Raw genomic sequence first — 121,896 nt, 5'->3', positions numbered from 1 at the left:
TGGTTATCATTTACCTCAAGCACTCGATTAAATGGTATACCAGTCTTAGAAGTCACCATTCCAGTAACACATTTTGGGGGGAAATATGAACAGTAACATTATGTACAAAATATATAAACCAAACAACATTGTTACAAATGATGCAGATGGGCAGATTGCAAGGCGAGCCCAACAAGCACACAAGGTCCAAACTGGCTTAGGTAGGCATGCAGTACGGTGCACAACACAAGTGAACAGGTAAAATGCGTCCGTTTATGACAGCTTGAAACAAATGTGCTGTTCTGGCAAATTAAATGATCAAAATACAACTAAAAACACAATACTGGGGAAAAGAAAATGTTAGGCCAGCTGTCTCTTATTATGTCTGCTTTTACATGGGCCGGATACTTTCAACACTGTGAGGGATTGATTTTTCAAAGTCCAGTTCCAGCTCATCCCAAACAGGCACAGTTGGATTGAGATCTGGGGACTGTGTGGGCCATGGCAGTTGTGGAAGTTCTGGTTCCTGAAATATGTTGACCATTCTCAAACAGATTTTGGCACGGTAAATTTTACATTTTCATCTTGAATTACTCCTTCTCCATCATGAAGCAAGGTGTACTTGATCGGCCAACATGCCTGGTTACACATGGACGCTAGCTCTGCCCTCCAAAGGAATAGCTATCTGCCCCAGCCCCCATGCACAGCCACCAGCAGCTGTACTTGTTTATAACGATAACAGAACAACAGGTGGTCTCTAGTTGGCTGCTCCACTCTCAGAATTTCCAACTCATGCTTCCAAAACCTGCTTCCTTGTCTTCAATTTTAGCTATTTATTTTAACTTGAGTTTTTCAACTATTTAATATGGCAAATCTGTGCTTCTAAATTACTATTAAGGGTATGTCTTCTGCATACTTTTTTTGGCCATTTGTTGTGGATGAGCTACATCATTTGTGCAGTGCTTTTGTATTATTCATTTACACTTAGTTTCAAAAGGTTACTGCTGTACTTTTTCCAGTGTTTTTTACTGTGATTTGTATTGGGGAGTTGAATACAGAACACTTAAGGAAGACAGGCAGCATATAGATAGCATTAGGGCAGCCTCTAGTGGGCACTTTGAGAAATTGTTGCAGTGTTATTCAGAATATGTTTGCTGTGGTTGGCCTTGACAACAGAAACATCTACTGTTTGATTGAAGACATATGCAAAGCTGCATTGTTTGTCAAATTAAAAGCCAATAACTTGGTTGCACAATAAATATAAAACATCTATAAAGCCACACTACCAAATAAACTGTATTCTGCTCAGATTTTAAATTCAATTGAAGTAAAAATGTTCAGCCAGGGCTGTCCAACAGATTTCTTGAAGTATACAATTAAAGGTTTTGAATTGGTTTCAAAAGACGGTATTCACTTATAGTTTTAGTGTAGGTAGATGCAAGTACAGTCAAAATTAAACATTGCAATATAGTTGCTTAATGAGGAAAAAAAATAACTACTGAAGCTGTGTCTTAGTGTAGTTGCTGCAATTTAGTCAGCTTTTTAAACTGAACGTTTGTATTATGTTAGCGAACAAAGAATTTTAGGAAAAAAAATTGTAGCACAAGTTTTACTTTTGTGGATGAGAGGAAAAAAGTTACAAGAAATAGTCTACAATTATTTATTTCAGCAATTTCTTTTGCAAAACTCCAAAAATGCTAATTCAAAGGTATTCATACCCTTTGATATGATAGTATTGTCTACAAGGTGCTAGAAATTTCAATGTGATAATGCAGAACCTAATTCCAGATAGGACTCATGGTGTTGAATTTAAAAATAAATGTTAGTGTTGTTTTTATTCTTCATACATCCAGCAGTAAAAATTACTGTAGTCCAAGTCTTAGTTGCAGATTTCAACAAAGATGTTTTATTCAATTCAGTACAGCAGTTGGGTATTCCATTTTCATAAGCATAGGTCATAACAGAATCAACAAAAGACAACACAATGTTGGGATTTAATACAGATTCTCTTAGACATCACCCCTTATTCCTTAACCAATCAGAATATCATTGACCACGTGGGTCCACTTTCGTTTTAGTACCTTAAGGGATTGTAACATCAAAGCCTGTTTGATGTTCCACTCAGGAAACCCTGATGTTATAAAGATAAGGAAGGAAGGAGATTGTTTGAGCTTTTGAAGGTTTTAGCCCCCAAAGTGTTACCTCTGACAAAAGCACAGGGTCCCTGTGGTAAAGATGGCTGTAGGGGTGACGTCAGACCACAGAAGCAGTACACAGACAACAGAAGGCACAGACTGAAACATTCACAGCCGTATATTTATTAATATAAAAGTAACAAAATAGCCTTTTAAATATGCAAAACAAACGGCTCAAGAGCCAAAACAAATAAACACAGCACGTAAAATGAAAAAGTATATTCATATCTAACATAGCAATTGTTTCTCTCTTTCTGCCTCTAACACTCTCCGTCAACGAGCCCGGAGTGGGTCCTTTTATTCTCTGTGGCTGGAGCTTTGTCTGTTAATCAAATAATTACCTTATTAAGGCTCCAGCCACATTCCCACGAGATTTAGGGATGGAGATTTAACCCCATCCACACTGATTACACATTATAAGACTGGCTTTTAGCCGGTCTCAAATAATACATAAAAATGATGGATGGCTTTCATCTGCCCGCACACAAATACAATATAATATAATAATAATAATAACGACAACACAAATTAACATAATACATAAATACACAAGGGGTGGGCACACCATCACAGGCCCCTTTTAAATTGCCATTTGGTGCACTTTAAAGATTTCCCCTTACAATCTGTCTTCCTGCTCCAGTAATTAATATTAAACCCAAATTGTCTTTTAACTAACTAACTAAATGGACCCCCCCCCCCCCCCTCCAGCGCATATTGGGATCTCTTTTTCCTTCAAGCCTGCTGCAATCATGAACACAGCGGCCTTGAAGGTTAATGGTGAAATTTCTATTTCAGAGAACCAAGGTTATGTTAATAACTTAACATTCCCTATCAAGTACGAAATGTAACCTTACCTAAATATAACCATTACCAAAGCTGTAGCAAGGCAATTGTGCAGAATGATTTGAATGCTACAAGGCTAAGCCAAAGGCTACCTTTGAGCATTAACATTAGGAACCACAGTAACAAGTAGGGCTAAAAAAACTGAGGGAGAACTCACTTCTATGTTTATGATATAAGGGTCGACCCTGAAGCCGCCCTTAACACTCTAATTCCAAAGCCAGGATTTTGTGATATTCAGTCTATAGAACCTGGTAAAAGTATGGGGAGTATTGCAAATGTCTGTGACAGATGCACCCTGGAACAAAGCCCACAAAGTTGCCCTGCCCCTGGCGGAATGGGTAGTGAGCTTTTCTGGAGTGGGCATGTTAACTTGCTCATAGGCTTGACTGTGAGCATAGTAAAGCTTAGACAGGGCTTTACTTTACTAGGGCTTTACTATGGGACTTCGCTCCATAACAAACAAAAAACTGTTCAGACTGCCTCCTGTGTTCTGTCCATATAATACGCTCATGGCCACACAGAGCAGAGCATATGGAGCTGTCGCTCCCTGTCAGACTGGAAAGGAAGTGGATGGAAAGCCTCCAGTTCCACAGACTGGTTGATGTGGAATGCCGACATAGTTTTTCGCAATCAAAAATGCTTGCATCTCACTCACCTGCTTAGCAGACGCGATTACAAGCAAGAAAGCTACTTTGAGCGATAAAAATTTCACCTCAGCTGAATGCAAGGGCTCAAATGGAGGCTTCATGAGTGCCTCAAGCGCCACGTTAAGACTCCAGCGAGGAACAATATCCTTCCTTTCAATAACTGCCCCACCAGGAAGTGAGTCAATTTTGACATGGCAGGCTGAGATAGCTGCCAAGCAGACCTTTAATGTGGAGGGGGATTTCCTCTCGTCAAACAGGTCCTGCAAAAATTGCAGTAGAACCGCCATGGGACAGGTCATGTGGTCAAAACCCACAGGCAGGCACCACGTCTGAAAGACGCCCCACTTGTACCTGTACTGGGAATGCGTGGACGCTGCTCTGGTATTTTGCAGGGTGTAAATGACCCTCTTCGATAGACCAAGATGGCTTAACCTGTCTGAGGTCGAGGATTGTTCTGAGGCCACCATCCCGCTTGGGCACCTGGAATAGAACACTTCCTTCAAGTGGAAAGGGTATACCATGCAAATAGCCCGCTTTTGTAGCAGGGCTCCCACCTCCTGTGACTATACCACAGCATCTTGTGGGTTCATGATTAATCTTGTAGTCACGCCCCAGAAGAGAGGCTGTAGTAACAGCTGGTTGTGCCAGTCTGTTAGGCTGCTGGAGCCTTGGCCAGCAGTTTGCCGCTGGTTTGCATACTGGGGGTGACCGCTTGGGAAGCAGACCAGCTCCTTTGTGGACTCCAGTGCGTAGTGAGCACGCTGCAGCATCTCATCCACAGCAGGACCAAAAGTATGCCCCGGTGTAATGGTGGCATCTAACAGCAGTGCTTTATCCCCATCAGCCACTCGTTCCTGTGAAAGCCAAAGCTCTTGTCTTGCGGCTACCAGAGCAGCAAGGTTCCTGCCCACAGCCTGCCCATTTAGTTTGGAGATATGGAGCAGGTTTTTGTTCACCAACTGCAGCTCCTCCAGCTGCTGGGATGTGGGTCTGCAAATCTGAGAGAGAGACTTCAATAAACAGGCCTGGTAGGCTACCAGAATACTGTTGTAATTTCCCAGCTGTGCGATGAACGCACTGGCTGAGTAAGAAGCGCTAGTTGAGGTGACTGCACCAGAGAAGCAATAGCAGCATCTACAGGAGGAAATTCAGCCAAGCCGAGTTTCTCTGTGGCCCTTTTAATCAACGGCAGAAGCTCTGCCGACAGGGAGAGATTAATCACAGGTACTGCACTGTCTGAATCTACCTCCAGGGGACTCCGGATCACCCATCTCTTAAGTCTGTGCTTACTGGCCTTGCATAAGTCACATGGGTAAAACCCTGGCATAATGCAAGCAGCAACTCGGTGCCTTAGTCTGCTCAAGCTGCAGTGCCTGTACACAGTGCTGTAACAGGGCTGGTGCAGTATACATTACTGTAACAAAAAACTGCTGTTTCAGTCTGTGCAAGCTGCAACACCGCTGCACAGTAATGTAACAGGACAGACACAGTATACAGTACTGTAAAATATTATACCAGGGCGAGTACCACTATCTGAACCGAGTAGTCGGAATGGTAATTAACCATGCTGAGGTTTAGTACTGGTTTGGTGCCTTAGCGTCGGTTTGTTATGGTACAGTACCTTTGGTACAGTAGTTTGAACCGAGATGAACTGGTCGGTTTAGTACACGTACAGTGCCCGACAATTATCTGTCTGTGGCTCTCCCGGGTGAAAGGAAAAATGGTGATGAGATCTGTGTGTGCAGTCCCTATATGCCCTCGGGAGCAGGCATGACTGCGTCACAGGCTCTGATGAGCAGCTTTAATATATTGTTCAGATAAATATATCTTTCGGAGATAAATACCCATTAGGTAATGGTTACATTTTGTACTTGATAGGGAACTGCTTTTGAAAAAACTCTCTCTCTGACTCTTATATCACAACCCTACGCTCTATATACCCATTCCCATTTCCTGCTTATAGCACGAGCAAGACAGTTTTGATTGACTATCCACTCAAGTCCAAATGACACTGTCTACATGTAGATCTACTTCTTTTCATAAAACACATATAGCCGTGTACGTGCCCGAGAAGCAGCAGAAAGCAACAGGTGTTTGCTTATCTCCCGCTGGTTCACGTGACTAACTGGGTCGATAACAAACACTATGTTTCTTTCAAGGCCTGAGAACCTGCGTATGCTGTCAAAAACAATGCTGTTTTTATCAACATCAGTTGCTGAGACAAAATTCAGCTTCTCTCTTCTTTTCATCAGCCTTCTAAGTACACATGAATGGTAATTCTTCTGATCTGCTTCTGTACGACAGAGGATAGCAATGTCTTTAGGACAGATACCTTGCATTAAAAGTTTTAAGATGGTCGTAATCACATAATCAACGATTTCAGTTTGGCTTTTATTGGTCTGACTTTCAATTATACCTTCAAATGAGTGGGCACTCTTAGCCTTATCACACATTTTATTTAAATGGTTCTGCATGTCGACTCCCTTTAATTTGGCAAAGCAACCATCTTTTATTATTTTCATCAGATTGAAGATCAATTTGTATATGCTATTGCCATTGCGGACACCCACAGTGAGATACACTTTAGGATCTTGGCAAGTAATAGGGGGCAGTCCATTTTTAAAAGTGTGATTTGTCTGGAATTCGTCTTGGAAGATCCACAACACTCCGTCACAGTTCTTTGTGATGCTTTCCGCTTTCTGGTACCAGTCCCCATCCTCTATTCGGAAATTCTGGGCTTCATCCACGACAATGTGTTTCACTTCAGGGAAGTCGTTTCTCATAAAATTCAACCTCGTTACACAATTACTGATGTCCTGTTTTCTGTATAAAAGAATAATAAAAATGTAATGAGCATTTTTTTGGTGTTACAGCTATAGGGATATTAAGGTAACTCTTACCATGCACACACTTCAATTCTCTAGTATTATGTTTGCATTTTTTTTTTTAAGAAGCACATGTTATAGCAGACAAATACTTTCATTAATGTATATATGTGTTATATACACACACAGTCACAGACAAAAGTATTGGCATCTGTGACAGGAAGAACCCTGGTTCATCTGTGCTACAACTTAGTGTATCATGTATAAAGCTAATGTTGTAATCAAAAACAGAATTCAAAATTAAACCAGCTTTGCTAGTTTATTTCATGGCATTGCACTTGGCTGAGTATTTTATAGGCAGTCTGTGTGCCCTGATAGGGAGTATTTTACCATGCGTATATATCTTAAATAAAAAAATTAATTATTACGTACACACATATAAATATATGTTAGAGACAAATTAATATTTATGTATAAATGTCGGCCTATTTGTAACATTGTAAAAATGATTATTAGCTCATAATATCGTAAAATATATTACTGTTACAAATATTTCAAATGTTCAGTCAGCCTACAAACAGATGGTATCACTGTACTTTGTAGAATGTTTTGGTTAGTGCTGTATTCAAAGGTTTGTTCGCTAGCCAGGTTTGTCAGGCAGCATTCACTCACTGCATGACAATGCGTGAATACTACAAATCACACATGCAGAATTCGATCTTTTTGTAGAATGCATATTCTTAAAACAAATGTTGTAGCAACTATACATGGCACCACTATTGTGCATTGGAGCAGGGTATATTATACCAAAGCACTGGGGGGTACCTATAGCGGTTGTATTGCTTCAGTAAAATATGTACTGAATAGTACAGTGTACAAGACATTGTAAGAGAAGTGCTATGTTAGAATAAGTATGAAAAACTAACAAGTTTAATTTTGAAAACTGAGCTCCCCCCGGCTCATGTTATCCAGAGGCAGAACTTTAATTTCTTCATTCGCCATCTCAACTGCAATGCATTGTATAGCGTAAGCTACATTGAAAGAAATGTCTCAAAACACTCTGCTGTTTGGGATTTTTTTGTTTAATGTCCATTCGACCAAAACAAAGTTGAATGCAAACTGTGCAAGCGACAGTTAATGCATCATCGAGACACAACCAATCTCTGGGGTCACTTGACAAGTGTAAGTTCATATTATTATTATTATTATTATTATTATTATTATTATTATTATTATTATTATGATTATTATTATTATTTTTATTATTTATTTTTTTTTTATTAGTAGTAGTACTAAAAGTAGTAAAATGTGACTGATTGTTAACCTGCTTGGAACAGTGACTGTTAAATAAAACTTTGTTTGGCCTCAGTCCGCTGCAGTTATTTTAATTGGCCGCAATAAGGTGCTGCTGCAATGCAAGCTTACTGTATATATCACAAGCAGCATCAATTACGTGTGCAACAACATTTTACATTTTTTAAAATGATAAAAACAAAATTTAAAATGATAAAAACATGATTATTGTTCTATATAATGTATTTTTAAACTATGTGTGAATGTTTTATTCCATTTAGATGGATTACCTGTAAGCCATGGTGTAGTCGAGGGTATACGCAGGTAAACAGCATTTACCCACTTTTAATTATTATTTGTTTATTTATTTAGCAGACGTCTTTATCCAAGGCTACTTACAGATACTAGGGTGTGTGAACTATGCATCAGCTGTAGAGTCACTTACAATTACGTCTCACCCGAAAGACGGAGCACAAGGAGGTTAAATGACTTGCTCAGGGTCACGCAATGAGTCAGTGGCTGAGGTGAGATTTGAACCGGGTTACCCAATTATCATATAAGCGATACAGAGTTTACTCATTTCTTCTACTGCAAATCCTGGTTTAAAGACAAGATATTTTAATGGTGTTGTGTTGCTGCAGCGCGAGCAGGGGGGAGTGGCCACTGGACTGCGTATTCTGTTTGTGTGTGTGTGTTCTGTGATTGGTTGTTTATGTTCTGTTAGTTATGTTTAACAGTTAACTTCTGTGATTAACGCATGTCACTTTTGTTGTTATTATTTATTTATTTATTTATTTATTTATTTTTAATTTAGTAGTCGGCAATTGTTTATCATTTTCTCCCAATTTAGAATAGCCAATTATTTTTAAGCTCAGCTCACCACTACCACCCCCACACTGACTCAGGAGGGCAAAGACGAACACATGCTGTCCTCCGAAGCGTGTGCTGTCAGCCGACCACTTCTTTTCACACTGCTGCTTTGGACAATTTACAGGCAAGCCCGCAGGCACCCGGCCAGACTACAGGGGTTACTGGTGTGCGGTGAACCGAGGACACCCTGGTCAACCTAAGCCCTCCCCCGCCACGGTGGCACTCGGCCATTTGTGCACCGACCCCTGGGAGCTCCCGTCCACGGTCTGCAAAGGAATAGCCTGGACTCAAACTGGCGACCTCCAGGCTATAGGGCGCACCCTGCACTCCACGCAAAGTGCCTTTACCAAATGCGCCACGAGATTAATTTCTTTAACGTGCGTTAATCGCCCTCTGTCTTGACCCTCTCAGCACACCGCAATTAATTCCCTGTGGCACTATTTTAATATACTCGAGTGCATGCAATGCAATAAGTGCAGTTGTCGTTTGAATAGAAAGAGTCTAAATTTTAAATTTTAAAAAAGAGTTTCTGCATAATTCTGTGTAAATAAATATAAAACCATAAAGAGGGGCCAACAATATGAATCCAGAAATAAGAAGTTTTTATGATGCACTGTTTTTTGGACGATGATAATAATAACAATAATATTAGTAATAAAACAAACAATGAGGGATGCAGTAATTTTATCAATTGAATATATGATTAACTGAGGGCTTCCACTATTTTTATTTATTTATTTATTTATTTTTAAAACAAGTTTATCCAGAGTTCTGACATTTATAATTAGGGCTTCTGATTTTCGGTTTTAACCGATAAAACACCCCCGATACAAAAAAAATTAAATTGGTGGAAATGTTTCATCTATTCATGTTGACTTTACCCTTTTCACATTTAAAAAAATAAAACCTACTACACAAATAATAATAAATACATTTCCCTGTGCTGCTGGGCAATGTCCCGCCTTCCTGACTTGTATCTATCATTGATTAGTTCTGAATACTTTAAACCTGCCCCAACTGTCAACCTATCAATCATCAACAATGTTAAAATGCCACCACGTCGCAGTCTGTGTGCACAAGACAAATATTTTTGTTATAATGGAGCTACGTTCATTTCTGGCATATGATGAAGCTCTTAACAACGAAATATCACATTTTAATAACAAACTGTTAAATATCAATGATCACTGTGCTGGGTGATCCTCGAACCTGTTTACAATGTCTGAGTGATGCATCATTGGATATATAGATACACAGACACAGCTTGACATTGTAATGCTTTGAAGAAATTTGTCTCCAGAGATTTAACTAAGAATGTGTGTTTGTGTGAACAAAAACAAAGCATCCCCAGGAGAATGGATTCAAAATGAGTAAGAAGTTCTGACCACAACACTGACTGGACTTTACAATTATGTCAAATCTGAATCAAATTAGGGTTTCACAGAGTTGCTGTATCTTGCAGGAGTTTCTTTGAAACAAATAAAAAAAGGCTACTCAATCTTTTCTCAATACTTTCTTTAGCATATCATTAATAACGATAGAACGAAGTGATGTACTTACTCCATGAAATGTCTTAGAGGCTTATTCTCACATATATAAAGTATCTCTTCAGTTTTGCAGTGCAGTGTGATCTTGATTTTCCTCATGAGCTGTGCTGCTATAACTGTCTTCCCAGTTCCAGGTAAACCATGAACAAACACTTTTCTGAAATCTTCAAAGTAGTACTTTGAATGAAGAATATCAAACTGCTCTGCTGTGAGCAGATTCAGGAACTCACAACCAAGCTGGTCACTCAGACAGGATCTGAAACTCAACAAAACAATCACCAAGGAACGGAGCAAGGCTTCAATATCTGGAGAACCATAACTATCTGGGTAACAAACATCTAAATTGAAATCAGAGTACCGAATTTCCCTCGGAATTAAAGCTCCCGAGTGACACTCAAGGACTTTTGGTATGATACAGATCATTCCTGTATATCCTCCAAGATTCACAAGGTTCTGCTTCAACTGAAAAGCTGTTAATCTGGCATGCTTCCACAAATCTGGTTTGCCTTCCTGTACGACTGTGTACAGGGTTGGGGGACTATTTTCAGAGATCAGTAAGGCATCAAACACAACTTCATCATTCTTCTCCTGGTCAAGGTCGACTGCCCAGCTACGGGACATGATCAGGACGCCTCTGTCTCCTTCTGGCTTCATGATGTTTTCGAGGTTTGGATACTTTGCAAACATTTCTGTGCAAAGAGTCTCTGGTCGACCATTTATACCAGCAGTTTGTACTGCAAAAAGAAAAAGAAAAAAAAGTACATATAAACTTATGTGGATATAGATACCAGTTTTGGGAAGACGAAAGTAGCCTAGATTATTGTGGGATAATAATACAACTGACCTGTAGGTTATTTTGTTTAATTTAACATTTCAAAATTAGTAAGGCATGAGTTATAGCACCAGTAGTTTTTCTGTTGTACTGTGCATTTTTTACACTAATGAAGCCAGTACAGGGTACCATAATTAGGGATGCGATTTTGTCATGGTAAAAATATGTAAAAATCACAGCACAGTCACGGATAAAAATAGACAATTTCATGGAATGGTCACGGCTACAAAGATTTGAACTTATGTATATTTGTTCATATAATATACTGTAATATTTAATGTATTTAACATAAACATGAACACCCACTTCTAGTCAAAACATTGATTTTTTTTTTTTTTTTTTTAACAGTACCTGTGCGAGGCTGATTCACTGATTACATGGGAGTCAGAAATGTCTCTGAGACACCACACAGGCGCACAGGATGTAATATTTACCACAGGGTACCAGAAATGGTAAACTGGGATACACTCGGGGTTGCTACCAGCAATGGTATCGCCCCGAGGTACTGTATGTGTAAAAATAATAGTTTAGAATCAAAAGGAGAAATAAAGGAAAACAAACACTGTAAATAAAACTAGTGAATTCAAATGTCAAAATTCACAGGTTCCGTTACCGCCGTGACAAAGTCACATCCCTAACCATGATGTACTGCAGAGAAAATATTTGTTTGCATGTATCTACTGTATACAATACGGATAAGTACTAGTATAAGTATAAGTAATCATTTAAGCGATGCACATCGAAGGCTCTACCGTGCAATAGTTGACCACGACTAGTTACGTTCATTGAACTTGTAATGACTAGTCAGGTACCCTTCCGCTGAGAAAGGTTTTAAGAAAATACTAGTACCAAAAAAGATCACATACATAATTGGAAGGAAAAAAACAAACAAAAAGAAAACAGCTCTATTAAACAAATGACTTTTTTCATTTGTCAGAGCTGCTTGTAATAACTGAATTCAGCAATATTACTGAACTGTCCGTGTCTTGGTTTGCTGTTGTTGAAAAGTGCTGTCTGAGCTCCAGTCGATCTGATAAGCTTACACTGCAGATGCAGGTACAGGTTTGGTTGCTTTCGTCAGTGCAAAGTATTGATTGGCTACTTTTGGTGGCTAATAAAATAAATGTGTATCCTTGTTTAGTATTTGCTGTCCAATAAATGTGAGCTTAGCTTTCAATACAGCAAGTGTTGGTTCTTCTGCCATTGTCTTCATTTAAATGTATTTTTAACAGACTTTTGGAAAGGAAGAAATTTTATCAAAAAGTATATTTACAGTATACATACCGGTAAACATATTCAGTTATATCTAACAACCAACCATTATTTTATTTCTGAAATACCTCCTAGGGGTGGAATCTAGATTCAGAGAGAAGCATCAGAGAAGGGTGACAGTACCTGGGAACAGTGTATTCTGCAGGGCATCCAATCTGGCACTTCCTTTCAATCCATACACTGGTTTACATTGGGGTGGTGCAGCAGGCATGCTCAGCTCCTTTTCAAAACCCTGACAAAGCTGATCAATCACTAATGAAAGAATTAGAGTATGTTATTTAAATTAGGCACATGAGCATTTAGACTAATAGTGAGGTATGGAAAAATATTTGTGTTTTTTTTTAATTTGGTGTTAAAATAAACACATCAAGCCCCCCATGGTTACAACATTGTTTTATAGTCAATTTCAAAAGGTAGGAGTCCATTGAACTAAACAGTGATTTACATCACAACAATGATACTGTGTGTACTGTAGTCTATCATTGGTATGGCCAAGCAATGTCAAAAGGTTACTTTTCACTGCAAAACACAGTTTATGATACTTCACTGAGAAAACCATAAAATACAGTGGTGTACAAAATGTGAAGAAAGTGGGCATTTTCAATCATTACTTTTTTTCAAAACTGTATTTAGGAATAAAACACAGCATGATATTCCCAAAACATTTCTTAACAATGGATGACTTTTTTTTACAACAGTTTCTGGAATATCAAACAAGGTGAAAAAAAAGTAAGTGAATTTAAACTTTGTGAATATGGCTTCACATTAGGTACATATCTGTATTCTATGATTTTCTCAGTTAAGATCAATGTTGTTAATATACTAGGCATGCATTGTTTATATAACCGTGCAAATATTGTATCATTAACTCAAACAGTCTCTGAATGATGTCTGTGACAGTACAGCAGTAACAGCTTTGTAAAATGACCAGCTATGAGGATTATTATTTCTAGTATGAAACCCATAATCAATTATGCTTAACTATATATATATTTTTTTACCTGGATCAGTACCGGTCATCATTTGTAACCATTCTCTAGCTTCCAAGCTCTTTATCTTTTTTCCATCCATCTTCCAGGAATCCGGATTTTCAGAGAAAACCACACAACAGAATTTCTCTATCTCTAGAGCTAGTACATAGCCACAATGAGCATCAGATTCACCTGAAACGTTTATGACTTTAAGGGTATATTTACAATTCTCCTGTTTTTCACAGTGAGCAGAGTGAACATGGATCACTTTTTGGAATGCCTTGTCCACTTCATTTTGAATGTCATTTGGGTTTTCATCTTTGCCACATCCCACTACCTTCTTTGTTTGATCGTTTACGCCAATAAGTAAAAAGCCTCCATCTGTATTTGCAAATGCTGATATATATTTGGGCAGGTTCTCTGAAAGCCTGTTCCTAAATGACTTTCCTTCATAACTTTTCAATTCTACATGCATATCTTCACCAAAACCTAAAGTTTCCCCAAGCCTAACATATTCCTTACTGCAAAACAATTTTACTGGATTTGGTATTTCAGTATTCTGATTGGAGCTGGAAAGGTGTGGCCTTTTTGCAGGAGGTTCCTCCTGCCTGTCTCTATTTTTCTTTGTCTCCTTTTTTTTCTTCTGCAGTTCTGCAGCCTCAGTGGGTGCTATCTGTATTGCTGAAGTTCCACTCCTTTTGTAAAGGTGAGATTCTGCACTGCAGATCCTTGCTTTGGTGCTTTCATTATTAGCAAGTCCAGCGCACCAGGTTTTCACAAAGATTAAGAGACAAATTCCCTGCTGCAAATAGGAAAAGTGGTCCTGTATTAAGGAGGGCTTAACAAGGTCTCCAAATCCTTGTTCTAGATCTTGACCTATTCCATCCTTTGTATAATTGTAATCTTTATTTTTACTCATTGCAACTATAATTCCTCCACCTGAGTTTAGCAAAGCACATGCAACTTGCACAAGTGTGTTTTTTTCAGCTTTTCTTTTGCTTGCATCTGACATTTTCTTCCTGCAGTGCTCCCCAAGTGTTACTTCTCCAACGCCTATCACCTGGTCAGGGTAGTCAGTCTCCACCCACACAGGGGCAAAATTGCTTTTTGAAACCATCCTGTGGAGAGAAAAAAAAAAAATGTTTTCCTTGTTTCAACACAATTCACATTTGTATAGTGCCTTTCATCACAAGGATGCCAAAATGCTTCACACACACACAAAAATAACTATTAAACCATTCAATTAAAAACAGTCCATAACACAGTAGCACGCAGCAGCGGACACACAACCATGCACAGTAGCACACGGTAGCTGACAAACGGCCATGTGCATTAGCATTTAGAGGCTGAATTCAATGATTAGACTTCTGACCAGTAGCAAAGGGTTATGGAAGACAATCTCACCTACCCAGTTCACACTTGCGATTTAAGGTGGCCCTGGGCCGCCTTTTCTCATATGTGAACGCTCCAAAAAAGAAAAGCAATCTGGGACCACGGCTGGCCTTTACATATGTATGAATGCAAAAAAGACTCGGGCCGGACTTTTCGTATCACACTACCAATTTGATTTTTCATGATAACACGGAAAAACGTAGATTTTCTATGTTGTCAGAGCTTTTTTTGTTTGACATTTGGGGAGGGGCAAAAAACATGCATACAAGTACCATATATAAACAACAACACAGTCAAATTTGCTTTAAATTTATGTAAACATACCTGTCTGATAAAACTGCTTCCGGTATTCAAGTTCAGTGTTGAATGAGGCTTCAGTTTACTTCAGTCAGTATCCAGAGCTGTTCAAAAATGCCAAAAACAATAACAATCATCCCTAATCGGATCAACGAGTCGACGGTAACATGCTGTTCTGTATTTCATGCAACAATGCTGTAGATTACACTCGCAGAGCTAAACATAATTGAATGAAACTAAACATAAAACAGCAGCAAACTTGGGATTCTTTTCTCAGACAATCTGGCTGGAGAATGCTGCAGCTCTATTTTATAATAGCCATCCGGACGACGAAGACTTGCAGCTCAACTAACATGAATATATATATATATATATATATATATATATATATATATACATATATATATATATATATATATATATATATATATATATATATATATTCACCGCTCACATCCAGTTCATCTCTTGTACTTGCCTACCGATGCCTTGACCACACTGCATCCAGCTACCTCCAGACCCTCATCTCTCCCTCTGCCTGCACTAGAAGACTGGCTGTACCTCCTCTATGCTCCCCTGCCTCCAGAGCCCACTCCTTCTCCACCCTCACCCCGCAGTGGTGGAACGACCTTCCTATGGATGTCAGGACTGCCCAGTCCCTGACCACCTTCCGGCGCCTCCTCAAGACACACCTCTTCAGACAACACCTGTAAAACTCAACTCTTCCCTTCTGGTCTATATAGCACTCTGCCTTTAATGCACTTTAACTTGCACTTATCTGCTCCCTATTTTAATGTATTTAATCCTGCACTTAACCCAATCTGTAGTATTTTGTATTTCACTTGTATCTAACCCTGATGTAACATCAACACATATCTGCTCTTGAACTGCCCCGATTTCAAATCGTACTGTGTTTTTTTTGCTCTTATTAGGACTTAAGTCATTGTACTTTGTATCTTGCGCTTAATTGTACTGTAATTCTTGATATGTATTTTTTGTACACAACTGTAAGTTGCCCTGGGTAAGAACGACTGCTAATAAATAAATAAATAAATAAATAAATAAATAAATAAATAAATAAAATACTGCGTATAAAACTCCTGTTTCATAAAGAATTGCGATTGCGATTTTCTATGGAGCTATTTGCGAGCTCGCAGAGACGTGCAATGCGTGCGTTTCATAAAGCACATCGCAAGTACCATCGCTTGCAATCCCTTTCAGTGATTTGCGCTCTGAAAAATCAGTCACTCGGCAATCGACTTTAAAGCACAGCTGCAATAACTTACAATGGCCAGTGTGAAGCAAAGACAATTTTTCTAAAGAAGAAATAAATACAATTATAGAACGTATTGGTCAAGACAGATCGGTTCTATTTGGCAACCCTAACTAGCGAAGAAAAGAAAAAAAAAGCGTCAAATGATCACGGATCAGATCAATGTTTTGAGGTTGGAGAGAACGGCAACAGAAGTACGAAAGAAATGGATAGATTTAGCGTGCAGAACTAAATCAAAAAATAGGTAAAAAGGAGGAAAGCATACTGGCAGTGGGAAAACCAAAATATGGTCCTAAATATTATTGGTGAAGTAGCTGTTGCATGTATTGAGGGCGGATTGGACACAAGCAGAAGAAACGAAAGCATAGCACCTCCTGTTACCTTTAACACAGTTTCTGTGTAAGTAACCACGTCTTTTGCTATCCATCTAACTTAAGTAGAGCAATATTTATAAGGTAAACAAATTATATTATTATTATTATTATTATTATTATTATTATTATTAGCTTACCCGCGGTGTCCCAAAGCCATCTATAACGTTAGGTTACTTACTGTAACCCTGGTTCCCTGAAAGAGAAGACGACCACCAACATTATGTATGGGATATTCCTGCCCTTGAGGTAGGTAATGCTGAGCTCTCTATACCAGAGCTGCCAAAAGGCCCCTTCCTGGGATGACGCCCTCGGTCCCGCCCACCGAGGGTATAAAACCATCACTCAGAGGAAGATCTCCCTCTTTTTCCATCGAACCCATGAGGGCGACTGAAGCGACCTCGTGGTTGGTGGTAATCTTCTCTTTCAGGGAACCAGGGTTGTATACCAGAGCCGTCGCAAGGGAGAAGGAACGGCAGCCTATCAGGGACGCAAAAGCACTGCCTAACCCAGAGGTTAGTGGTGGGAACTTACACAATCAAGGACCCTTGTGCCTACAGAAGGCAAGGCAGGGTCTACCACATTAATACGTTGAAGCAAACGGAGGTGGATGAAAAGACTCCAGTTCACAGACTGGTTAATGTGGAAAGCTGTAATCACCTTGGGGAGGAAAGCGGAGTTGGTGCGCAGCGACACTCCGCTTCCATCCTCCCACACGCGCATGCAGAAGCTGTGCACAGACAGCGCCTGCAGCTCACTGATCCGCTTAGCAGAGGTGATAGCTAACAGGAAGGCTATCTTCATAGACAGGTACTTCCGTTCTATGGAGTGTAAGCGCTCAAACGGGCCTTCGTGAGAGCCTCTAGTACAATATTAAGGCTCCATTCGGGGAGAACATCCTTCTAGGAGGGCGTAATCACCGTGCGCCTTTGAGGAAACGGGTAACCAAAAACGTGCACCCGGAGACATAGAATCTACGGGGGCATGGCAAGCAGAGATAGCCGCTGAATCCACCTTCAAGGTGGAAGGTGACCTTCCAGCATCAAGCAGTTCTTGCAGGTGATGGGGTCATGGTTTCTAGCCAGGCACCAAGCTTGAAAATACTCCCACTTATAGGTATACAAAAACCTAGTGGAGTCCGCCCTAGCGCTCTGCATCGTACCCACAACCGCGTCCGATAGCCCTAGGGCTAGCCTGCGGTCCCTTACAGGAGCCAGGCCATAGCTGGAACCTGCCTGGTTCCGGGTGCCAAAGAGAGCCTTCTGCCTGGCTGGCTATGCAACAGCTGGCACATGGTCGAAAACCACATTCTCCTGGCCACTCGGAGAACTGACCCTTTCTCTAACCTGACTTTTCCTAGAAAAGCCAGGAGCAGCGGTATAGGCGGGAAAGTGTACAAAAACGCTTTGGACCACTCGTGGGCTGCTCTCATTTCCCACGCATTATGTGCAGAGATGTCCAGCGATCCGACCAGGGTCCGTAAACTCCTCTACCTGCCCAGACTGCCCCCCCAACCAGAGTTGTGTGCATCTGTCATGACCAATTGACAGTTGTGTATCACTCCTATGCTTGAGCCTTCGCTCAGATGAGAGGCTTCCCTCCACCAGCGTAGGGCTTCCCAGCATAGGCGAGACACCTTCAGCTGACGGTGTCTGTCGCGCTTGGGGTGCAGCCGAAGGCACTGAGCCACACCTGGATCGGGCGCTTGTGGAGTAACCCTAGTTGGGTGGGTGATGAAGCCGAGGCCATCAGACCCAATAGTTTTTAACACAACACCAATTATACTGTGAACCCTTGTTGAACAGGGCCAGACAGTTGCAAATGGCAGCTACTCTGTCATCCGACAGGTAAGCTTGCACTGTGTGGGCCACTGCTTCTTCCTGCTACTGGGCAGATCAACCAGTCGTTCAGCTAATTCATCACCCTGATCACATGCAGCCGCAAGGGAGCTAGGATGGCATCCATGCACTTTTAAATGTGCGGGGGGCTAAGTAAACAACAGCACAGAAAATTCAGGACACTCCCCTGTAAGGCGAAGCGGAGATACTTCCTGTGCGCTGGACCAGTGTGATAAACCATTCACCGGGCCGGACAGCCTGGCGAGTACGGGAGACGCCAGCGCGTAACATCCTTGGCAACCACCGGTGCAAGCAGGGTTAGCTCCAGGGCCAGAGTTATTGGCTGAGCTAGGGCCACAGCAAGGGCTTGAGCCTGCTGCCTGGCCAGGCACAGCGCCGTGTACAGCTCAGCCGTGTATTGAAGCACTCAGGCACCACGGCTGCAGACGCACCGAGGACACTGAGTGAGGTAGAATACAGTACTGGTGCATCAAAGCATCGGGGTACTGAGTGCAGGTGTAATTCACATGCTGTGGTGCTAAGCACTGAGGGATGGAGCATCTAAACACTGAGGGCGCCGACTGAGAGGTGCCTAGCATTAACAGCGTGAAGTCAACACAACTCGAAGTAGCGCATAGCATACACCGGGGTGGATTCACAGACTCGAGTGGCAGCGGTAAGCAATGAGGAGAGCAGTACAGGGGAGCGCACGGTGCTGCACCATGGTGCAGAGTTTCGATAACCTGGTTCTGGACCGCATGCAGTCACAAAACGTGGCAGCACATAGCGTATGCCAGGGTGGAGCAAAGGCTCAAGGAGTTGCAACCTGTTATTTATTTTTAACTGCAAAGGCAGTAATTGGAAAACATACAGGCTTATACCCAGCCATTCAGCTATGGGAGAAACACATTCACCATGCCAGGCGGGTAACCAAGCGCGCCGAGTAGGCGGGCTGAAACAAGCCGGCGGATTCAACTCAACAGCGGGGCCAGCAGAGCTGGGTTCCCGTGGAAGAATCATGCTTATTATTTATTTCTAACTGCAGGGCATTAAAGAAACGAATGCGCACGCACACCACAGCAAGCTGTGTGGGTAAAAATATCAGTCACCACGGCGACGCGGGTAACTGATTTTGTTTTGTTTTTCCACCCCACCAAGTATGCGGGCTAAAGCAAGTCTGCGTATGCTACTCAACAGCGGGGCGCAGCAGAGCTGGGTCCCGGTGGATATCATACTACATTTTATTTTTAAAACTGCAAAGCAGTAAAGAAAAAACACATATAAACACACACACACACAACAGCAACGTTGTGAGGGCAAGATAGCAGTCACCACGGCAGTGCGTGTAACTGCTTTTAAACAGCGCACTGAGTAGGCAGGCTGAAACAAGCCAGTGTAAGCATCTCAACAGCGGGGCGCAGCAATCGCGCTTCTATCATTTTTTATTTCTAAAACTGCAAGGCAGTGAAATAAAACCACACATACACGCACAATCGAGGGTAATGAAGCAGATACCACAGCAACGTGGGTGAACTGAATTTTTTAAGCCCAACAAGGGGGTTGGCTGAGGCAGTGCAGCAGAGTCAACTCCACAGCGGGGCACAGCAGAGCCGGGGTCCGGTGGAGGATCACGCGTCTCTTTTTCTTTTAAACTGCAATAGCAGAGGAAAACACAAAACAGCGATAGCCGTACGGCTTTCAGCAGACTGCAATCGCAAAGCGATGTAGGCTGTTACACAGATAAAGAATAAACACAGCGTAGCAACTGGACAGGGGTGTCTAGCCTGGACTACGTGCAGTCACACGACCGGGGCAGTGCGTAGCCTACAGCGGAGTGGAGCACCGTCTACAGACAGAGGGCAACGAGGCACCTCATGCACCGAGCACCCGAGGGCACTGTGCGCCCTGATGTACTAAGCACCTGCCTATTGAGCACCATGCGTCCTGTGGGATGATGGCATTTGCAGTTTGTACAGGGATGGGACCCCGATATGGGCCTGACTTTGCGCATTAGCACTGAGGCACTGCTCGCACTACGTTGCACACTGGTAAGTGTTAACGTAGTGTGTCCACTCACTAGGGTTACAGCAAGGTATTAACACTGCGCACTATGCACCGAGTACCATGGGCACGTAGTGCACTGCGTACTGTGCAGCATATGAGCACTAGTGTAGAACCAGTTTACGTACGCATCGTGCACTACGTACACCGTGTGTAACGTGTATGCTGAGCCCCATGCGCAGCGAATATCCTGTTTTCACAGGTACAGTGCAGCAAGGTGAGCTATGTGCTAGGTTGAGCAGTGCTTACGCAATAACCCGTGCGTCCCAAGCGCACTGTGTACTGCATTCGAGATGCTAGGCAGGGAGTCCTGAGACAGGACGTCTGGCTTGTGCGTAGCACTAAGCATTGCTTTCACTGCGTTTGACCCACAGGTACTAACACAGTGTAAAATTCGCTAGTGCTAGAGCTAAGGTTATGAAAACCGCTTACCCTGCGCCGGGTACCGTGGGCACAAAGTGCCCATGTACTACGCAGCGTATGGGCACTAGTGCACAACCAACTAAGCCTGCACCGTATACTATATACACCGCGTGCAGCGCTTGAGCTGAGCTCCGTGCGCACAGGTATTACAGCGCAGCACCACAAGCTATGAGATAGTAGAGCAGTACTTGCACAACGTGCACCGCACTGCTTGCCTCGAGCGTTCCAAACGCCTTCCACAGAGGGTACCGTACACTGTGTGAACTGCGTACTGTGCGCACTGTCCGTAACTGCACTAGAAAGGTAGAGGTACTAGCATCTGCGCACTACGTGCACTGTGAGTACCGAGCACTGCATACACTGCGTATTAGGGCACTACGTACACAACATACCGTTATGCTATCGTGCCCTACGCTGGGGCATTAGAAAATACGCAGCCTGCGTTGCAGACTTGCGCACCGAGATAGAATCAGGGGCTATGCGTGCGCGCGGTACCGCAGCACCGGAGAGGCCGCTATGCAAAGTGCGTTCCCTAACCGCGTGGTCAACACACACACCTGGTCAGCGCGGAGCGTGTACCAGGGGGGGACAGAGGCCGAAGCCGCGGTAGGTGATGTTTTATTCAGACAAAAATATCACAATTTCTAAAGAGAAAGAAGTGAAGGAGAGAGAGAGTACACCGAATGCACACAAACCGACTCACCGCAGCGGTCAGGTTCGGCCGGCGGCTCCACTCGACAACAGGGATACGGCAGTACCTAGCCCCGAGGAGGAGAGCGTGGCGGGGTCGCTCGACAGCGGGGATACGGACAGCCCTGGCCCCGAGGAGGATATTGTGTTACTCACAAGAAGAAAAGACAACTCACTCGCGGATGACTGCACAGACAGTCGCTCACATACGACAGACAGGTAAAAAAGAGCGGCCTACCACCAGTCGGGGAGGCCACTGAAAGACAGAAAGATAAAATAACTCAGTCTTTTTTCAAGAGTGGTTGATTCCAAGAAAGCAGCAAGCCAGCTTTCAGCTCAAATGCTAGGGAAATACAACTGACCCGATTCGACTCGAGGGCTGTTTCTTATCACTCAGCTAAACACAGAGGTCTTACCTTACCGTCTTGAGAAGGAAAAAGAGGGAGATCTTCCTATGAGTAACAGTTTTATACCCTCGGTGGGCGGGACTGAGTGTGTCATCCCAGGAAGGGGCCTTACCTACCTCAAGGGCAGGAATATCCCATACATAATGCTGGTGGTAATTTCTTGATATAATAAGTCACACAAATTAATTAATGAATTATCTCTGCTCTTGGCAATCGATACTTTGATACTAATTTTGAGTCAGTATACGCATCAAAAGGTTCCCTTTCAAGTGGAAGACGACCACCAACATTATGTATGGGATAATCCTGCCCTTGAGGTAGGTAATGCTGAGCTCTCTATACCAGAGCTGCCAAAGGCTCCTTCCTGGGATGATGAGGGAATAAAACCGTCACTCACAGGAAGACCTACCTCTTTTTCCTTCTCAAGACGGTAAGGTAAGACCTCTGTGTTTAGCTGAGTGATAAGAAACAGCCCTCGAGTCGACTCGGGTCAGTTGTATTTCCCTAACATTCGAGCTGAAAGCTGGCTTGCTGCTTTCCTGGAATCAACGACTCTTGAAAAAAGACTGAGTTCTTTTATCTTTGTGTCTTTCAGCAGCCACCCTGACTGGTGGTGGCCCGCTCTTTTTTACCTGTCTGTCGTATGTGAGCGACTGTCTGTGCAGTCATCGGCGAGTGAGTTGTCTTTTCTTCTTGAGAGTAACACAGTATCCTCCTCGGGGCCAGGGCTGTCCATATCCCCGCTGTCGAGTGACCAAGCTACGAACTCCTCCTCGGGGCTAGGTACAGCCATATCCCCGTGGTCGAGTGGAGCCGTCGGCCGAACCTGACCGCTGCAGTGAGTCGGTTCGTGTGCATTCGGTGTACTCTCTCTCTCTCCTTCACTTCTTTCTCATTAGAAATTGTGATATTTTTGTCTGAATAAAATATCACCCACCGCGGCTTCGGCCTCTGTCCCCCCCGGTACACACTCCGCGCTGACCAGGTGTGTGTGTGTTGACCACGCGGTTAGGGTACGCGGTTTGGTAGCGGCCTCTCCGGGGCTGCGGTAACACAGCGCATGCATAGCCCGTGATTCTACCTCGGTCCACAAGTGTGCAACGCAGGCTGCGTATTTTCTAACGCCCCGGCGTAGGGCACGATAGCATAACACGGTACGTGGTGTATGTAGTGCCCCAGTATGCAGTGTACGCAGTGCTCAGTATTCACAGCGCACGTAGTGCACAGATGCTAGTACCCCTACCTTTCTAGTGCAGTTACGCACAGTGCGCACGGTACGCAGTTCACGCAGTGTACGGTACCCACTGCGCAAAGCGTTTGGAACGCTCGAGGCAAGAAGTGCAGTGCATGTTGCGCAAGTACTGCTCTACTAGCGCCTAGCTCGTGGTGCTGCATGGTAATACCAGTGCGCACGGAGCTCAGCTCAAGCACTGCACGCGGTATACATAGTACACGATACAGGCATAGTTGGTTGTGGACTAGTGCCCATACGCTCCGTAGTACACGGTGCACGTTATGCCCACGGTACCCGGTGCAGGGTAAGCGGTGTTAATAACCTTAGCTGTAGCGCTAGCGAATTTTACACTGTGTTAGTACCTGTGGGTCAAACGCAGTGAAAGCAGTGCTTAGTGCTATGCACAAGCCAGACGTCCTGTCTCAAGACTCCCTGCCTAGCATCTCGAATGCAGTACACAGTGCGCTTGGGACGCACAAGTTATTGCGTAAGCACTGCTCGACCTAGCGCATAGCTCACGGTGCTGCACAGTACCTGTGAAAACAGGATACTCTGTGCGCACGGGGCTCAGCATACACGTTGCACACGGTGTACATAGTGCACGTTGTATATGTAAACTGATTCTACACTAGTGCTCATATGCTGCACAGTACCCGAGGGCACTGTGCACCCTGATGTACTAAGCACCTGCCTAACGAGCACCGTGCGTCCTGTGGGATGATGGCATTGCAGGCCGTACAGGGATGGGACCCTGATGTGGGCCTGACTTTGTGAATTAGCACTGTGTCCACTCGCTAGAGTTACAGCAAGGTATTAACACTGCGCATTGTGCGCCATGTACCGTGGACACGTAGTGCAGTGCGTACTGTATAGCGTATGGGCACAAGTGTAGAACCAGTTTACGTATGCACCATGCACTATGTACACCGTGTGCAACGTGTATGTTGAGCCCCGTGTGCACCGAGTATCCTGTCTTCACAGGTACTGTGCAGCACCGTGAGCTATGCGCTAGGTCGAGCAGTGCTTACGCAATAACCTGTGCGTCCCAAGCACACTGTTTACTGCATTCGAAATGCCAGGCAGGGAGTCCTGAGACATAGCACTAAGCACTGCTTTCACTGTGTTTGACCCACAGGTACTAACACAGTGTAAAATTCGCTAGCGCTACAGCTAAGGTCATTAACACCGCTTACCCTGCGCCGGATACCGTGGGCACAAAGTGCACTAGTGCACAACCAACTAAGCCTGCACCGTGTACCATGTACACCGCGTGCAGCGCTTGAGCTGAGCTCTGTGCACACTGGTATTACCGCGCAGCACCACGAGCTATGCGCGCGTAGAGCAGTACTTGCGCAACGTGCACCGCACAGCTTGCCTCGGGCGTTCCAAATGCTTTGCGCAGTGGGTACCGTACACTGCGTGAACTGCGTACCGTGCGCACTATGCGTAACTGCACTAGAAAGGTAGGGGTACTAGCATCTGCGCACTACGTGCGCTGTGAATACAAAGAACTGCATGCACTGCGTGTTGGGGCACTACGTACACCACGTACCGTACGCTGGGGTGTTAGAAAATACGCAGCCTGCGTTGCACACTTGCGCACTGAGATAGAATCACGGGCTATGCGTGCGCGCGGTACCGCAGCACCGGAGAGGCCAATACGCAAAGTGCGTACCCTAACCGCGTGGTCAACACACACACCTGGTCAGCGCGGAGCGTGTACCAGGGGGGGACAGAGGCCGAAGCCGCGGTGGGTGATGTTTTATTCAGACAAAAATATCACAATTTCTAATGAGAAAGAAGTGAAGGAAAGAGAGAGTACACCGAATGCACACAAACCGACTCACCGCAGCGGTCAGGTTCGGCCGGCGGCTCCACGCGACAATGGGGATATGGCAGTACCTAGCCCCGAGGAGGAGAGCGTGGCGGGGTCGCTCGATAGCGGGGATAAGGACAGCCCTGGCCCCGAGGAGGATATTGTGTTACTCTCAAGAAGAAAAGACTCAGTCCTTTTTCAAGAGTCGTTGATTCCAGGAAAGTGGCAAGCCAGCTTTCAGCACGAATGCTAGGGAAATACAACTGACCCGAATCGACTCGAGGGCTATTTCTTATCACTCAGCTAAACACAGAGGTCTTACCTTACCGTCTTGAGAAGGAGAAAGAGGTAGATCTTCCTGTGAGTGACGGTTTTATACCCTCGGTGGGCGGGACCGAGTGTGTCATCCCAGGAAGGGGCCTTACCTACCTCAAGGGCAGTATGTGAGCGACTGTGCAGTCATCCGCGAGTGAGTTGTCTTTTCTTCTTGAGAGTAACATAGTATCCTCCTCGGGGCCAGGCCTGTCCGTATCCCCGCTGTCGAGTGACCCAGCCGCGCTCTCCTCCTCGGGGCTAGGTTCTGCCGTATCCCCATTGTCGAGTGGAGCCGCCGGCCGAACCTGACCGCTGCGGTGAGTCGGTTTGTGTGCATTCGGTGTACTCTCTCTCTCTTTCCTTCACTTCTTTCTCATTAGAAATTGTGATATTTTTGTCCGAATAAAACATTACCCACCGCGGCTTCGGCCTCTGTCCCCCCCGGTATACGCTCCGCGCTGACAAGGTGTGTGTGTGTTGACCACGCGGTTAGGGTACGCGGTTTGGTAGCGGCCTCTCCGGGGCTGCGGTAACACAGCGCATGCATAGCCCGTGATTCTACCTCGGTCCACAAGTGTGCAACGCAGGCTGCATATTTTCTAACGCCCCAGCGTAGGGCACGATAACATAACACGGTACGTGGTATACGTAGTGCCCCAGTACGCAATATATGCAGTGCTCAGTATTCACAGCGCACGTAGTGCGCAGATGCTAGTACCTCTACCTTTCTAGTGCAGTTATGTATAGTGCGCAGGGTATGCAGTTCACGCAGTGTACGGTACCCACTGTGCAAGGCGTTTGGAACGCTCGAGGCAAGCAGTGCAGTGCACGTTGCGCAACTACTGCTCTACTAGCGCATATTTCGTGGTGCTTCACAGTAATACCAGTGCGCACGGAGCTCAGCTCAAGCGCTGCACGCGGTGTACATGTTACACGATGCAGGCATAGTTGGTTGTGTACTAGTGCCCATACACTCCGTAGTACACGGTGCACTTTGTGGCCACGGTACCCGGTGCAGGGTAAGCGGTGTTAATAACCTTAGCTGTAGCGCTAGCGAATTTTACACTGTGTTAGTACCTGTGTGTCAAACGCAGTGAAAGCAGTGCTTAGTGCTACGCACAAGCCAGACGTCCTGTCTCAGGACTCCCTGCCTAGCATCTCGAATGCAGTACACAGTGCGCTTGGGACGCACAAGTTATTGCGTAAGCACTGCTCGACCTAGCGCATAGCTCACGGTGCTGCACAGTACCTGTGAAAACAGGATACTCTGTGCGCACGGGGCTCAGCATACACGTTGCACACGGTGTACGTAGTGCACGATGCATACGTAAACTGGTTACACACTAGTGCTCATATGCTGCAGAGTACGCGGTGCACTACGTGCCCACGGTACTCGGCGCACAGTGCGCAGTGTTAATACCTTGCTGTAACGCTAGTGAGTTGACACACTACGTTAACGCTTACCAGTGTTCAACGCAGTGCGAGCAATGCCTCAGTGCTAATGCACAAAGTCAGGCCCATATCGAGGTCCCATCCCTGTACGGCCTGCAACGCCATCATCCCACAGGACGCATGGTGCCCGCTAGGCAGGTGCTTAGTACATCAGGGCGCACAGTGCCCTCGAGTGCTCGGTGCACGAGGTGCCTCGTTGCCCTCTGCCTGTAGACGGTGCTCCACTCCGAGGTAGGCTACGCACTGCCCCGGTCGTGTGACTGCACGTAGTCCAGGCTAGACACCCCTGTCCAGTTACTACGCTGTGTTCACTCTTTTTCTGTGTAACAGCCTACATCGCATTGCGATTGCAGTCTGCTGAAAGCCGTACGGCTATCAAGTTTTCCTCTACTATTGCAGTTTAAAAGAAAAGGAAACGCGTGATCCTCTACCGGACGCTGTGAGGGCTACTGAAGCGACCTCGTGGTTGGTGGTCGTCTTCTCTTTCAGGGAACCAGGGTTGTATACCAGGGCCGTTGCGGGAGAGAAGGAACGGCAGTCTATGAGGGAAGCACAAGCACTGCCTAACCCAGAGGTTAGTGGTGGGAACTTACACACTCAAGGACCCTTGTGCCTACAGAAGGCAAGGCAGGGTCTACCACATTAATACGGTAGAACCTGGAGAAAGGATGCGGCGTAGCCCAGCTAGCAGCAGTACAAATGTCAGACATCGAGGCACCTTTGAAAAGGGCCCAAGATGTAGCCAACCCTCTAGTTAAGTGTGAGGCTACCCTACCAGGTGAGGCAAGCCAGCACCATTATACGCAGTCGAGACTGTGTCCACAGTCCAGTGTGACAGACGCTGCTTAGAGAGGGGCTGTCCTAGGGTCCGTGTTCCGTGACAGACAAAGAGCTGGTCAGATTGATGCAGCGCTCTTGTCCTAAGCACGTAACATCTCAATGTCCGCACTGGGCAGAGAAAATTCAATCTCTCATCCTCCGTTGAAGCAAACAGAGGTGGATGAAAAGACTCCAGTTCACAGACTGGTTAATGTGGAAAGCTGTAATCACCTTGGGGAGGAAAGCGGAGTTGGTGCGCAGCGACACTCCGCTTCCATCCTCCCACATGCGCATGCAGAAGCTGTGCACAGACAGCGCCTGCAGCTCACTGATCCGCTTAGCAGAGGTGATAGCTAACAGGAAGGCTGTCTTCATAGACAGGTACTTCCGTTCTATGGAGTGTAAGCGCTCAAACGGGCCTTCGTGAGAGCCTCTAGTACAATATTAAGGCTCCATTCGGGGAGAACAGTCCTTCTAGGAGGGCGTAATCACCGTGCGCCTTTGAGGAAACGGGTAACCAAAAATGTGCACCCAGAGACATAGAATCTACGGGGGCATGGCAAGCAGAGATAGCCGCTGAATCCACCTTCAAGGTGGAAGGTGACCTTCCAGCATCAAGCAGTTCTTGCAGGAACTGCAGTATGACTGGCCTAGGGCAGGTGATGGGGTCATGGTTTCTAGCCAGGCACCAAGCTTGAAAATACTCCCACTTATAGGTATACAAAAACCTAGTGGAGTCCGCCCTAGCGCTCTGCATCGTACCCACAACCGCGTCCGATAGCCCTAGGGCTAGCCTGCGGTCCCTTACAGGAGCCAGGCCATAGCTGGAACCTGCCTGGTTCCGGGTGCCAAAGAGAGCCTTCTGCCTGACTGAGGAGATCCAACAAAATGGAATCTCCCAGGGCTGGTTATGCAACAGCTGGCACAGGGTCGAAAACCACATTCTCCTGGCCACTCGGAGAACTGACGCTTTCTCTAACCCGACTTTTCCTAGAAAAGCCTGGAGCAGCAGTAAAGGTGGGAAAGCGTACAAAAATGCTTTGGACCACTCGTGGGCTGCTCTCAGTTCTCATGCATTATGTGCAGGGATGTCCAGCGATCCGACCAGGGTCCGCGAACTCCTCTACCTGTCCAGACCGCCCCCCCATCCAGAGTTGGGTGCGTCTGTCATCACCAATTGATCATCGGTGGTGTATCACTCCTATGCTTGCGCCATCACTCAGATGAGAGGCTTGCCTCCACCAGCGTAGGGCTTCCCAGCATAGACGAGACACGGTCAGCTGACGGTGTCTGTCGCGCTTGGGGTGCAGCCGAAGGCACTGAGCCACACTTGGATGGGGCGCTTGTGGAGTAACCCTAGTTGGGTGGGTGATGAAGCCGAAGCCATCAGACCCAATAGTTTTTAACACCACACCAATTATACTGTGAACCCTTGATGAACAGGGCCAGACAGTTGCAAATGGCAGCTACTCTGTCGTCCGACAGGTAGGCTTGCACTGTGTGGGCCACTGCTTCTTCCTGCGACTGGGCAGATCAACCAGTCGTTCAGCTAATTCATCACCCTGATCACTTGCAGCCGCAAGGGAGCTAGGATGGCATCCATGCACTTTGAAACGTGCGGGGGGCTAAGTGAACCACAGCACAGGTAACTCAGGACGCTCCCCTGTAAGGCGAAGCGGAGATACTTCCTGTGCGCTGGACGAATAGCAACATGGAATCCGCGTTCTTTCAGTCCAGTATGATAAACCATTCGCCGAGCCGGACAGCCTGGCGATTACGGGAGACGCCAGCGCGTAACATCCGGGGTAACCAGCGGTGCAGGCGGGGTCAGCTCCAGGGCCGGCGTTATTGGCTGAGCTAGGGCCACAGCAAGGGCTTGAGCCTGCTACCTCGCCAGGCCCAGCGCCGTGTACAGCTCAGCCGTGTATTGAAGCACTCAGGCACCAAGGGTGCAGACGCACCGAGGACACTGAGTGAGGTAGAATACAGTACTTGTGCACCAAAGCATCGGGGCACCAAGGCATGGAGCATCTAAACACCGAGGGACTGAGAAGTGCCCAGCATTAACAGCGTGAACTCAAGACAACTTGGGGTAGCGCATAGCATACACCGGGGTGGATTCACAGACTCGATTGGCAGCGGTAGGCAATCAGGAGAGGCATACAGGGGAGTGCATGGTGCAGAGTGGCGATAACCTGGTTCTGGACCGCGTGCAGTCACACAACGTGGCAGCGCACAGGCTCAAGGAGTTGCAACCCGTTATTTAATTTTAACTGCAAAGGCAGTAATAGAAAAACATACAGGCTTATACCCAGCCATTCAGCTATGGGAGAAACACATTCACCATGCCAGGCGGGTAACCAAGCGTGCCGAGTAGGCAGGCTGAAACAAGCCAGCGGATTCAACTCAACAGCGGGACACAGCAGAGCTTCGTTCCCGTGGAAGAATCATGCTTATTATTTATTTCTAACTGCAGGGCAGTAAAGAAACGAATGTGCACGCACACCACAGCAAGCTGTGTGGGTAAAAATATCAGTCACCACGGCGACGCAGGTAACCGATTTTGTTTTGTTTTTCCAGCCCACCAGGTATGCGGGCTGAAGCAAGTCTGCGTATACTACTCAACAGCGGGGCGCAGCAGAGCTGGGTCCCGGTGGATATCATACTACATTTTATTTTTAAAACTGCAAAGCAGTAAAGAAAAAACACATATACACACACACACACACACACACAACAGCAACGTTGTGAGGGTAAGATAGCAGTCACCACGGCAGCGCGTGTAACTGCTTTTAAACAGCGCACTGAGTAGGCAGGCTGAAACAAGCCAGCAGAAGCCACTCAACAGCGGGGCCAGCAGAGCTGGGTCCCGGTGGAAGTCACGCTTGTATTATTTTTTATCTCTAAACTGCAAGGCAGTAAAGAAACGAATATACACACTCCACGAGAAGCTGTGCCGGTAAAAATAATAGTTACCATGGCAACGTGGGTAATTGATTTTGTTTTGTTTTTACCAGCCCACCGAGTAGGTGGGCTGAAACAAGCCAGCGTAAGCATCTCAACAGCGGGGCGCAGCAATCGCGCTTGTACCATTTTTTATTTCTAAAACTGCAAGGCAGTGAAATAAAACCACACATACACGCACACAACAGCAAGCTGTGAGGGTAATAAAGCAGATACCACAGCAACGTGGGTGAACTGAATTTTCTAAGCCCAACGAGAGGGTTGGCTGAGGCAGTGCAGCAGAGTCAACTCCACAGCGGGGCACGACAGAGCCGGGGTCCGGTGGAGGATCACGCGTCTCTTTTTCTTTTAAACTGCAATATCAGAGGAAAACACAAAACAGCAATAGCCATAAGGCATTCAGCAGACTGCAATCGCAAAGCGATGTAGGCTGTTGCACAGAAAAAGAGTAAACGCAGCGTAGTAACTGGACAGGGGTGCCTAGCCTGGACTACGTGCAGTCACACGACCGGGCAGCGCGTAGTCTACCGCGGGGTGGAGCACCGTCTACAGGCAGAAGGCAACAAGGCACCTCGTGCACCAAGCACCCGAGGGCACTGTGCACCCTGATGTACTAAGCACCTGCCTACCGAGCACCATGCGTCCTGTGGGATGATGGCGTTGCAGGCCGTACAGGGATGGGACCCCGATATGGGCCTGACTTTGTGCATTAGCACTGAGATACTGCTCGCACTACGTTGAACACTGGTAAGAGTTAACGTAGTGTGTCCACTCGCTCGTGTTACAGCAAGGTATTAACACTGCGCACTGTGCGCCATGTACCGCGGACACGTAGTGCACTGCGTACTGTGTAGCGTATCGGCACTAGTGTAGAACCAGTTTACGTATGCACCGTGCGCTATGTACACCATGTGCAACGTGTATGCTGAGCCCCATAAGCAACGAGTATCCTGTTTTCACAGGTATTACAGTGCAGCACTGTGAGCTATGTGCTAGGTTGAGCAGTACTTACGCAATAACCTGTGCGTCCCAAGCGTACTGTGTACTGCATTCGAGATGCTGAGACATAGCACTAAGCACTTCTTTCACTGCGTTTGACCCACAGGTACTAACACAGTGTAAAATTCGCTAGCGCTACAGCTAAGGTTATTAACACTGCTTACCCTGCGCCGGGTACCGTGGGCACAAAGTGCACCGTGTATTACGCAGCATATGGGCACTAGTGCACAGCCAACTATGCCTGCACCGTGTACTATGTACACCACGTGTAGCGCTTGAGCTGAGCTCCGTGCGCACAGGTATTACAACGCAGCACCACGAGCTATACGCTAGTAGAGCAGTAGTTGCGCAACGTGCACCGCACTGCTTGCCTCGAGCGTTCCAAACGCCTTCCACAGAGGGTACCGTACACTGCGTGAACTGCGTACCGTGTGCACTGTGCGTAACTGCACTAGAAAGGTAGAGGTACTAGCATCTGCGCACTACGTGCACTGTGAATACCGAGCACTGCATACACTGCATATTAGGGCACTACGTACACAACGTACCGTTATGCTATCGTGCCCTACGCTGGGGCATTAGAAAATACGCAGCCTGCGTTGCAGACTTGCGCACCGAGATAGAATCAGGGGCTATGCGTGCGCGCGGTACCGCAGCACCGGAGAGGCCGCTGGGCAAAGTGCGTTCCCTAACCGCGTGGTCAACACACACACCTGGTCAGCGCGGAGCGTGTACCAGGGGGGGACAGAGGCCGAAGCCGCGGTAGGTGATGTTTTATTCAGACAAAAATATCACAATTTCTAAAGAGAAAGAAGTGAAGGAGAGAGAGAGTACACCGAATGCACACAAACCGACTCACCGCAGCAGTCAGGTTCGGCCGGCGGCTCCACTCGACAACAGGGATACGGCAGTACCTAGCCCCGAGGAGGAGAGCGTGGCGGGGTCGCTCGACAGCGGGGATACGGACAGCCCTGGCCCCGAGGAGGATATTGTGTTACTCACAAGAAGAAAAGACAACTCACTCGCCGATGACTGCACAGACAGTCGCTCACATACGACAGACAGGTAAAAAAGAGCGGGCCACCACCAGTCGGGGTGGCTGCTGAAAGACAGAAAGATAAAAGAACTCAGTCTTTTTTCAAGAGTCGTTGATTCCAGGAAAGCAGCAAGCCAGCTTTCAGCTCGAATGCTAGGGAAATACAACTGACCCGAATCGACTCGAGGGCTGTTTCTTATCACTCAGCTAAACACAGAGGTCTTACCTTACCGTCTTGAGAAGGAAAAAGAGGTAGGTCTTCCTGTGAGTGACGGTTTTATACCCTCATCATCCCAGGAAGGGGCCTTTGGCAGCTCTGGTGTAGAGAGCTCAGCATTACCTACCTCAAGGGCAGGATTATCCCATACATAATGTTGGTGGTAATTTCTTGATATAATGAGTCACACAAATTAATTAATGAATTATCTCTGCTCTTGGCAATCGATACTTTGATACTAATTTTGAGTCAGTATACGCATCAAAAGGTTCCCTTTCAAGTCGAAGACGACCACCAACATTATGTATGGGATAATCCTGCCCTTGAGGTAGGTAATGCTGAGCTGTCTATACCAGAGCTGCCAAAGGCCCCTTCCTGGGATGATGAGGGTATAAAACCGTCACTCACAGGAAGACCTACCTCTTTATCCTTCTCAAGACGGTAAGGTAAGACCTCTGTGTTTAGCTGAGTGGTAAGAAACAGCCCTCGAGTCGATTCGGGTCAGTTGTATTTCCCTAGCATTCGAGCTGAAAGCTGGCTTGCTGCTTTCCTGGAATCAATGACTCTTGAAAAAAGACCAAGTTCTTTTATCTTTGTGTCTTTCAGCGGCCACCCCGACTGGTGGTAGGCTGCTCTTTTTTACCTGTCTGTCATATGTGAACGACTGTCTGTGCAGTCATCGGCGAGTGAGTTGTCTTTTCTTCTTGAGAGTAACACAGTATCCTCCTTGGGGCCAGGCCTGTCCGTATCCCCGCTGTCGAGTGACCCAGCCACGCTCTCCTCCTCAGGGCTAGGTACAGCCATATCCCCGTTGTCGAGTGGAGCCGTCGGCCGAACCTGACTGCTGCAGTGAGTCGGTTCGTGTGCATTCGGTGTACTCGCTCTCTCTCCTTCACTTCTTTCTCATCAGAAATTGTGATATTTTTGTCTGAATAAAATATCACCCACCGCGGCTTCAGCCTCTGTCCCCCCCGGTACACGCTCCGCGCTGACCAGGTGTGTGTGTGTTGACCACGCGGTTAGGGTATGCGGTTTGCGTAGCGGCCTCTCCGGGGCTGCGGTACCGCGCGCACGCATAGCCCGTGATTCTATCTCGGTCCGCAAGTGTGCAACGCAGGCTGCGTATTTTCTAACGCCCCAGCGTAGGGCACGATAGCATAACACGGTACGTGGTGTATGTAGTGCCCCAGTATGCAGTGTACGCAGTGTGCGGTATTCACCGCGCACGTAGTGCACAGATGCTAGTACCCCTACCTTTCTAGTGCAGTTACGCACAGTGCGCACGGTATGCAGTTCACACAGTGTACGGTACCCACTGCGCAAAGCGTTTGGAACGCTCGAGGCAAGAAGTGCAGTGCACGTTGCGCAACTACTGCTCTACTAGTGCCTAGCTCGTGGTGCTGCATGGTAATACCAGTGCGCATGGAGCTCAGCTCAAGCGCTGCACGCGGTATACATAGTACACGATACAGGCATAGTTGGTTGTGGATAACCTTAGCTGTAGCGCTAGCGAATTTTACACTGTGTTAGTACCTGTGGGTCAAACGCAGTGAAAGCAGTGTTTAGCGCTATGCACAAGCCAGACGTCCTGTCTCAAGACTCCCTGCCTAGCATCTCGAATGCAGTACACAGTGCGCTTGGGACGCACAAGTTATTGCGTAAGCACTGCTCAACCTAGCGCATAGCTCACGGTGCTGCACAGTACCTGTGAAAACAGGATACTCTGTGCGCACGGGGCTCAGCATACACGTTGCACACGGTGTACATAGTGCACGTTGCATACGTAAACTGGTTCTACACTAATGCTCATATGCTGCACAGTACCCGAGGGCACTGTGCGCCCTGATGTACTAAGCACCTGCCTAACGAGCACCGTGGGTCCTGTGGGATGATGGCGTTGCAGGCCGTACAGGGATGGGACCCCGATGTGGGCCTGACTTTGTGCATTAGCACTGTGTCCACTCGCTAGAGTTACAGCAAGGCATTGTGCGCCATGTACCGTGGACACGTAGTGCACTGCGTACTGTACAGCGTATGGGCACAAGTGTAGAACCAGTTTACGTATGCAACGTGCACTATGTACACCGCGTGCAACGTGTATGCTGAGCCCCGTGTGCACCGGGTATCCTGTCTTCACAGGTACTGTGCAGCACCGTGAGCTATGCGCTAGGTCGAGCAGTGCTTACGCAATAACCTGTGCGTCCCAAGCGCACTGTGTACTGCATTCGAGATGCTAGGCAGGGAGTCCTGAGACATAGCACTAAGCACTGATTTCACTGCGTTTGACCCACAGGTACTAACACAGTGTAAAATTCGCTAGCGCTACAGCTAAGGTTATGAACACCGCTTACCCTGCATCGGGTACCGTGGGCACAAAGTGCACCGTGTACTACGCAGCGTATGGGCACTAGTGCACAACCAACTAAGCCTGCACCGTGTACCATGTACACCGCGTGCAGCGCTTGAGCTGAGCTCTGTGCACACTGGTATTACCGTGCAGCACCACGAGCTATGCGCTAGTAGAGCAGTACTTGCGCAAGGTGCACCGCACAGCTTGCCTCGAGTGTTCCAAACGCTTTGCGCAGTGGGTACCGTACACTGCGTGAACTGCGTACCGTGCGCACTATGCGTAACTGCACTAGAAAGGTAGGGGTACTAGCATCTGCGCACTACGTGCGCTGTGAATACAAAGAACTGCATACACCACGTACCATTATGCTATCGTGCCCTACGCTGGGGTGTTAGAAAATACGCAGCCTGTGTTGCACACTTGCGCACTGAGATAGAATCACGGGCTATGCGTGCGCGCGGTACCGCAGCCCCGGAGAGGCCGCTACGCAAACCGCGTACCCTAACCGCGTGGTCAACACACACACACCTGGTCAGCGCGGAGCGTGTACCGGGGGGGACAGAGGCTGAAGCCGCGGTGGGTGATATTTTATTCAGACAAAAATATCACAATTTCTGATGAGAAAGAAGTGAAGGAGAGAGAGAGGGTCCCGCCCACCGAGGGTATAAAACCGTCACTCACAGGAAGATCTACCTCTTTCTCCTTCTCAAGACGGTAAGGTAAGACCTCTGTGTTTAACAAGCTGGCTTGCCGCTTTCCTGGAATCAATGACTCTTGAAAAAAGACAGAGTTCTTTTATCTTTGTGTCTTTCAGCAGCCACCCTGACTGGTGGTGGCCCGCTCTTTTTTACCTGTCTGTCGTATGTGAGCGACTCTCTGTGCAGTCATCGGCGAGTGAGTTGTCTTTTCTTCTTGAGAGTAACACAGTATCCTCCTTGGGGCCAGGCCTGTCCGTATCCCCGCTGTCGAGTGACCCAGCCACGCTCTCCTCCTCGGGGCTAGGTACAGCCATATCCCCGTTGTCGAGTGGCGCCGTCGGCCGAACCTGACCGCTGCAGTGAGTCGGTTCGTGTGCATTCGGTGTACTCTCTCTCTCTCCTTCACTTCTTTCTCATCAGAAATTGTGATATTTTTGTCTGAATAAAATATCACCCACCGCGGCTTCAGCCTCTGTCCCCCCCGGTACACGCTCCACGCTGACCAGGTGTGTGTGTGTTGACCACGCGGTTAGGGTACGCGGTTTGCGTAGCGGCCTCTCCGGGGCTGCGGTAACGCAGCGCACGCATAGCCCGTGATTCTATCTCGGTCCGCAAGTGTGCAACGCAGGCTGCGTATTTTCTAACGCCCCAGCGTAGGGCACGATAGCATAACACGGTACGTGGTGTATGTAGTGCCCCAGTATGCAGTGTACGCAGTGCGCGGTATTCACCGCGCACGTAGTGCACAGATGCTAGTACCCCTACCTTTCTAGTGCAGTTACGCACAGTGCGCACGGTATGCAGTTCACGCAGTGTACGGTACCCACTGCGCAAAGCGTTTGGAACGCTCGAGGCAAGAAGTGCAGTGCACGTTGCGCAAGTACTGCTCTACTAGCGCCTAGCTCGTGGTGCTGCATGGTAATACCAGTGCGCACGGAGCTCAGCTCAAGCGCTGCACGCGGTATACATAGTACACGATACAGGCATAGTTGGTTGTGGACTAGTGCCCATACGCTCCGTAGTACACGGTGCACGTTATGCCCACGGTACCCGGTGCAGGGTAAGCGGTGTTAATAACCTTAGCTGTAGCGCTAGCGAATTTTACACTGTGTTAGTACCTGTGGGTCAAACGCAGTGAAAGCAGTGTTTAGTGCTATGCACAAGCCAGACGTCCTGTCTCAAGACTCCCTGCCTAGCATCTCGAATGCAGTATACAGTGCGCTTGGGACGCACAAGTTAATGCATAAGCACTGCTCAACCTAGCGCATAGCTCACGGTGCTGCACAGTACCTGTGAAAACAGGATACTCTGTGCGCACGGGGCTCAGCATACACGTTGCACACGGTGTACATAGTGCACGTTGCATACGTAAACTGGTTCTACACTAATGCTCATATGCTGCACAGTACCCGAGGGCACTGTGCGCACTGATGTACTAAGCACCTGCCTAACGAGCACCGTGCGTCCTGTGGGATGATGGCGTTGCAGGCCGTACAGGGATGGGACCCCGATGTGGGCCTGACTTTGTGCATTAGCACTGTGTCCACTCGCTAGAGTTACAGCAAGGCATTGTGCGCCATGTACCGTGGACACGTAGTGCACTGCGTACTGTATAGCGTATGGGCACAAGTGTAGAACCAGTTTACGTATGCACCGTGCACTATGTACACCGTGTGCAACGTGTATGCTGAGCCCTGTGTGCACCGGGTATCCTGTCTTCACAGGTACTGTGCAGCACCGTGAGCTATGCGCTAGGTCGAGCAGTGCTTACGCAATAACCTGTGCGTCCCAAGCGCACTGTGTACTGCATTCGAGATGCTAGGCAGGGAGTCCTGAGACATAGCACTAAGCACTGCTTTCACTGCGTTTGACCCACAGGTACTAACAGTGTAAAATTCGCTAGCGCTACAGCTAAGGTTATGAACACCGCTTACCCTGCATCGGGTACCGTGGGCACAAAGTGCACCGTGTACTACGCAGTGTATGGGCACTAGTGCACAACCAACTAAGCCTGCACCGTGTACCATGTACACCGCGTGCAGCGCTTGAGCTGAGCTCTGTGCACACTGGTATTACCGTGCAGCACCACGAGCTATGCGCGCGTAGAGCAGTACTTGCGCAAGGTGCACCGCACAGCTTGCCTCGAGCGTTCCAAACGCTTTGCGCAGTGGGTACCGTACACTGCGTGAACTGCGTACCGTGCGCACTATGCGTAACTGCACTAGAAAGGTAGGGGTACTAGCATCTGCGCACTACGTGCGCTGTGAATACAAAGAACTGCATACACCACGTACCATTATGCTATCGTGCCCTACGCTGGGGTGTTAGAAAATACGCAGCCTGCGTTGCACACTTGCGCACTGAGATAGAATCACGGGCTATGCATGCGCGCGGTACCGCATCCCCGGAGAGGCCGCTACGCAAACCGCATACCCTAACCGCGTGGTCAACACACACACACCTGGTCAGCGCGGAGCGTGTACCAGGGGGGCCAGAGGCTGAAGCCGCGGTGGGTGATATTTTATTCAGACAAAAATATCACAATTTCTGATGAGAAAGAAGTGAAGGAGAGAGAGCGAGTACACCGAATGCACACGAACCGACTCACTGCAGCGGTCAGGTTCGGCCGACGGCGCCACTCGACAACGGGGATATGGCTGTACCTAGCCCCGAGGAGGAGAGCGTGGCTGGGTCACTCGACAGCGGGGATACGGACAGGCCTGGCCCCAAGGAGGATACTGTGTTACTCTCAAGAAGAAAAGACAAATCACTCGCCGATGACTGCACAGACAGTCGCTCACATACAACAGACAGGTAAAAAAGAGCGGGCCACCACCAGTCAGGGTGGCTGCTGAAAGACACAAAGATAAAAGAACTCTGTCTTTTTTCAAGAGTCATTGATTCCAGGAAAGCGGCAAGCCAGCTTGTTAAACACAGAGGTCTTACCTTACCGTCTTGAGAAGGAGAAAGAGGTAGATCTTCCTGTGAGTGACGGTTTTATACCCTCGGTGGGCGGGACCCTCTCTCTCTCTCTCCTTCACTTCTTTCTCATCAGAAATTGTGATATTTTTGTCTGAATAAAATATCACCCACCGCGGCTTCAGCCTCTGTCCCCCCCGGTACACGCTCCGCGCTGACCAGGTGTGTGTGTGTTGACCACGCGGTTAGGGTACGCGGTTTGCGTAGCGGCCTCTCCGGGGCTGCGGTACCGCGCGCACGCATAGCCCGTGATTCTATCTCGGTCTGCAAGTGTGCAATGCAGGCTGCGTATTTTCTAACGCCCCAGCGTAGGGCACGATAGCATAACACGGTACGTGGTGTATGTAGTGCCCCAGTATGCAGTGTACGCAGTGCGCGGTATTCACCGCGCACGTAGTGCACAGATGCTAGTACCCCTACCTGTCTAGTGCAGTTACGCACAGTGCGCACGGTATGCAGTTCACGCAGTGTACGGTACCCACTGCGCAAAGCGTTTGGAACGCTCGAGGCAAGAAGTGCAGTGCACGTTGCGCAAGTACTGCTCTACTAGCGCCTAGCTCGTGGTGCTGCATGGTAATACCAGTGCGCACGGAGCTCAGCTCAAGCGCTGCACGCGGTATACATAGTACACGATACAGGTATAGTTGGTTGTAGACTAGTGCCCATACGCTCCGTAGTACACGGTGCACGTTATGCCCACGGTACCCGGTGCAGGGTAAGCGGTGTTAATAACCTTAGCTGTAGCGCTAGCGAATTTTACACTGTGTTAGTACCTGTGGGTCAAACGCAGTGAAAGCAGTGTTTAGTGCTATGCACAAGCCAGACGTCCTGTCTCAAGACTCCCTGCCTAGCATCTCGAATGCAGTACACAGTGCGCTTGGGACGCACAAGTTATTGCGTAAGCACTGCTCAACCTAGCGCATAGCTCACGGTGCTGCACAGTACCTGTGAAAACAGGATACTCTGTGCGCACGGGGCTCAACATACACGTTGCGCACGGTGTACATAGTGCACGTTGCATACGTAAACTGGTTCTACACTAATGCTCATATGCTGCACAGTACCCGAGGGCACTGTGCGCCCTGATGTACTAAGCACCTGCCTAACGAGCACCGTGCGTCCTGTGGGATGATGGCGTTGCAGGCCGTACAGGGATGGGACCCCGATGTGGGCCTGACTTTGTGCATTAGCACTGTGTCCACTCGCTAGAGTTACAGCAAGGCATTGTGCGCCATGTACCGTGGACACGTAGTGCACTGCGTACTGTACAGCGTATGGGCACAAGTGTAGAACCAGTTTACGTATGCACCGTGCACTATGTACACCGTGTGCAACGTGCAAGCTGAGCCCCGTGTGCACCGGGTATCCTGTCTTCACAGGTACTGTGCAGCACCGTGAGCTATGCGCTAGGTCGAGCAGTGCTTACGCAATAACCTGTGCGTCCCAAGCGCACTGTCTACTGCATTCGAGATGCTAGGCAGGGAGTCCTGAGACATAGCACTAAGCACTGCTTTCACTGCGTTTGACCCACAGGTACTAACACAGTGTAAAATTCGCTAGCGCTACAGCTAAGGTTATGAACACCGCTTACCCTGCGTCGGGTACCGTGGGCACAAAGTGCACCGTGTACTACGCAGCGTATGGGCACTAGTGCACAACCAACTAAGCCTGCACCGTGTACCATGTACACCGCGTGCAGCGCTTGAGCTGAGCTCTGTGCACACTGGTATTACCGTGCAGCACCACGAGCTATGCGCGCGTAGAGCAGTACTTGCACAACGTGCACCGCACAGCTTGCCTCGAGCATTGAAAAACGCCTTGCACAGTGGGTACTGTACACTGCGTGAACTGCGTACCGTGCGCACTATGCGTAACTGCACTAGAAAGGTAGGGGTACTAGCATCTGTGCACTACGTGCGCGGTGAATACCAAGCACTGCATACACTGCGTGTTGGGGCACTACGTACACCACGTACCATTATGCTATCGTCCCCTACGCTGGGGCGTTAGAAAATACGCAGCCTGCGTTGCACACTTGCGCACTGAGATAGAATCACGGGCTATGTGTGCGCGTCGTACCGCAGCACCGGAGAGGCTAATACGCAAAGTGCGTACCCTAACCGCGTGGTCAACACACACACCTGGTCAGCGCGGAGCGTGTACCGGGGGGGACAGAGACCGAAGCCGCAGTGGGTGATGTTTTATTCAGACAAAAATGTGTGCAGTGAGTCGGTTCGTGTGCATTCGGTGTACTCGCTCTCTCTCCTCATCAGAAATTGTGATATTTTTGTCTGAATAAAATATCACCCACCGAGGCTTCAGCCTCTGTCCCCCCCGGTACACGCTCCACGCTGACCAGGTGTGTGTGTGTTGACCAAGCGGTTAGGGTACGCAGTTTGCGTAGCGGCCTCTCCGGGGCTGCGGTACCGCGCGCACGCATAGCCCGTGATTCTATCTCAGTGCGCAAGTGTGCAACGCAGGCTGCGTATTTTCTAACGCCCCAGCGTAGGGCACGATAGCATAACACGGTACGTGGTGTATGTAGTGCCCCAGTATGCAGTGTACGCAGTGCGCGGTATTCACCGCGCACGTAGTGCACAGATGCTAGTACCCCTACCTTTCTAGTGCAGTTACGCACAGTGCGCACGGTATGCAGTTCACGCAGTGTACGGTACCCACTGCACAAAGCGTTTGGAACGCTCGAGGCAAGAAGTGCAGTGCACGTTGCGCAAGTACTGCTCTACTAGCGCCTAGCTCGTGGTGCTGCATGGTAATACCAGTGCGCACGGAGCTCAGCTCAAGCGCTGCACGCGGTATACATAGTACACGATACAGGCATAGTTGGTTGTGGACTAGTGCCCATACGCTCCGTAGTACATGGTGCACGTTATGCCCACGGTACCCGGTGCAGGGTAAGCGGTGTTAATAACCTTAGCTGTAGCGCTAGCGAATTTTACACTGTGTTAGTACCTGTGGGTCAAACGCAGTGAAAGCAGTGTTTAGTGCTATGCACAAGCCAGACGTCCTGTCTCAAGACTCCTTGCCTAGCATCTCGAATGCAGTACACAGTGCGCTTGGGACGCACGAGTTATTGCGTAAGCACTGCTCAACCTACTGCATAGCTCACGGTGCTGCACAGTACCTGTGAAAACAGGATACTCGGTGCGCACGGGGCTCAGCATACACGTTGCACACGGTGTACATAGTGCACGGTGCACATATTGCACGGTGCATACGTAAACTGGTTCTACACTAGTGCTCATATGCTGCACAGTAGGCGGTGCACTACGTTCCCATGGTATTCGGTGCACAGTGTGCAGTGTTAATACCTTGCTGTAACGTTAGTGAGTGGACACACTACGTTAACACTTACCAGTGTTCAACGTAGTGCAAGCAGTGCCTCAGTGCTAATGCACAAAGTCAGGCCCATATCGGGGTCCCATCCCTGTACGGCCTGCAACGCCATCATCTCACAGGACGCACGGTGCTCGGTAGGTAGGTGCTTAGTACATCAGGGCGCACAGTGCCCTCGGGTGCTCGGCGCACGAGGTGCCTCGTTGCCCTCTGCCTGTAGACGGTGATCCACTCCGCGGTAGGCTACGCACTGCCCCGGTCGTGTGACTGCACGTAGTCCAGGCTAGACACCCCTGTCAATTACTACGCTGCGTTTACTCTTTTTCTGTGTAACAGCCTACATCGCTTTGCGATTGCAGTCTGCTGAAAGCCTTACGGCTATCAAGATTTGTGTTTTCCTCTACTATTGCAGTTTAAAAGAAAAAGAGACGCGTGATCCTCCACCGGACGCCGGCTCTGCCGTGCCCCGCTGTGGAGTTGACTCTGCTGCACTGCCTCAGCCAACCCTCTCGTGCGCTTAAAAAATTCAGTTCACCTGCATTGCCGTGGTATCTGCTTTATTACCCTCACAGCCTGCTGTTGTGTGCGTGTTCACTGCCTTCCAGTTTTAGAAATAAAAAAACGATACAAGCGCGATTGCTGCGCCCCGCTGTTGAGATGCTTACGCCTGCTTGTTTCAGCCCACCTACTCGGCGGGCTGGTAAAAACAAAACAAAATTAGTTACCCGCGTTGCCATGGTAACTATTATTTTAACCCGCACAGCTTGCTATGGAGTATGGATATTTTCATTTCTTTACTGCCTTGGTTTAGAAATAAAAAATAATACAAGTGTGACTTCCACCGGGACCCAGCTCTGCTGGCCCCGCTGTTGAGTGGCTTCTGCTGGCTTGTTTCAGCCTGCCTACTCAGTGCGCTGTTTAAAAGCAGTTACACGTGCTGTCGTGTTGACTGCTATCTTACCCTCACAACCTTGCTGTTGTGTGTGTGAAAATGTGTTTTTTCTTTACTCCTTTGCAGTTTTAAAAATAAAATGTAGTATGATATCCACCGGGACCCAGCTCTGCTGCGCCCCGCTGTTGAGTTGCATACGCAGAATTGCTTCAGCCCGCATACCTGGTGGGCTGGAAAAACAAAACAAAACCAGTTACCCGCGTTGCCGTGGTGACTGATATTTTTACCCACACAGCTTGCTGTGGTGTGTGTATTTGCTTCTTTACTGCCCTGCAGTTAGAAATAAATAATAAGCATGATTCTTCCACGGGAACCCAGCTCTGCTGGCCCCGCTGTTGAGTTGAATCCGCTGGCTTGTTTCAGCCCGCCTACTCGGTGCGCTTGGTTACCCGCCTGGCATGGTGAATGTGTTTCTCCCATAGCTGAATGGCTGGGTATAAGCCTGTATGTTTTCCAATTACTGCCTTTGCAGTTAAAAATGAATAACAGGCTGCAGATTCTTGACACTTTGCTCCAACCTGGGATAAGCTATGAGCTGCCACGTTGTGCGACTGTACGCGATCCAGAACCAGGTTATCGCCGCTCTGCACCATTGTGCAGCACCGTGCGCTCCCCTATACTGCTCTCCTGATTGCCTACCACAGCCACTCAAGTCTGTGAATCCACCCCGGTGTATGCTATGCGCTACCCCGAGTTGTGTTGACTTCATGCTGTTAAGGCTGGGCGCCTCTCAGTCGACGCCCTCGGTGTTTAGATGCTCCATGCCTCAGTGCTTAGCATCACAGCATGTGAATTACAGCTGCACTCGGTGCCCCGATGCTTTAGTGCACCAGTACTGTATTTTACCTCACTCAGTGTCCTCGGTGCGTCTGCAGCCTTGGTGCCCGAGTGCTTCAATACACGGCTGAGCTGTACACGGTGCTGGGCCTGGCCAGGTAGCAGGCTCAAGCCCTTGCTGTGGCCCTAGCTCAGCCAATAACGCCGGCCCCGGAGCTGACCCCGCCTGCACCAGTGGTTACCCCGGATGTTACACACTGGCGTCTCCCGTACTCGCCAGGCTGTCCGGCCCGGCAAATTGTTTATCACACTGGACTGAAAGAAGGCGGATTCCACGTTGCTATTCGTCCAGCGCACAGGAAGTATCTCCACTTCGCCTTACAGGGGAGCGTCCTGAATTTTCTGTGCTGTGATTCACTTAGCCCCCCGCACGTTACAAAGTGCACGGATGCCATCCTAGCTCCCTTGCGGCTGCAAGTGATCAGGGTGATGAATTAGCTGAACGACTGGTTGATCTGCCCAGTCGCAGGAAGAAGCAGTGGCCCACACAGTGCAAGCTTACCTGTCGGACGACACAGTAGCTGCCATTTGCAATTGTCTGGCCCTCTTCAACAAAGGTTCACAGTATAATTGGTGTTGTGTTAAAAACTATTGGGTCTGATGGCCTCGGCTTCATCACCCACCCAACTAGGGTTACTCCATAAGCGCCTGATCCAGGTGTGGCTCAGTGCCTTCGGCTGCACCCCAAGCGCAACAGACACTGTCAGCTGACCATGTCTCGCCTATGCTGGGAAGCCCTACGCTGGTGGAGGTAAGTCTCTCATCTGACCGAAGGCGCAAGCATAGGAGTGATACACAACTGTCAACTGGTGATGACAGATGCACCCAACTGGTTGGGGGGGCGGTCTGGGCAGGTACAGGAGTTCACGAACCCTGGTCGGATCGCTGGACATCCCTGCACATAATGCATGAGAACTGAGAGCAGCCCACGAGTGGTCCAAAGCATTTTTGTACGCTTTCCCACCTTTACTGCTGCTCCCGGCTTTTCTAGGAAAAGTCGGGTTAGAGAAAGCGTCAGTTCTGAGTGGCCAGGAGAATGTGGTTTTCGACCCTGTGCCAGCCGTTGCATAGCCAGCCCTGGGAGATTCCACTTTGTTGGATCTCCTCAGTCAGGCAGAAGGCTCTCTTTGGCACCCGGAACCAGGCAGGTTCCAGCTATGGTCTGGCCCGTTAGGGACCACAGGCTAGCCCTAGGGCTATCGGACGCGGTTGTGGGTATGATGCAGAGCGCTAGGGCGGACTCCACTAGGTTTTTGTATACCTATAAGTGGGAGTATTTTCAAGCTTGGTGTCTGGCTAGAAACCATGACCCCATCACCTGCCCTAGGCCAGTCATATTGCAGTTCCTGTAAGAACTGCTTGATGCTGGAAGGTCACCTTCCATCTTGAAGGTGTATTCAGCGGCTATCTCTGCTTGCCATGCCCCCGTAGATTCAATGTCTCCGAGTGCGCATTTTTGGTTACCCGTTTCCTTAAAGGCGCACGGTGCTTACGCCCTCCTAGAAGGACTGTTCTCCCCGAATGGAGTCTTAATATTGTACTACAGGCTCTCACAAAGGCCCGTTTGAGCCCTTACACTGCATAAAACGTTAGTACCTGTATGAAGACAGCCTTCCTCTTATCTATCACCTCTGCTAAGCGGATCAGTGAGCTGGAGGTGCTGTCTGTGCACAGCTCCTGCATGCATGTGTGGGAGGATGGAAGCGGAGTGTCGCTGCGCACCAACTCCGCTTTCCTCCCCAAGGTGATTACAGCTTTCCACATTAACCAGTCTGTGAACTGGAGTCTTTTCATCCACCTCCGTTTGCTTCAACGAAGGATGACAGATTGAATTTTCTCTGCCCAGTGCGGGCATTGAGATGTTACGTGCTTAGGACAAGAGCGCTGTATCAATCTGACCAGCTCTTTGTCTGTCACGTAACACGGACCCTAGGGCAGCCCCTCTCTAAGCAGCGTCTGTTACACTGGACTGTGGACACAGTCTCGACTGTGTATAATGGTGCTGGCTTGCCTCACCTGGTAGGGTAGCCTCACACTCAACTAGAGGGTTGTCTACATCTTGGGCCCTTTTCAAAGGTGCCTCGATGTCTGACATTTGTACTGCGGCTAGCTGGGCTACGTCAAATACTTTCTCCAGGTTCTATCGTATTAATGTGGTGGACCCTGCCTTGCCTTCTGTAGGCACAAGGGTCCTTGATTGTGTAAGTTCACACCACTAACCTCTGGGTTAGGCAGTGCTTGTGCTTCCTTCATAGGCTGCCGTTCCTTCTCCCTCGCGACAGCTCTGGTATACAACCCTGGTTCCCTGAAAGAGAAGATGACCACCAACCACGAGGTCGCTTCAGTCGCCCTCACAGGTTCGATGGAAAAAGAGGTAGATCTTCCTGTGAGTGACGATTTTATACCGTCGGTGGGCGGGACCGAGTGTGTCATCCCAGGATGGGGCTTTTGTCAGCTCTGGTATAGAGAGCTCAGAAATACCTACCTCAAGGGTAGGAATATCCCATACATAATGTTGGTGGTCGTCTTCTCTTTCAGGGAACCAGGGTTACGGTAAGTAATTTAACGGTTTGTCTGGTCTGTAAATACTCTCTCTTCTCATTCCTCTGCCATGCCGACGACGAGCTAGTCTAAGAGCTGTGATATCTACTAAAATGATTTGTGATGAAAATTACGACTTGAAACTTGCAGGTGGACTCTCGCACCTGCAAGTTTCAGAGAAAAACCTGCGACATCATAGCCCTGCTGAAAGTTTTATGAAACACAAAGTGAACCTGCGAGGGGTCTGGGACAGCGATTCCTCGCAAATTGCTTTTATGAAACAGGAGCTAGCGAGCATTTCAAACACTGCATTTATATAACATTTTTATAAAAACATTCTCACTATCATCTTACCTCCGCCCTCATGCTTCTACAGGCAATAGTTCTAGATTATATATGTTGCCTTTAATTTCTGTTTAAAATAAATTGGGGTTATAGGCATACGTGTATAATAGTCCCTGTTATAATAAAAATATCTACTTATTGCAGCAATGTCAAATATTACGGCATTATTATTATTATTATTATTATTATTATTATTATTATTATTATTATTATTACTACTACTATAACTTCTATTTTGACATCATTTGCATTGTTTTAGCAGGGGTCACGTGAAGTACAAGTGTAATCGTTTAGCAAATTACGGGTATACGATCATTAAAATATACAGAAATGCCCATAAAACATCGAATTTGGTGTAAAACCGAGGAGGTGGGTGAAAATATTAAAATAGTGACAAAGGCTGCAAATAAACCAAAACTTATAAGGTAGTCATTTAATTTAAATATGTATTAACAATACGAAGGTGAAATAGCAGCTTACCTAAAACCCAGCTTCATACAAACCAATATAATAACTGAATGTAGTTTTAAATCCACTTTCTTAATCCTGCGAACGCATCGTTATTTAATAATAAAACAAGATAAAGCACAAACAGCAAGTAAATATTTTATCAACAGTCGTTTTAAAGTAAAATAAAGGATGGTTTATGGTGGTCTTACCTGAGTTTAAGCGTCTGCCTGAGGTTTTGCAGGGAAGTACTGGAACTTGCTGGAATATTCTAGAATGTTCAGGAACTTCTGTTTCCAGGTTTTTTTTTTCTTCTGCCAAACTTGGAGTTTGTGTAGCGGTAATTTGTTTGTCAGCAAACTTCTCCCTACGTCCACTGTACAGCTAAACTCACTTTGGTGTGATATCTACTGGCATCTTTCTATATTAGTAGTTAAAAACGTTTTTTGTTTTTTTTTGTTTAGATATTCTTTGTAACTGTTACACATCAATACTTGCAATGCATCACCGTCTGTGCAATTATAATCACCCAGAATTCACGGGAACTGATGATGCGACTCCACCCCCTATTAAGAATCTGAAATCTGAGTTTAGGAAAATGGATACCGAAACTGCAGAGATGGAGTTAGAGGCGGAGTTACAAGGGTGCCAGACTTGCGGTGTGAGGCGTGTGTCGCCCGTCTTGCAAGTATACACTGTTGGAATTGTTTGGTTTTGCGTCAATATATCGTAGGACACCCAACACAGACAGTAAAAAGCGACATATTTCGAAACACTATCTCCTTTGCACGTGGCCAGTTATTAGTCAGCTGTATCAAATAAAACAAACCATATTACGATAACATGCTTTTTGTCACGTTTATTCTCTTTGGTACACAAAATTATATCGTGCTATACTGAAAATGCTGTTACCAATATTGATACAGTAAATAGATCAGGAAACGTCTTGGATAGATAGCACCTGGGCGATCCCTAATGAGTACTTTGGAAATTGCTTCATGTTTTTACTCATTATTATTATTATTGTTATTATTAACTTACACTGGTGTTTTAAATTACTTTTAGTAGCAGGAGTTCCCATGTTAATGTAACAGGTTTCAAAGGTGGAGTAACAACAATTATGTAATGTAAACATAATGGACTGCCAAAGGATGTTTTTTAAAGCACACTCAGGAGTTACTATATCAAATAAGACTGGAAGGCACTGCTTCTTGCTGATTTAAATCAAAACATTCCTATTCAGGGGAATGAAGTTGTTCAGTATGGGAGTCTGACTGGTGTAAATTTGAAAGTAAATGCCCACCTCCAGGCTTTTTGCATTTACTCTTCTGTCCCAAGACGTGTTGCTGCCAATTCCAACCACTGACTAAGTTATACTCAGTCATGCAGATTCTAAGGCACTTTTTAATGAATTTACATACATTATATATCAATCAACAACTTTAGCTACTAATAGATGCACATAGGCCTAGTAGTTGTTACATTTGTGTCACCCCCAAACGTTTGTTGGATAACACTTTACTAAAGTTCAACACAGAAAACATGTACTGTGGTGTTGCGCAAAAACAATTATGGCAGCATTGCATTTCATAAAAAATAACAGTGTAGTTCCAGTAATCTTTTTTTTTTTGCAAGATTCAAACCCAAGAAGTCAACAGAATCACTTTACATGATATAATCATACAGGTTCTATTGACCACACACTCCCATGTGACTCACCTTTCACTCCACTGCACTGCTTTTACCAAGGGAGACACTGGGGACTCCTGCGGGTTACTCTGTTGATACTGACAGGATGTACTGCTCATTTACTAGATGGAAATTAAATTGTTGAACAAATGCAAATTTGTGTATCATTTTGATTGTTCATAAAATTGTTTCCTTTATTTAATGCAAATGTCAAAAAAAATATAAGCGATTGTGACAGAGATCTAATGAGTCTTAGTGTTAGATCTCCCTTTCGACCTGTGAGAGCACGGTGTACGAGGAACAGAGTACCCTTAATGAAATGGCACGACAATTTATTCCGTAGGGTAGATGGAAGTCGGTCAGTTCGGAAGGGGGCGGAGCTATGGCACCCGAGCTCAGTGACCCAGACGGTAAGCGGCGTGGCATCCGAGGACTGGAGCGGATGCGCTCGTTAACCTCGGGGTCATGGGCGAGGGTATAAATAGGGGGCATGGCTTGAGTGATCTGTTCCTTTGCATATGGTTAACTCATATAACCAAGAAGGAGCCCGTATTGTGGAAATCGACCGTGAGTGTTTTTGTGTCTGTGTCCTAACACTGTGTGTCTTGTGTGTTGTTGTCTCACTAAAGATTACTGAGCACGATCCGGAGCTGCAGCCGCAGGCCAGCGAAAACCCGGACTTCACCACTCACCTTTTTCACTATCGGAACTGTCTTTGTGTTTGCACCTTTTAGCACTTGAATCACGCACTGTCTTTGTGTTTGTGTTTAGTGTGGGTGCGTGAACGGGACTTTGGGGTTCGCGGTCAAACCCGTAGGATTACAATTAGAAGTGATACACGCCGCTGTATCACTTCCAGCACCATTATTATTTACAGGTTTTGCCTTGAGGCTCTGGACATTTATTAAATTAAATAAACACCCTTGCACCTGTACCAACGTCTGTCTGTGTGATTATTCTGCACTGCACTCACCTGCACGTCATTACCACTTTGCCACACGTGGTTGTCAGAAGTAAGGATGGACTACGCAACACTGTCGGCGCTGCTGGAGCAGCTGGACAGCAGACGGGAGGTGGAGGAAAGACGGAGAGAGGAGAGGTACACTGCGCTGATCGAGAGGGTCGGGCTGGCAATACCTCCCACAGCATCAGCGGAACGCGGCTTCATAGCGCCCAAAGCCAGGACGCATAAAATGACGGCGGATGATGATCCAGAAGCATACCTGGTGGCATTTGAGCGGCTGGCTACCACCGCGTCATGGCCCCGACAGTTCTGGGCAAGCCAGCTGGGACCCTGCCTGATTGGGGAAGCGCAGGCAGCCTACCAGGCGATGGGGGATGACGACGCCGCTCAATATGACTTGGTAAAGCTGGCTATTCTCCGCCGTCTTAATATTACGGAGGAAACGCACCGAGTGAGGTTCAGGGAGTACAGGAGGTCCCCGAACGTACGCCCCAGGGTGGTCGCGCAGAAGCTCTGTGACAACATGATACACTGGCTCACCCCGGTGCTAAAAACAACTGCCCAGATGGGGGAGGCCATCGTTATTGAGCAGTTTTGTCATGTGGTCGGCGCCGAGACCCAAGGATGGATACGGCGCCACAACCCCGACACCCTGGAACAGGCAGTCAAGCTCGCTGCGGACTTCGAGGACTCCCTGGTATCCGCCCAGACCGGGCTACTCACCCCGCTACCTCAACGGAGCGGCCGAGCCCCACCTCCTCTCTCTGCTCCGCCAGCCCCACCACCAGGACCGGTTCAACGACCTCCGAGAGCACCAACCCCAATGGGCGACCTTGCCTCCTCTTCATGGAGACCAAGGTTGGCCCCCAGCTGGGGTAGAGGTGCTGCCCCTGCCCCGTTGCCATACCAGCAGCGGGACAGACCATTTAATACTGTGCCCTCCTTTCCCCCTACCTGTTTTAGGTGCCGCCAGCCGGGACATCAGGCTAGGTCATGCCCATCTGCGATGGAGTGTGACGTGGCCGTCTGTAATCTGGCATCTGAAGCGGGTAAGCGAGGGAAAAATGGTCGGGAGGGGCCTTGTATTGTTAAGGTGATTTTTGGAAATGTGAAAACCCATGCATTAGTGGACACAGGGTGTGGTCAGACCTTAATTAGAGCATCTCTCTTAGGCGGTATGGTGTGGCAGCCACAAGGTCAGGTGGCGATCTCCTGTATCCATGGAGACACGGCAACATACCCCACAGTAAAAGCATATTTATCGGTCGGTCCGATTAAACGTTCCCTGGTAGTTGGGGTAGCGGAAAGGTTACCACATCCCGTTATTCTGGGTTGGGACTGGCCCAACTATAAAGATTTATTGAAATTAAGGGCAGTCCCGGCCATACACGCAAATGTGGCAGAAAAAGTAGAAGGGGAAATGATTGGTAATGTTTTTCCCTTTCAAGCGGAAATGTTCTCTTCCCTGTTCCGGCTGAAAAAAACAAACAAAGAGAGAAGGCTGCGGAAATGGGAGGGAGCGTTAATGAGACAAGGCTGGGGGCTGGTGGGAGCCTGTTATAACGGTGAAAAACGTCAGTCGAAGGGGGTCGGAACGCAGTGTGACCGAGAGGGCGAGGTTACTGGGCCATCAAGGGCAGATGTTACTCCCGCCCCGCTCAATATACCGGACATGTGGCACTCAAATGTGAACCTAGTGTGGGAGCAGAACAATGACCCATCACTGGTGCACATTTGGGGACAGGTCCGGTCCATTGAAGGTAAGGGTGTTGAAGGCGCTGGGGCACTAGTATTTCCACACTTCATTATCAAGGGGCAATTACTATATAGGATAAACCTGGCCGCGGGCACAGGACATCCTGTAACACAATTATTGGTTCCCCCGTCTTGTCGACTGGAGGTCATGAGGCTGGCGCATGATATCCCTTTTGCGGGGCACCTCGGAGTTGACAAGACAAGGGAACGGATATTGGCTCGATTCTTTTGGCCAGGTCTTTATAAGGAAGTGTCGAAATATGTAGCCACATGCCCAGACTGCCAGCGAGTAGCGCCGGGTCGAGTGCGCCCCGCCCCTTTGGTCCCACTGCCGATTATTTCCACCCACTTTGAACGCATCGCAGTGGACATAGTCGGCCCTTTGCTACCTTCTGACTCCGGGTATACGCATATCTTAGTGGTGGTAGATTACGCAACGCGATACCCAGAGGCAGTTCCATTGAGGTCCACTAGTGCTGCTGCGATAGCCAAAGAACTAGTGCAGATTATGGCAAGAGTAGGGATCCCCAACGAGATATTGACTGATCATGGAACTAACTTCTTGTCAAATACGCTACAGCAGGTATATAAATTACTAAAAATACGTCCCATCAGAATGTCGGTTTATCATCCACAGACGGACGGTTTGGTGGAACGTTTTAATCAGACTCTAAAGGCGATGCTGAGATGATTTGTGAATCAAGAGCAAAAACATTGGGCATCGCTTCTTCCCTACCTCCTTTTTGCAGTGAGAGAGGTGCCGCAGAGTTCGACAGGGTTCTCTCCCTTCGAGCTCTTGTACGGCCGACAGCCTCGCGGCATTCTCGATCTGTTGAGAGAGGGGTGGGAGGAGCACAAAGGCTCGTCCAAAAATGTAGTGCAGCATGTGCTCCTACTAAGAGATCGCCTAGATTTGGTCGGTCGTTTGGCCCAAGACAATCTCAGATCGGCTCAGCATCGACAACAGCAGCATTACAATCAAAATGCATTAATCCGAACTTTTCGACCTGGAGACAAGGTAATGCTGCTACTTCCCTCATCGGAATCCAAACTATGTGCTAAATGGCAAGGGCCATATGAGGTGATTCGGGCTATAGGAAAGGTGAATTACGAAATTAAACAGCCCGATCGCCGTAACAAAAAAGAAATTTATCACATAAATTTATTAAAGCCCTGGCAGGCAAGAGAGGTGTTATTCATAGCCCCAGGCAATATAGAGGAAGATTTAGGGCCCGAGCTAGAACCCTCTAGCACAAAGAACATTTCGATGGGGGAACAGTTACTTCCTGATCAGCAACGTGAACTACGTAGGTTAATTGAGGAATTTAGCGATGTTTTTTCTAACACGCCCAGTAGAACTAACCTTGCTGAATATGACATTATATTGACGGAGTGGCGTTCGCAAAGAGGTATGGGACATGCTCGAACTTGGGGTGATTGAGCCTTCCAGGAGCGAGTGGTGCAGTCCAATTGTGATAGTGGCCAAAAAGGACGGCACCAACCGCTTCTGCGTTGATTTCCGCAAGGTAAACGCTATTGCCAAGTTTGATGCGTATCCCATGCCTCGGGTCGACGAACTCCTAGATAGACTGGGGACGGCGAGGTTCATCTCCACTCTGGATCTGACGAAGGGATATTGGCAGATCCTGTTAACTCGTAGTTCTAGAGAGAAAACCGCATTTTCAACACCAGAGGGGCTGTTTCATTTCACAACCATGCCGTTTGGGTTACATGGTGCGCCTGCTGCCTTCCAGAGACTGATGGACCAGGTTTTACACCCACATCGTGAATATGCGGCAGCGTATATTGATGATGTGGTCATTTACAGCTCCACCTGGCGAGAGCATTTGGCTAGGATCACAGCCGTCCTTCAGTCTCTAAGGGCAGCCCGGCTGACAGCTAACTTGCGAAAATGTGCGTTTGCCAAAAAAGAAACACAATATTTGGGATTTGTAATGGGGAATGGCAGGGTGAAACCCGTTGTCTCCAAGGTCCAGGCCTTGGTAGACGCAGCAATCCCCAAAACCAAGGCTCAAGTGAGGTCGCTACTGGGGTTAGCCGGTTATTACCGCCGCTTTATCCCCGAGTATGCCACAGTGGTTAATCCCTTAGTTGACCTCACCAAAAAGAGCGCACCAAATTCAATTAAATGGTCAGAAGAATGTCAGGGGGCGTTTAATACTGTTAAGCAGAGACTTTGCCAGGCCCCTGCTCTCATCACGCCAGACTTCACTAAGAGATTCATCCTCCACACCGATGCTTCGGATGTCGGTTTGGGTGCAGTCCTGTCTCAAATGGTAGGCGGAGTAGAACACCCTGTTCTGTACATAAGTAAAAAAATGCTCCCTCGGGAGCGCAACTACTCCGTCGTCGAAAAAGAGTGTTTGGCCATTAAATGGGCTACTCACTCTTTAAGATACTACCTGCTGGGACACTCATTTGATCTTGTCACTGACCACGCCCCACTCAAGTGGTTAAGCACAATGAAGGACAGCAATGCCCGGATAACTCGGTGGTATCTGGCATTGCAGCCCTTCATGTACCATATGGTACACCGTGCAGGGAAAGACCACCAAAATGCAGATTATTTTTCCCGGGAGGGGGGAGTAATGGGAAAGGTAGGTTTAGCCGAGTGTTCCTTCGGCTCCACTCTGAGCGGTGGGATATGTGACAGAGATCGAATGAGTCTTAGTGTTAGATCTCCCTTTCGACTTGTGAGAGCACGGTATACAAGGAACAGAGTACCCTTAATGAAATGGCACGACAATTTATTCCGTAGGGTAGATGGAAGTCGGTCAGTTCGGAAGGGGGTGGAGCTATGGCACCCGAGCTCAGTGACCCAGACGGTAAGCGGCGTGGCATCCGAGGACTGGAGGAGCGGATGTGCTCGTTAACCTCGGGGTCATGGGCGAGGGTATAAATAGGGGGCATGGCTTGAGTGATCTGTTCCTTTGCATATGGTTAACTCATATAACTAAGAAGGAGCCTGTATTGTGGAAATCGACCGTGAGTGTTTTTGTGTCTGTGTCCTAACACTGTGTGTCTTGTGTGTTGTTGTCTCACTAAAGATTACTGAGCACGATCCGGAGCTGCAGCCGCAGGCCAGCGAAAACCCGGACTTCACCACTCACCTTTTTCACTATCGGAACTGTCTTTGTGTTTGCACCTTTTAGCACTTGAATCACGCACTGTCTTTGTGTTTGTGTTTAGTGTGGGTGTCTGAACGGGACTTTGGGGTTGCGGGTCAAACCCGTAGGATTACAATTAGAAGTGATACACGCCGCTGTATCACTTCCAGCACCATTATTATTTACAGGTTTTGCCTTGAGGCTCTGGACATTTATTAAATTAAATAAACACCCTTGCACCTGTACCAACGTCTGTCTGTGTGATTATTCTGCACTGCACTCACCTGCACGTCATTACCACTTTGCCACAGCGATTCAAAGTTTTTTTTTTTTAATAAAGAGCTGATTATAAACTCTTTGACGTGCTGAATATTGACGGTCTACAGTTTTTTTTTTTTTGTTTTTTTTTCAATTTAGTCGTTGCCAATTTTTTTTTATTATTTTCTCCCCAATTATTTTTAGGCTCAGCTCACCGCTGCCACCCCTGCGCTGACTCGGGAGGGCGAAGACGACACACGCTGTCCTCCGAAGTATGTGCCGTCAGCCGACCGCTTTTTTTCACACTGCAGACTCACCATGCAGCCACCCAAGAGCTACAGCGTCAGAGGAGCAGCTCCTGGGCAGTTTACAGGTAAGTCTGCAAGTGCCCAGCCAGACTACAGGGGTCGCTGGTGCGTGGTGAGCCGAGGACACCCTGGCCGATCTAACCCTCCCTCCCCCAGCCCCTTGGAAGCTCCCGTCCTCGGTCGGCTGTGGAATAGCCTGTACTTGAACTCGCGACGTCCAGACTATAGAGCGCATCCTGCACTCCACGCGGAGCGCCTTTACTGGATGCGCCACTCGGGAGCCACCTGACGGTCTACAGTTTTATCATGCATCACTCACAACATACAATTTTAAACATTTAAAAAGACAAACATGTGAAGATTTCAGTTTTCTACACAAAGGCAAACAAAGGTCAGCTCTGCTCTCGTTTTATGATGGAACTTCATAACTTAATTAGACACTTAATATACAATTATAGCATTGACCTCTTGAAACCGGACTAAACCAGGACACCTACACTATCAAAGATTATTTTGTATTACGCTTGACTTTATTGAAATTAAGTTCTTTGCCAGTCCATCTAAGAAAAAAGGGCTCAATTCCCTTGTTTTCCAAGAAGCTGAAGCAATGTACATAGATTAATAACCACTGAAATATACATGAGATGTTTACAGCATAAAATACATAATTATCACGTTAAACTTTAAAAAGTAGATATGCATCCCCAGGGGCATAATGTAAAGGAATTGGTTAACTGAACACTTCAAGAGAATCAGTCAGGGAAAATGACTATTCCCTTTTCCCAGTGGTAGCACATGTTTGAATGACCACCCAAATCTTAAGAGGCTACATCACTGTCTACATCTAGAGCTTATTGCTTTTCGTATAACACATATAGCTGTGTACGTGCCCGAGAGGCAGCAGAAAGCAACAGATTCTCCCCAATCTCCTGTTGGTACTTATGTACAACTGGGTTCATAACAAACACTATGTTTCTTTCAAGACCGGAGAACCTGCGTATGCTGTCAAAAACAATGGAGTTTTTATCTGTGTCATCTGCTTGAGCAAAATTCACCTTCTTTTTTTTTCTCAACTGTAAAAGCAAAGGTGAATAGTACTTTACACATTCCTCCTTTGTACAGCAGAGAATCGCAATATCCTTACAACTGTGACCTTGACTAAAAAGTGTTTGTATTGTCAGAATCACAAAATCAATGATTTCACTTTGGGTTTTTTTGAGAGTTTTAAATTTGCCTGAAAATGTGTGGGCACAATTAGCATTATTACACAATTCTTCCATATGATCCTTCATTCTGACTTCTCTTTCAGAGAACCAACTACTTACAATATTTCTCATTTTCTGGATGATAAAATCATGTATGCTGCTGCCATTTCGGACACCCACAGTTAGACACACTATAGGATTTTGGTCCTCAAACTGGGGCAGGCTATTATACTCTGTATGACTTGTCTGAAAGTAGTCGAGGAAGATCCAGAACACACCGTTCTTTGAGATTTTTTTTGCCTTTTTGTACCAGTCTTTGTCATCTTCATCTTTACGGAAATTCTGGGCTTCATCCACTACAATGTGCTTCACCATGGAGAAGTCCTCTCTCATAAATGTCAACCTTGTTACACACTGACTGATGTCCTGTTTCCTGAAAAAAGAAGGAATAATCAAGTTCATCATCAAACAAATCAGTGACTAAAGTGGTTTTATATTTATTGTGTTATTTTATCTGACAAACTCAAGCCTCTTCCATATTCTCTGTGGCCCAACGTCCCAGTCTCCCATTTATGTACTTACTCCATGAAACGTCTTAGAGGCTGATTCTCACATATATAAAGAATCTCTTCAGTTTTGCAGTGCAGTGTGATCTTGATTTTTCTCATGAGCTGTGCTGCTATAACTGTCTTCCCAGTTCCAGGTAAACCATGAACAAACACTTTTCTGAAATTCTTGAAGTAGTACTTTGAATGAAGAATATCAAACTGCTCTGCTGTGAGCAGATTCAGGAACTCACAACCAAGCTGGTCACTCACACAGGATCTGAAACTCAACAAAACAATCACCAAGGAACGGAGCAAGGCTTCAATATCTGGAGAACCATAACTATCTGGGTAACAAACATCTAAATTGAAATCAGAGTGCCGAATTTCCCTCGGAATTAAAGCTCCCGAGTGACACTCAAGGACTTTTGGTATGACACAGATCATTCCTGGATATCCTCCAAGATTCACAAGCTTCTGCTTCAACTGAAAAGCTGTTAATCTGGCATGCTTCCACAAATCTGGTTTGCTTTCCTGTACGACTGTGTACAGGGTTGGGGGACTATTTTCAGAGATCAGTAAGGCATCAAACACAACTTCATCATTCTTCTCCTGGTCAAGGTCGACGGCCCAGCTGCGGGACATGATCAGGACGCCTCTGACTCCTTCTGGCTTCATGATGTTTTCGAGGTTTGGATACTTTGCAAACATTTCTGTGCAAAGAGTCTCTGGTCGACCATTTATACCATCAGTTTGCACTGCAAAAAGAAAGAAAAAAAAGTACCATTTGACAGTAAAAAATATGGAGGGAGAGGAACAGCAATCATTCAGTGATCAGATTGCCATGTCAGTCACAATAAGATTAGACAGCTCTAGACCATGACATTCAAATTACATGTGTAAGAGAGCATACCATTTGAGGGAAGTCAAAAGAATCCATCCATACTAGAAACTCTTTTGTGAGAGGTGCAGTAGAACACTCAATGTGAATGTTGAAATCACCCATGAGTATTGTGTGCTCGAAAGAAAAAAAGTGACCAAAAAATCTCAGTGAGAAGATTGTGTTTCAGAGTTCATGGTGAAGACAAAAAAGTGATCATAAGGTGTTCAAACGAGAGAGCGCATTGTTAACTATTGAAGCCACACCCCCTTGAAAGCCCTGAGGAACGTGGTTTCCCTAGGAAAGAGAATCCAGGCTACTTCGCTAAGTGGAAAGGTTTCCTCATGTTTGACTCAAGTCTCTGTTAAACACCAGACAGTAAACATATTTAGTTATGATTATAACAACCAACCATTATTTTATTTCTGAAATACCTCCTAGGGGTGGAATCTAGATTCAGAGAGAAGCATCAGAGAAGGGGGACAGTACCTGGGAACAGTGTATTCTGCAGGGCATCCAATCTGGCACTTCCTTTCAATCCGTACACTGGTTTACATTGGGGTGGTGCAGCAGACATGCTCAGCTCCTTTTCAAAACCCTGACAAAGCTGATCAATCACTAATGAAAGAATTATAGAGTATGTTATTTAAATTAGGCACATGAGCATTTAGACTAATAATGACCAATTAAATCAGGTGTGGAAAACAGATTTTTTTTTTTTCTTTTTTAAAATGAACACATCAAGACTGCCCCCAGTGGTTACAACAGTGCTGTAATAGTAGTGAATTTCAAAGGTAGAAGTCCATTGAACTAAACTGTGATTTACATCACAACTGTATCATTGGTATGGCAAAGCAATTTCAAATGGTTACTTTTCACTGCACAACACAGATTATGATACTTCACTGAGAAAAATCATAGAATTCAGTGGTGTACAAAATGTGAAGAAATTGGGCACTTTCAATCAGCATTTTTTAGTTTTTAAATCTGTTTTTAGGAATAAAACACAGCATGATGTTCACAAGACATTTTTTTTTAACTATGGATGGCTTCTTTTACAACAGTAAAACAGATTCTGGAATGTCAAACTGTAAATAAAAAATATTATGAATTAAAACAATATTGATTGACATTGGTACACTGCTGTATTCTGTGATTCTTAGTTAAGATCAATATCTTTAATATATTAAGCATGCATTGTTTCTATAATCTTACAAATATTGCATGAAGTCAGTAACTCAGTCTCTCAATGTCTGTGACAGTGCAGCAGTAGCAGCTCTGTAAAATGACCAGCTATGAGGGTTATTTTTTCTTGTATAATACCCACAATCCAAATGAACTTAGAGAATCATAGAATACAATTGTGTGCCCAATGCGAAACCAATATGTCAAAGCGTTTATAATCTGCAAACAATGACAGGTGAATTTATAATAGCATTTAAGCTCCCTTTATGCTTAACTTTAATTCTTTATTAATGTTTTACCTGGATCAGTACCGGTCATCATTTCTAACCATTCTCCAGCTTCCAAGCTCTTTATGTTTTTTCCATCCATCTTCCAGGAATCCGGATTTTCAGAAAAAACCACACAACAGAATTTGTTTATCTCTAGAGCCAGTATAAAGCCACAATGAACATCAGATTCACCTAAAACATTTATGATTTTAAGGGAATATTTACAATTCTCCTGTTTTTCACAGTGAGCACAGTGAACAGGGATCACTTTTCGGAATGCCTTGTCCACTTCGTTTTCAATGTCACTTGGGTTTTCATCTTTGCCACATCCCACTACCTTCTTTGTTTTATCGTTTACGCCAATAAGTAAAAAGCCTCCATCTGTATTTGCAAATGCTGATATATATTTGGGCAGGGTGTCCGACAGACGCTTCTTAACTGACGTTTCTTTTTCAAAGCTTTTAAATTCTACATGCATATCTTCACCAAAACCTAAAGTTTCCCCAAGCCTAACATATTCCTTACTGCAAAACAATTTTACTGGATTTGGCATTTCAATATTCTGATTGGAGCTGGAAAGGAGTGGCCTCTTTGCAGGAGGTTCCTCCTGCCTGTCTCTATTTTTCTTTGTCTCCTTTTTTTTCTTCTGCAGGAGTTCTGCAGCCTCAGTGGGTGCTATCTGTATTGCTGAAGTTCCACTCCTTTTGTAAAGGTGAGATTCTGCACTGCAGATCCTTGCATTGGTGCTTTCATCATTAGCAAGTCCAGCGCACCAGGTTTTCACAAAGATTAAGAGACCAATTCCCTGCTGCAAAAAGGAAAAGTGGTCCTGTATTAAGGAGGGCTTAACAAGGTCTCCAAATCCTAGTTCTAGATCTAGACCTATTCCATCCGTTGTATAATTGTAATCTTTATTTTTACTCTTTGCAACTATAATTCCTCCACCTGAGTTTAGCAAAGCACATGCAACTTGCACAAGTGTGTTTTTTTCAGCTTTTCTTTTGCTTGCATCTGACATTTTGTTCCTGCAGTCCTCCCCAAGTGTTACTTCTCCAACGTCTATCACCTGGTCAGGGTAATCAGTCTCCACCCACACAGGGGCAAAATTGTTTTTTGAAACCATCCTGTAGAGAGAAAAAAAATGGTTTCCTTGTTTCCCATTTTTGAAAAATGCAGGTTGTGGTAATTAGTATTATTTGACATGGTGTGCACATTGCTTTGGTAGGGTATTGATGCATTTTTCATTAAACCTTTATTGGCAGTTTTCATTGATTTGCACTAGTCTTGGATTACCTTTCCTTAAATAACATTAGGTAGTCCAAGAGTAGTGCAAATTAGGATCTGTGAAACCAGCTGTAACAGTATTTCAATGAGCTCTACTCTAGCGCTTAAGAAAAATGACAAATGAAAAAACATTTTAAAATCTGTAACACTGTAAATAAACGTAATCTAAAATGGTTATTTAATTGTAATCTTATTTTCTCTTCATTAGCATTTTATTGTTGCTTTACGTTATTATATACTATAACAATTAGCACTAAGCGCCAAATTAATTCTTAGTTATTTTTATATAAAAATAACTAAAAAACCTCGCTGAAAATTAAGCGCTAATTAATAGCAAATTTAAATAGAAAATGTATCAAAACCTCAAAGAATATTTAATTATATAATAATTTACAAGAGAAAGAAATAGATATACTAGATGCTTTGTAATCCAGCAAAATAGTCAGTGTTTTTAAGTATTGGCAGTATTTAAACCAATTTATACACTGAACCATATGAGAGGTGACAGTAACAAAAAGTAAATAATATAATGCAAACTCATCTATTAACAACAAAACAGCATACTTTAAATTGAAATTCAATTTACTCAAGGACAAAAAATAGCATACCTTACATTGAAATTAAATTTACTCAAGGACAAAAAAAACAGCTTCCCTTAAATTGAAATTCAATTTACGCTAGGGTGTGAAAGAACATTATTTGAGCTGTAAACTTTTGCTCCGCCGTTTATTTAAATCTGTTTTATTTAAACTGTGCAAGCAAAGAGTGTCAATCATTACCCTCAGCCTCGCCCACTTCGGGGTTTGCGCTCTGCCGACACGTTCAGCCAATCACAGCTAACTTTAGTTGGAACAGACGAGTTCTGGATGGGGGTTCCGAGCTTTACAGAAGAACCGGGCTGAAATTAGTTATTCCCGATTCGAGGGCTGAAGTTAGTTACTTATTCGCACTTACATATTGAATATTAGCTCACATTCTAAGGGGAAAATCACAGTCTGGATGTGCCACCTCTAGTTGGGTATCATTTTAAAGCTTAAATATTTATCTTCAACATAAAGCAGATTGCAGAGTGGCATAAGTAGGCATTCACAGGCTATGTTGTGAAATATACACACACCCCCTTCTTTTCCAGTATATTAGCGCACATTATGAGGGCTTTGATTTTTAAAATAACCAATCAGCAAACACAGCGTTTAGCCGCGGAGGATGCATTAGTAGTTTAGAAGAGTAACAGGAATCTACAAGCAGCTTCAAAACAAGATTTCACATTTTTAACATTTGATACTAGAATTGTTTTATGAATTGTGTTTAATTTATGGATAAAGGTTGTGACTACAATTTAAATTTCTGATTTGAGATTTAAATTAAGCATTTGAGCCCCAAGGAGCGGGCTTAATCGTGTGGTAATGCCCGCTTCGTGTAGTTACGTGCCGAAGCCGAAGGCGAGAAGGTTCAGATGGTATTAGAATATGGATACGTTAAACAAAATTTAAAAAATTATGTTTTTCTAATAGTTTTATCCTGATTTTATGAAGAACTAATTTTTGTTGCTAAGCGTTTACCTCAGTATTCCATGTGTAATGTGGTTTTCTCAAAAAACATCCGCGATCTGTTCAGGCTCTTTGGTTTAGCCTAATCCAAGCGGTGGACCCTGTAGCCTACTTCCAGTTGCGATGTAAATAACAATTTAATACAGCACCGTATTTAATTAAAATATTCCACCTACATTCAGATGTTGCTACCCTGTTATATTTAGTGTTTGTTATATAAAACTTTTTTTTTTTAAATAGGATTTGAGTGCATATTTGTACAGCCAGCTAATATCAGTTTGTTTTTTCCAGGCGCATTTCCATGGGTAGAATTTAAGTGCGGCTACTTTTTACTTCTGATACAGTACTCTTAAGATATTATACTTTTACTCAAGTAGTTGTCTGGAAGGATACTTTTACTTAATTACATGTTTTCCCCAAGTAACAGTATTTTTACTCAAGTAACACGTTTTAATACTTTTTCCACACCTGTGCTGTAAAGCTCTGAACCCCTAACCAGAACTCTTGTGTTGAATGTCACTTTTGGGTTCTAACTAAAGTTAGCTGTGATTGGCTGAACGACAGCAAAGAGCAAGCCCCATTTCCTTGATGGAAGTGGGCGAGGCTGAGGGGAGTGATTGACATTTTGGGTGTGTTCTCGTATCCCAAATCAAGCTGAGCTTGCTGCGCGTCGCTGCAGCGGGAAGGAATAGCCACTAGAAACTGTCCTAAGGGCATCAGATGATTCAGGGGCATTTGCCAAGCACTTCCACTTTTCACTTCCCGAGCTCGGCAACTCTCCGATATCAACCCATCCTTACCCTAACCGAATCCCAACCCAAACCTTAAATAACCCCAGCCCTAAAACCGATCCCTAACCCTTACGAATCATCGTGATCTCTGCACCGTCTCTTTGGTTCACAGCGGCAGCTACTTTTCAAAGCTGCGCTGGGCTGTGCTGGATTTGCACTGATTTTTTGGGGTGGAGCTTCGTGACGCTACGCGCCATCCCTCACAGAGCGGGATTCTGTGCAGAACTGGAAAACTGCCACAAGTACACAAATGTGCTTGCACAGTTAAAAAAATAAATAACCCGTATTTAAATAAACCGTGGAGCAAAAGAACACATCTCAAATAAAGGCATTGCGCACCCTAGCTTAAATTAAATTTCAATTTAAGGGAGGCTGTTTTTTGTCCGTGAATTGAATTTCAGTTTAAGGTATGCTTGTTTTGTTGTTAATAGATGATTTTGCATTATATTATTTACTTTTATGTTACTTTCACCTGTCCTAGAACTAAAGCCAACGCGGTTTAATACTATACCTTAAAGTATATAATGCCATTGAAATAACAAGAAAAATCGATCTTCAGCAGTCCCCAATGGAAAAATTAAATTAGATGGGTCTCACCGGTATTCCAAAACACAAAGGATAACACACAGCTTTAGGAATGAAGACTTTCCAGCAGCAGAGAACTGGCAAAAAAAAAAACAGATTTTAACTTTACAGACAAGACTACCATCTGCATACCTTAGTTTGTATTCTTAATTTTGTATTTTTTATTTTCTTTTGTTAGCGCTCACTCCCACTTCTGTTCCCTCCAGCATATTCGGGAAACGATATCGTGTTTGAAAAGTGCGCGCAGATCCTAAAACGTAAAACGCTAGCAAGCAAAGTGAATGCGTCATTTACTTAGCAACGGTCTTTACGACAACGAACCTAGCAACATGACTTCAGGTTTTATTCAGTGATGAATTCAGACACATTTATATAAATGTGTTATGTTATGATTTATTTATACGGCTGTATTGGTTGGGAATAGCGGATTCTCTTATATGTATTAACATACATTACAAGTCGTTGGTAAATTAATGACTTGTTATTATTAATATAATAGTACTGGAGGTAATGTTATTTATTGAAAAAAAAAAACAAAACAACTTTACAACCACAATCCAATGAGTGCGAATATTTACGCATGTGCCTATCGGTTGATACAAATTGACAATGAGATATTACATGTTTGATATATTTCTGAAACATTTTCCAATTTTGAGATTGTTTGCATTGTGTATAGAAAACGTTAATACATTGACCTTCCACGATCGCACAGTGGTATTGTACACCGCGTAAAATTGTTTCAACCTAAAGAATACATTTACATTCAACTACCATAATTCTTTTTTTTTTCCTCCACAATTTAGCCAATCCTACTTTAATTTAACTGTTTTCCCTCGGGCAAGATGGCGGTTGGCTGTCTGGGTACTACTATCTAGTGATTCTATATATCTATGGAACAAGCACCACGAACAATGATAGGGAGGTATGACACAGCCCCGGTTTTTGGGATGGAACCGCATAACAGTCTCGCGTTTTGATTGGTCCATGTCTGTCACATGAATATGTCGTCACACGAGTGGAAAAGCGTGCAGGCATTTTTAACATTGTGATCAGATAGAGAGAGTGATCTGCTTTCCACAATCTTACCATTAAAATATAATGTGGTATTACACTGTACAGATCTTACAAACTATGAGGAATTACTTTATATAAATTATCATGTTATGCACGAATGTAAGAATTGGCTTTCTGTGGTGGTGTACTTTTTTCTTTCAAGTAGCATATATCTATAATCGTTTTTGCGATATATTTTAATATAAAACATATACGCTATTGCAGTTTTGTTACAGGATACATTAGTTTATCTCTAATGTAATCACAGTTTTACATATAGACTGCCCCTGTTTTCATTTACGTCGCAAATTCTGGGCCGCTTTACTTTTCAGATAATGTCCCAAATTCTGGGCCGATTTGGTTTGCAGATAACATCCCAAATTCTGGGCCGCTTTGGTTTTTAGATAACGTCCCAAATTCTGGGCCGCTTTGGTTTTTAGATAACGTCCCAAATTCTGGGCCGCTTTGGTTTTTAGATAACGTCCCAAATTCTGGGCCGCTTTGATAACATCCCAATTTCTGGGCTGCTCTGGTTTTCAGATAACGTTCCGAATTCTGCATTTTCGAATTCAGGCCAGTTTTTGAGATATTCTGCTTAGCTGACAGCCGAGTTTCTAAGTCATGCATGCACAGTTTACCATAAACTGGACCGTTAATTCATTTAAGAGTACATGAATCAAAGTTAATGTATTTTTTACTCGCCTCAGAAAACATTTAGGAACATGGTATACCAAAAAAAAAAAAAAAAAAAGGTCATCTCGTCCATGTCTGTCACATGAATATGTCGTCACACGAGTGGAAAAGCGTGCAGGCATTTTTAACATTGTGATCAGATAGAGAGAGTGATCTGCTTTCCACAATCTTACCATTAAAATATAATGTGGTATTACACTGTACAGATCTTACAAACTATGAGGAATTACTTTATATAAATTATCATGTTATGCACGAATGTAAGAATTGGCTTTCTGTGGTGGTGTACTTTTTTCTTTCAAGTAGCATATATCTATAATCGTTTTTGCGATATATTTTAATATAAAACATATACGCTATTGCAGTTTTGTTACAGGATACATTAGTTTATCTCTAATGTAATCACAGTTTTACATATAGACTGCCCCTGTTTTCATTTACGTCGCAAATTCTGGGCCGCTTTACTTTTCAGATAATGTCCCAAATTCTGGGCCGATTTGGTTTGCAGATAACATCCCAAATTCTGGGCCGCTTTGGTTTTTAGATAACGTCCCAAATTCTGGGCCGCTTTGGTTTTTAGATAACGTCCCAAATTCTGGGCCGCTTTGGTTTTTAGATAACGTCCCAAATTCTGGGCCGCTTTGATAACATCCCAATTTCTGGGCTGCTCTGGTTTTCAGATAACGTTCCGAATTCTGCATTTTCGAATTCAGGCCAGTTTTTGAGATATTCTGCTTAGCTGACAGCCGAGTTTCTAAGTCATGCATGCACAGTTTACCATAAACTGGACCGTTAATTCATTTAAGAGTACATGAATCAAAGTTAATGTATTTTTTACTCGCCTCAGAAAACATTTAGGAACATGGTATACCAAAAAAAAAAAAAAAAAAAGGTCATCTCATTTGCTTAAGTAATGTCCATCAATATATAGTGAGGCATAGGGGTTTATCAGAACTTCTGAGTTTAAGAGACCAGTGCCCTTCAACAACTTCAAATAAATCCTATTGTATTGTATTAGTCAGCATTTCCCTTATCTATTCCTGATAGTTTATACTGCAGGTCAGGGGTTTTCAACCTTTTTTTGAAACTGTAGCCCTTCTATCTGGAGGTTTCAGCTCGAGTACCCCTTTACAATTTTCGCTCAACTGAACGGTACCTTAGTTACAATAAAATGGAGAATAATCTGATGACCCCCCCCCCCCCCGTTTATTTAATAAATCTGGGTGACAAACTGCTGGTTTAGAACAGAACAACAAACAGTAAGCTTAATTCTTAAAACTTTTAACTACAAGTATTTGGATGCACAGAATTAAAAAGACAAGTATTGGGTTAAGAGCACACCTATTCTTTTGTAACTTTGACGGCCTTTTGTAAAAGTTTGAAGGCCTTTTGATACCCAGCATACACTACAATACCCAGCAAAGTTATACACTGATATTCTGATAGCACAGCAATTCAAATGAAGTTTGTAATTGGTTGTGTTCCTCAAATACACAATAAAAAGTGATATTTATAGGGTATACAGTTATACAGCGATACAGTGGTTTCGGACATCTAAGAACAGGTACTGTAAGCATCTGGATTCATACTTAGAGGTACTCTGTAGCCTCCTGGGACATTCACAGCTTGTTTGACACCCTCTTGTAGTTGCCCGTTTCTGCATATAAAGCAAAATGCTGTTTGTCAATCTCTCTTTTTTCTTATAAATCAGTCTTTGCAAGAATCATTCCAAAAACACTTGAATCAGTTAGGCACTACCAGTCTGACACTACAGGCCTTTAAATTGCAGTACCAATTTGCAAGTTGCTAAGTGGTTGCGTTCCTCAAATTTGCAGTGCAAAGTGATATCTTAAAGAATAGGGTATATAGTGCTTTTTTTCGCCTCCCCTCGCTTTTGGTGCAAAACTGTGCTCCGATACACTCAGGCTGATACTGTGATCACAAAACACTTGGAATGGATTTAAATTGGTGCTTCTGTACTCTTTTTAGATGCACAACAATCTTAGCTAAAGAAAATGGGTTCCTTCGAGTTCGTAAGACCCACGACCGCCATTAGCTGAGCCTTACCCCGATGGTGTTTTTATAATGGGATTGGCCATAGGGAAGGGGGTGGTCTCTTATCGTACCCGTATCTCCACGACCCCTGGGCCAACAAACTCAGAAGGACATTCTTTGCGTGCACAAGAGTCTTAGCTAAAGAAAGACATCAGCCACGGGTTCATACGCCACCCCACCGCCAGATGGTGGGCGTTGCCCCAAAGGGGTTTTATAATGGGATTTCCCATAGACATTTTTCAGGGTGCTGTATCTCGGGTTCCGGGGGTCCCCAAGACTTGAAAATCGGTATGGAGGTCCACCTCGGGGCCCCTGTCGATCCCTCCAAGTGACACCAGAAAGGACACCAGTTTAGACTTTTTTTGCCAACCTGGAGCTCAAAAGCTATTGGAAATGCAACCTTGACATGCCATCATGCTGAAAATGTGAAAATTTGTTGAAAATGTAGCATTTGAAAACGGATGGCTCCCTGTGAAAGAGGGCCCCCAGACATGACCCTAGGAAGTTCAACCCGGTTTCTAGGCCCCGGGGTCATGGAGATATGACCCCGAAAAGGGTAGTTTTTGGACATTTTTGACAGGGCGTATCTCGGGTTCTGTGGGGGTTAGGAACTTGATTTTTTTTTTTGCGTTGGGGCCCCATGGGGCCCCGCACAAGGAGTCACCATTTTCATGGTTCAAATGCCAGGACGGCTTGGCAAAGTGAATTTTTTCGTCATGACATGAGTTTTTGAGTGAACCACCACACCTTTTTAGGGGGTGGTTTGGGGTGCTCCCCTGAGTCTATATCACTTTGAATGGTGGTTCTACGTGCTCGGGTTCGAGAGATATGCCTGAAAATGTGTTTTATAACACTGCCATAGACATGAATGGGGCTGAATACCCGAAAATATATTTTGCAAAGAATTGCTACGGTGGGTGTATGCGTGCAGGGGTTGCATGGTGGTGTGTGCGTGCAGAGGTTGCATGGTGGGTGTATGCGTGCAGGGGTTGCATGGTGGTGTGTGCGTGCCAGGGTTGCATGGTGGTACACATGTGTGGAGGGGAATTGGAGTTCAGGTTTTGCGCACAAGAGGGGCGGGGAAAAGACTGGGAAGGGTAGGGTAAAAGAAAAATTACTACAATCATTTATTTTCACTTTCGACTCCCAGTCTCCTTTCCCTCACTTTATGATTTTATTTTGTGATTTTTTAATTATTGTCAAAATAAACTGCCTTCATCTACTCACAGTTGCAGTCTCATTTCTGTCCAAAAAGAACCTGAAACACTACAATATATTGATGGACGTTACATAAGAAAACGAGATGTCCTTTTTTCGGAATACCATGTTCCTTTCCAAAAATGTGTTTTAATATTAGCCTTTAATAAAGGAAAACGACTGCTTAAATTAATTTTCATGTATCTATTTCATTGCAATGTAGTTTCTTCATGTAATAAGAAATACGTTTTTTAACATTTACATTTTTGTTTTTTTCATTAAAAAAAAAAAAAAGATTTCTGGGGAGAGTAAAAAATACATGAACTTTGATTAATGTACTAAGGGTTACTCTCAAATGAATTCACGATCCAGTTTATGGTAAACTGTGCATGCATGCCTTAGAAACTCGGCTGTCAGCTGATTCCCCAAAACTGGGCTGAATTCGGAAATGCAAAGCGGCCAGAATTTGGGATGTTATCTAAAAACCAAGGCTGCCCAGAATTTGTGACGTTATCTAAAAACCAAAGCGGCCCAGAATTTGGGACGTTATCTAAAAACTAAAGCGGCCCAGAATTTGGGACGTTATCGAAAAACCAAGGCGGCCCAGAATTTGGGACATTATCTGAAAAGCAAAGCGGCCCAGAATTTGGGACGTAAATGAAAACAGGGGCAGTCTATATGTAAAACTGTGATTACATTAGAGATAAACTAATGTATCCTGTAAGAAAACTGCAATAGCGTATATGTTTTATATTAAAATATATCGCAAAAACGATTACAGATATATGCTACTTGAAAGAAAAAAGTACACCACCACAGAAAGCCAATTCTTACATTCGTGCATAACATGATAATTTATATAAAGTAATTCCTCATAGTTTGTAATATCAGTACAGTGTAATACCACATTATATTTTAATGGTAAGGTTCTGGAAAGCAGATCACTCTCTCTATCTGATCACAATGTTAAAAATGCCTGCACGCTTTTCCACTCGTGTGACGACATATTCATGTGACAGACATGGACCAATCAAAACGCGAGACTGTTATGCGGTTCCATCCCAAAAACCGGGCCTGTGTCATACCTCCATTTTTAACATTGTGATCAGATAGAGAGAGTGATCTGCTTTCCACAATCTTACCATTAAAATATAATGTGGTATTACACTGTACTGATATTACAAACTATGAGGAATTACTTTATATAAATTATCATGTTATGCACGAATGTAAGAATTGGCTTTCTGTGGTGGTGTACTTTTTTCTTTCAAGTAGCATAGATCTATAATCGTTTTTGCGATATATTTTAATATAAAACATATACGCTATTGCAGTTTTCTTACAGGATACATTAGTTTATCTCTAATGTAATCACAGTTTTACATATAGACTGCCCCTGTTTTCATTTACGTCCCAAATTCTGGGCCGCTTTGCTTTTCAGATAATGTCCCAAATTCTGGGCCGCTTTGGTTTTTAGATAACGTCCCAAATTCTGGGCCGCTTTGGTTTTTAGATAACGTCCCAAATTCTGGGCCGCTTTGGTTTTTAGATAACGTCCCAAATTCTGGGCAGCCTTGGTTTTTAGATAACATCCCAAATTCTGGGCCGCTTTGCATTTCCGAATTCAGCTCAGTTTTGGGGACTCAGCTGACAGCCGAGTTTCTAAGTCATCCATGCACAGTTTACCATAAACTGGATCGTGAATTCATTTGAGAGTAACCCTTAGTACATTAATCAAAGTTCATGTATTTTTTACTCTCCCCAGAAATCTTTTTTTTTTTTTTTTAATGAAAAAAACAAAAATGTAAATGTTAAAAAACGTATTTCTTATTACATGAAGAAACTACATTGCACTGAAATAGATACATGAAAATTAATTTAAGCAATCGTTTTCCTTTATTAAAGGCTAATATTAAAACACATTTTTGGGAAGGAACATGGTATTCCGAAAAAAGGACATCTCGTTTTCTTATGTAACGTCCATCAATATATTGTAGTGTTTCAGGTTCTTTTTGGACAGAAATGAGACTGCAACTGTGAGTAGATGAAGGCCGTTTATTTTGACAATAATTAAATAATCACAAAATAAAATCATAAAGTGAGGGAAAGGAGACTGGGAGTCGAAAGTGAAAATAAATGATTGTAGTAATTTTTCTTTTACCCTACCCTTCCCAGTCTTTTCCCCGCCCCTCTTGTGCACAAAACCTGAACTCCAATTCCCCTCCACACACGTGTACCACCATGCAACCCTGGCACGCACACACCACCATGCAACCCCTGCACGCATACACCCACCATGCAACCCCTGCACGCATACACCCACCATGCAACCCCTGCACGCACACACCACCATGCAACCCCTGCACGCACACACCACCATGCAACCCCTGCACGCACACACCACCATGCAACCCCTGCACGCACACACCACCATGCAACCCCTGCACGCATACACCCACCATGCAACCCCTGCACGCATACACCCACCATGCAACCCCTGCACGCACACACCACCATGCAACCCCTGCACGCACACACCACCATGCAACCCCTGCACGCATATACCCACCTTAGCAATTCTTTGCAAAATATATTTTCGGGTATTCAGCCCCATTCATGTCTATGGCAGTGTTATAAAACACATTTTCAGGCATATCGCTCGAACCCGAGCACGTAGAACCACCATTCAAAGTGATATAGACTCAGGGGAGCACCCCAAACCACCCCCTAAAAAGGTGTGTTGGTTCACTCAAAAACTCATGTCATGACGAAAAAATTCACTTTGCCAAGCCGTCCTGGCATTTGAACCATGAAAATGGTGACTCCTTGTGCGGGGCCCCATGGGGCCCCAACACACAAAAAAAATCAAGTTCCTAACCCCCACAGAACCCGAGATACGCCCTGTCAAAAATGTCCTATCATATCTCCATGACCCCGGGGCCTAGAAACCGGGTTGAACTTCCTAGGGTCATGTCTGGGGGCCCTGTTTCACAGGGAGCAACCCGTTTTCAAACGCTACATTTTCAACAAATTTTCACATTTTCAGCATGATGGCATGTCAAGGTTGCATTTCCAATAGCTTTTGAGCTCCAGGTTGGCAAAAAAAGTCTAAACTGGTGTCCTTTCTAGCTGGGGACACGTCACTTGGAGGGATCGACAGGGGCCCCGAGGTGGACCTCCATACCGATTTTCAAGTCTTGGGGACCCCTGGAACCCGAGATACAGCACCCTGAAAAATGTCTATGGGAAATCCCATTATAAAACCCCTTTGGGGCAACGCCCACCATCTGGCGGTGGGGTGGCGTATGAACCCGTGGCTGATGTCTTTCTTTAGCTAAGACTCTTGTGCACGCAAAGAATGTCCTTCTGAGTTTGTTGGTACGATAAGAGACCACCCCCTTCCCTATGGCCAATCCCATTATAAAAACACCATCGGGGTAAGGCTCAGCTAATGGCGGTCGTGAGTCTTACGAACTCGAAGGAACCCATTTTCTTTAGCTAAGATTGTTGTGCATCTAAAAAGAGTACAGAAGCACCAATTTAAGTCCATTCCAAGTGTTTTGTGATCACAGTATCAGCCTGAGTGTATTGGAGCACAGTTTTGCACCAAAAGCAAGGGGAGGCGAAAAAAAGCACTATATACCCTATTCTTTAAGATATCACTTTGCACTGCAAATTTGAGGAACGCAACCACTTAGCAACTTGCAAATTGGTACTGCAATTTAAAGGCCTGTAGTGTCAGGCTGGTAGTGCCTAACTGATTCAAGTGTTTTTGGAATGATTCTTGCAAAGACTGATTTATAAGAAAAAAGAGAGATTGACAAACAGCATTTTGCTTTATATGCAGAAATTGGCAACTACAAGAGGGTGTCAAACAAGCTGTGAATGTCCTAGGAGGCTACAGAGTACCTCTGAGTATGAATCCAGATGCTCGCAGTACCTGTTCTTAGATGTCCGAAACCACTGTATCGCTGTATAACTGTATACCCTATAAATATCACTTTTTATTGTGTATTTGAGGAACACAACCAATTACAAACTTCATTTGAATTGCTGTGCTATCAGAATATCAGTGTATAACTTTGCTGGGTATTGTAGTGTATGCTGGGTATCAAAAGGCCTTCAAACTTTTACAAAAGGCCGTCAAAGTTACAAAAGAATAGGTGTGCTCTTAACCCAATACTTGTCTTTTTAATTCTGTGCATCCAAATACTTGTAGTTAAAAGTTTTAAGAATTAAGCTTACTGTTTGTTGTTCTGTTCTAAACCAGCAGTTTGTCACCCAGATTTATTAAATAAACGGGGGGGGGGGTCGGGGGGGGGGGGGGGGGGGGGGTCATCAGATTATTCTCCATTTTATTGTAACTGAGGTACCGTTCAGTTGAGCGAAAATTGTAAAGGGGTACTCGAGCTGAAACCTCCAGATAGAAGGGCTACAGTTTCAAAAAAAGGTTGAAAACCCCTGACCTGCAGTATAAACTATCAGGAATAGATAAGGGAAATGCTGACTAATACAATACAATAGGATTTATTTGAAGTTGTTGAAGGGCACTGGTCTCTTAAACCCAGAAGTTCTGATAAACCCCTATGCCTCACTATATATTGATGGACATTACTTAAGCAAATGAGATGACCTTTTTTTTTTTTTTTTGGTATACCATGTTCCTAAATGTTTTCTGAGGCGAGTAAAAAATACATTAACTTTGATTCATGTACTCTTAAATGAATTAACGGTCCAGTTTATGGTAAACTGTGCATGCATGACTTAGAAACTCGGCTGTCAGCTAAGCAGAATATCTCAGAAACTGGCCTGAATTTGAAAATGCAGAATTCGGAACGTTATCTGAAAACCAGAGCAGCCCAGAAATTGGGATGTTATCAAAGCGGCCCAGAATTTGGGACGTCATCTATAAACCGAAGCAGCCCAGAATTTGGGACGTTATCTGCAAACCAAATCGGCCCAGAATTTGAGACTTAAATGAAAACAGGGGCAGTCTAATGTAAAACTGTGATTACATTAGAGATAAACTAATGTATCCTGTAACAAAACTGCAATAGCGTATATGTTTTATATTAAAATATATCGCAAAAACGATTATAGATATATGCTACTTGAAAGAAAAAAGTACACCACCACAGAAAGCCAATTCTTACATTCATGCATAACATGATAATTTATATAAGTAATTCCTCATAGTTTGTAATATCAGTACAGTGTAATACCGCATCATATTTTAATGGTAAGGTTGTGGAAAGCAGATCACTCTCTCTATCTGATCACAATGTTAAAAATGCCTGCACGCTTTTCCACTCGTGTGACGACATATTCATGTGACAGACATGGACCAATCAAAACGCGAGACTGTTATGCGGTTCCATCCCAAAAACCGGGGCTGTGTCACACCTCATGATAGGGTCAAGTCCTCTTCAGTTTTGCCTTTTCATGCCTGTGTCTGTACAGCGATATTCTGCCACGGCGGTGTGGAGGACTAATCCCCCCCTTTTTTATATCACTTCCTGCTTATGTTGGTGCCACACGTCTGCTAGGCAGGAAGTAAATTATTTACAAGGTGAGATTTGCTTTACAGCACCCGAATTAGCAGTCATCCAGTAAGAAATTCTTTAACTATCTACCGATAGTGAGATAGAGATAGATAGATAGATAAAGATATGTCGTAACTGCCAGCGCTGTGTTTAAAGTAGGTAGAACTTGCCTAAGTAATTGCAGCTCTTAGTGTAACTACGGATACAGTCAGTACCAGTGCAGTGCTAGATACAGAATAGGCCTATCTGTTTCTTTGTAGAAAAAGGATTTCACATTGTATCACAAAATAAATATTTTAAATACCTATCCTTAGGTAAATAAAAGGCATATATTTCTGAGTGATGTTCTGTTATGGAAACATAACGTTTGATCCTGATAAAAAGTTCTGGAGATGGGCATGATCGTTCACTCTTAAGTGAAAGTTAAACAATGATATACAAAAGTTTCGAGACCAGTCAGCTACTACTAGGAACCAGAGGAGTCTAGGTGGGCTGAATGGCCTCCTCTTTTCTGTACATATTATTAATGGGGAAATGGCCAGCTCAATAGTCGATTAATTAAAGTAAAGGTGTAATCAGCTAAATACCCAAGCCAAAAACGCCTGATAAACGAACATATTTAAAATGTAAAGATACTACATGTTCCCTCTGGTTGTTTTAACATTTACTAAACTGATGTATTAATCTTTTGATGTGACTGTTTCAGAGCCTAGGGCACACCTGTGAGGGCGAGGCCACTGTAGTATATTTTAAATGCATGTTATTGTTTTTTAATGATTGTTATTGTTATTCTACTGGCGGTAGAGCCGAGGTCTATGTGTTGTAAATACTGTTGAGCTAGTGTCGTTATTCCTTTATTTAGATTAGGGCGCTTACATAAAGTTGCCTTAGCTTGACATGTGGGACAAGTGTTTTGTTATAGCCATATCATGTTCGGTAATCTTCCAAGAGAATGCTAATGTTCAGTTATTACGAGTGACTAGAGACTAATAATAATAATAATTATTATTATAATGACAGTAATAATAATGATAACCAGTAAACATAGACTAATGGAATAGTTTATCGATAGTTGTTTGTAACAAAGACGGTATTCATGTAGGTTAAACAAAAACGTGTAAAAGAGAAGAAACATGTTTATTGTAAAATATGACTTTTTATTGTAAAAAGTGTGAATGGAATGAATGTTAAATAATAATATTGTCGTTTATTTTTGTATAGAATCAGTCCACGGCTTATTTATAACATGTCTTTCCTGTGCAGGGGTCATTGGTGATTTTGTTTTTGTGAAAGTCAGTCATTTTTTGTACAACCTGTTAGTCATTTGTAATTTGTGTGAAGTATTCTTCCAGTGCCAAATAAATAGGAGGTGGTGTGCCATCCGAGATGCAGCCATTCAATGGAAACGAAGAGGAGCAATTCAGGAGGTATGAGCAGGGAGGCTTTTGCTTACGATGTTGAAGTTGGCTTCTTATTCGCCAGCTTCTTATTTGCATTCCAGATTCTTATTCGCATCCCACAAATGTAACAAATTGAATAAGTAACTGGGGTATTTCAGGGGTTAAATCGCTTTGGGCCACTTATTTCAAAGTTGATTCTCACAGAGGGGGAACCCCTCTACATCCCCCAAATGTATTTACCCTGGCCCAAAATGGATTTTGATACAAAAAACAGAGGGCAAACGTGGCACAGATGGCAAGATGACATGGGGTTTGGTGCAGGATTTCAAAGTAGATATCCAGTGGAAGCCTTGTATGTGATCTTTATGTATTCTTCCCTGTCAAAATTTGTTTTCCTTTTTTTTATCTTGCCTGATAATCAATTTTTAAGAAATGCAACCTATTTTTAGCCAACTGAGTTTAGTGCTTTTCCCATTTAAGAACACTGCTGTGCAAAAGTCTTAGACATGTTGCATTTTTCTACTCTGATGCATTATGAGCATCAACAATTACTCAAAGCCACTAGTGTGTTCTACTTTTAGAACAACCTTGACTTGCATAAAGAAGGAAAAACATTGAGTGAAATAGCTCGCATCACTTGATTTTCAAGTTGTGGTATCCGAATCAACAAGTACAGAGAAACATCATCTGTAATTGACAAACCCAGGACTGGAAGACCCAAAAAGCTGTCTAACAAGGATGAGCAATACTTGAAGATAATATCCTTAAGGAATAGAAAGAAGACAAGCGTTGAATTGACAACAGAACTGGCAGAAGGCACAAGTGTTGTTGTCCATCAAATCAACAGTACGAAGGTCACTCTTGAAATCAGGACTTCAAGGATGTGTTGCACTAAGAATACCTCTGTTAAGAAAGGGGAACAAGAGCACAGAAATTGGACTATGGAACAATGGTCAAAGGTGCTTTGGACTGTTGATGAATGGACAATGACACCTGTGCCTTCTGCCTGTTCTGTACTGTATTTTAGGCTTTTAAAAAGTTAATCCTGCTAGTAATTGCTTCAGTTGTGCACAGATAATTGCAGCTTTATTGTTTCCACCCCATACTATTGTTCTTGAATGTACAGTGTATAAGAAATGGCAATCACACACAATATAAATTGCCAGGAACTGGTCCTTCAAAGGAATAATCGGTCCTGTCCCTGACAGGGTGTACCTGGATTACAATGCCACCACTCCTGTGGAGCCCGAGGTGATTGAGGCCATCACCGAAGCCCTGAGGGAGGCATGGGGGAACCCCAGCAGCAGCTACCGCCCAGGTGAGGACTGTGCCGCTCGGGGGTAGGCGGGCACTTACTGGGCAGAGTCTCTTTAATAAGCAGAGTGATTCAGACACAACCCACCACAGGAACATAGCATGTTTACATTGGTCTGGTAAATTGCTCAAAGCTTGTGAACTACACTGAAAACTGTTGCATGACTTAGTTTGGCCTGTCTAGATACTTTTCATGGAAGACCCAGACTGAGGCACTACGACCCCTTTGTTCATGACCTGCATACATGAACATTAAGTCATCGGTTCTGATTTCCAGGACCGTCTCTGAACCTTAATACCGAACATTAAAACATTTTCCAGTTCAATCACCATGCATCTAAATATGAACACCAAAGCATTATATTCCCACTATAAACTCAATAAGCAACCAAGCACACCTCACTAAAGAGTCTCCTCTTTTATTCCAGGTCAAAAAGCAAAAGAGATAATTAGCCAATCAAGAGAGAGCATTGCAAAGATGGTGGGAGGGTGCTCTGATGACATTATTTTCATGTCTGGAGGAACGGAGGTGAGAATGTTGTAACCAAATACAGTTGGATTCCTTAAAATAACCCCTGCAATTAAAGCAGTGATAAACCAGCCCTGGAGTTAATTAACATTGTAATTGTGCAGTTTGTAATTAATTGCAATTACTGTGTTATTATAATTGTATTTGTAGTTGAACCTTGGCACACCTGTGTATTTGTAATTAGAATTATACCGTATAATTGATCTAATACGGTTCAATTTATGCATTTATTTATTATTCGATCGTTATTCTTGTATTTGCAGTCACTTTTGGTGACCCCATTTGTTTGAAAAAAAGTTATATAGCATGTTTAAATATTTGTACCTGTGATTATTGTTTTATTTAGAATAAATAAATATGTTAACGTGTGTAGTTGCTATGTAATTTAAATTATAATTGTAATTACTGCAGCATAGTTGTAACTGTAATTGAACAAAATAGAATTGTAATTGCAATTTCAGCAAACGATTCTGCTGTAATTGTAATTGAAATTATAATTGGTGATAACCGACACTGAAAAAGGTTTAATCGACAACGCAGGAAGCAACACTTTTGATGTATCTAATGAAACAGTCATCTAATTGTGAGGGAACTTTATACAAATGCTCATTAGTGCAAGGTCATGAAAGGATGTCAATGTAGGTCTTGGGGAACATTATTTTAGTACAGGTCTGTAACTTCCATTTATTATGTAGTTAAAAAATGTATTTGGCTAGGCTATTAAGCTTTTGTGCAAAATCAACACTAGCAATAAACTGAACAGAATATTAAGGTCTCATAACTTTTTTTAATGGTAGTTTTTTTTAAGTAAAAAAATATCATGCAACTGATAAATAAGTTTCAGGTTATACAGAATTTTCAATTTGTTTCAGGCAAACAATTTTGTCTTCCACACGGCAGTCAAGTACTTCTGGGATACGTACAGGAAGGCAAAGATTCATGGAAAAGAGGAGGGGCCTGTAGAGATGGGTGGGGCCTTGCCTCACATCATCACTTCCAATGTGGAACACGACTCCATCAGTCTGGTGGCCGAACAACTTGTGAAAGAGGGGAAAGCAGGTAAGACATGTAATCATAATAATATAAATAATTGTTGAATTCTGTACACACAACATTAGATAGTAAGGCTCGATAAACAGGCGTAAGTGAAGCACAAGTGTGGTTTGTTTAAGTCACCAGAACCCCAACAGAATTTGAGAGCTGAGAGTACAGATTTGAAATAAAATCATTTGTGTCAAGTGGAGGAGAGAGCATTGTAAAAAGCTTTTCTTTAATAGTAAGATTATGCATTTCAAACAGCAAGCATCAAAATGTTCTATTCCAAATGCTTTCATTTAGATTATTTTATATTTTATTTTAGTGTTGGAACAAATATGCGAATATTGAAACACACAGTTTGAAATGTTTTGGCAAAAAATGCTCTAGATTTTATTCTTTCATATAACAGAATGTATAAATGGAATACATCATGCAAAGGAAATCACTGCATTAATGACATCTGAAATCCCAGCACTAATTCATTGATTTACGTACTGTATTATTGTCATGATGGATTAAATTATGAAAATGGTCCAGAACAGTTTCATTAACATTAAACTCTATGTAATTCATGAGTTAAGGCTTTATGACAAGGGCTATGTGTGTTGGTGAGTGTTTTATATATAATAATATCTGATATAGTGTAGTTTTATTATGGTTATTTACAAAATTGTATATTTATTAGGAACAAAGGTTACGTTTTCACAGTTTGTGTTTGTTTTTTATTTCTTGTTGTAGAAGTCACATTTGTGCCGGTTTCCAAGGTGACGGCGAGAGTGGAAGTTGAGGATGTGATGTCAGCCATCAGGCCCAACACCTGCCTCATTTCCATAATGCTGGCTAACAACGAAACCGGAGTGCTCATGGTGAGGATTGGTGCTGGACCTGGCAACAGGCCCAGGAACCGAAAGCCAAAATTAAAAAATACAGCGGGTTGTTTTCTGCCTCTCTGTCCTTTAGTATGAATGCAACGCTTCCATTTTTACATGCATCTTGAGAACCATTTGTCCAATTGGGATGAAACTTGCTAGAACACTTGCTAGTTTAGTTATTTGCGCTTTTCTGTGCAGAGAGGTTCAAAGTCCAATTGGAAACTAGGAGAACTCTTTGTTTGGATACCTTTGGGTTACCTTTGAAGATAAGCCTGATATCTCATTCTGTCCTGTGGCATATGTATCTTTTACAAAAAGTGAATTCAATTGTGCCCTCTCAATGCCCCATTATGTATTTAATAAAAACAACTGGCAAATTGTACCTAGCACAGGTTGATAGTTTTAAATATCTAGGAATATGCGTGGATCCATCTTTAACTTACAGTAAGCTTGTGTACTATGTATTTTACACAGTGGGACCAGTTCTTGGTGCACTGTACAAGAATATATGCTGTTCAGTGCTTTAGCTGAAAAAAGTTGTTTTGCTGTTTATTTTACCCATAATTGATTTATAGGAATGTTATGCTTTGTTGTTGGGGCTACGAAACTCAATGTGCTCCATTATAAATTCTGTAAATATGTAATATCAGGTAATCACTAGACTCACCATTGTACAATGTATGAGAAACCAAACTGGAAACAACCATAAATCACTTGAAAGAACCATGCCAATGTTCTTTATACTATGTAGACATATTTGTATATTTATTTTATGCTTTTTGTAATTGTAAAATAATTTGTATTCTTCTAATATGCAAAAGATGGTGTTTTGTCATGATATTGTTACGATTGATGTAGCGGATACATTTATACCAGCTATCCCCGAGGACCCTCATGAAAACGAGAAGTTGCATCTGATGATTCTATCCCGGTGAACACAATTATCAATATATAAAGCAATAAGCTGCTTCACCTTCGAAATACTTACATGTGTCTCCTGAGCAGCCCATAGCAGAGATCAGCCAGAGAGTGCAGGCTCTGAGCAAGAAGAGAGGGGCTCCCAGAATCCTCCTGCACACGGACGCCGCACAGGCCATCGGAAAGCTGCAGGTGGACACAAAGGAGCTGGGGGTGGACTACCTCACCATCGTCGGGCACAAGGCAGGTAATATCCGGCAGTCGTTGAGAGCAAATTCTGCAGTGTTTACAAGAAACGCAGTACCTTTGCTGTGTCCTGCATTGTCTGTATTGCAGCATTATAATTTTAAACATATTCCTCTTTTTAATCAACTGGGGAATACATTTCCCAAGCTTTACTCTGGGGTGTTCTCCAGGAGGAAGTGAATGTCACTTCTAAACATCATAGTGTATCCTGATCATGTTCCCTTCTGCAACAAGGCTGGTTTTCTGTTCCCACAATAAGCCGCCCATTTCAACCAGAGCACCAGCATTGTTGCAGGATTTGCAATTTTTCTTTCTCCTGGCGAACGTTCACGAGAAAGTTGAAAACCAAAAATTCCTGTGTTGATTTACTTATGTTGTGTGAATAAAAATATCAAAACAATGATCGTGTTGAAAAATGCATTGCTGCGATACACTGGATACAGCAAAGGTAAAGTCATGTTTTTCTTGTAAACACTGCATGTGGTTCTGTAACACTCTTAAGATAGTATATCTAAATAAAAAGTTATTTAAAACTACTGCTATGGTCTTAGCTTACCAGCAGGTGGTGATTTTGGACAAAGAAAGGATCTCCGTGACGTGGGAAGGCAGCGGCTATTGTTTTATATAGTAGAATCCTAAAGTTAAGAACACAAGGAATGGAGGGTGATCATAAGACTGAAATGTCTTTAAATCTAAAAGTTGTATTTTCAGTTATTTAGTGTGTGTGTGTGTGTACTTGGATTAGAATCACCACTTATTTTTGTCGAATAGTCAACTAGTTGCCACTAATGTTAGTGCATGTAGCTGCATTTCGAATGTATAATTCCAGTTTAATATTTAATACTTTATGCTGTCTGACTTCAATACAGTATTTGCTTTTATATGCTGATAGTCTAATGTGCACCCCCTCATCCCATCCTTTATTACATCTGTTATCCAAAAAGCATACATGCCTCTAGCTTACCCTGGAGTACCCTAAGGGAGTGAGAGAAGCTCTGCTTAAACTTGCTTTCTCATATGTTTATGGAGACTGCCTACAAATGTGCCAATTCTGCTAAATTGAACGATGGCTAATATTAGACCACTGAATACATCTCATTTGACCCCAGTCCTTCAGAAGAAGGTTATTGCATTAACCCACTGAACCACCTCCCCCTGTGTCTCTAATGTTCTTCCTGTATTTATTTGTTCCAGTTTTATGCCCCTCGAATCGGAGCCCTGTATGTGAAGGGGCCTGGTGTCACCACACCCGTGTACCCTCTGTTTTTCGGAGGCGGGCAGGAGAGGAACTTCAGACCCGGGTAAGCCAAGCACCTTTGGACTGCTGCCTTTTTAAAAATATAGTAAGTGTTGTGCTAAAGACACTGTAACGCTCTAAAATCTCTCTTTCTTTTTTTTCTCAGGACAGAGAACACCCCTATGATCGCTGGCCTTGGAAAGGTACTTTAATAATGAATAGCTACCCTTTTAAATGTAATATTGGGCAGAAATGGCTCTTTGTGGGATTTTTTAAAAAATATTTTATGTAATGCAGTTGACAATTTCCTGATTAGGAATGCCAAAAGGACACTTGGGTTGGGAATTAGCAAATCGACATTTGGATGTAATGCAAGAAAGTTTAAAGAGTTGGTTGAGGTACAAAAATGCAGAGTTATATTCACTCACGTATCAGAAAACATAAGAACATTTCCAAACGAGTGGAGGCCATTTGGCCCATCTGTGCTTGTCCAGTTCCTAGTAGCTGATTGAACTCAAAACTTTGCCAAGTAAAGGATCCAAGTGATTCAGCCTCAACAGCATGACTAGGTAACCCTTTCCATAGTGCTGCCTTTTGTTCCTTCTCTTAGTTATGTTGTTTTTTGTTTTCATGTTTACATCCTCGCAACTTTTTACATTTTCTCTTTTTCTCTACACTTAGCTGATTTATCAAAGGTCTTTGGATTGTAATATCCATGCTATGAGTGAAGGTCATGGTGCCATGCTTTGGGTACTACGGATAGCTGTAATGTCATCTTTCTATCCTTGGCTGGAATATGTCTTGTTACCGACATATCTTTTTTTACAATAACCGTCTTGTGTATCAGATAAGGTTTTAGTTGGGTTTTATGTGTGAAGACCTCAGTCTCAAATCTGTCCATGAACCTCTTTCAGGCAGCAGAACTGGTCCACAGAAACCTGGAGCGCTATGCGAATGGCATGCGTGAGACCTGTGAGTATCTGGAGCAGCGTCTGGAGGTAAGACTCCACCCTTCATACAGCTGGACCGCATGAATTAGAAACGCATGTCTCTCAGATATGGCATTTATAGAAAATTCAACAAAAATGAAATAATATAATTTACCAAATTCATTATATATATGGGCCGATGAAAGATCACTGTCTTATACTTTGCTAGCAATTGCTAATGAAAAAGAAAAACATAATTGTATAGTTTTTGTTGTATATAAGAAAGGATACCAGTGCGGTACATAAACATTATTTTACATAATATTTATTTACTAATAAATGTAACTGTGATTGATCTTTGTTTGAGGGTTTCAATACAGTTACTTATGTTAAACAGGAGATTTCAAAAGTTCTGTCACAGTAATCTTTAATATGCATATATAAATACTAATGTTCTATAACTATAATCATTTTTTATTGGTATTTGTTACTAATGCCATATCAAAGATAGATTTAGATCCAAATTGTAACAATCCCTTGGGTAACTGGGTGAATAACACATCATGACTGCAGTGCCTCATTGGTACATGTGTATATTTACTCTCTTGAATTCCATGTCTTTCTTCCTTTAACTCCATTCCTTCCTATATTAATATTGAGGATATTTCAACAGATTTGTTAGTCGTATTTTCATCTCCTCTTCCAATTTTTAGGGGTAGTGAACACTTGTTTGAGGATTTAGCAGTGCCAACATTTTCTTTAACCCTTAGCGGTCCATTTATTCAGCGTGTCTCAGGCGTCAGGTCCAATTTATTTTCACACGCGCTATTTAAAAGTATTTTTTTTCACAGTAAAACAGGTTTAAAAGGCACTGCATATCAACAGGACACTCAGTACTGCATCTCCAGCCCAGCCCCACCCCTTGTTCGCTATATTTTTCAAATACAGTAATTTTATTACTATAACGTCTAAAAAAAGCTCTGCAAATGTGTGTGATGTTGTTTGAGCGCTGGATGCTACCTTGTTTGTTTATGTCCGTGTTATCTATGTGGTGTCGGGGCTATCAGTATTCATGAGGTACGTCCCTTTTTTTTTTTGGTTTCTCTCGGCTCCTATCGGTCTCACTCGGCTATTGAATGGTTTTCTCTGCTTTTTTCGGAGAAAAAACGACTAGAGACCTGTTTTTTTGCGTCTTTTTGATGATGTCAGACAGGGTCCAACATTGGACCGGAAAGGGAAAATTGCGATGTCGGACCAGATCCGACATAGGACCGCAAAGGGTTAAAAGCACATCACAGATTTTTACTGTCAACGATATAGACAGGCCCTGGAGAACAAGTTGAGTGCTGCCCCAGGGAGAGGAGTTTCCCTGTTTAGCTTCCAACAACATCTCCTGGTGTTACTCTTTAGCCCCAACAGTATCTGATGAAATTATTATTATTATTATTTATTTCTTAGCAGACGCCCTTATCCAGGGCGACTTACAATCGCAAGCAAATACAAATACATTCAAGTGTTACAATATAAGTCATACAATAAGAACAAGAAATACAATAATTCTCAGGTGTGACAAACCACAATTCAATAATACAGCAGATAATAGTGAAAGTTACATCAGGATATGATTAAGTAGTGATAGTTACATCAGGATATGATTAAGTACAAAATACTACAGATTAAACACTTGGGAGATTACAATATTCTGAGGTACAGGATTAAATGCAGTAAAATAGGGGGCAGATAAGAGCAAAATAAAGCATATTTAAATGAAGGGTGATAGTGTCCCAGGATACAACAGAGGAGTTCTACAGGTGCTGTTTGAAGAGGTGAGTCTTAAGGAGGCGCCGGAATGTGGTCAGGGACTGGGCAGTCCTGACATCTGTAGGAAGGTCGTTCCACCACTGCGGAGCAAGGGTGGAGAAGGAGCGGGCTCGGGAGGCAGGGGAGCGTAGCGGAGGTAGAGCCAGTCTTCTAGTGCAGGCGGAGCGGAGAGGTCGAGTGGGGGTGTAGGGAGAGATGAGGGTCTGGAGGTAGCTGGGTGCAGTCTGATCAAGGCATCTGTAGGCTAGTACAAGAGTCTTGAACTGGATGCGAGCGGTGATCGGGAGCCAGTGGAGCGAGCGGAGTAGTGGAGTAGCGTGGGCGAAGCGAGGTAGAGAGAACACCAGGCGAGCAGCAGAGTTCTGGATGAGCTGGAGCGGACGGGTGGCGGACGCAGGGAGGCCAGCCAGGAGGGAGTTGCAGTAGTCTAGGCGGGAGAGTACCAGGGCCTGGACCAGGAGCTGGGTAGCATAGTTGGTGAGGAAGGGTCGGATTCTTCGGATGTTGCTCAGGAAGAATCTGCAAGTGCGTGCCAGAGTGGAGATGTGCTGGGAATAAGAGAGGCAGGGGTCCAGGGTGACTCCAAGGTTTTTAGCTGAGGAAGAGGGAGAGAGTGTGGTAGATTCCAGAGGAACAGAGATAGAGAGATCAGGGGAGGGGGAGGAGGAGGGAAAGAAAAGGAGGTCAGATTTAGAGAGGTTGAGTTTGAGGTGATGCGAGTGCATCCAGGAGGAAATAGCAGACAGACAGGTAGAGATACGGGAGGAGATGGTGGAGTCAGAGGTGGGGAAGGAGAGGAAAATCTGAGCATCATCAGCATAGAAATGGTATGAGAAACCATAGGATGCGATGAGGGGGCCCAGGGAGCGGGTGTAGAGAGAGAACAGGAGAGGACCCAAGACTGACCCTTGGGGGACTCCAGTCAAGAGAGGGTGAGGTGTGGAGGTTGCTCCACGCCAGGTTACCTGGTAAGTGCGGTTGGAGAGGTAGGAGGAGAACCAGGCCAGAGCAGTGCCAGAGATCCCCAGGTCAGCAAGAGATGATAGTAGAATAGAGTGATCAACAGTGTCAAAGGCAGCAGAGAGGTCGAGGAGAATTAGGACAGAGGAGAGAGAGGCAGCTCGGGCACACTTAAGTGAGTTGGTGACAGACAGAAGGGCGGTTTCAGTGGAGTGAGCAGAGCGGAAGCCAGATTGGAGAGGGTCAAGCAGAGAGTGGTTGGACAGGAAAGCAGAGAGCTGGCGGTGTACAGTCCGCTCGAGGGTTTTGGAGAGGAAGGGTAGGAGGGAGACAGGACGGTAGCTCTGGAGGGAGGTGGGGTCGAGGGTAGGTTTTTTGAGGAGGGGAGTGATCGAGGCTTTTTTGAAGGCAGAGGGGAAGATGCCAGAAAGTAGAGAGGTGTTGAGGAGGGAGGAGATGAAGGGGAGTAGAGCAGGAGCAGCAGCTTGAAAGAGGTGAGTGGGGAGGGGGTCCAAGGCACACGTGGTGGGTTTGTGACCCTGGAGCAGGGAGGAGAGGTCAGAGTCTGAGAGGGGCAAGAAGGTGGAGAGGGAGGGCGAGTTAGTAGGGGATGTAGTGGGTGTAGGGGTTGGAGCAGGAGGGGGTGCGGGGGAGGGAGAGGTGTTAAAGAGTTTGCGGATATCTGAGATTTTAGAAGAGAAGAAGGAGGCAAAGTCGTCAGGGGAGATAGAGGAGGGAGGAGGAGGGGGGGGAGGGTTTAGGAGGGAGGAGAAGGTAGAGAATAGTTTACGTGGGTTGTTAGTGGGACGGGTAGGTTCGGATCTAGTCGAACAGCGTCTCAGCGCAGGCCTCCCCTCGCTGGACTCCCACAGCTAGACTCCCGGCTCTTTTGTTGAGGCTCTTCGGTTGGCTGGCGCGTCTGGCTGGCGCTAAAATAGGCTGCTTAATATATATTAAAAAAACAACTGCGTGGAAACCAATCAGATAGCAAAACAACTTCTATTCAATTAAACCACTCACCTGGTACTAATCACACACACCAACTCAGCTAATTCAAACACCACCTAACAGAGTTACCAAATGTAGTTAATTAAAGATTACTTGAAGCAGGAGCTAGCCTATGGCTGCAGGCATATTTTGTGTGCATGTTTTTTTTTTTTTACCTACTTCTAGGAATTAAACTAGTTATTCCAGTGACCTGTGCCAGTTGTTTGAAAATGTCATCTATAACAGTTGCATCATATCCTTGTGCCTTAACACACAACCTGTGTAACAGACGCACAAGGTCCCCAGACTGAAAGCATGGCAAAACCAACACACGAACACAAGTTACAGCTGTTGAATCCCTGTGTCCTCAGGAGGTGTTTGGGAAAGAGAAGCTCCATTTCAACAGCCACTTCAGTGGCTCCAAGAGGCTCCCCAACACCTGCAATGTGTCCTTCCTGGGAGAACACCTGCAAGGTACAGTAGTGTGTGAATATCTTGGACAGAATGTCATATATTTGAATACTGTAGCTCGGTACATCATGGGGGTCCCCAGTTGTCACCTTGTGAAGACATGTGGAGTACAGGGTGAGCAGTGAGGTCAGGAGCATGTTGAATCCCGCTGTGCTACTGATCTTGACCTTGGGTCCTAAAGGGAGCTCTGCATTGGTCTTTGCATTCTCGCTAGCTAGGGAGGAAAACTGGCTGGGGTTGGTTCACTTCCCTGAACTGTAGCGACTGATCACGAAGTCTGGATGTAGACCAGTCAAGCTGGGCCTAGCCTGGGATTTCCACAAGACCGTAAAAATGGAGGTCATCTGTTGATGTTCAGTCTCCCAGAGGTCACAGCTCACATTCAGATTGGCCATTACAAATTTTGGGAGAAAAGGTGGTAAAATGTTTGAGAGCTTGGGGTTGTGGGGGAAAAACAGTAATGATTTTATCCAGCAATATACTGTGCAGATGACACTCAGGTTTTCTGAACTTCAGATAACGAATGTAATATGGCATTCTGTAGGTTGTTTTCTTCCATACTGCCCTTCAATTACTGTAACGCCCCTTGTAATAAACTTGACAGTTCTCTAAGGAACTGCATATGGTGCAGAGCGATGCCAACCTACATAACATATGTTAACTGGTCCTCCATTCACACCGGTATGCGGTTTTGCCTGCACTGCTTCAAGGCTTTGGATCGTACTGCACTACTCTAAATGGGTGAACCACCTCAGAGGTTTTTCTTTATAATCAGTTGCTGACTTTTAAGTTGACAACTATCTGTGTAAAGCTCCATGGGAAGTTCTACATGAAAGGCATATAAAAGCTATAAAAAAATCTATACATCTATTGGTAAATCAAAGTGGCTCAATATAAAAAAAAGATATATTTTGACAGCTGAATCAAATGCTGTGCTCAGGGACCCAAAACAATTCTGTGAGCAGTACAATGAATCCCAGTTTTGTGCAGTCAATGTAAAATGTGTAATATTTACACTCCTTGCTCCTGAAATGTTCTCTGATAGCATTACACCAGCTTGAAGGTAACTTACTGGTGTGATTTCTCTTTCAGGGCGCAAGGTTCTGTCTCTCTGTCACAGGCTGCTGGCCAGTGTTGGAGCTGCGTGCCACTCGGACCAAGGAGACAGGTGTGTTTGTTTTTAAAGCTGTTTCTTGAGTACTTTCTTAATTTGTGTGATTTACAGTGCCTTGCGAAAGTATTCGGCCCCCTTGAACTTTGCGACCTTTTGCCACATTTCAGGCTTCAAACATAAAGATATGAAACTGTAATTTTTTGTGAAGAATCAACAAGAAGTGGGACACAATCATGAAGTGGAACGAAATTTATTGGATATTTCAAACTTTTTTAACAAATAAAAAACTGAAAAATTGGGCGTGCAAAATTATTCAGCCCCCTTAAGTTAATACTTTGTAGCGCCACCTTTTGCTGCGATTACAGCTGTAAGTCGCTTGGGGTATGTCTCTATCAGTTTTGCACATCGAGAGACTGAAATTTTTGCCCATTCCTCCTTGCAAAACAGCTCGAGCTCAGTGAGGTTGGATGGAGAGCATTTGTGAACAGCAGTTTTCAGTTCTTTCCACAGATTCTCGATTGGATTCAGGTCTGGACTTTGACTTGGCCATTCTAACACCTGGATATGTTTATTTGTGAACCATTCCATTGTAGATTTTGCTTTATGTTTTGGATCATTGTCTTGTTGGAAGACAAATCTCCGTCCCAGTCTCAGGTCTTTTGCAGACTCCATCAGGTTTTCTTCCAGAATGGTCCTGTATTTGGCTCCATCCATCTTCCCATCAATTTTAACCATCTTCCCTGTCCCTGCTGAAGAAAAGCAGGCCCAAACCATGATGCTGCCACCACCATGTTTGACAGTGGGGATGGTGTGTTCAGGATGATGAGCTGTGTTGCTTTTACACCAAAAAGTTCGATTTTGGTTTCATCTGACCAGAGCACCTTCTTCCACATGTTTGGTGTGTCTCCCAGGTGGCTTGTGGCAAACTGTAAACGACACTTTTTATGGATATCTTTAAGAAATGGCTTTCTTCTTGCCACTCTTCCATAAAGGCCAGATTTGTGCAGTATATGACTGATTGTTGTCCTATGGACAGAGTCTCCCACCTCAGCTGTAGATCTCTGCAGTTCATCCAGAGTGATCATGGGCCTCTTGGCTGCATCTCTGATCAGTCTTCTCCTTGTATGAGCTGAAAGTTTAGAGGGACGGCCAGGTCTTGGTAGATTTGCAGTGGTCTGATACTCCTTCCATTTCAATATTATCGCTTGCACAGTGCTCCTTGGGATGTTTAAAGCTTGGGAAATCTTTTTGTATCCAAATCCGGCTTTAAACTTCTCCACAACAGTATCTCGGACCTGCCTGGTGTGTTCCTTGTTCTTCATGATGCTCTCTGCGCTTTAAACGGACCTCTGAGACTATCACAGTGCAGGTGCATTTATACGGAGACTTGATTACACACAGGTGGATTCTATTTATCATCATTAGTCATTTAGGTCAACATTGGATCATTCAGAGATCCTCACTGAACTTCTGGAGAGAGTTTGCTGCACTGAAAGTAAAGGGGCTGAATAATTTTGCACGCCCAATTTTTCAGTTTTTTATTTGTTAAAAAAGTTTGAAATATCCAATAAATTTCGTTCCACTTCATGATTGTGTCCCACTTGTTGTTGATTCTTCACAAAAAATTAGTTTCATATCTTTATGTTTGAAGCCTGAAATGTGGCAAAAGGTCGCAAAGTTCAAGGGGGCCGAATACTTTCGCAAGGCACTGTAATACAACGTGTGTAGGGTGTGTCTCTTATTGTGTAAGAGATGTAATTTCACAGTTATAGCAACCCAAACTGCATGAAGAGTGTCATCTCACACATTCGTTTTGTGACAGCCTGCGAGGGGGAGTGAATCGGAGATTCAGGTTGGATCACAAACAGAAATAAAAGGTGCTCCGAACTTCTATAGTTTTCAGTGGAATGTGACTTGTAATACTCTATACAGTAAATACATCATACCATATGTACCCATTTAATCAGAATCAATTTGGAATTTGCCAATACGTATTCATGTTAGTATTCCTTAAAAAAAAAAAACAAAAAAAAAAAACTTTTTTTTACTGGTAATGTTCCCACTTGGCTTGGTTTCCAGTCCGTCTCCTATCCTGCTGAACTGTGGCATCCCCCCTTCCGTGGCTGCCAATGCCCTGCGTCTGAGCGTGGGGAGAGGGACCACCAAGGGGGACGTGGATGTCGTTATTGAGGACCTGAGAGCGGCGGTCCAGCAACTGGAGGGGCTCAGCTAGCAGGGAGGAGCAGCCCACTGTCTCTTTACTAGGAAGATCCCAGGAGAGAGAAACGGATATTCATGGAGTCTGGGCAATTCTGATGAGGGACATACTGAAAATTAAAACTCTTCTGAGAAACGAAGATACTTTTAGTGCTAATTCCCTATTGTGGTATTCATTTTGAAAAGGACCTCCTGAACTCTTTGTGACACACTAGTGCATTGGTGGTAAGAATATAAGACATGATATATGTTAAGAATGAGAAGAGGCTGTTCGTCCTATCAAGGCTTGTCCTTTGCTCCCACACCATTGGCCCTGGAGCAGTCTTTAATCTAAATGAATATGTCCTGTGAAGTATTTTATCCCTGTTCCCTCACTGCAGCAGTTCTCCACCCAGCTCAGGACTATTGACAGTGGGTGTCCTTCAATCCCACGACCAAGCCAAGTCTATTTAGACCCAGGAACTCGAGAGCAGATGTCGGCAAGCTACCGGCCTCTGGAGGGTAAAGACCAGCCTTGCCGGTGTCCACTTGAGCTCACCACACACCTGGCCAGTAGGGTTCACTGTAGTGCAATGAAGAGAAACAGTCCCTGATTGTTCTTCCTTCCTACCCACAGGGAATTTTAGAGTTTGCCTCTGAGTTCACTGCATTTAAAAAATAAATCATCACCATTACTTTATAGAAAGAAAAAAAAAGCTTAAATAGTGTTCTGCTTACTTTATTTAGCTTTTTATTTTTCAGATACCAGAATAAATACATTTTTGCTTTTTACTTTTTCTTCTGCGACAGTTTCTAGCTTAAACTAGTTCCATGTCATACATTACAGAAATCAAAAGCTGAAGCATATCGTGAATTGTTCTTCTGCAACGGAGCGATCTGATTGGTTGTGAGGGTGTATAATATAATCATCTTGTGTAGTTTGGGCAAGAGGACCTCATAGCGAAATGGTTCTTACTGCTCAAAATGATGTCTCTGTCACCGGCCTAGACTAAAACTTATCTAGGACTACTTTCTTATTATTAAGCTTCCATGTGTTCCTTTTAATGTAAAATCGACTTCATTAAACTGTATCAATACCATTCAGGATTTCAGTGAAATAAGTTCCCAGTTTGCTTGCCTTCCTCTCATGAAGTCTGTAACGTTTCACTTCCTAGGGCTTAAAAGGAGTTGACAGAAGTTAACTCTAGCCGAGTGCATGTGATGGGTTACCAAGCCTCGCTGTCGATGCTGTAGTGGAAACCAGTTACTTTTTAAATCAGCTTCTAGGAAACCAGACTAGCATTAATGAACCGAATGGCCTCTTCTCGTTCGTAAATTCTTATATACTTGTGTCCTTTTCATTTTGAGTTTGAAGGTTTTTGCTATTTATAACCAAAACATGAAATACAAGGAGAACATTGTATTTAGTGTCATTTGCAGTGTTTTAATTTAGATTGTAATTATTTGAATATAACTTTTTTTTTGTTTTATTTATTTGTAACCCCATTTTATTAGGTTTATGTTCATTCAGGGATGTGTTGTGTGTGAGGTTTTACTAGTGGTGGGCTGAATTTTGCATCATTTGGAGATGTGTTTTGATGTTTTAAAACTACTACTCATTTATAATGGAGGCTGTGTGGTCCAGTGGTTAAAGAAAAAAAAGCTTGTAACCAGGAGGTCCCCAGTTCAAATCCCGGCTCACTCACTGTGTGACCCTGAGCAAGTCACTTAACCTCCTTGTGTTGTGCTCCAACTTTTCAAGTTGTTGTAAGTGACTCTTCAGCTGATGTATAGTTCACACACCCTAGTCTCTGTAAGTAGCTTTGAATAAAGGTGTCTGCTAAATAAGTAAATAATAATAACACTGTGTAACAAATTTTTTTTTTTTTTGGTTCCTGGGTAATAAGTGTTATTTCCTAATTGCTTATGCCTCAAAAGTATAGAAAATGGCTATTATTCCCCCAAAACTTTGCTTTTGTGACCAGGACAGTGATATTTTGAAATTTACCTATTTCCAATGAGAAAACGGGCGAATTTGTGTCTTTTCGTTCACATAAAGTCCGAAAAAAACAACATATGAATCCAAATTAACATGTATTTATAAAGAGGTAATAGTAAAGTGACTACAAAAGATTTAGAAGTGAGTAGTTTTTCGAGATTTACGATTATACTGTAAATCACTTTCACGAATCAGCCCCCAAATGTAGCCTCCCATCATGTTCTCGTTATACTGTCCTTGGTAGCGGCGTTCAAAGTCCAGTATATCCTGGTGGAAGTGCTCGCCTTGCTCCTCCGAGTCCGCTCCCATGTTCTCCTTGAATTTATCAAGATGAGCATCAAGGATATGGACTTTGAGGGACATCCTACAGCCCATTGTGCCGTAGTTCTTCACCAGAGTCTCAACCAGCTCCACATAGTTTTCGGCCTTGTGATTGCCCAGGAAGCCCTGAACCACTGCGACAAAGCTGTTCCAAGCCGCTTTCTCCTTACTAGTGAGCTTCTTGGGGAATTCATTGCACTCCAGGATCTTCTTTATCTGTGGTCCGACGAAGACCCCGGCTTTGACCTTTGCCTCAGACAGCTTAGGGAAGAAGTCTTGAAGGTACTTGAAGGCTGCAGACTCCTTATCTAGAGCTCTGACAAATTGTTTCATAAGGCCCAATTTGATGTGCAGTGGTGGCATCAGCACCTTCCGGGGGTCCCAGCCATACTCATCATACTTCAAGGCGTCCAGCAAGATCTTGATGCTGTTGTAATCCTCTTTGAGGTGCACCGAGTGAGCCAGGGGAAGAGACGTGTACTTGTTACCATTATGGAGCAGCACGGCTTTGAGGCTCCTGGATGAGCTGTCAATGAAGGACAGTATAACGAGAACATGATGGGAGACTACATTTGGGGGCTGATTCGTGAAAGTGATTTACAGTATAATCGTAAATCTCGAAAAACTACTCACTTCTAAATCTTTTGTAGTCACTTTACTATTACCTCTTTATAAATACATGTTAATTTGGATTCATATGTTGTTTTTTTCGGACTTTATGTGAACGAAAAGACACAAATTCGACCGTTTCCTCATTGGAAATAGGTAAATTTCAAAATATCACTCCTGGTCACAAAAGCAAAGTTTGTGGGGAATAATAGCCATTTTCTATACTTTTGAGGCATAAGCAATTAGGAAATAACACTTACTACCCAGGAACAAAAATTGTGTTACATAGTGTAATAATAATAATAATAATAAAATGGTTAAATAATACTTTAGTGTGTGGTGTTTGCCTGCGAGACTGACAGCGATTGGTATGTATAGGGTTTGTTGTATCCTAATATAAAATAAAGTTGATTATATAACTTGAGTAATTTTTAGAAGTATTCGCAATACAAATTATGTCACTGGAAGCATATGTGATTATTATTATATGTATTTATTTTTTTTAAATTCACGGTATCACGATATGGAAATTATTGATGTCATATCAAAATATTGATATTGGTGCCCATCACTAGCTTTTACATTGTGAGGAAAGGGGATTCCAGAGCTGCCAATACACAATTGTTTAGTCTGTTGAAAACGTTCAAACAAAAAGCTGGATATCTGATGAATGAATAAATAATTAGTGTGTGTGTTATTTAATTATTTTCTTTTAAAAATGAGCAGTACATTAATACAAAAAGTAGTTCATGACTAAAATGTATTTCAATACAGTTTTAGTATGAGCTAATTCTTAAATATACATTTTATTTTACAGGTTGTGTACTGAACAGTCATATTTTGGTTACCTTTCAGATCCACAAAAAAAAATATTGTAATACCTGAGTCTAGAGTATCTTTTTGGTTGAAATATTTAAATGTGCGCAGCAGTCTTCTCTAATGTCACTAAAGACACTTCTGGCTTGGCTTTCTGACCCTGGCACTGTGACTAATGCCTTTGTATGGCCAGTTTGTATTGCGAGAGGTTGTGGTCTGCATGAAGACAAAAGGGCTCTGTGATTAATCATTACAAACTACAGAGAGCGAGGACACAAGACACTCGGTATCAGGACTTCGGCAGCCAATTGTCTCGTTATCTTTATTGCTCATCAACCTTGACCTGCTCCTGGTGCCCCTCCCCTTCTGACGTGACTTCACCTGATGCTTCTCAAGTATCCTGCGGGCGGAGGCAGAAACACACACACATTCATCACCCCTACTGTGAGCAGACAGATAGAAATTCCTTGTGGAAATGGTGCTGCATCCGGCAATACTGGCGTCCAGGGAGGGAAACCTCTTGACCCTGCAGGAGCTGTGTGCTGCAGGGTCTCTGACCCCAGACATCACTGACCCCCTGGGGGCCTCCCCTGTCCACCACGCTGCTCGCTGTGGCCACCTTGACTGTCTGCGCTTCTTGATAACCGAGGCACATCTCCCTGGCAACCTGGAAGCCAGAAACGGGGCTACCCCAGCCCACGACGCTGCTGCCACTGGCCACCTGCCCGAGCTGCAGTGGCTGGTCAGCTCTGGGGTCTGCAACTTGGAGGTAAGCAATGCAGGGCTGCTGAGAAATGGATGGGATAGGCTGAAATAACTGCATCTTCTTGGCCTAGAACAAAGAAGAATTAGGGAGGGCTTGATTGAAGTCTTTAAAAACACACCCTAACCAATACTTTAAGCGAGGCACAAAAGCCTCGCGCAGTTGGAAATTAAGTGATGATAGACCTGAGACATAGGGTAGGAGACACTTTTTTACAGAGTGGTGGGGGCACAGAATGGGCTGCATAGTCCTGTTGAATCACTGGAATCCTTTGATCTTAACTGTGTCAAGTTAGGTCTTAATCAGCTACTTGGAACTGGCCAAAACCTAGATGGGCTGAATGGCCTCCTCGTTCTTACATTTTCATCTGTTTTCATCAGTTTGGGATTTGCTTCCTATTTTAGAATATTGACCAGCCTTACTCACAAAAGTTTTCATGAATGTTGTGTGTGAGTTGTATGTAATTCCTCTGAGATTTTAAATAATGAGGATTTAATTCCAGCTATGTTCCTGTCGGAATTAGCGTGCATAATTCTACACAGTTCAGATTTACAGTACCAAACTGATCTTGAACTGATCACTTCTATGTACTTGTAGACATAATTTTAAATAATCTGACCCCCATTAAAGTACCACAGTAAAATAGCACAATTGAATAAAGCACAGTGAAAGCACTGTAAAGTCCAGAAACGTAAGCATATTGAAAAGCATAGCAAACTATGGCAAATGACTAGTATAACCATGGGAAAAACATAGTAAAACTGCAAATCTGTGCAAATCTGCAGTGGTAAACTTTATTAAGGGGTGCGTTACCATTACAATCACCTACGACTGATGTCTGCTTGAGGGCTAGGTTAAGACCCCCTCAAGCTCCATTATTCACGTGATATTTCCGAAAACCAGAAATGAATGGTGAAAATTTTAGTTTCAGCTCAAAGTTTTGGAAGGGATGATCATTCAAACCGGGGCGTTAACTCGGCAGAATCCAGTATATGCAAACTGCTTTCCCCTGTTCGCCTGTTTCAGTCTTGACGGGCAAGACATTAGATCCTGCAGGTAGCAGGTGCACAGCCAGCAGATGATTCTGCTCTGTATCCATGAGCATTTGCAGAGATCAGACTAGATTTCCATCCTAACTTCCGTGAGGGGATAGGCAGTCAAACATATGTTGAACCTGGATCTTACTGTCAAAATATGAACAGCTTGCTTGATGCTTTAAATGAACTGGGATAAAATAGAAGTTCATTTTATTTTGGATACATCTGTAGTTGCAGACTACCGCAGTGGTATTAATCGCACAAACAAACAAAAAAGAACTATCAAAAAGAGATCCTTTTAGCCATGAATGAAGATAAACAGGGTTAGTGATTATGTTAATGGCAAGGTTACGAGTGAGTTTAAGGTTCAGGTTTAGTGCTCTTTTGAAGTATGTAATATTGTTTCATGAATACACACGGTTGTTTTTGGTAGGTTAGTCAAATTACCACAAAATGAACATATTTAGCAAAAGGAATGGTGAAGCTGTGTTTTAGTTTAATTTGGAAATGTAGGTGTTCCAGCATCTAAATGGTTAGGTTCTATACATGGACCTTCAGGACCTATGAGTTTCCCTTTGAAACTGCAACCCAGAAGTGACAGATGGTGCCTTTTGAACGCATCATTGCACAGCACCTTTCATCATGACTCTCTTCTGAAATCCGAGGTTTCCATTGTTGAAAATGCAATAGCCCATTTCCATTAATTGGCTGAGTTAAAGTCAGTGCAGCAGAAGCACTTTGATGGGTGTGTCACATTTTAATATCTACACCCTTAAAGTAGTGAACAAAATAATAATACATCTTTTGCACTTCCATTACCTACCTCAAATGTGAAGTTTTAAATAAAACACATGTAATAGCACATAAGTAGTTTGTATCTAAAACATGTACTACTTGGGGTTAAGGAAGTTCTCATTTTCTATGCCTTCTTCTTGGGTTACCTGTTTGCACTTCCTGGGTCATTTCCCCTCAGCAGTGTCTTCTGGGTCAAAACATGTTACTGGTTAAAAGCATGTCAGTCAATTGGGGAAGTAGCTGACTGGATATTGAAGCTAAAGGGCTGGGGACAATTTCACCCGTACAAAACGGTCTAAAAGCATAGCTTGTAAACAGTTTTGTTTAACCTAGTGTAGTATGTGATACGTTTTGAAAAGACATGTTTGCTATAACATGTGTTTCTTTCAAAACTGCACATTTGTCACCTATATAATGAATGGATGTAGATGGCAGAGACATTCTATGAGACTGTTAAGTTGGCTACAATTACTTTAACTTATATAGGAAAGTGTCTCACTAAATACATGCATGTGATTATTAAATTAATAATAAATGAATGGTTCCCTGGTGAATGGGATGGCATGTTTCAATGGTGTGGCTTTGTCCTCTCTTGCAGGACCGGGACAGTTCGGGGGCAACAGCGATGCACCTGGCTGCTCGGTTTGGTCACACAGAGCTGATGCAGTGGATGGTCCAGGTGGGCGGGGGAGCGGGGATGGAGACAGACTGCGGGGCACTGCCAGTTCATTACGCCGCCGCTAAGGGGGACCTCACCAGCCTCAAACTCCTAGTCAGCCATGAGCCAGGGTGAGTGAATTCAACATCTTGATTTAAGCTCCAGAACATTACTAGGTAACACAAGAGTTGATTAACACTGATTAACTCTCTGGGCTACAGATCCATCAAGTCAGGACCCCTGCTGCTCATGAGACACTGCCCCCTGCCCGCTCAATGCTGTGCAAACTGCAGGATTGTTTAACAGTGCTTTTAAGCTTCTTGCTGTAAATCATTTGTAATATTGTTTATTTTTTTACTTTGGTTTTTTACTTGATACACGTAGCAAAGGGCTTGGGTAATAATAATGTTAACACTTTTACACTGGAGACATGTACATGTCTGGGAAAGGTAACTCCAATTTAATCTTCAGACCGTATAGGAAAGAAATGCCACCCCAGATAGGGGTCCACTATGTGGACTCTGAAAAGTGGGGTGTGTGGTGCTGAATAAAGGTTTTACCATCTGGACCTTTCCATGTTTTGCACCAGGCTTACTGGCATCTTCTCATGCCCATATTTACAAACAACAAGTAGAATAAAGTGGAGGTAACAGGAATTGAAGTAGAGAAGCATTCCTCAGCTCTGTAAACTTGAGGTTAGCCCATCCTTGCTGTCGTAGCATTTTATCAGTCAGAGTCTGTAGAAACGTTTACACTCGCCTTTGTACAAACCTGTGTCTACACTCACAAACCCTATCGGTGCAACTGCAGCCTTCCTCAGGGCATTGGGGCGTGGCAGAATTTACCCACAGTACACTGTACACCTGACGTTATGCTCTTTTTATTTTATTGCTATTTTAAACATAACCTGGAAATTTCAAACCCCCGTTACCATCTAGACATCTCCACTACAGTACATATGACCATGTTGGCAGTCTTTAGAGGAGTGCTACTAGCTGTGCATGGAGAGAGATGCAACTATTTTAAAGACAATTGCACCATAGATTTAAAGGATGCTGCTGCTTAAGGTACTAAAGCTCACCTGATGCTCTTGCTGCAGTCAGACTATGTGGTCTATTTTAATTATCTAAACTATATTACCGCTACCCTAAACTGTATACTACTTAATTTTCCATGCACGTAATTTCTCTCTATTTTTATTGTAAGTAATAATGTTAATAAGGGTATCAATAAATTGCCCCTTGTTTAAAACCCTAGTTGATATAATAAAGAATTAAATAGCGACAGTATTTAGATTGTTTAGACAGGTGTGTCAAACTCCAGTCTTCGAGGGCCGCAGGGTCTTCTGGTTTTCATTCCAGCTTAAGCTCTCAATTAACATAATTGATCTAATTATTTGTTCAATTTGACATTTTTCAAGGTCTTTTACAGATAATGGTTTTAAAAATGATTGATTCACTTGATTCAAGGTACACTACCTATGAAACATTTTGAGGCCTGAAGAGAAGTGTTAAATGTGTCCAGTTAATCATATAATTAGAACAATTAAGTAATTGAGAGCTCGGGTGGAACGAAAGCCAGAAGACACTGCGGCCCTCCAGGAACTGAGTTTGACACCCCTGGTTTAGACCATAATACAATGTATATCTAAAAAGACCTCCATGTGTCCCACTGCTTAAGTGATTAAATACCAGTGCAAAAGTGTTTTTAATATATTCTTAACTAACAAACAAGCAAAGAACCGAAAGATCTTTAACCCGAGGAATGATAAAGCTGCTGATACAGGTGGCTTTCAAACCCTTGGTTAGCACTCCTCTAATATGTGGGAATTCCTTCTTGTGCTTGCTCTCATGATTTCCATAGCTGAAGAAGCAAAACATGTAGTGAAGGAGAATGTGCATCCAGTGACAGTAAACAGTAGAGAAGGACCTCAAAGTTATGAAACTACTGCAAACTTAAACACAACTCTTCTTGCTCATTTTACACACATGAATATGAGTTCCCTCCACTCCCAACATGTACATAACTCTGAGGTTCTTCTGTAGCAGTAACCTTGTGGACCCATTAACATAAAAAACAATGCTGTTGCTAAAGCTGAGTTAAATCTACCATAATGAGTCATCAGCTAGCCTATAATTAGTGCAGTGCAGATTGGGCAGATATATCAAGGTTTTGTTCGTCTGCCTGATTCCCTGCTGCTGACAACAGTGTGCCAGAGGTGTGGGTTACAGAGAGTAATTCTACCTTCCTGTAAACAGGAGGGCAGCATTGGGTGCCAGCTGTACCCTATTGTCTGTGCTGATCGAACACACCAATATACCAAAGTGGGTCTTTGTGAAGGACAGTAATAGGTTGGCCTGACCTGTGACCTAAGATGGCCGCCATATTGTGGTCACTTTTTGATTTTCAGGATTATTTGGTTATCCAGTTCAGGTTTGATCATGGATAGTATTACATAAGAAAAATAAACGCTTCAGTGTCAGTATTTTACAAAGTTGTTGCTGCCACACTTCCTGCCTGCTTGTAAAGGAGAGCAGAATTAGGCCCAGCTGCTCTCTATCTTCTGTGCTGATTGAACACACCAATATGATAAATGGGCCTTGTTTGGGAAGGATAGTGACAGGTTGTTTATGTCATATTTCAATGTGGAATGTCACAATCTGTACTTGAAATGTGGTATCTATTGTGAAAATGGGCATTTATGTCCATTTAAAAAAAGTACATTACCGATTTCCATTGAAACATGAATGCAGAATGAAATCTATGAGAAATGGACAGAAATTGACCTTTGGCAGTTAAGATGTTGGGGGGGGGGGGGGGGGGGGGTAGTCCTTTCCCTCCCTACTTGTTAATGTATCCTGATAAGTTAGTGTTATGTTCAAAAGCTCATGAATGCCATTTCTTTTAGTGATTTTTATATATTTTTTTAATTTGCTAAAATTTACCTATTTTTCCTATTACAGTGGGCAGTATTTTCTAAGCTTGAAAATTTTCTAAATGAAATATTTCACAAAACTAGAAGTAAACAACTAAGCTATATATGTCTCAAGTAATCTCAACATGCTTTGTATTCCATTTTGTAACATTAGCAATGTTCCAAATATTTTTTTTTTCTCCTTTGAAAAAATAGGTAATTAAGGATAGAGGAAATGCTTTGAAATACTACACGCTCATTGGAGGTGCATTGAAGGTATCTTGTCCCACCTCTGACCTCACTTTTTTCATGTACAGAACAGTCGCTGTCTATTGCCAAGGAATTTGATAGTGGCCAATCACCATGTCCCAATTTAACATTATGGAGTTTCATTTTACCAAAAGGGGTCGCTGTAGGAGACATTTGATTGGCAGGTATCTGCTGTTTAGTGAAGTAAAACAGGACAATAACGACATCTTTGGAACCAGAGTGCCTGTTTTTTCATGCATCATCTCGTTGAGCAACTTTGCATCTCAGATTCCTAAACGGAGACAGTGTCACTCAACATCCATGCTGAGATCAATAGGAGATTGTTGCAATTAAACAGAGATAAGTGGGTCTTGGCTTTAGATAACTGATCCATGCTCGACAGCTGTCAAAGCATTAAGCAATTATTTAATTTATAATTGATGGCAAGCACTCAGCTGCCACATGCTAGGGGCTGTAAGATCATTTTTTCCATCTTACAGTGTTTTTGTTGCTGCCAAAGGGACACTTTGAATTTCCAATTGTGTTCCCTCACCACAGCAATTCCCCACAACAGCTCCGGAGTACTGAAGGGCAGTGGGTGTTGTGTGATCCCACAACCAAGCCAATTGCCTCTTTACACTCAGGAACTCAGGCAAACGGATGTGGGTGAGCTACCAGCCTCTGGATCTACTGGCAAGTAGGGCCTTTTATCCACAGAGGCCGATCGCTCGTCGATATCCACTCTCCAGTTCCTGGGTGTAAATTGTTCCTGGGAGGCAATTGGCTTGGCCGTGAGATCAGACACTCGGACCGATCACATTTTTCAACCACTAGGTCTGCTTCTGGAAAGACAGTTGCAGAGGGGGCAGATATTACAGTTGCACATTCCTAGTGGCCATTTTCAATACTACTTCCCTTCAGAAAATCCAGATTGTAGGAGTATTTTCAGTAGCAACCCCCATGGTTAAAAAGAATCATTAGTTAGTGAGCATTTTACATAGTATTTGCAGCACAAACAAAAAATAGATTGGATTCAGAACTGGAGTCTGGGTGATGAACCAAGAACAATGATGTGATCTATAAGGTGGGAATTTTGCCTACAAGGAAAGGCCAAAAATGAAATATTTACTGTGGAAGTTGTTTCAACTTTAATGGAACTACCATACAGTATTTTTGCAGTAAAAGTAATTTATCATACTTTGCAATCATTCTTTTTTTTATGCGAGTACCATCTTTTCCTATGACTATGTTTTCAATGTTGACCTAATTCCTTCTTGCGACTTTATGAAAGTTGACCAGAAGTACAGCAAGGGGCATTCGATAAATATTCCCTGTGAATTAAATACCATTAAAAAAAATCTAATTCACCTTTACCATAATGTGCTAATTTTTCAAAATCTTAAACCTATGAAATGATGCCTATTTTGTAAGCACCATGCACTTTAATGCCCTGCTACTGAATGCCGGCCTGCAGGGATGAAATAGTTCAGGGATAGTTCAGCCGGCATGCCTTGGGTCTGAGGGCTTGAGATTTGAATCCACGCTTCTCCTGTCACTCTCTCTTGACCTCGAGTGCAGCTCACGCACTGAGGCGTTCCTGCAGCGAAGCTGCATTGTCAAGGCCAGGTCTCTCTGACAGGCCCGTGACAGACACCAGCTCCACTTACAGTTTTCCATTCCCTCTCCATCACCGTCTCCACTTACACAATCACATTCAACACATGCTTCTAATATTGGTTAAAATACAGAGCAGCCTTGCTGGAGTTTTGAGTGTAGGATGACAATGATGAGGAGAGAAGAATGAAGTGTTTTGGCTGAGAATAGAATGGCCATTGTTAAGATACAGGATGAGTATTAAGTGCTCATTATTAAGTTACAGCATAGTGCTGGACAATTGACAATGTGGCAGAGATACATATTGAAGGATTGAAGAGCTTTGTAGAGCCTCAAGGAAATGTTCAATTCCAAAGCTCTGCAGTGAAAGTACAATTAATTGTTACAATTAATATTTCAGCACACTATTCTGTAGTTACCATTTAAAGCTTTGGATTTTGTTGTATTACTTTTTTTGTGATGTTTGCCATTATTGTGAATCTGCCATTCAGTTGTAGATAACAAAATAGTTCCATGAATTTTGCACATCCATTCATTATATAGGTCTTAAGAGTGCAGTTTTGAAAGAACCACATGTTTGAGCAAATGTGTTTTTATGTTTTTAGACTCTTGCATGTACTGCAACATTTCACTGGGAGGATGACATTCTCACCTCCCTTTCAATGGCTTCTTTCCTGTCAATAACCAATCAGATGCTTCCCCGCGCATGCTTTCAGCCAGGAACATGCTCTGACAATGAAGAAATGACCCAGGAAGTGCAAACAGATAACCCAAGAACAGGGCGTTGACACTGAGAGCTTCCTGTAACCTAAAGCCCCTTTCACACTGGCACTCCTACCCGGGGTCACCTTCCCGCGTAGTGTGAAACCACGTTCCTGGTCATACCCAGGTTGACCTTAGGAAGTGGGTCGACACGCTTTGACCCGGGTCGAGCAAGATAAAATGTATGGTGACCATTCAGAAGTGGATGAAGTAACAAACAGCCACACCTGCGTGAAGGTTTCACTTCCGCAAGGAACATTTCTGTTTATTCTGTTCAGCCATATTGTTGAGTGAGACACACCATGAGCCAGATTGCAACAGGATGAAGAAACATTTGCTCTAATCAACATTTAGGCAGACAGTTCAATCCAGAGAAGCTTGGATGGAAGCGTCTGTAACAAGCTGCTTTTGAGGCATTGATACGCGCGTTGTGTACTTGCTTCTGTCACCCAGGTCGACCCAGCTTCTTCAAAAGCAGTGTGAAATCACGTAGCCGTCTCGCATGACATGTTTTGTGTGGAAGTGTAACCTATTTGCTGTAAAAAAAAAAACAAAAAAAAAAACAGATAAGATTGAAATTTCCTTTAACCTAAAGTTGTAGCAGATATTGTTTAGTTAGATTGTGATTGTCTCTAACATAATTCCAGGAATCTTACCTTCTGTTCATTGGTATCAAATGTGCAGGAGTGAAATAAACACATGTTTTGATTTTAAAACTTGATATATGGGACTGCTCTGTTACAGAAATCTGTGTTTGCAAGCTATGCTTCATTTTAACACGTGTTTCTTTCAAAACTATAATGCATGTAAGTGCACAACAGGTAAGATGTATGTATTTTTTATTCGCTACAACAAAGACAAATAATTGGGATAAGAAACACTCTGAATGAAACATCATAAAACAAAGAAATGTTATTCGAAGCTAATTGCTTTTTAACTGACAGGCAGAGTACACATTAGTTGCTGGTGTAGTGCAGCAAAACTGACGGTGAAGTCAGTCAGGCTGTACAGCGACCCCAAAGCAAGCACAGGTGCTGTCAAAGTAGCAAGCGAGTATTGAATTCCAAACTGGGGGAGATTGGAAAGCTACGGTATGGCTGGTAAGCAGGCTTGTTGCTCATGAGATCAGTGCAACTCTGCTACCTCAAATGTATTGTCTCAAGCTACAGTTATATAGATTACTGCAGTAACTTTTTATCCAGACCTGCCTACTGTCAATATTATTTTTTGCATGGCTGTGATAAGCCTGGAATTTGGAGTGTGGCCGTGTTTCAGTCCACCTGCTATTAATCAGGCGATTCCCAGCTTTGCCTGTTTCTTTTGTGTAGGTCTTGTGGTTCTGCATCCCGCCAAAGGGGCACTGTGCTTTTTATTTAATGAAGATTCCACTGCAGTATCAGGCTCACTGAGGGTATTGTGTGACTGAGTTTAATTTAAAATAGCAGCCACGGGGAATAGGTTATGGTCACAGTTATTCGTAATAAGTGCAAATAACTCCCCTTCAAATGGGATATAGTGGAGCTGTGTACTGTGTTAATACGTCCACACTTTACATTTTTCCATCTGGAAAACTGCGTATTCAGTTGTTATGTAACTTGGTATTCATATTATTTAGCCAAAGTTATTGAGAGTTTCAGATACTGGGCTGTATGGGGGTCTCTTTGTCTCCATATATCCATTTATCTGTGTGTCTCTATTGTCATGAAACTACTTTTTAATTTAGTTTATTTAGCGTGATTATACTCTATTTGGGGGAGGGGGGGCAGTGTTTAAAACTGCTGTAATAGAGGAACTGACTGACAGACAGGCTGTATTAGGGTACATAAAAGAAAGTTGTAAAAGGTGTGTTGTCCAATGCAGTCTTCTCTGAAAAGTGTTACTCACATGCCATCTACCGTTTGAGTGGTGAAACTGCAGCTTGGCTATATCAATTCAGAGCTACGTTTGCTGCTCCTTTGCCATGACAATACAGTAAGCACTTAGCCTTTAATGTCACTGATGCAGTTGCGATGTCATACCACTAGATGGTACTAGTTCACCACTTGTTACCTGTTTCATACAGAAATACTGTATTTGGTTGCTGTTTCACTAGGAGCCTGACCTGATTCCCAGGAATGGCTCACCACAATGGAATAGGAGCCTTATTCCTTATTGTTAACATTGTTTTGGATAAGCTTTTGAGAATATCTGTTTCTGGGGGTATATCTGTCAATCTGTCACACATTTTTGCATATATCTGGAGAGACGATTATCCAGTTGCCATGGAACTTGATATTCCGGAGATAATCCTATAGCTTTTTCCCTGTCATTAACCAACCAGCTGCTTCCCCTATTGACTGATATGTAAGCCAGTAACACGCTTTAACCAAGAAGACACTGCTGAGGTGAAATGACCAATGAAGTATAACAGATTTGCTGAGACATGGAAACCTAAGATATCATGTTTTAAAACTAAAATATTTACCACAACATGTGTTTCTTTCAAAACTGCACAGTTGAGACCTATGTAGCTGATGGAAGTACAAAACAGTTAGATTTCTGGCAGGATTTTGTTTTATCACTTTAAAAGCCAGTGTCTGATTATCGTAATGGCCCTTCAGAGGGTGATGCCAGGATCATCAGAAAGGGCCAATTACCGGCCTCTTGATTTATTAATACAGTCTGCTGCTGTTCCTGAATCGAGACACATTCTGTTACTGAAAGGCATGTAAATATTTATCACCTCGACAGAAACCAGGCAACTCGCACACAACATGCACTTAGTTCATAATTATCACAGTGATAACCCCAACCTTCTTTTATATTTGGTTTCTTCCTGTAACATACCCAGCTGTATAGCTAAGGTGAACTGGTATGCAAATGGCCATCTTTTAAGACAAGGGGGACCAGCTAAAGATTTGAAAGCTTCTTTTGTCCTGGCAGATGAAGTACTTTTAAATGAAGTCACTCATTGTTAGGCTACAAAACGTCATACATCCACAGAAGTGTTAATTCCAGACAAAAGCCATGTACAGCCACCTGTATATATTTTTGCATGAAACAGCGATTCTTAACTCGGGACTGGGACCCCTGAGGTCTGAGGAGATTGTCTTGGATATGAACATGAAAGTATTTTATTGTCTTTAGGAGTTCATTTCTATTTTTTTACTGTTGCTTCGTTTACGTTTTAGGTGGAGGAATGAGTCATTTGTAGACATGCTGATCCCCACGCAAAAAACAAAAAAAAACAAACAAAAAAGAAACTCATATTGTGTGGTTTTGGCGCCAAGAAGTTGAAATTATGCTCTTGTGTTTTAGGATGTCACAGAACCCCTTCATGCAGTTTATTTCCTTGTAACTCAATGCAGCCCATATGTTGTTCTATACATTAGCCCGCATATTTTATATACAGTAGCTTTCAGGACCACAAAGATCTCTTCTTCAGGTGAAAAGTGGCAATTGAACTCAAAGAAAAATTCTCTCTGAAATAACATTATGACCAGAGAAATCTAATTGACAAAAGAAGAATTTATAAACTGAGAAATTAATACATTATAAAAATAAATTATTTAGTAGGACAAGAAGTTGATTTTATGTATTTATTTAACTTACAGTACATGTTATAATCAGTTTAATTGAGCCTGGAGGAGGAGGAGAGAAAACTATGAGATATTCTTTATTAAACACATGGAAAGTGATCCTACACTGTTTCCATATTGAATCTGCATTAATTACAAACATTTTTCCTTATCTTTGTGATGAAGAAAGGGTTTTACTTGCTAGTTTTTCACTTTTTTCTCAGATTTTTCCTTTGATCAGTTTTGTGCTGCGGGTTCCCTAATCTCCTTGGTTTGAGAACCTCTGGCTTGCAGCTCCTCAGTTGATCAGAAGATGCATGTTGAGCCAGAACACCAGGCCTCACACCCTGTGCATTGAGAATGAATCTGATCTTGGCATTGATTTAAAGTGGAGACCAACAGGACAGAGGGTCGACGCATCTCTTTACACATAGTGGTGAGGGTATGAAAGGGTTACCTAGCGCTGATGGGCCAAGTGGCCTCCTCTCGTTCCTAAATTGTCTTATGTTTTCATGAAACAACCTTCCAACCCCTTATTATTTTGCTGTTTTTCAGGCGAAGCCCATTTATCATGCTATTGTAAGTCTGATAATTACCCTACCTCACTCCACATAATGTGCAGCACTGAATGCAATAAGGTTTAGTGTCAGTGAGTCAAAAAAACAATAAATAATATATTCAACACAGGCACTGATCACTGCGGTCTTTCTTATCAGCAGCTTCAGGTGTTTATAGGTGCTGTTCCCAAGGAGACGGAGGAGTGTCAATGTTTATTTACAATATACTCCTGCGTGAGTCGACTCAGGGCCAGATACATTCACAGCACAGTAAGACAGGGAGCTAAGACGGCTCCAATTGACCTCTGGAGCAGGGCACTTTTCTGACGGTTTAAAACTATTGTGGCTGGGTTTACATTATTGAAAAGACCACCTCAAAGCCGGCTTAAAAGTGGCTTGTGTAATCGGGCTAGAAGCGAGAGCCATTCTGGAAAACAGACAGATCAACAGCTAAACAGGATAGAACTTGTGAGAATGCTGTTATGCTAAACTGATTTTTTCTAAAACCTTGGTTTAACTCTACATATTACACAATTAAAACATTGTATTTGTTTATGTTCCAAATGGTACACAGCTCATATTTTCAGGTTAAATATGAAAATGAAAGCCATATTGGAATACACTTTCAGCATTCTCCCTCTGCACATTGCCTCTAGAGGGCAATATCGCGCTTCTCTGCTACAATGCACATACACGTTTGCTATTTTTAAGTACCTATTACTCAGGCCTATTATTTTATATCCAATACTTTTGTGCTGGCATTTGGTAATAGAAAAGGCCCTTTCAGAACTGCTTAACACTTCCATTGCCAAATCTTTCTTTGCAGTGGCTCGGAACCCCCCTTCAATGCTGTTAAAACAGTCAACTGATACTCTTCTGACTAATAAGACATGTCTAAGAATTTAAATGGTTTCATTAAACAGGTTAACATTTAAGTCCTTCTCAATTACAATGCATGGTGCACTGGGAGTTTTGTGTTTGTATTTCTTAAGGAAAAAATACAAGACATCTTTTTTTTGTGCCTGCAGTGGTAGCCATGGCCAGCTATTCACTTGTCGTGAGACTGCCGCAGCGAGATAGCACAAAAATGTAGCATCTTTGCTATCCTGTTTTTTCTGGCCATCATTTATTCAGCTGCACTTCATTGGTCCTGCCACCAGGTGGCAGAGGAAAGCAGAAAATGCATTAAACAAAACAGCAGGGAGCGCTGTGGACTTAAAGACTGAGCTTTAAAGACGATTGTGCATTTTGTCAGCTAAACTGCACATGGTTTGGAGTTCTGCTCTAAAGTCATAATAAAAAAATGTGTTTTCTTTGGATTTTAGAATGGTTAGTTTCACATACCCCTTTTTCAGTTAATTTGTAGAATAAATCAGCCCATTGACTGTAGTCGAGAGAAGTACATGTCTTATGCTGATGTCTGTTTTAATAACTCACAAGCCGCTAGGATCCGTTCCGAACTAGATTTCTAAAAGGTGACATAAACATTGTAAGTGCTTGTAATGTGATGTAGTCCTGATTAGCAATTGAGCTGTGTTGTCCAGCCTGTCCACTGCACTAAATCTCCAAGCGGGTAATTGGATATTTTAATAGATTTGTTCACGTTTATCACTGTTTGTTTCTAACTGTCTCATTGGGCCTGTATTTGCCCAGGTGTGTGAACCGGCAGACGAGGAACGGTGCCACGCCCCTCTACTTGGCTTCACAGGAGGGGCACCTGCACATCGTGGAGTTCCTGGTGAAGGACTGCGGTGCCAGCGTCCTCCTGCGAGCTCAAGATGGCATGACCGCGCTGCACGCCGCGGCTCACATGGGCCACCACGCCCTGGTCGTCTGGCTGGTGAGTCTCCAACCTCATCATCGTGGCACACAGGCCTGGAACTGTTTTATTCCTAATCGTCTTGAGCACGCTTTCTTCAAAGAGGAAAAACGTATCAAATAATGTGACCAAACAAAAAACAAACCACTTTTACTATTTATTATTGTTGTTTCTTGTTTGTTTTTAGAATTGTAATTGCTGTTTTTCTTTTTCTTTTTTCATAAACAAATTGTGCTAATAACAATTTGGGGTAAAATACACTCTGGCTTAATACTGAACTTCAGAAGAGTCTGAGAGAACTTTTTTTGTGTCACTCAGGGCAGCTGGACAGCTTTTTACAATTATGTTATTGAAAGGGGGTGCTGAACACCAAATGCCTCTAATCCCAGCTGGCAACTAGTTACCAAGAAATGGATTTGCGTATTCATGTAACTGGAAAGCACATATTACAGGGTTACATACTGTAGGCTCTGAAAACAAGAGTGACCTGCATCAACTAGTGTGCAGAATTATCTTAGCTGAGATGAATTCTGTTCAGCTTCTAATATGTAAATTGCAATGCATGGATCCCTATTTCATTACAAAGAGTGCTAATCAGTGCATTCAGATCTAATTTCTTCATTTTTATGGCCACTCATCACCAGCCTGAAACTTGGTAGACATTCAGATTAAACTAAGAACACCACTGAAAAGCAGTAAAATCGCAAGTTTCTAAATTTATAGGCATATTTTTCTAAAGAAAGTTAAAAACAGCTGCTTCCTGGTAGTGTATTACAGCAGAAACAAATGAGCTACAAGCACAGGAAGTGATGACACACTGAAATCTATGGGTCCATATTTTCAGAGCATTTCCTCCATTCTTTAATTAACTCCTATTTTGTGAAAGGAGAGAACACCTTGTAACTCTGATTTGATTCTAGTTTTGTAAAATGTACCTCTTTCAAAAAACAGGTGGTCAGTAAAGACTGGAGTAAATGCTTTAGAAATATGGCCCATATCCCCAAATAAAGTAATAAAACCTATTGTGAAACAAAAATATTTTCACCATAATGATACAGGAGCAATGCATAGTGTTGCTAATGATATAAAAAATTAATTTAAAGTAGAAGTATACAGGTGTTTAACAATTCAATTCGGACCAGCATTCTGTAGGGGGTGTCACCTCTTACCTGTAAAAGGACAGCTATCTGTGCTCTGTAAACCCAAAAGGGATGCCACTTCCTCACATGAACTAAATTCATTTCTGTATTCTGTGTGACAAACAGACATAACTCTGCATTCAGTCTCCCTCACCACTCCCTTACCTATTGCAATGTTTTTTGTCAATTTATAATGAGCACACAGATAGCACATGGATGAGGTAAGGTAATTTGTAGCTTTGTCGCCAGGCCTCGTTCACAGACATGAGCCTCTCGGCGCAGGATAACGAGGGAGCCACGGCACTGCACTTTGCCGCCAGCGGGGGGCACCACAGGATCCTGGAGCGTCTCCTGCGCATGGGGGCAAAGGTCATTAAGGACCACTGGGGAGGAACCCCCCTGCATGACGCAGCCGAGAACGGAGAGCTAGAGGTAAGAATGAACAGGATGTGAGTTAGCAGACTAGTTAGGGTGCAGTGCAATAAATGAGTTTCAACAGAACAGTCACACATTGAGAAACAGAAAATAAAATACTCTTTATAGCTTTATTATTTTTAATTTTTATTTCCATTTCAACTCCAAGGTATACGATCCCCAAATTGTTTGTCTGTGTTTAAGTGTGCGTATACACTTACTGTATCTGCTGGCTTAGGTTTTCTTCTTATAGATATCTGTTTGCTGTGCGTCACAATGCACTATGCTCTGGGTTTGGGGTAAGAAGGGTGTTCTTTGAAATTTTAAACTAAGTGGTAAATCCCACCAAATTTATCAGGTAGGGTTAAGGCTAAGTTTGTTGTAATGAATGCCACCTTAATTAATGCAGGAAGCCATCAGTGCAACTACAGTTGACTGATCTCATAGTTAATGGCTCACCTGTTTAATATCCTATGTGTTATGGATGATTCTCTAGCCATGTTAACTATTCCAGCAAAATATGCTTCTGAAAAGACTCCCCAGGCTGGTGTCAAATTCCAGGTTACCAGGGTAACCCCAATAGAACTGATTAAACTTCTAGAAGCATTACAATGCACTTGCAACAAACCTGTACAGAACACAGGTCCATTTTTCATCTTGCGTCAGTATTTAACCCAGGTCCAGACAATACCATCATTATCATCTCTTGAACTGCAGTTTTAACCATTACTTCTATCTAAAAGGTACAGGTTCCTATAGTATCTGCAGGATCATTACACTGTTGTCTCCCCAGTGCTGCCAGATTCTGGTGATGAGCCAAGTGGACCCGCGATTCCGTGACAGAGACGGCTACACAGCCGGGGACCTGGCTGAATACAACGGGCACTATGAGTGTGCCAGGTTCCTGAAGGCAGTGCAGGAGTCAGTAAGTTATAACGCGCCATGAGGCCTTTCTAACTGCACGCCAATTTAACGATAAACAAACAGCATGTGAAAGCATCGGGCAAGATACAAAACTGGGAAAAAAAAACAACACAGCAGGCATTTAAGGAAGTTTAAGTAAGTTAGGTTGTTTATACTCATTTTGTAACTTTTGTAAGGCATTTTTTTTTACTTTTTAAATAGAATTATTTACATTTTTGAGTAAAAGGCTTCAATGGCCCAGACAGTCATTAGCACACTTTTTTTTTTTTTATTTATCTGAGAGGAATGTTAATGTTACAAAGCTAGAAATAAAACAGCTTAAGAATGCGTAAGAGCCTTTAAATTTAATTCCTGAGGCTTTGTAAGTTATTTTTAGAAAACAAAAAACATGGGGGTCTTTTCACTAGACAAGAACAAAACCATACTGTATCTAAATACTGCCGTCATTTAAAGTAATTGTAGCTAACAAAATGCACTTCCATTACCTACATAGGTCTCAAATGAGCAGGTTTAAAAGAAACACATATTACAGCACACATATATTTATAGGGTAAAGGAAACTCCCTGGGTCATTCCACCTGAGCAGTGTCTTCTGGGTCAAAAGCATGTTACTGGCAGAAATTATGTCAGTCAATTGGGGGAGCAGCTGATTGGATATTGAAGCCAGGAAGGGCTGGGGACAATTTCACCCGCAAGGTGAAATTTACCAAGGAAGTGCAAAACAGTCTTAAAGCTTGGCTTATAAACAGAGTTGTCTTTAACCTAATGTAGTACCAGCTATCATGTTTTGAAAAAAACACGTGCTTGCTGAGGCTGTGTGGTCGGTGGTTAAAGAAACAGGCTTGTAACCAAGAGGTCCCCGGTTCAAATCCCAGCTCACTCACTGTGTGACCCTGAGCAAGTCACTTAACCTCCTTGTGCTCCGTCTTTCGTGTGAGACGTTGTTTTAAGTGACTCTGCAACTGATGCATAGTTCACACACCCTAGTCTCTGTAAGTCACCTTGGATAAAGGCATCTGCTAAATAAATAAATAATAATAATGTGTTTCTTTCAAAACTGCACATTTGAGACCTATAATGGATGTGCATGGTGGAGACATTTTTGTTAGCTACACTTTAAATCATTAAAATACTAACCTTCTGAAATGTATTAATATTTATCCAGAAATAAGCTAAACTGACTAACATGCACGCAAACAGGCAGCCTAATCCCCAAGCCCTTTATGTAATCAAATGTGTCTGTTGGTTACTGTGAGTAGACCTACAGTCATTTCTGAGCTGTATTTACAACTACAATTAAACAAATTATTCTGAACCGGCTGAAATGTCTGAATGTAAATGTATCAGAAGATATATCAAGATATATCAGCACTGCTGAATCGAAGATAATGTTATGAACACTTGGAAAAACAGTCCTTCAGAAAACATGCCTTCAGGTTGTGTGAATACGGTCCAATGTTACAAAAACTAGAAATAAACCAGTCAGAGACTTAAAGAATTCTAGATTGATTTATGTTCTGTGTTTTTCTCTTTTCAGAACAAAAAAAAGACATATGCACCTTTTTAAATAGCACACTTAAGGGCCCTATCAAAGCATTTGCTTGTCTTTAATTAACTCATTTTTTTAAAGAGGTAAAACACCTGCTATTTTTACAAAACGAGAACAAAACAACCAAGTTATATATTTCATGTCCTCTTCACCCCTGAAGGTACTCAAGGAATTGAGCGGTTGTTCAGACAGTTTCTTCTTAAAATACATGTGAGATTGATTCAAGTATCACAAGGAAACTGGCAATTTGGATGACCATAACCAACCTGCAAGTACATTTTAAATCCTGTTTTGTGCACCTCATTGCAAAAATAAGAAAGTTATCACCATTTTGTTTGTGGGACACATTTGTCCCTTGTAGTTTAAAGGGTTAAGTACTCTCAGGAAACACCTGAATGGCTTTGCACTTTCCCCCCAGATTAGTTTCCAATGCTGTACCTCTTTTACTATAGTAAGGTTGACAACTAGTCCTCTAGGCGATAAAAGTACTGTAAACATTGCTTCAATGACTGCTGTGTGATAAAGTATTCCAGCTCTTAGTTAGTATAGCTAGCATAGTGCTTCAGAAATTTAGATGAAATGACACCTAATTAAAGATGCCAGCTATAAAGATATGTGGGACTAGCTCCAGCAGGAGTTATTACTGACAGGCAGGGGATTCATTAGCGAAGCTTATTTTTTTGTCACCAAGGCCACAAGACTTTCTAAATGAATGCTCTTGTTTTGAGGAGTGTAACAAAGCATGGTGCTCAGCAAGCCTTTTGTATGAGTGATGAATATTTTAGCAGAGGTACTGTCGATCATTGCTCTACTTGGTTCTGTTTCACAGATGTTCTGGAAAAATGAAGCTGTGAGAATCTTAGTCATGTTGCAGTCATCTGACATGGACTTTAAAAATTCTCATTTTATAAATTATTTCTGCATCTTTCGTGGCTGGGAACCTGGCATCTCTCCTGGTATGCCTATGGTAATAGCATAGAAAAGTGTAATCAGATGATCTGGTGCCCTCGTGGCGGGTGGCTGGAGGCCTGTCAGTTATGGGCTCCAGCAGCTCACATAGAGACGAGAAGCTGGCCTGGTATTAGCTTCAAGAAATTAAATGTGCGATTTTTGCATGTTTTCTTCCTCTGTACAGTATCTGTCACCTACAGTACCAATGTAACATTTGGGTCTGGGTGGTTGTTTTGTTATGGATTAGTACATCTGCCGATAGGTCGCACTGACGCCACATTTACCCCTTCTAATTTCAGCTCCCTAAATGTATCAAATTCATATGAATTCGCGGCCGTTATTTTAAAGTATTATTTTTGTGCCTAATCGAAGTCCTTTCCCTGGTTGTCTCGGGACATTCTGAGATTCTTTGGTATGTTTTTTGGGGTCAGCTATTTTACAACAGAACCAAATCTAAGTAAATCAGGAGCTATCATTCTGTCCAAAGCTTTGGTGGGAAATGTAGGTGTTGGGTTTCAAAAGGGTATCACAGTAGCATTATCAATGGTCTACAATCTAAGTTACCATCCACTCATAAACCACATTCTTAAGGCGTGCTGGTCATTACTTTTGATTGCAAGTCATTCCAGACCATAGCAGGAGATGATGTGGGTGCAACAATCAGAAACAGGATCATCCAGGTGAAAGCTTTATATCAGAAACACTATGATATGACATTAGCCCCTTCCATATGAAGTATCTTCAACATGTATTTTTTGCATGTCTTGCAATGCTGGCTGAAACCGTAATCATTTTGTTAAGAACAGGGGTCTCTATATTGAAAAAAGTATTTCATTTGTATACGAGTATCTGCACCCAAATGTAATAGGCATGGCGCAAATACGATGTAGGCTCTATTCACAAAACTTAAACGCATGCCATTTTGAAGAATTAAGAAAAAGCATGGTGTTTATGAAACTTCCATTTAAGATACAAATGAATTACCCATTTTCACTTTGGAAATACAGGTGTCGCAGATACGGGTCATGATGGAAAAGCACAAGCCTGATGTTTGTAGTGGCCTTTAGTAACTACTGTAAGCCGCTAGAGCCTAAAGAACATGCTAGTCTGTAGTTCTGGTAGCAACATAATCCATGTATAAGACAGCTGCCATGTGAAATACCATTGTACCATAGAGCTGTTAAGGGCTATGACCCTTTATGGATATCTCAAGTGACAGAAATATAGCCATACCTCTCCAAACCATTCCTGACACTCGGAATGTACTACTTGGGAAGCTTTGTCTGCTGAACTGAAGACTAACGACACTGAGGCGTAAATCAGTTTAGCCTCCCCATTACCATCCATCCCTATTGTACAGTTCCATGGCTGTTTGGAGGTATTCATTACCATGTTGCTCAGCCAGTTCCCTCATCATGATTACAGATGGGCGTGACTGAAGCTCCTTTACATTCCCTTGTTGCTTCATTCCTATGAAAGAATGGAAAAGCAGTGGAGCATGAAGGATACAATGTCTCCCTTCTCTGTCTTAACTCCCCTGCCCCGTCCCCATCTACCACTCTGACGTCATGGTCACCCAATATCACTTTTCAATTATTAATCCCATTCTAATCAAAAGATCTCTGATCTGCCTTTATTGTTTATAACCTAACGATCCCTGGCCTTGTGGTCACTTCAGTCTCTGAGCAGGAGTTTGGTGGCTTGGGTCAGACGTACCTACTTTCTTCAAGCCTGGGACCTAGTACAGGCTGATTTCTACCTGATTGGATTTTAGTGTAAACAGCAAGCAGTAAGTCACTTTTAAGAGTGTATGTTTATTGTCCATAATGAAGGTGTCCAGGCTCACTTCATAAAAACAGGCGTGCATGTACGTGATGTCAAGTAAGAAAGGAAGCTTGAGGTCATGCTTGTCAGTTTGAGTGATCCCATGGTTTTGCTACGCAAGCTTGGGTATTAGCTGGGATTGCGTAATGGATGAACTTGAAGTAAAATGTTCCTCAGATTGAAGGTATTCATTGACACAGATCTCAGTAAAAGACCTCTCCTTGTCAGCAGTGAGAAATTGCATTATGTAACTATAGATGACCAAGCCTGTAATGGTATGTTTGCACATGTCAGGTTCCTCATTGTGAGGGTCTCGCTTAGAACGAGGAGGCTTCTGGCTCACAGGTTAATTATTTTCTTACAGAGAAATTCCTCATAGGTTTTAAGAGAAGGTACTATCGTAGAATTGGTACTCCTTTAATTTTGAACTGTTTCTTTTTTTGGGTTTTAATGTAATTCTTTCACAAATAAAGGTGTTTCCTGGACAGGTGTAAGCAGGCAGAATGTCTGTACGGTTAAGTTAAAGACTGCCTGTCATAAAACATAATGGTATAAAACTAAATTGTGCTTTTAGTTGAGACTAAAAGAACTGGGTATACTGAAGTTAACCTGTGCCTAGGTGATAAACTAAGCTAGCAGTGGATATATACACCAGTCAGGCATTTACATGGGGCTTTTAAAAGCTATACCTGATTGTTTACAATACATTAATGATCACTAAGATTGGGGGCGATAGCAACAGATCCTATTAGCTGTTAAAAGACTTTTGTGAAGTTGTCCCTCACCATTTGCAGTTGGATTTTTAACCTGTGCAACAGGCTTGTGGAAATATAGGACCCTGTTCAGGAAGCCTAAACTGAAACTGGAAATACCTGGAAGATACAAGACAATCTGGTCTCTTGTGGATGCGTAGTTTCATGTTAAAACAGACTATGGATTACTTTAGTCCTTCTAAATATAGTTGCTGCTTTGGAGACCATGTATGCTTTTCAGTCTACCAGCTGTATTATTGTTGTTGTTGTTATTTGTAATCGTGGTGAACTGTAATTTTCCTGTGAGAAGTTGTGTTACTGTTTAACGTAGTAGTTTATCACTAACTGCCGATAATAAGATGTCCATTTACATCCAAAACTGTCAGTTCTGTGTACATACTGAAAACCTTTAGAACTTCCTAATTGTGTACAGTTGACTTAACACAGTTCCTTATATGATTATCAATCATGGGGTTTCCATGCAAGATTATTATTTTTTTTAACTCCAGACATTTAGACGAGAAAAATGTCTCATGTAAATTGCTTTTTGGGGTTTCTGTTCGCTCAGTTTATTTTACTTGAGTAAACCGGGCTTTACACCCGACATCATGCAAATGAATGGGAAAGGTGGAGGTCGATATGTAAATTAGCTATGCGTAAAGTACTCATGCTGTTTTTGAAGATTACTAGTGAAAATGTGGTTTCCATGAGCAGAGAACTGGTACACGAGTGAATCTAAACTGCTGTAATAAAGCAAAATACCTGCCTGGTTGGTTAATAATGTGTTTTACTGCTCTTGCCCAAATAGTTTTTTAACTGTCATTAGTGGTGAATACTGTTTCAACTCATTTATCTTACGACTCATTAATTAAAAATGAACTCGGAGGTATAAAATGAAACTGACCAACAGTCAGTACATATATATATCCTTTCATTCAGGCAATACAGCATGTAGGGGATCAGCTGATGCTGCGTATACTACCCTTGCTTAGAAACCCTACCCGTTCAGACGGCTGACAGCTGCTAAGGAAGCATTCAGCACCAAGCTTGGGCAAATATGGCTAGTGGCACTTAAAGCGAGGTGGTGGATAATGATGAAACGGACTGAAGTGCAGTATTAGTTTGTTCCCAAAATTGCCACTGCCTGCTGTGTTCTGCACAAACTCTTGTCAACAACAAAATGAGGTGTTCAGGAATCAGTGGCTGCCTGTGAGACAGACGGGGAAGGTTACCAGAGGTGCCAAGTCTCACGAGAAAAATAAAAACGGCACTCCCTTACAGAACAAGCCCAAAACAAGCGCAACCCATGTTAAAGTGGGTGTTTATGCAAACTTCAACCCACGACTCTCAAAAAACAAGCCCAATCCCGCTTATTATAAGTGGACTTGGCAACTGTGAAGGTTACCTCAGCCCCCAGTTTCAATTGGACAGCAGTGATCTGAGGAGGCTTGTGCTGTCAGAGATTCTGTCCTCTCTTTTAAGTTGTGTTGGATTTACTGTTGTGTTAAATATTAATGATGCAAACAAATAAAACACAATCAATACATTAATTTGCAATTTTATTTGGTCAGTTCTGAGAGGGTATCAACAACTTGTTGGATGTTGTTGCGCTGTTTTGGGCGATCGAGCTGGCTCATGACATCCAGTTCACCAACTATATTTTTTAACGTGGAGGGCAGACACGCGTTGTCTTTGGACATAGCTGGGATCAAAAAAAGGATGGGAATTAATTCAGTTAGACATTTAAGCAGCTCACTTGCTCTTCGTGTTTAACTTTAGCATAGTTTTTACAGCAAGGGTATTCTCAAACAGCTGCTTTAATACTATAAGAAGGGCATAACGCAGTTCATGGTAAGTAGTTTTATACAGAACTGTAAACCCACAAGAGATATACAACATGACAGACCAGACACAGCAAAAAAACAATAATAAAAAAAGCCGCCTGGATTATCATAAAGGTGAACTACACCACTGCTAACCATAAAATCACCCATCAGCCACTTACTCTCTGTCGTCTTGGAATCCACAGTAACAACTGACCTACCTACGTGAAATGCGGGTTTCCATGTGAAACTGGGTGTGGATTTCTCTGTGTGTTTCGTTATTTACACGTGTAAATGAGTTTTACCCTATCCCTCTCTTTGGCCCTTTTTTTCAGTCACAAACCTGATTTACCTGAGTAATTCTTCCAAACGTGCATGCGCATCGCCATTTCATTTTATTTGAACACCACCTATTACCTCTGATACTAACATGCCACGTAATTCTCTTTCACAGCAGTCCTTTCAAACTACAAATGAAATGGAATTGTCCATAATTTTGATACATGAAGACAATACAGAAGACAGTAACTAACAAACATAGAGACCTAGAGAATGGAACAGAAATAAAAACACAATCAGACATATACTAAGAACCGTTGTCATATTGAAAAAAGAATAAACCATTGCTGCTTCTTTTTTAATTCTATTGAATTCATTTATCAGTAACATCTTCTACAATCAATCATCTACACGTGTGGGGTTAGCATTATACTGCATAGTCCTGCTGCAGGCATGCATAGTGACATTAATGCCATAACAAAGCAGATGGGCATTTGGGTAGACACTGTTAATATATGTAACCCCTTTTCACGAAAATCTAATTTTGCGCACAATATAAAAATATAAAATGAAATAATGAAGGCACTGTACCCATTGTTCGCAAATCCACTTAAACAATAGTTATTGTATAACAGCATTTTAAACCCAGTTTTTTAAATCTAAAATAAACCTGGCATATGAATATGTTTTATGTACATATTACCTGACGTTGTAATCTATTTATATATCGGTGAGTATCTTGCTAGATGGAAATACTGTCCCTTCAAAGATAAAAAAATAAATAAATAAAACTCAGTTAAACCTGCAGTCTAGATTAGACTGAAAAATGGGTTTAAATTAAGATGCTGTTGATACTTGAAAAAGCCTTTTGAGACCTTGTGATCTAAATTGGTAGTTTGCAATTGAGCTCATAGACCAGTCTTTTAAGACTTGTTTTGGGGTTTAAACCTTAGTTAAACCAGTTTAAGTGGATCTAGTACTGGTATTTAAAAAAGTTTTTATTAGCATTAACATTATGTACTGGATGCGATTCTGTTTCCAGTATCCGGCGTGTTTGAGAGTTGGTGGTGTGTTATTTAATATCTTCCTGGGTGTTACCCTGTGTGTCCACAGTAAAACATAAACTGGAATTCCTTACATCTCAGCAACTGGACCCTTAAACTGTTGACACTACAGGATAGATGCAGCCAACAGAAGCTAAGCATGGTTAGGCCTGGGCCATGAGTGACGCCCGAGGAGGATCAGCTGCAGCAGGAAATGGAGTTAGAGGCTCAAACATTCAGAGGATGCATGGTTCTTAGAAGAACTGTAGTTTGCACTTCGTGTTCAAAGGAGCACTTTCTTCTCCCAGCTTGAACCTCAGCTTTTGTACTTTTAAATCAATAGCAAACATATGGTTTTAAAAAATGGTTAATAAAATGCCAAATAATAGTAAAATATTGTCTCCAATTGATTTATTACATCACACACTTAATAATAGAAATAAAATGAAGTGATACTAGGTAGTTCACAGGTAAATAGGATCATGTGCAAACTGTTACCATCCACAATGGACTTTTATCAGTAATGTATTTCATTGTATTTATTGCCTGCTCTGTACTATAAATAGATGAATTAAGACTCTTTGTTATTGCCTCAGCCCTCCCCAGCTAACAGCTCTCTGCTGGTGATCAGCAATAACGAGGCGGACAAGCGATCAAAGACAGCCGTGGCAAGGCATCCCAGTACTGGAGACTACTATCGCTCCCTCACCGAAGGCAGCAGGGACTCGCACAGCTACAGTGCGGGGATGGAGAATGGCAAGGTAACCACCAATCCAGGTTTTGCATTCATAATCACTTCTTTCCACAGTCTTTGAGCTATTAGTTGTTTCTTGATTCAATGGATCATTTATGGATTCTTGTTTGCTGTCTTTCTCCGGAAGACAGATTACAGGTACACAGCTCTGTCAGATTGGGAACACTTATACAAATAGCATGATTTTTTTACTACACTGTTAAGGACGGTCTATGATAACATGCAGCTTTGCCATTTGTATGTGATTAGGCCATTATCATTTCTATGATAAGTTACTGAACCAAGGAATGCCTGCTGTATACAACCTCCAATACATATATTGGACAAAATGCAATGGATGTATTACCCCAATTATACCCTTGCTTACTAAATATCTTGATATCCCTGAATGGATAATTACCCCCTCTTCACATTTCTAAAGAGCAAGTCAACTCACAAGTGCGGTGGTAGTCAAAAAAGTAATCAATTTACTAGGAATAAAAAACAACTGCAGATCAGGCTAATAATGCCAATACTGTATCTTGGTATCTCTGGATTGTCAGTGCAGTTGCAGTGCAGGCCAACCGAATGCCTTCTATCTGTTGTCTTGTTCATTATGACTGAAAATGTCTTGCAACAGGGAAAAGCACCTTTTATATATTACAGGATACTGGGATTGGACAAGAAGGTAGGCATGGGGAACACAGTACTGTATAGAGCACAAACCTTTATGTAATTGCTATTCAGTTATGCAGTCTCTCTGTTGCATCTTCATATTGCTAGACGATATAAGCCATAATGGGGAAGACATCTGATAAGGTGCTGACGGTCAGTGCTCAGTTGGCAAGTGTTTAGTACCCAAGACTGCGCAAAATTAGCGATGCTTTAAAATGATCACTCTCCTGATGAGCCATTCTGGGGGCTGGCCTTTCCTTGGAGGGATCAGAGTCCAGCATACACTGTGCTACTGTACATGCAGAATTTGAACCATGCATGTTGAGAAGAGCATGGAATCATGTGGTACCATGGAGCAGTGCATGCAGGTTGCCATGGAGTTTTTAACACTGAAATTAAGAACAAAAGCCTCTTGAAATAAGAAAGAAGGGCAAGTCATGGGAGCTGTGAACCAGGATTTGTAGACCAAAAGGATCAATTTTGCCATCATTTTCTTTCGTCATGAAAATTTGCTTTCACTAGCATATAATGACTGAAATTAAAATCCTCCTTCACTAAAAACCAATTTGTTGGAAATACAGTCCACAAATTTGTAGACTTCTACAAGAAGTATACAATAGTACTGTAGGTACATGCTGGTCTTTAGAGTAGCACTAAGTTGCCACATATTTTTATTTTACACCCAGCTGCTTGTTCACAATGGCCTGGGGCTCAGCTTTCACCTAATCCAGATCTGTCATTGACACTGAGATGCATTTCTGTATGAGAAGTAACTATTCCAAGCAGCAGCTAAAGATAAGTTTAGGTTACTGAATATCCAATATCTCGAAAAATGACAAGAGACACATCTCTGTGGCAGCTCCTGTTTAATGATTCATCACAGGGGGCAACTTATACAACGATGCGACTTATACACCGGTTTTTACAGTAACTATTATGCAGGGGGGACTGGTGTTTAGATACCTAC

At 43.4% G+C, this 121,896-nt stretch overlaps 4 protein-coding genes across 9 annotated transcripts in view; 2 read left to right on the top strand and 2 right to left on the bottom strand.

Annotated features, from left to right (window-relative positions):
• Positions 1-1,869: 1,869 nt before the first annotated feature.
• Positions 1,870-47,944, bottom strand: LOC117423025 (schlafen family member 11-like). 2 transcript variants are annotated; one of them, XM_034928569.2, is made up of 6 exons: positions 47,594-47,941; positions 14,991-15,067; positions 13,305-14,392; positions 12,427-12,555; positions 10,213-10,933; positions 1,870-6,487 (listed from the first exon to the last, which is right to left on the bottom strand). In XM_034928569.2, the coding sequence occupies exons 3-6, from the start codon at positions 14,389-14,391 to the stop codon at positions 5,692-5,694; spliced, it is 2,733 nt and encodes a 910-aa protein (XP_034784460.2). In that variant the 5' UTR covers position 14,392; positions 14,991-15,067; positions 47,594-47,941; the 3' UTR covers positions 1,870-5,691. The 2 variants fall into 2 exon arrangements, with proteins under 2 accessions (XP_034784460.2, XP_058846078.1); XM_058990095.1 differs by lacking the exon at positions 1,870-6,487 and having other exon boundaries at positions 6,494-10,933; positions 47,594-47,944.
• A 7,774-nt stretch (positions 47,945-55,718) lies between these two features.
• On the bottom strand, positions 55,719-64,091 carry LOC117974166 (schlafen family member 13-like). 3 transcript variants are annotated; one of them, XM_034928816.2, is made up of 5 exons: positions 63,704-63,900; positions 59,598-60,691; positions 58,603-58,731; positions 57,271-57,991; positions 55,719-57,121 (listed from the first exon to the last, which is right to left on the bottom strand). In XM_034928816.2, the coding sequence occupies exons 1-5, from the start codon at positions 63,721-63,723 to the stop codon at positions 56,335-56,337; spliced, it is 2,751 nt and encodes a 916-aa protein (XP_034784707.2). In that variant the 5' UTR covers positions 63,724-63,900; the 3' UTR covers positions 55,719-56,334. The 3 variants fall into 3 exon arrangements, with proteins under 3 accessions (XP_034784707.2, XP_058846077.1, XP_058846076.1); XM_058990094.1 differs by lacking the exon at positions 63,704-63,900 and adding an exon at positions 62,414-62,696; XM_058990093.1 differs by lacking the exon at positions 63,704-63,900 and adding an exon at positions 63,910-64,091 and having other exon boundaries at positions 55,721-57,121.
• A 10,112-nt stretch (positions 64,092-74,203) lies between these two features.
• Positions 74,204-92,305, top strand: scly (selenocysteine lyase). 3 transcript variants are annotated; one of them, XM_034038232.2, is made up of 13 exons: positions 74,204-74,347; positions 75,663-75,748; positions 76,930-77,039; positions 77,464-77,564; positions 78,437-78,623; positions 79,341-79,468; positions 80,480-80,635; positions 81,833-81,939; positions 82,042-82,078; positions 82,790-82,873; positions 86,944-87,046; positions 88,136-88,211; positions 90,237-92,305. In XM_034038232.2, the coding sequence occupies exons 2-13, from the start codon at positions 75,708-75,710 to the stop codon at positions 90,388-90,390; spliced, it is 1,284 nt and encodes a 427-aa protein (XP_033894123.1). In that variant the 5' UTR covers positions 74,204-74,347; positions 75,663-75,707; the 3' UTR covers positions 90,391-92,305. The 3 variants fall into 3 exon arrangements, with proteins under 3 accessions (XP_033894123.1, XP_033894124.1, XP_034784437.1); XM_034038233.2 differs by having other exon boundaries at positions 74,204-74,387; XM_034928546.2 differs by lacking the exon at positions 74,204-74,347 and having other exon boundaries at positions 74,354-75,748; positions 90,237-92,304.
• A 658-nt stretch (positions 92,306-92,963) lies between these two features.
• espnlb (espin like b) overlaps positions 92,964-121,896 on the top strand; it is a 37,894-nt gene continuing 8,961 nt past the window's right edge. Inside the window, exons 1-6 of the mRNA XM_034038769.3 lie at positions 92,964-94,867; positions 97,292-97,482; positions 108,658-108,844; positions 110,212-110,394; positions 111,170-111,301; positions 120,118-120,282. Of these exons, the coding sequence (XP_033894660.1) occupies positions 94,574-94,867; positions 97,292-97,482; positions 108,658-108,844; positions 110,212-110,394; positions 111,170-111,301; positions 120,118-120,282 (1,152 nt within the window). The 5' untranslated portion in view covers positions 92,964-94,573. The remainder of the gene's footprint in view (positions 94,868-97,291; positions 97,483-108,657; positions 108,845-110,211; positions 110,395-111,169; positions 111,302-120,117; positions 120,283-121,896) is intronic.

This window comes from Acipenser ruthenus, chromosome 17 (assembly GCF_902713425.1).
Source record: "Acipenser ruthenus chromosome 17, fAciRut3.2 maternal haplotype, whole genome shotgun sequence".
Lineage (NCBI taxonomy): Eukaryota > Metazoa > Chordata > Actinopteri > Acipenseriformes > Acipenseridae > Acipenser > Acipenser ruthenus.
The sequence above is the reverse complement of the archived record's forward strand: the minus strand, read 5'-3'. Positions and strand labels throughout refer to the sequence as shown.

Bases quoted from the DNA above. Each gene is read 5' to 3' on its own strand.
- LOC117423025 (XM_034928569.2), bottom strand. From the start codon at position 14,391: ATGGTTTCAAAAAGCAATTTTGCCCCTGTGTGGGTGGAGACTGACTAC. The intron at 10,934-12,426 runs GTACTGTCACCC...TTCTTTTTGCAG, and splicing joins GCAGAATACACTGTTCCCAG to TACAAACTGCTGGTATAAAT. The intron at 6,488-10,212 runs GTAAGTACATCA...TCTTTTATACAG, and splicing joins CCTCTAAGACATTTCATGGA to AAAACAGGACATCAGTAATT.
- LOC117974166 (XM_034928816.2), bottom strand. From the start codon at position 63,723: ATGGCATTATATACTTTAAG. The intron at 58,732-59,597 runs GTAAAACATTAA...TTCTTTCATTAG, and splicing joins GATGACCGGTACTGATCCAG to TGATTGATCAGCTTTGTCAG. The intron at 57,122-57,270 runs GTAAGTACATAA...TTCTTTTTTCAG, and splicing joins CCTCTAAGACGTTTCATGGA to GAAACAGGACATCAGTCAGT.
- scly (XM_034038232.2), top strand. From the start codon at position 75,708: ATGCAGCCATTCAATGGAAACGAAGAGGAGCAATTCAGGAG. The intron at 75,749-76,929 runs GTATGAGCAGGG...TGTCCCTGACAG, and splicing joins GAAGAGGAGCAATTCAGGAG to GGTGTACCTGGATTACAATG. The intron at 88,212-90,236 runs GTGTGTTTGTTT...CTTGGTTTCCAG, and splicing joins CACTCGGACCAAGGAGACAG to TCCGTCTCCTATCCTGCTGA.